We start from the raw sequence: 101,624 nt of genomic DNA on the forward strand, positions 1-101,624 counted from the left end.
ACTTGACAGTCATATTATTAGCAGCTGCATGCTGTATTTTGTCTCTCTCTGTGTGTGTCTGTGTGTGTGTGTGTGTGTGTGTGTGTGTGTGTGTGTGTGTGTGTGTGTGTGTGTGTGTGTGTGTGTGCCGTGTGTGTGCCGTGTGTGGCTTGTCAGCGTGTGTGTGTGATTGTTATCATAGACCTGCTTGTTTCTCGCCAAACCTGGCAACATTGAATGTGCGACGCTAAATGCTAATTATGTTTTGGCAACATTAAGTGGTGGCAACATTTTTAGACACCACACAGGTCTTCCTAACAATAGCGAAGATTAAAGTAAGGGTGAACATGGCCAAATAATAACTTAATAGCCCAACTAGGTCTGAGGAAGCACGCTAGCATTTAAGCTAACTCTGTAGTCTGAAGCAAAGTTGCACTTGCAGCGTACTGTTGTTGATGAAAGGAGCCTTGATTTCCTCCGGGAGGGGAGGGGTGGTACTGCGGAGGACGGGCCGTCTCCCCATTGGCTTAAACGGGGAAGTGTCCCCATTGGCTTAAAGGAGTGAAGGACAGCCAGGACAGCCAATGATGAATAGGTGTCGAATAGGTGTCGTGGATGATGATGTGTCTGTGTCTGCGAAGATTAAAGTAAGGGTGAACATGGCCAAATAATAACTTAATAGCCCAACTAGGTCTGAGGAAGCACGCTAGCATTTAAGCTAACTCTGTAGTCTGAAGCAAAGTTGCACTTGCAGCGTACTGTTGTTGATGAAAGGAGCCTTGATTTCCTCAGGGAGGGGAGGGGTGGTACTGCGGAGGACGGGCCGTCTCCCCATTGGCTTAAACGGGGAAGTGTCCCCATTGGCTTAAAGGAGTGAAGGACAGCCAGGACAGCCAATGATGAATAGGTGTCGAATAGGTGTCGTGGATGATGATGTGTCTGTCTCTTTGTAGAGCAGCTCGCTTGCAGCAGCTGCTAATAACCACATGACATGGGGTGGTATGGCCTCATGCGAAGTAGAGGGCTGTTTAACTCCTGAATTATTGCACTTATACCACAGCTAACTTGCAAAGTCTCCATAATTGCCATGTATGTTACTTTAGAAAGGTTGCAGGGTTCTCATTAATTAATTCAATTTAACTGTCTGTAAAATGTTGATGCCTACAGTGTCATTGCTGATGGCATTGTATGACAATGAAATTAAAAGCCTCAACAAAAAAATCACCATAAATCCTGGCCATATAGAGAGTTTGGGTAAAGTGAGGCACAAAAGGGGACACAGACAGATGGGTACAATGGGTACTCTGGCAAAGCCCCCAACACTATAACTCAGACATATTGGTCGGATCGGCAGTGCGACGTAAGTGGCCGCATAGCGGCCCAAACTCTAGATGTGAGGGCCGCCCGAACCTCGTAAATATATATACAACATATATATTTGGAGGAATAAAAAATATTACAGCATATTTGTGTATGCCCATAGCCAAAGTGGGATCAACAGTATATTGCTAAACTGAATGTGTGCTCTATGCCCATAGCCCATACTCATGTCAAAACCTTGATTCTCAGTTCATTTCATTGAAATGGTTTGTCAAGTAGGACACCATTATTTGGATTCATACATTCATTTTCCATATGGGGTAAGAGATCAAAGGCTGTGAAAATGGGGCAGATGGCTCAATGGTGAACCACAGGCAGTTAAAACCACAGGAACAGACTCAAAGTGAAACTCACCAGGAAGCGTACATACAGTTTCCAACTGATCCTACCTTCACGGACTTAAATGGCAATGTCTGGCGATCTTTTGTTGAATTTTGTAACACGGCCAAATCCAGAGTGTTTGTTTAAAATCTTCAATTGATTCACTTCCTGCCTTCCACTCGCACATTCTTTGTCAACCTGTTGAAACACTCTACAAGCAAAGATTCACAGCAAGGTTTCATGGTTGTTATTGAAGTAGTTTAGCCGTTCTTTCTCTCTCACTGGAGAGATGTCACATGTTTACAATGCAGCAGTTACAGCAAAATCATTGTACTTAGAGTTTCCACAACATTGTGGATAAAAAATGTTTGAGGTGCTGTAGATTTGGTGTTGATGACTCTGTACCTCCCACAAAATCAGTTTGCACTTGGAGATATTACACTGATACAGTATTACATGAGGCTTTTCTTCCCAGACACTGTGGAAACGACAGTATTCTGGTTGCACTGAGTGTAACGTACTTCCTAAAGGTAATGAAAAGCGATTGAATCCACCTGCAACATGCTCACTCACATTATATTCAGCCTGCCCTGAGGGCATGGCCATGTGCTGAATGCAGGGCGAATGACCATCGCCTGCCAAGGCGAAACTCATATCTTGTCATGGTGATTGTAAGCAGTGCAGGATGTGGCACACACAGTTTGCAGCTTTGTAGTCCATTCAAGTGGCTGTTTCAGATGCTGTATATAAGAATAAAAGGTACGCACACCAATTTTGCTTCCTCGGGTCTGATCTTTTATCCTTATATACTATTTCTGTTTTTGATCCAGCACCCAGCCTAGTAGGTCTAGGAAGTGCGTGTCTTTTGGCTGTTTATCAGCTTTCTCAAACTTGATGTTTCAGATGCTGCCACATGGGAAGTGACCACAAAGCTACTGGCACTAGATTGCTATAACTTCTACCCCCGGAAAATCTGACAAATAAACGATCTGGCTAGAGAAAAGAAAAATAAGCTCTGGAAACGCTAATACCTGCCCTCCCAACAACTATATTACATCACTTTAAATTACTTAATTTTACTTTTATGAACCTGCACACACGACAAGACATACAAATAAAGACCACCTTGAACCTTGGACCTTAGTTGTGGTTGTTGGTTTCCTCCATCTCGGTTCACTAAGAAAACTACAGCCAGTCACAGCCAAGTTGGGTACACACACTTGTTTGCTATTGCCGGTCAAAGTTCACCAAGCAGATGTGAATTTGCTTTGCAACCATAAGCAAATGTCTTTGCTCGTCTAGAATGTAAATACATTTATGCATGCATGTGACTGTGCCCTAATCCAGCTCGTCGTTCCACTGTGCCGTGGGTGCTTCGGCCTTCTCCAGTCCAGAAAATGTCAATGTCCACGCCGCACTCGCCACGCCATTGACTGTGCTTCATGCCGGTTTATCTGTTTCCTAAAAATAGAGTCCTTAGAGTGCTTTACAAACTAAATAAATAAACATTCTCAGAGAGAGGAATAGTTTATTTTGGCATAAATAAACCATGTCCCTTCAATACCTGGACCTGGGTTCTTAGTGTTCCCTTCCATGAGCACCGGTAGTTGGTTTGAGGGACAGCAGTAGCGCTCTTTTTACCTAATTCTGTTAAACAAATAAAGAGTTTATGTTTACAAAACAGACACAAATAAAATAATGGTAAGAGCAGGAAGAGGCTATTAAAAATCAAAGTCACTTAAATAATTTCCTCTTCATTTCCTTACTGTTATCTGAGTATATAATAACGTGTGTGTGTGTGTGTGTGTGTGTGTGTGTGTGTGTGTGTGTGTGTGTGTGTGTGTGTGTGTGTGTGTGTGTGTGTGTGACGTGTGTGTGTGTGTGTGTGTGTGTGTGTGTGTGTGTGTGTGTGTGTGTGTGTGTGTGTGTGTGCGCGCGCGCACACGCGCGTGCGTGTGTGTGTGTGTGTGTGTGTGTGTGTGTGTGTGTGTGTGTGTGTGTGTGTGTGTGTGTGTGTGTGTGTGTGTGTGTGTGTGTGTGTGTGTGTGTGTGTGTGTGTGTGTGTGTGTGTGTGTGTGTGTGTGTGTGTGTGGGGGGTCTAGATAGATAGATAGATAGATAGGTAGATAGATAGATAGATAGATAGATAGATAGATAGACAGACAGACAGACAGACAGACAGACAGACAGACAGACAGACAGACAGACAGACAGACAGACAGACAGACAGACAGACAGACAGACAGACAGACAGATAGATAGATAGATAGATAGATAGATAGATAGATAGATAGATAGATAGATAGATAGATAGATATGCATACATACAGTATATGATTAATAATGTACTCTACTAGAGGTTCGGGGCGCTATATAGTGAGGCCCTCATAAAAGTACACAACGGAACAAGCGATGTTCTGCAGCATGTCCCTGTCCCTGAATACCAGTCTGGATGATGGAAGAAAAAGAGTTGAGAAAAACCAGACATCAAAGATGTACTGTATATACAGTAATAGATTTACGCACACACACACACACACACACACACACACACACACACACACACACACACACACACACACACACACACACACACACACACACACACACACACACACACACACACACACACACACACACACACACACACACACTGCGGCACACAAATGGACACACATTCAGAGAAACGCACGGACACGCGCGCACACACCCACACATATACCTACACACACACACACACACAGATAGATTTAGACACACACACACACATACGCTATCATACAACAGATTAATAACTGGGTCCAGTTAGATTTGTATGGCGGCCAGACTCCGTGTCTCTGCCAGAGACAGATTTTAAAGGAGCCATGCGGTCTAATCAGTGCAGGAACAGGACACCGGGGTTGTGTTGAGGAGATTAGAGGAAGAGATGAGAGAGACCGGGCCGCAGAGTAACACTAACAGGCCTGCTGGATCTACATCAAGGTCCTTTTGTTAAGAGCCACAAACACAGCACAGCCACATCAATGTGAGAGAGTACAGTAAACATGGTGAATTTACTCAGCGAAATCCTCAGTCCTCATTTAACTCTGAGGGGTAACCCGATATCCGAATGGTTTAGGGGCACATGTCACATGGGCTCTAATACCTGACAGCAAGAGAGTCCCCGGCTCGATTCCGGGCCAGCAGGACCATTTGCTGCATGTCACTCCCATGCTCTCTCTCTCGCTCTCTCTCTCTCTCTCTCTCTCTCTCTCTCTCTCTCTCTCTCTCTCTCTCTCTCTCTCTCTCTCTCTTTCTCTCTCACCATTGTTTCCTGCCTCTCTACACAAAGCGATTCACAACCTGTGGTGGGCTGTGAGGATATGGCAAGTGGGTCCCCAAATAATTGGACACTATGAAGTTATTGATGATATATTTATAAAATCATGGTATTTTTTAAAGGAGACTCTTAAGTTCTTATTTATCTGTATCACAATTCAAACCTTGAAAAAAGAATTTTGATTGTGACACAGATAAATAAGAACTGAAAGCATGCTATATTTCATTGATCCAAGCCGGAACATTAAAATAAACATGTTCTGAACATGCATGCAGCATCTGACCACTTAACAGTGGTCAAATGGATGGGCCTCGAACACTTTTGAGACTTTCAAGTAGGCCCTGATCCAGAAAAGGTTGTAAACCACTGCTCTACACTGTATACCTCAAATAAAGTCGCACATTATTGCTTTGTTTATTCGTCACGCTCCTGGTGTGTAAGGACCTTGAAAGTGTACAGATTCTTTGAGACACACATTTGAGACACTACGGGTATTTAGGGGACATGGCCGAGTCCACCATTGTCTTGTAGGTGCAACGGGTATCAGCATTGGGTTTGTGAGATGTTCATATGCAGTGATAGATAGCGATAGAAAAAAAGTCCTTTTGGGGGTGAACTATCCCTTTAAGCACTGACTTGCATCCACCACCTCATTATGATTGATTGATTGATTGATTGATTGATTGATTGATTGATTGATTGATTGAATACTTTACTGACACGTTTGTTAACAGTCAATGTTGTGCTAAAAGGATAACACAAAAAGACCCAGGGGGCTTGTTAGCCATTGTGGTCCTGTACTCAATTCATCAGTATATGACATACAATACAAACAATGCAATACATAAGGGTAAAGCTACAGTAGCAGCAAAGGGGTAGGCTACATTAACAGAAGTAGGAGGGGTGGGGGCGGGGGGGCAGAGAGTGCTACTGTGCTACCAAGGTGTTCCAAGTTGTTCTACTGAGCCCAATTGTATTTTGAGGTAAGCCATGCTTTTATATTAGTTTTGAATTTGAAAGGGAGTCTAGATCTTTATGAAAAATGAAGACGGGGCGTCCAAATATTTGTTATTCAAGCTCCTCCTGAGCCACAAAAAGGAACCAAATTCTTGGAAGAAGCACCTTTGTTTGTACCTCCAACACACTCCCTTCCCCTATTTCCATGTCCTAGGGACGTGACGTCACTGTAGCTAAAACAATGTAACCAACTGAACCCGTCCAATTGTACACTCTCTGAGTTGTCAATGGATACATTAACACTGATGATTTGACTGTGTTTACTCACATACATTCACACAGTATGTAGATGATTGCATACTCATCTACATACTGTGTGTGTGTGTGTGTGTGTGTGTGTGTGTGTGTGTGTGTGTGTGTGTGTGTGTGTGTGTGTGTGTGTGTGTGTGTGTGTGTGTGTGTGTGTGTGTGTGTGTGTGTGTGTGTGTGTGTGTGTGTGTGTGTGTGCGCGTGTGCGCGCGCGTGTGTGTGCGCGCGTGTACAGGTTGTGTTCTCCCAAACACACACTATATATACACACATACTGTACACAGAGCCAGAAAAATACACACATGCACACATACCGGATACAAATCCGAAAGCACGCAGGACACACATCTGTCTATCAAAACTACTGTCACTAATGGGTCATTTCCTTTGCAATGGAAGCAATGACTCCCTTTCATTATCTCTCGCCCACTCTCACTGTCTGTCTGTCTGTCTGTCTGTCTGTCTGTCTGTCTGTCTGTCTGTCTGTCTGTCTGTCTGTCTGTCTGTCTGTCTGTCTGTCTGTCTGTACATGCATAATATGCAATATAGGACAAGTCTAGGACAAGTATGATGAAAGGAAATGACTCATTTTATGAATTTCAAGGGTACTCCCTTTATCCTTGGTGACTCAACGTGACTATAGACTTGTTAACGGTAGGGTAAGTGGTATTTTTTGGTTAAAACAAAACGTTTTTTTTGTTAAAAGGTTAAAGCTCTATTGTGATAGTAATTATTGCTATAGTGTTTGTTCAATAGCAGATGTTTAATAAACAAAATACATTTTCAGGTGGGTAGCCAGTCTTCAGCCAATCAGGAGAAAGTACCATTCAGCTTCAATTTTATAGTGTTTAAAGTGTATCCTGTGTGAGTTCTCTCTCCTGATTGGATAAAATTGGTATCCCGACCTGAACATGCATTTTATGTTTAATGAAGAGCTGGAGGTACAGGGAGACCCCTGTTACTGAACAAACACTCTATAGCAATGAGTACTATCAGAATATAAAGTAAGTATTTTTTAAGTAATTTAACACTAATTTTTAACACACGTACTCTACCTTTAAACTCAAGAGTTAAACTAAACAAAGCAAGACTAGACATGTTTTCAGTTTACCAGCATGGCCAAATTGCATGTTCATCCAATAATCAGCTAAAACTATCCATTAAAAAGGTCTATCTATAATCTGTACATGAATTGGCCGGCTTCCTCGCTGAGGGAAAATATGTGAATGTTTTCAACCCTGGCTGCACTCTGACTTTAAGGCATGGGGGGGTGTTCTGATGCTGGCATGCTACAAGTATGTAAACAAACACTCCAGAGTGTGCTCAGGAAGAGCAAGAATGATGATGGGCTGTGTGCGCGTGTGTGTGTGTCTGTGCGTGTGTTGCTGCTGACCTTACACAGGGTTGTGTGTGTTTGGATGACTATGGTGGCTATAAAAGGAAGAGGAATCTCTTTTTCCTCCCTGAGCTTCTGTTTCTCTTTCCTCCTCCAATTTCTTGTTCGTTATCTATCTATCTATTCATCTATCCAGCTGTCGGCCTGTCTGTCGACCTGATTTGCAGGGGTCGGGAAGAGTAGCCTACTAGTTGTCACGACCTAGCTCAAACGCAGACAACGAGGAGACTACACATGACTACGTGAAGTACATTTATTTAGAACAAGAAAAATAACTTAATCCACATAAAGTACAAGAACTTAAAGGGATATTTCACTTTCAAAAAAACTTTTGGTCATTTTATCGTCTACTCAGGCCTTTGTGAGCCCCCCAGCCAGTTTTTAAGTTGCTCGATTCAGTATTCAGATATTTGATATTCATTTTATCAGACACCCCCCTTCCTATACAAACCCATTGTAACTTCAAACTCCATTTTAACCATGTTAGATTCATCAAAAACACCCGTCCTTAGTTCTGGTGACTCATACCGCCCCCCTAATACGCGAGGGGGCCGTGTTTTTTCAATTACTTTTTTCATGTATTTTTTATTTAAAAGAAACGTAATGAAAAAAATATAATACAATAAAAAAAATTAATCAGAAAAACACGGCCCCCTCACGCATTAGGAGGGCAGGGTGAGTCACCAGAACCGAGGACGGGTGTTTTCGATGAATCTAACATGGTTAAAATGGAGTTTGAAGTTACAATGGGTTTGTATATGATAAAATGACCAAAAGTTTTTTTGAAAGTGAAATATCCCTTTAATAAAATATCAAATCAGTTATCAGTAGTGTAAGTAAGTGTATGAATGTGAGAAAACAAAAACCCAACTCAACCAACGCAAAGCCAAACAACCAAACCAACCAAGAAGGACAGACAGACAAAATGAAGGCTCAGGCCTAGCCTTAGATTAAGACTCTCTTAGGTGTATTTTATCAATTCTGACATTTAAGGCTAGCTCAGGCCCCAATATATATAGGGTGAGCAATCACCCCACCCAGGTGTCCAGGATTCCCCAATAATGAGGCTCTCCCAAGATGAGCCCAAACCTATAAGGATACATCAGTCCTCTGTTCTAAGGCCAAGGGGCCGTCACATAGTACTGTTACTTTTTAGAATATTGCTCAAGTTGAAGTAAGAGTCTTTATCCTGAAAACTACATCCTACTAAGCTCTCCAGTTCAGTGATCCTTGCCTAAGTGGTGAGCATCTTTTCGATAGAAAAGAGGTTTGTGATGGCTGACTCAGCAGCCACACATTGAGACTATACTGTATATGTTCTGTGGGAAGCTGCTGACAGAAATGGAGATGATGGGCTGGCCAAAAGAATGGGAATCAGCTGCTCCATATCTGAAGCTAATGTGGACAATTAGACTGCACCACAGTCTCCCTGCACCATGGGGAGGGGCAGGGGTTATTAGAGTGTGTTTAAGTGGTAGTCTGTGTCTTTTCCCCCTTTGTGTTAACAGTGGTCTGACCCGTCCCTATATATATCCACCTCCTCTTGTACCAATCTGGTGAGTTCAGCGCAGTAGTTCAGTTGTGTTGTTCAGTTTTTGTTTAGTTATTGTTGCCGAAAGGCATGGCGAGAGAGTATGTTTTACCCCCTGTCCATCCGTCCGTGTGTCCGTCCGTGTGTCATTCTGTCTGTGGACAGCTAATCTCCGGCACCGTTGGCTTGCTCGCAGTGAAACTATGCACACACACTCCCCGGATGCCAGAGCAGAACCTCTGCCCCAAATTTTTCACATGGGCCTGTTATAGCGCCACCAGGAGGCAGATTTGTCCAAAACACATTTCTTGACAGTGCTCTTACAGATTTTGTCCAAACATCACGCAAATCGGTACACAGTATCTCTATAGTCATTAAACGAAACGGGTTTTTCAGATTTTTCATATTCCATCCTGATTGACTAAAATTGCCTTCCAAAGTTTGCAGGAGAACTCAATTTTGAACAAAATGCCTCAAATCATTAACACAGCATGCAATTTCCGTGAAATTTTGCACGCACATTCCCACTACGCCAAGGAAGAAATGCCACTTGAACAGTTTAAAATCAGCCTCATGGTGGCGCTATAACAGGCCGATTTGTGTTTTTGCCTATAACTGCACTGATCTGTGTAAAACTTTGTATGCACACTCCCAAGAGGCCAAGAAAAAACCTTTGCCCTGCATTTTTCACATTTGCCTTTTATAGCGCCACCACATATTTTTTGATTGTAAGCCTTCAGATTTTATCCAAATTTCACGCAAATCGGTACACATGATCTCTATAGTCATGTGATCAAGACAGATCTGTTAGATTTTCATATTCCATCCTGATTGGCTAAAATTGACATCTAAAGTTTGCAGGAGTGGCCCGTTTTGAACAAAATGCCGCAATTCATGAACGCAGCGTCCGATTGCAGTGAAACTTTGCACGCACATTCGCACTACGTTGAGGAACAAATGCCACCCTTTTAACATTGCCCTATTATAGCACCACCTTGAGGCAAATTTTTGCAACAGTTTTCTTTTTTATATTACTCCTACAAATTGTGTCCAAACATCATGCAAATCGGTACACATTATCTCTATAGTCATGTGATCAAGATGGTTCTGTCCGATTTTTTATATTCCATCCTGATTGGCCAATTCCGAACATTGCTGGCTCATAATAACTTACCTGACCTGGCGGAGACCTGTGCTCCGAGGAGCACTTTTTCTAGTTTAAGTTGATTTGATTTATTTTGGCACACTTATTTTAAAACCAACAACCAAGTTTCCCTGTGTCTCTCCTTCCAACCAACTCGGTACCCGACAAAGTTCAATACTAATTTAAAATAAAGTTCCTCCTGATTGTGTCATAAGCATCATAACAATGTGTGGCTATTCTGTAATTCTTGTGTTGAATACAATATTTCATGAAAAATCAATTTTAAGTTTGTAATTATTACTTTCCACCCCTGCCGACTTGTAATGGTAGCTAGTAGCGACAGTAAATAAAGTTTCAAAGGTGGTGGTGCTGTGGCATTCTCCATCCTAAACAGATACAAACACATCCAGAGTCCAGACACAGCTCTTATATAACACCACAATAAACCTGTCCTTCACACACAAACTTCAGGACCCAACCTCCCTCTCCACTGAGCGCATAAAGAAAACAACCAGTAATGTATGTGTAAACAGTTTATTGGAATGTTTTGTTTTTTAAATTAAGGGTTAGAAGCTGAAGAATTAAGTAAATAATCTTGCTCTGAGGCTTCCCCGGGCTTCTTTCTAGAAGCCTGGGGAAACCAATAGACGATAATAACATTAGGCCTATATAATAGCAAGATAACGAAAGTCTTTGAGAATTGATGATTATGATATCTTAGCACTCTGTTGATGAGAGTGCAATGTGTATCCACACACACGCATGAGTGTGTCTGTGTGGGAGGCTTACACTCATAATGGAGTGAGTATGTGTACAGTAGCCTATGTACTGTAAGCCTATATTATTTTTGTTTCTGTTGATACTCACCACATGCCCTCACATGGCCTGTGGGTTACGAATGTGTTCTCAACGCAGCGTCGCCTCTCCCAAGAAAGGAAATGTCTGCAAACTTCAAACTGCTAACAATGGAAAAACAAAAGCTTAAAACCCTGCTAGCTAAACCCAACCAAAAACAAAAAGGGGTTTGACTCAAAGAGAATTAACAAACAGTACTACACCAATCTATAATTTACAGAGGGTCTACATACCATTCATTTGATCATTCCTGTTACATTATACAATTACTCTATTACTCTAACATTTACAAATAGATACTTTTTATATACCTAAACAATGATAGGAACTATTAGTTTAATGTCTGTTGTGCCTTATGACTTCCCGTTCCTTTGATATGAAGACTTGATTTTCCTACAGTAGGCCTACATAATGTCTTGTACACAGTAAAATCATTCATTTAACTCTGTACATGTGATGGTAGATGTGAGATGATGTGAGAGATAGATGTGAAAGAAGTTGTAGGTCCATTTGGTTAAAATTGTACATTCTCAGTGATAAAAAATATTCAATACAAATCCCTGTTTATTTACTAAACGTACAGAGTGATCCACGTTAAAACTTTAGTCACATGCTTGGCTGGCTTTAGCCGATACACTCTCTCCCAAACCATTTATCAGGTGTCAACTCTACAGTATATGTTTACTGGGAGCATGACAAGTGATCTCACAACATTGTGCATAAAGCCATAGTGTCTGGGAGTTAAAGGTAGGGTAAGTGATATTTTTGGGTTAAAACAAAAAGTATTTTGTTAAAAGGTTAAAGCACTATATTCTGATAGTAATCATTGCTATAGAGTGTTTGTTCAGTAACAGGAGTCTCCCCGTCTCTCCAGCTCTTTAATAAACAGAAAATACATGTTCTGGTAGGTGTCAAAATCTCAGCCAATCAGGAGAAAGTACCCATTTTTAAGCTTCATTTTTATAGTGTTCCTGTTCAAATTTTGCCTGCTCATTTCTTAGTGTCATCACTTCCAATTCCACTTGTTTAATCTATATCCTGATTGAGTTCTCTATCCTGATTGGATAAAATTGGAAATGAAACTGAAACTGAAACGAAAATGCATTTTCTGTTTTATAAAGAGCTGGAGAGACATGGAGACTCCTTATATGGACAGGACACTCTATAGTAACGAGCACTATCAGAACATAGACCTATTTTGCAATTATTTGAATAATTGCAAATCACTTACCCTACCTTTAATATAATTTAGTAGTATGCAAACTAAATGCACTTTATGCGTGCATGTGTGCATGTGCATGTTTGTGCCTGCATGCATGTACACAAATACTCAAGAGCAATATGCACCCCTGTTTGTGTGTGTTTATACAGTATATTGTATATGCTTACATATGCGCATGTGTGTGTGTGTGTGTTGCTGTGCCTGTAAAGAACATGTGCTTTTTGCATGTTAGAGTTTGTGAATTACAGCGTGATTACCACCTGCTGTCTGGACAAAGTACATGCAGCAGTGCCCTTGTCAGATCTGTTGGTGCACACATTCACTGAACTCATGAAACCGACAACAACGTCTGCCATGACTTTTTACAGAAATCACAACCAGCCCTTGCAAATGCATTAGAGTTGGACAAGAACGCCTATTTGCATCTTCTATGCCCCCTATTTCACATACAAAGTAACATTCAAATGTGAATCAACCGGCACTCTTATGTAAAGTCAGTGCTGACTGGTAGCTGTTGAATGTGTTGCTAACTTCTACAGATAACAAAGTGTTTTCTATCCCAGTTTGGTGGAAACCTTTGTGAATAGAAAGGTAGTAGTTGCAAGATGTTTATTATAAACTGTCTTACCATAACATACATTTTTATCAACACAACTTGAAAAGGTAAAAAAGTGGCCGTGTGTTCACTACAGGTCATGTTTGTCTAGGTCTGGGAGTTAAATTTATTTAAGCTGCAAACATCCTCTCTTTTAAACCCTGTGCTCTTTGATAGACCTCATTTGAGCATGGCCCGTTGAAGAGAGGGCGGAACATCCCTCTAAAAAAAAACTAGTTTTTGCAACAGAAACTGCAACAGAAACTCCTTCATGAGACGGCAGTGGCTCACGAGGTACAGTGGCTGACTGGGAATCGATAAGTCCCTGGTTCGATCCTTAGCTCCTCCAGGCTTTGTGTTGAAGTGTCCCTGAGCAAGACATTTAACCCCAAAATGCTCCTCCATGCGCTCACCTGAGCATCACACTGCTGGGTCAAATGCTTATGTATATCTTCTTGTCTGATGACATAAAGTTGAGTGCAGTGCATGTGCAAAGGGAAATTCTTAATCCTTAAATGCATAAATGTGTTTTTCAGCGTCTGGAGGAACTCTGAAACTACTTGACTCATCTAGCCAGTCTGAGTATACTACTTGACTCATCTAGCCAGTCTGAGTATACTTTTCTTGGATTACCAGGTGGCTTTAGTAGCTGTACTTTGTTTGCTTAAAGTATTAGTGCTGTATTGTTAGTTGTCAGCTATTTGATCTTGTTTTGGATACACTTATTTGTTGTAGCTCTTGCTCATTTGACTTTCCTATTTGTCTCATCTGTTTAAGAAAGTAGGTAGCTGATATATTACACTTTTACCTTTGTGCTAGGTATACTCTTAGTTGCTTGTTTTAGAAGAGAATGCACTTAAGACTTCTGGAGACTAGTAGTTTTCTTGCCTACCTATGTTGAATGCACTTATTGTAAGTCGCTTTGGATAAAAGGGTCTGCTAAATGACTGTAATGTAATAAATTGGTCAACTCGGTGGCTTGTTTTCTTACAATAACTTTATAATGAAAGGTTTTTTATCATTTCACATCCCTCATAAACCTTGTTTTTGATATCAGACCATTTCCATATTTAATTATTTACATTTTTATGCCATGGATCTATGGGATGCTAGCCGTCTATATGGTCTGTCAGTGTTTGTCTGTGTGTCCGGAGCTAATCTCGCAAACCTCTGTACCGATCAGAGCCAAATCAGATCAGAGACTGCACACCTCCAGCAGGCCACAGAACTACATCCATTCATTGTTTTTCACGATTCATACTTCTTGAAATATTTTACTTTAACTTTATAATAGAAGTCAAAGGGGCTCTGATCATTCAGGTCGTACAGTTGATGAAGTCCGAGATCCACATTTGAGCTACGCCGTTCCCATGTGAATTCCAAAATCCACTTGGTTCAATTTATTTAGACCATGTTCAATCTGTGTTGATGGTGCAGCACTTGTTCAGCACATCCTGTGGACACGTGGATCCTATCTGCAAGCTGTACTGAGAGGCAGTCAGTGCACACACATCAAAGGCATGATACACTGCAGGCGAGCAGGTGGGACGACAGGAGCAACTATTACGATGATTAATGAGGACATGCCTGTTACAATGAATAAAGATGCGTTCCTTGGAAACACTACACAAACATGTAGCAGATCATCAAAGTGCTCAGTGGTCACCTAGAACAACTGTCAGATGCACCATGGTGCCACAGGTGATGCTGAGAATTTGCCACTGCCACTGCTCATCCTCTTCATCTACTGTACTACGCTAACCTCAGGTCACATGACCTCTTCTTCAAGCCTGAGTCGAAGAAGCGCCCTCAGAAGCCATGTGTCTGGAACATCAAGTCCGTCAAGCAGCAGCTGGGGCCTAGTGTGTGTACACTGAAATCCTCTTCATCCACGCAATAGCTGGGTGTGTCACTAACTCCTGCCTTTATGGCATTGAGAAAGGATTTCCCGTCAAGAATTTCACAACCAGTGGTTATATCCGAGAACAAGCTACAGTGCTTTTCACACAGTCAGCTTCCACTACACAGCAGATGATGTTGTTGTAACACAGTACAATTCTGTACTGCACTTTTGTGAGAAGGTGGCTACTAGAACTTCTCATGTCTTGTGTTGTACTACCAGGTACAGCAGAGGAAAGGACCCATAGATGAACTCCTGCCACAACAGGGATGGAAACAAGTGATGGGGGCTTGTCCCTATCCAATCTGACTCAACACCACCAGCTTCACTGGAACTCCTACGAGTCATCATGTTCACCTGAAAGACTGAAAGAAACATGTCAGTATTCTTTTGCATGTAGCAACTGCAAAGGATTGTAGTGCGCAAATTCATCTCAGGCAGCATGTGATGATGGTAAGTAGGTAGAATCAGAATCATCTTTATTGTCACATCACAGGTTCACAGGTGTAAAACAGTGGGTGAAATTCAGGGGAAAATAAAGAATCCAAAAGGTATCTACATATTTACATATAGACATTAAGGGGCAAGAAGAGTATCAGCAAGTTGTACAGGTTCAACCACATAGTCCACAATCACATAGTGAAGTATATGTACAGTATCTGTTCTAAGGATTCCTTAGAACAGATAAGGCCTCTTTCAGAGAAACCATAGCATGATGTTACTTTCTGTAGAGTGACGACATCATCACACACACACACACACACACACACACACACACACACACACACACACACACACACACACACACACACACACACACACACACACACACACACACACACACACACACACACACACACACACACACACACACACACACACACACACACACACACACACACACACACACACACACCCACCCACCCACCCACACACACACACACACACACACACACACACACACACACACACACACACACACACACACACACACACACACACACACACACACACACACACACACACACACACACACACACACACACACACACACACACACAAAGGCTGGAGGTAATTGTGACGGGAAGCGGATGTGTTTGAAACAGAGAGGGAGATGGAGGATGGGGGTGGAGGTTGCGGGGGGTGGGAGGGGGGGCAGTTGTGTGACATACAGATTTTTGTGAATGGGGTTCATGACACAGGTACTGTGTCTCTACGTAAGCACATAGTCGACAGATGCTGAGGAACAAAAACAGCCTTTAATTCCTTGTTGGGAAAAATTGTCCAACACAAATACTCAAAACACTAGTGGTCAACTATAACACTCCAAAACATTAGTGTCACAATCTGTGATCTATATACAGTAACATGAGAAATCATGCTTTTTTTTCTAGGATCACATGATTAATATTGTCTGAATGTTGCCATATCATTACTCTTGACCTTGAACTCCCTTTGGTTGTTTGTAATGTTGGTGAACAAGGAACTTTCTATTTGTTGCACTCTGGATAAGACTGTCAGCTAAATGCCTAAAAATAACATTGTTCGTGCACAGGAAGTGTTAATTTAACTCTGGAAGTGTACAAATGTACCCCTAATCTCAAAAGGAAGGAAGCCACACCAAAATCAGTTTTACTCTTATGTACCTGTACACAAGATGTAACAATAAAGTACAACCTTGAACCTTGAACCCTTGAACGTGTACACACACAGTACAGGTTCGCAACCCAACTTTCGCAACACTCAAAATATTGCTGTGCAGAGATTCTAATTAAGTGCATCATCATTCTAGTGTCTCTCAAGTCTAAGTTGGTACATGATTACACAGCAGAATCCTCAGCGTTAGCTTAACTCTGAGAGTATAAATATGGACCCTAGCTATAACCTGATACATAGTATAGTATAGCACCTCATTAGTGTACAACTTAACAGAGAGTAAAAAGTACAACTATAATTGCACTTTGGACTTTGTTGTTTCAGCGCTTTTAATTTTTTTCTTTTTTCCCCCCTTATTTCCCCTTATATTCCTTATCTATTTTTAAATACCTTATATGCCTTATGTAATGCTCTTTGAATCGCCACTGTGTGTGAAATGTGTAGTACTAATAAACATTGCCCAAGGGTGTATTTTAACACTGATGTAAACTCTCTATATTTTGGGTCTTATTTTAGAGTGCACCCACGCTACTCGCTGTAGTGGGAGGTGGTCGCAGTTGTGGGGACTGTTTAGTGTGTCCCACTCTGATGGAACACAGCTACTATTCATCACCACCACCACGCCAATGGAAACAAACACAAACATACACACACACACACACACACACACACACACACACACACACACACACACACACACACACACACACACACACACACACACACACACACACACACACACACACACCAACACACGCACGCGCGCGCACACACACGCACACGCACACTCACACACACACACTCACACACACACACCTAGCCTACTGTAGTATAGGCTCTCACATGCACACATAGACACAGACACATAGACACACACATGCACACATAGACACAGACACATAGAGGAAGGTTAACATAGAAGCACGCTCAGATATACATTTGCGTGCACACACACACACACACACACACACACACACACACACACACACACACACACACACACACACAATGGGATGATTCCTGGTCCTTGTCTTATCTGATTATTAAAATATTTTCAAGTTCGACCTGACCTGACTTGACTTCGCTCGCACGCCCATGTGTGTGTATGTAGGCCTACAGTATGTTTGTGTGTGCACGTGCGTGTGTGTGGGGATATGAGAGCGCCACCCGGCAACACCTGGGCTGTCTGGAAGAAAGACGGTTGGATAACAGGGGGGGGGGGTAACTTTAATTTAAGTGTAGTTATTCAAAGCAAGTAAACATTATTTACTTCAACTGAGAAATTACTTACACGTTTTGTAGAATAATGAATAGATAAATGGCTAGACTATTGTGTGGAAATATGAAAACATGTCTTGGAGATTACTAAACACACACATGCATGAAGGCCATCCCAGGATTCTTATCCAAACCTTAACATCACCAGACCCATGCCTAAACTTAACAGTGCCTATAGCCTAAAACCCTAAAAAAGAATTAAACAAATGCATAAACCTAACTATAGTACAGTGCTTCAAAGTATGCTCAATGGATGCATTTAATATTTCTCTCCCCTTGACTGTCACTTTCACCATATCATTTGGTAAACATCGCCATCTTATGGTGAGATTTGGTATTGTCACACTGATAACGTTCACCCTACCTATACCTGATATCTTGGATTGCAGGCCATGATCGATGGCGTTTGGTCTTCAGGGAAGTTCAGGCAGAGGCTCTAAGTCTAAGTCTAAGCCACTCTGTTACGCTATCAATTCAGCATCACTCAACATGCTGTTCTAAACAATAGCTTTTTTTTTTTTTTTACTTCAGTCCAGAGCAGATTACTGTATTCAGTCAAAAATGTTGCCAAGACCTTGGTGTTAATGGCAGGAATGATATGCCTCCTCATTGTAATACCACCTTTTGTTTTGTGCTCAGCTCTTGCAGTTATAATCCTACATCCATGGACACCATTCAGAGGTTGTCAGGCTGCAGATATAGCAATGATGAATGAATGCACTGAACACATTTTTGAAGCAGAAACAGTGACTCTGTAGGTTATAATAGGAGCAATCTGGGAACCCATTCGGTAAAAGGCTTTGTTTTTTTCCTCTGGGGGCACCACCTTCTTTTTTTGTGTAGAAACAGGATCTCGGTTTGGCTCCTCCCCTTTCTTAGTCCACTTCCTCCTGGGCACTTCTATGTTTAATCCTACTAACAACTACACTACATGTTTAGGGCAGTGGTGCTGACAAATTCTGAGAGATTATAATAGAAGTAATGATTAACAACAAACAAATAATTGTCTGTTTTATTTCTTATCACATTCCCCTAAGTTTGCATGGTAAATTGTATAATAATAAACTGACACATATTGTCAAGTATTTAGTTATCAATTTGTTGGGAAATTTAGCTTTCTTGTGTCATATATTAGTGACATGCTTGACTGTTGAAAACAATTGGTTATGGACTGAGAGTGCATTTCACGAAAAGTCCATCCGTGAGGATACTCCAATTATTAGAAAATACAGATCTTCAGACTGCTCTAAAAGAGCACTTACAGGAATACACATGGACCTTAATGGAAACAAGCCATAGTCATAACTCAAGGACCCCAACGGAAACAAGTCCGCAAGGACTTTTTTGGCCGGACCTTTTAGACAAAAGCATTATAAATGTAACTGTGTTGTTTTACATTCTTTTGCCTAATAAAAATTTCAATCAATCAATCAATCAATCAATTTCTTGGGTTTTAATCCTTTTAGCAGACCTGGTATAGAACTGTACTTTCTGTGCTTTTTTTTGCAAACTGTTAATAAAGTATTCAATCAATCAATCAATCAATCTTCATTGTGAAGAGAATATATATAGCCTTTACAAAAACAATAATCATGTAAAGTTAGTTAGGCCTACTGTACACGATACTTACACAATGAATGACCATTTATTACATGAAGCGCCTGATCTCTAATACTTCGTTAAATAAGCACAAAATGTATAAATGTGCTGCCTCTATTGTCATTTTGATGTGAGTGTGAACTGTGAAGGATGGTAGCTGGCTCCAGACCATAGACTCCGCCCACTCCACTGAATGGACTGATTATCTGAATAGCTTCATATCAGTCTGATAATCAGGCTACAGTATATGGTAGCCTAACTTTTGATTGCTCTGGATCATGTCTCCATGTGGATGCTACATGGCGTCTACATAATAATGCTACGAATGGCACTTGAACGTAACATGGGTGGACCACATCAGAAGCATGGACCTCTATGGAGGCCTCCAACAGGTCACAGACAAGGTTAGAGAGAAAAGAGAAAATGATTGCAAGTCTTCTAGTGCAGGGGTTTTCAACTGGTTGTGAACCAGGGACCACCACCCTGACCAAGAATCAACCTGGGGAGTGGGACCACTGTTGTGTTGGGTGAGGATATGTGGGCTAAGATTAGTTAAAGGTGGGTTGGGGTGGCCCTTGAAGATTGCTTGACATTATGCTTGTGGTCCAGAGCTCAAGAAAGGTTGAGAACCAACCACTGATCTATTCCTCTTACTTTATCCAACCTTCCATATTAAACTCATGTTAGCTGATACTATACTGATTTGTAACATTTATGAGTGAGCAAACACATGCCATTAAATGGCCACATTTCCTAATAATGATGACACTTTCCCTTCTTGAGTTTCTAACTCCCTTTTCGCTGCTTCTCAAGTAGTGGTCTCTCAATACCATGGACCCCTAATGGTCCATGGCATGATTATAGGTGGTCCATGTCTGTCTTTTCTTGGCTATAGTGGTGGTCAGGGTCAGAGTCTCATCTCATTTTCTGGCTCCAACCTTGCCCTGTACATAATACTGTTATATAGCCTAATACTAATATTCTTCAGGTGTGCCAGTGTGGCAATACCACTCTCACAGAGATACATCGTTACAAAAAGTAAATCACATTTAGCCTTTACTGTCTGAAAACTCACAAAACTCACAAGGGACTGTGTTTCATACATGTGTCTTAAAAGACATATCACAGAAATACCAAATTACTAAGTTTCTCCAAAATAAAACAAAATGAAATTATGAACAGAAAGCAAATCTTCACTTTATACATGAATATGCATGAATTACATACTGAATGGATGACCAATGACCACATGAAATACCTTCATGGACCACCAGTTGAAAACCTCTGTTCTAGTTTGTCAAAATAAAGTACTTTTTCTGTAATTATACTTTTACTGCTCCTAGTATTGATGATGTCTTGATGAATTGAATACATAGGGCCACAATGGAAACAAGCACTCAGGGCTTTTTGTGTTATCCTTTTAGCATTATTGTATAACTGCTCTGTGCTTTAAATTTGTATTTGATTGGAGTTGGCTACAAAGTACTCACATGTTTTGTAAAAGTATTAATACTGCACTGTAGAAATACTCTGTTACAACTTAGTAAAAGTCCAGAATTCCAAATTTACTTGAGTAAAAGTACAAAAGTATTGGCATCAAAATGTACTTAAATTACAAAAAGTAGAAAGTACTCATTATGCAGAATGTCCCATTGCACAAGTTTTCAAATGTATAAAAATCTTTTGAAAATAGCAGATCTAAAAGCTCATGCTGCAAGGCATTGTGAGCTTGTAGATCGGCTATTTTCAAATGGCCAAAAGGGTTGAAGTGGAAGTAACCAGTAACTAAAGTTTTGAAATAATTGTAGTGGAGTAAAAAGTACAATATTTCTCTCTGAGATGTAGTGGAGTTGAAGTGAAAGTACTGAAAATTGGCAATACTCCAGTAAAGTAAAAGTACCTCAAAATTGTACTCAAGTACTTGAGTTGAGTAAATGTACTCAGTTACTTTACACCACTGCACAGATGTATAAAGAGCATAACAACAATGACCGCCCACTTCTTTGACAACAAGAACTTTTATAACTACATTCACACTGGTCACGTTGATGAAGATGAGTGTCTATAATAGGCTGCAACCAGAGCGTAGACTACTCGCGGGAAATTTTGACAGGGATTTCACACAACGGGGTAGTTCGGACTTAAATAGGAGTGGGGTCGTGTCCTCAGCCCCTGAAATACTCATTTGTTTCGGAGCACACTGTATTATTGTTGTCATATTTCAACATTCAACAGAGTTTTATATCCGTATGTAATTATAAATAAATGAACTATCGATACTGCTATGTCGTACACACCCCCATTTGAGGTATAGTGGTTCATTCCTTACTGGCGCGAAACTGTTGTGTCCCTCCCACAACACATTGCCGACTGCAGCCAGTGTTGCCATGTCGGTTTATTATAAGCGAATTTGGGCTTATTTTGAATCTTTCTGTAAAGTTGCTTTAAATATCTGTAGTTGCGGGTTGCGTTTTTTTGTGGTTTGTTTCTAAAGAGTACTTACTTATTTAGGCTTGCTTCCAAAAAATATATTATTATTTAAACCAGTGGTGGTTGATACAAAACAGAGAACCACTGTGGTTCTCTGTTTTGTGCCTAGGGGAGCATTTGTGTTTTCCAAAAATATTCCACATTTAGTTGCAGGTCAGAGTTTTTGAAAATAGCCGATCTACAAGCTCACAACACGTCACAAGCTTGTAGATCTGCTATTTTCCAATAGCCGATGCATAATAGGTCTAAAGTGGTCATGTTACCTAAGTTGCTTCTTTTGGGCTTGTTTTCATAGACCTGGTTGCTTGTTTGTCTCACACAATCTGGCAACATTAGGCTGCAGCCGGCGTGCAGGACAGGGGAGACAGAGAGAGGATACAGCACAACGCTTCTGTTCAGAAACTCTGCATTTATTGTTGCTGGACGTGCTTCTTTCTGGCTGAGGAAAAGCAGCTTGCATATTATAACTACCTTGTGTAACTTGCAACTGTTTTATTGTCAACCTTTTGGGAGCAATTATGTCGAGCTGGTGAGTTGGTGGACATCTGGGCACCTCGATGTAAAACTGGCTATTTTGTCCAAAATGTTAAAGTAAATATTTGGGAAATGTTTTTAAGTAACGTAAAGTATGTTTAGAACATGCTTAAACATTCGATGATTAAGGTCTAATATTTCTACAATTGCTACAAATCCTGTATATCCAGTCATTTTATAACTCAGCCTCAGCCACGTTACGTATGTGTGTTGTTGTACTATTATGCACTCGGTTATAATGAGTCTCTGTTTTCTTTCATTAACAGTGTGAAGGAAGAATCTCGGAGTGTGTCGCCTCAATGCCCCAAACCTGACGAGTCTGAGGAGCCACTTGGTACAGCCATGGAGACAGCATCAGCAGATGGTAATGTTCAGTGGTGTAAAGTAACTAAGTACATTTACCCAAGTACTGTACTGAAGTACAATTTTGAGGTATTTTTTATTTGGTATTTCCAATTGTCAGTGCTTTTATTTCTACTCCACTACATCTCAGAGGCAAATATTGTACTTCTACTCCACTACAATTATTTGAAAACCTTTTAGTTACTAGTTACTTTATAGATTTTGACTATTATTACAAAACATACATTAACCACTTCAGCCCTAGCTATATATATTTTGGCCATTTGAAAATAGCTCACATTGCATCACAACGCATTGTGAGCTTGTAGATCTGCTATTTTTGAAAGACTTGTATACATTGAATACAGTTGAAAACCTGTGAAATGGGACATTCTGCATAATGAGTACTTTCTACTTTTGGTACTTTAAGTTTTGATACCAATACTTTTGTACTTTTACTCAAGTAATGTAGAAGTTCGGACTTTTACTTGTAACAGAGTATTTCTACATTGCAATATTGATACATATACGAAATGTAAGTACTTCTTCCATCGCTGGTAATGTCACAAAATTCCCACGTCTTTGTCATCATAGTGATTTAGTGTGACTGATGAATGAAATACTCGCCAACGACGCCAGTATTCATACACAGTCACACAGTAAAATCCTGTTTTTTCTCCATTTTTTTCTTATTTTTTTGCCACCACATCTCATCATTTTGGGTTTCAAGTCGTTGAGAAGTTACTTTAATTAAACTATGGGAGTGTGCAATCGATAAATCAACACTGAGGATTTTACTGTGTACAATACCACCATTGTAGAAAACGTGGACAAGTGCAAGGTTCAGGGCCCTGCCATGCAGTATTGTGACAGGAAATGGCACTTGGAAGGTAGGAACTGAACATAGAAACAGTGGTGGAAAGTAACTAAGTACATTTACTCAAGTACTGTACTTAAGTAAAATGTTCAGTTACTTTAACTTTACTGGAGTATTTAGAAATGTGTATACTTTTACTTCTACTCCACTACATCTCAGAGGCAAATATTGTACATTTACTCCATTATTTGAAAACTGTAGTTACTTACTAGTCGTCACTTTGTAGATTTAGATTATTATTACAAAACATACATTAACCACTTCAGCCGTATTTGAACTTTGGCCATTTGAAAATGGCCGATCTACAAGCTCACAACGCGTCGCTGTGAGCTTGTAGATCGGCTATTTTTATTATCTTTTTTTTATTTTTATTTACATGATTATGATAACTTGTGAAACGGGACATTCTGCATAATGAGTACTTTTACTTTTAGTACTTTAATTACATTTTGATTACCAGACTTTTACTTGTGACAGAGTATTTCTACATTGCAGTATTGATACTTTTACTTAAGTACAACATTTTTTTTCCTTTTCCACCACTGGAAATAAACAAGAACTCTGCAATTTACTTTATTTTATTTGTTTATTTCGACGGGGTAGAGCATAATAATGTACTGTTGCAGATGCAGAACATAAATCGATTTAAATTCTACACTGTCCTTTTGAACTATATATACGCAATGTCAGTACAAAGTAAAATAAAATGGATAAATGAACACTGAGGGTTTTACTATTTAGGCCTAAGCATTCTTCTGGGTGCGTACTGGTAGGATACCAATCCGGATCCATTCAGCTAGCCTTCACACTGTCAAAAGTGGAAGGGTTTCAGAATCATACAGATGCATTCCATAGTGTGAATTCCATAGTGTGAATTGACTTAGCCCTGAAACATGACTGTCATACCATGACAGTCATGGTGCCGAATCCCCCTGGTTTAGAGTGGTGTTTGATTTTTTTACATTGCCAACTCTCACATGTACATAAACGTTCAGATTTCAAATATAAAGTGCTTACCCCCGAGCCACGGATGTTACAAGGCGACGCGGACCGAGATAAGTACCCGTATCTCCCGTATTGTTCAATAAAAATCATTTTAATCCGATCGCCATTTTCTTTTCTTTTTTTTTTCTTTTTTGTGTAATGTATCAGAGTGCAATACACCTCCCAACCATTAGTGTCTTTGCTTTTTATTGAACAATACGGGAGATACGGGTACTTATCGGGGTACTTATCGCGGTCCGCGTCGCCTTGTAACATCTGTGGCTCGCGGATAAGCACTTTATATTTGAAATCTGAACGTTTATGTACATGTGAGAGTTGGCAATGTAAAAAAATCGCACACCAGGGGGACTCGGCACCATGACGCTTGACTCTTATCCGTAACACATGTGAACCATGGCTAGAATTGACTAAGTGTTTTCTGATTTGTTTCTTGAAGGTGATGCTGTGAAATCTGAGGGCACAGAAGTCGTCATCACCGAGCAAATGAAGAAGGAAGAGGAGAAGTTGAAGGAGGAAAACGAGAGAAAGGAGAAGGAATTCGTGGACCAGGTATATTATCTTAACATTTTCACATGCATTTGAATCTATTTCTCCGTTTGTGTCCTGGTATTGTTGGTGTGTTTTGGGCCTCAACATCTCTCTGAATGCCATTTTATATATCGTTGTCGTCGGGTAGAAACCTTATCTCAATATTTTAACTTTGTTTCGTAGATTAATGCCCTACTTCGTCGTACAAGAGTGTCACAAAAAAGGAGTGAAAACAGCCGATCTATGCATTTTTTTACACGCTGTGAACTTGTAGATCAGCTATTTGAAATTATGAAAATGCTACGGTTTTGGACATACAAGGTGTCTGCATCGACAGCAACAATATGCTGTTTATTTAATTGGGGGTGGGGGGGTGACCGATATTACTATAACTACTACTAACAATAATTCTCTGACCTCCAGGCGAGGGAACAGATGGAGAGTCAGTCTCATGAGTCGCGTTTCAAGAGGTTGCAGCACCTTCTGGAGAAGAGCAACATCTACTCTAAGTTCCTGCTGACCAAGATGGAACAGCAACAGCAGGAGGTAAACAGGACTGCATCATCAAATTATATCAGTAATCTCTGGATAGTGGGGTTGGAAGTTAATTTAAATTAGTTGTGATGATTTGTGGCGAAGAGGGAGCCGCAAGCAACTTGGATGCTATAATGCTATCTGGCATCTAGAGTTGCAATACCAACCCTTGACAGCCCATACATCCAAACAGAAATTTCCTGATCTATGTGATTGTATTAAACTACATTGAACTCATCAAGATTGCAGCTATACGGATATCTTGGATTATCCTCTTTTTATCTGTCAAGTTTTTGTTTCATAAAAATCCACCGTAGACATGCTATGTGTTGTGCTAAGTGTTCGAGTTTGAAAGTGCTCGTTGGAAATCACCTAACGGTCCTGTGTACCACACGTTTCGAAATTGCACATAATGCAGGAGGCAGCAGGACATTGCGTTATTGAAATAATAATCAATAATAATTTAATGACTCAAGATGTGAGCTTCTTGACTATTTTCAACTATGTGAAGAGTCCTCAATGAAATGTTACAATATCATCCATTTGGCAAGTATTCCAGAGTTGAACAGCAGATGGCAGTAGTGGGATTGTATACCAGGCAAACACACATTCATGTGTGGGATTTAACCACATTAATCCTGGTGTCTCTATTTTGGTCATGTAGGTGGAAAAAAGCTGCATCTTCAAGCTCCCAATGCATTGTGAGCTTGTAGATCAGCTATTGTCGCTTTGCGACACTATCGTACAACAAATTATAAAATGGAGCTTATGTGATTTAACAACTCTATCATTGGGAACTCCACCTCATATGTTCCATTTCTATCTACCTCACTGGGTAATCATGGGTCTAGAAGAGTATTTCTGTAGAGGTCACAGAATCGGCTGCTGCATTGAAACTGACGGGTAGGTTAATTAGAGTGAGCACAGGAATTCATAAGTCTGTGCCCTTCATGACTCCTCCTTGAGTTTGGGTCAAATGTTAAAAAGGTAGTAATTGCTTTCTTGACGTTGATAAGGGCAGTGGTTAGGACCCAGCACATTTACTTTACTGCTGGCATAAGATCAAAACCCAATTGAGCCTTCAAGCCCTGTGCAGTCTTGGCATGTGTACTGTCTGACTCAGTAAAGAAATGATAGCTGTGGAAGTGGACTGCTCATCACCAGTTTACTCCTATGACTTTTGAAGTAATCGCCAAGAAATTACATTGAACCTTTGATTGACTATATCTGATTATACTATTTTTATTATTAATGTATTAATTAGGTATGCGTTTTAAACGCGTAAAAACCTAGGTAGTTCAAGTCATTCATGTCACTTAGTGTGATGTGACAAAACAGTATCACATTGATGTTTTTATTTTTGTATTCCCATTTCAGGAGAAAGTGAAGAAGGAGAGGCTTATGAAGAAAGCCATGAAGGTGAGGGGAGGTTTCTGGTTTGTGAAAAAATATATTGTACAGAAATTATTATATTCATTACTGAATTGTGCCATTTATTTCCTCATTGTTTACAGAGCCCTGATGGAAAAGCCGCTGATAATGGTGAGTAGTCTGCATTAAGTACCGTAGTTAAGTTTAGCTGTTTTAGATTTTTTAGTATTTTCTGTCTTCCGATTCATGTGTTTTTAAATTATTGTTGTATATATAACTACATGTTGAGTGTTCTGTATTGTTACCTCGGCTACAATGAGGGCTTGCCCCTCAACTCTACTCAGAGTATATATTAAATAAAGGTTATGATGAAGTAAAAGCATTAAGTAAAACAAAATTCAAACAGGCACTCAAAAAAATACAAATGTAATGCAAAAATCAGTTGGCACACAACTGGAATAATCAAAATAATTATGCCTACACACAAAAGCCAGGCGTTAATAAGTATAGAGTGATGAATATTTTATTCTTCTGTCTGTAGACGACAAAAAGAAGAAACGGAAAAGGCCACATGACGACTACAAAATTGCTGATGTCATATCTAAAGAAGTAAGCTCCTGTTCATGTGTGTGTGCGTGTGTGTGTGTGTGTGTGTATATGTACTGATACACCCAATATATACATTTTGTCTCAACTTGTTGAACTATTAATGTCCTTGTTTGCTTATGTACTGCTGTTTCTTTTTCTTTTTTCCTTTTCAGGAAATCTTGTCCAAGGCCAAGAAAATTAAAACTGAAGTAAAACAGGTAAATAAAGTTACATTTTATTTTATGTTTTTTGGAGGTTATTCTTTGTTAGGGCTGGAAGTGCTGCGAACTGCCACAAAGCGCAGCGCATGGCAGCCGGATACTTTTTGGCGCCTATGTTAACCATTTGGACCATTCATACCATGGGTCAGGTGTGCAGCAATTATTTTGGCATCTGTTCTTTTTTTTTCCTTTGACGTTAGTAGGTCAACAGTGTGAGTGCACGTGTGTGGTGTATATACGGTAGATAAACACCCAAGCCAGCCAGCTGACCCTTATCCAGATCCCAAAGTGTTTTGACAATGGAATGAATTTCACTTCGTAGAACCAGCATTCTACACAGAATCAGTAGCAAAAAGTACCATGGTCAGACAATGTCCTTATAATATTCCTACGATCCTAATAAGATTGTATAACAGAGAAATATGTGGGGGATAAAACATTACAGATGAGGACTAAGGAAAGAAGCAGTGAGCTGTTGGACTGAGTAGAGGAGAAAAACACAGAATAGAACATGATGCAGGAAAACCAGGGACATTTTCCTGTTGATGAATGTTTAAAACTGCAGAAAGGAGTGTGAGGGGGAATTACTGTATTTATTGCTGTGTTTATTGCGCTTTGTCTTTTATTTATTTTATATCTATTCTAGCACTGTATAATAAATGTAATACTTTATGGCTCTGTTTTTAGAGGTGCTATATAAATTGAGTTTGTTTTTAATATTAATACATGTTACCATATATCCTCTTCCCTTCCAGGAGCAGGATACTGCCCCCAGATCAGTGAATGCACAGGATATAGAAAACATGACTGACTCCAACACGGATATCAAAGACCGTCTCTCTGAGACCATGCGAGACAATGCCAAGCATCTCCTGGACCCCGACAGGAAGGTGAACGGCCAGCCGGTTCCTCTTCAGCAGCCCACACTCTTTACTGGAGGGCTGATGAGGTGGTACCAGATAGAGGGCATCGAATGGCTGAGGGTGAGACACTTTCTGCTCTCTCTGTCTCCGTCTCTGTCCTAGTGCCTCTCTCTTATGTTCTAATGTCAACTCTGCTGTGTTATGTGTTAGATGCTATGGGAGAACGGTATCAATGGGATCCTGGCTGATGAGATGGGTCTGGGAAAGACCATTCAGTGCATCGCCCACATCGCCATGATGATCGAGAAGACTGTGAAGGGGCCCTTCCTGGTGGTGGCTCCACTCTCCACCCTGCCCAACTGGGTCAGCGAGTTCAAACGCTTCACACCAGAGGTACCGAGACTCCTGACCCTCTATTGCTGGGAGAAATGGTGGACTGGGATTTGCTTGTGAAAATGGCAATTTAGAATCGGAGGATGAGGAATTTGGCTCAGGGAGTTTCTACCTCACCATTTTGACATGTGCAAAAATGTATGTCTTGTCAACTAGTGCGAGTCCTCACACATCTACTCTGCACCAATCACATAGAAGAGATGTCAAGTCCTGGGTGCACCCCCTCCTTAAACACACACACTCCCAAAACCAACTTTGAAGCATGAGTAAAAATGTCTGTCCTTTGAGATTTCTGTCGGCTAGCCAGCACCCAGTCAGGATGTTTACATCTAACTTGCTGTCTGCATTTGATTGTGTCATTGTATTGAGAATGTAATCTGCATTGAAGCTGCTTTGCCTATTTGGCAGTCATTTTGGCTGACCACCATTTTTATATTGTCTCTTGTTGTTGCTTTGTGTTTGTACTTTACCTAGTGCTCTTTGTAAAGCACGTTCAGGTATACTATGTCGCTATAGAACCTGAAAGGTGTTGTGATATACAAACCTGTCAGCTGTAGTATACTTGTCTTTGTGCGTTGTTGCAGGTGAGCGTAGTGCTCTACCATGGCACCCAGCCCGAGAGGGCCAAACTCCTCAAGCAGTTCAGGAGGCCTCAGGGCTCACTCAAAATGTTCCCAGTTGTCATCACCTCCTTTGAAATCGCCATGATTGACAGGAAGATGTTACAGGTACTGTTGCACCCCTTTCTGTGTTCATGCATGTGCTAGGGCTGTCACGATTACAAATTTAAGTTGACGATTAATTATCACTCAAATAATTGCGATTAACGATTTAATTGTGTTTCTGTTGTTGAAAATTAATGGAACATTATGAATAAAAATTACATTTCTGTTTAGCTTTTAGCTTTCGTAAACAAAAGTTGCACAGGGCAGATATGACAAATAACACATTACTTTACTTTACTTTATACTTAAAAAAATATTAAATAAACATTAAAGTTATTAACAGTTTAGGTTATTAACAGTTTAGGTTATTAACAGTTTAACAGCCTCTGCTGGTCATTACCGTCACTGCAGGCAGTTTGTTTATTCCTCTGTTACCCAGAATTCCATTTGTTTTCACCGGAAGACGGAAGCGTTTCAAAAAGCGTTCTTTTAATTGTTTTATACGATCTGTGGATCGTTTCTCTTAGCCAGTGGAGCTTTAGTTACCGTGAGCTGTGTTTTCTTTTTCTGTTGTTTTTCGACCTTCAAATCATACAATCTCTTAAAATCAGCGTGAGTTTCCTTTTTGTTATTAGTGCGGTAGTTCCTGGCCAAACAGGAAACCAGTGCAGTAGTTCCTGGCCAAACAGGAAACCGGTGCATTTCCTTTTCCGTTTTCCGGCCGGATGACGTCATTTTCGCGGGAAAGGCTCACCGAGCCACCTTTTCAATATAAATTATAATAGAAAAGGCTTTTGGGGGTGAAATTCATGGAGTGGGTGTTGTGAAACATTTGCCACTCACAAAAGATATACAATTTAACTTTAGTTTTGTTGAAAAAGTTACCTAGTATTACTTTAATAGTGGAAATAGCTATTTCCACTAGCCGATCTACAAGCTATTTCCACTATTTTTTACATTGTTTGAAAATATATTACATTTTTTTTAATGGAATTTATTATGACTATTATGCTAAAATAATAGCGACTAGACGATTATGTAATAATTGTGACAGGCCTAGCGTGTGCTAGAAATTGCTGCATGTGCCTGGAGTGTAATTAGTTTGGCTTGGTAATCTGCCTGGATGAAATGTTGAACTGACTGAATAAATAATAAATTCCATTGTGGAATTGTCGCCCATCTCTCGCCCTCCTCCACATTCAGCGCTTTTCCTGGAGGTACCTGATCGTAGACGAGGGTCATCGGATCAAGAACATGAACTGCCGTCTGGTGCGTGAGCTGAAGCTTATCCCCACTGACAACAAGTTGCTGTTGACGGGAACGCCACTGCAGAACAATCTGGCCGAGCTGTGGTCCCTCCTCAACTTCCTCCTACCTGACGTCTTTGATGACCTCAGGAGGTATGGGATGGTTTCTATAATTATTTCTTTGCATTTCTTTTTGGTATTTCTGTACAACGGCCAAAGCTTCATTCCAAATCCACACCGTTATGAAATATGGTTAGTCTGATTTGTCAGTCTTTCAGGCGACGAGTACAATTGTAGAATAGCTTTAATGTTCTTTGTACTTTGTCACATATTTTGTAAAGTAACTTTTTGTTTAAATCAGCAGTTTGTCTGTTTGACCAAATGCAGCTAATGGACACTTAAAAAACTAACTAATGTTTTTGTATGCGTAGTTTCGAGTCGTGGTTCGACATCGACTCCATCCGTGCAGATGCGGCGAACGTGATGGCCAACGAGCGGGAGCAGAACGTATTGAGCATGCTCCATCAGGTCAGTCCTCCTCTCAAGCCTGAGTTGTAGTTAGTTGCACGCAGGTGTCACGCACCGAAAATAGCCTAGCTAAAAGCAATGCATCGTGAGCTTGTAGATCTTCTATTTTCGGTGCGCGACAACGGCGTCAAAAGTCAGTCTACTCCCACTTCTACCTTTCTGTATTGAGATGGCAAAACTGTAGCCGTAGCTTCTGGCAAGGTTTGATCACAGTTCCATGATCACAGGGATGCATGTTGTTCCAGAGACGAGGGTCTTAAAGGGATAGTTCAGCCAAAAAATTACTTATTTTCTATCAATTACACACCCCATGAAGCCTTGAATTCCTGGCGATTTTTGTGTTTTTGTCGCATTCCTAAGCCAATAATTTGATGACCGGCGAAAAGATCCTAATGTCTCCGGTAGGAGACTCCTGCCGGAGCCGCCGCTGGTCATCAAATTATTTGCTTAGAAATGCGACGAAAGCAAAAAAATCTCCATGAATTCAAATCTCCACGGGGTGTGTAATCGATAGAAAAAAAGTCATTTTGGGGGTGAACTATCCCTTTAACCACCACAACAATCAAAACAACAGAAAAATACATGGCATAATGGAAAGCGCAGTCGAGATTGAAAAATTTAATCAAAAGAATCATTATACTTGTACCTATTATCACTGATTCATTGTTTTGTGAATGCCTGTTTGGTTCAGCACTTGTGATGGCCGTCGTGATATTAACTGGAAAGGAAAAAATAAATGATAAGAACGCTGACAAAGATCTCTTCCTCTTGTCTCCAGATCCTGACACCATTCCTCCTGAGGAGGTTGAAGTCAGACGTGACGCTGGAGGTTCCTCCCAAGAAGGAGATCATTGTTTACGCTCCTCTGTCTGCCAAGCAGGCGACCTTCTACACAGCAGTGGTCAACAAGACTATCGCCAAGATGCTAGGACAGGAGAAGGTAACGTTGCACAACGTCAACATGCACTGAATCCTGACTTTGTAATCCATCAGGTCTCACAGACTTGTATTTCTCTTTCATTCATGGTTATTTTACTTGTGAAATTGTGCCTTTATTTCATTCTAACTTGTTTTAATTAAGACCGACTGCCTGTCACCCAGGCTGAGGCTTTGGTAAGATTGGTCAAAATAAAGGCACAATGCAAAGATTTACATTTAGACTTTGTGGATGTAATAATTATTAGACCTCCACCGGAAGCGTGATGAAGGGAAATGGTCTTAAAATGTCTTAAATGTAACTTGCTGAAACATTCAGTTAGGGTTGCAACTATTGTTTTTTTTTTCTTCTGTCGATTTACTTTTTATATTAATCAAAAGGCATGTTTTTGTAATTTTTTATATCAACAAATTGACTTGATTTTGTGGGATGCGTTGTGGGCTTTTAGATCTTCTATTTTCACTATTTCTAAAACATTTTCTCAACGTTTTGCCTATAATGACATGGCCAAAATAAGGATACTAATTTATCATCAATTAAATCGATTAGTTCGATTAACTGTAACATTCAGTCACCCCGTGTTCTCATTCAGGAGGAGAAACCAGTGGAGGTGGACAGTAATGGCAGGGCAAGGCGGTCTCGGAAGTCAGTGAACTACCAGGAGATGCAAGAAGATGACCTGGAGAAGTACCTGGAGACAGTCCGCAAGGAGATTGAGGAAAGGTCAGCACCTGCTCTTCTGTGTCCTTTCAATTACCAACACACAGACCTTTTCTACGTAATTGTGGTAGGGGAGTCGCTCTATTCCACGGCTCCCAGTGCTCCAACATCCTTGGGTTATATTCTCTTAGTTTCAATATAAATCTTATCTTTCTTGGATGCATTTGGGGCAAAGCTCAGAATTTTGGGTAGCTGAAGCTTCACAATGTCATTGCACCTGGACCACAGACTGAAACATTTAAGTGTCCCGGTATAACCAGGTTTGGCGAGAACATTCGCGCACAAACCTGCGCGCATGGACACTTTTTGGTGGGTTTGCATAGTAATAAATCCTTACTGTCACAACACTAGTAGGCACTGGCAGTAATATCAAGTATACCGTGATTCCTTATCAATAAGCTACACTGGCACTAATGTCAAGTATAACGTGATTCCTTATCAATAAGCTACACATGCCAGAACACTGGTATGGTCCTTTTAAACACCTGTTTGCATATCTGCATGGTAGTCTGAGATAGAGTTCTCAACGGGCCTGAAAATTAAGGCTCGGCCCTAACTGGGCCCGACTGGGCCGGCCCGAGGCTCGGCCCGAACCCGACTGACTATTTCCATCATGTTAGGCCCGAAACCCGAAAAAATATTATTATTCTGTTCTGAATGTGTATATCTATTATGAAGATGGCGCTGACTGACATTAACTTACACTGTGCTGATTTAAATGAAGTTAAATCCTTGTCTTGCTCACGGACACACCTCTGTGCAATGCGATGCATCGTCTGTATTTCTCTGCCTCTCTCGACTGAGTCTCCGTCTCCTCTCCCACCCTGACTGTCTGAGACCGACTCGAGACTGTTGTTAACCTATTAGCTTAAGTTTACACGCGTTGGGTGAAAAATATTATAATACTGAACTAAACGCGGGTGGATTACATTGTATTGTGAAAATCAGAAAGCACCGTTTCCGCCACTTGTGTAACTTAACACAGCACGCCGGTATAGAGCACGCTGGTTAGTTATCATAACTCACAAAAACACATTGAACATCCTGTTAAACCTTCAAATTAAAACCATTTGCGAACGTAAACAAAACAACGACACATGTGTAGTGTACTGCGTGTATGCACGTTCTCGCACGTGGCTATATATGGAAAGCTCGCTCCTGCGTTCTTCAATTGATTTCTGAACGAACCTGACCACTGAATGTACACTATTGTTGAAGGCTGGTGTACTGTAGACCGAAATTGCCGTGGGTTTTTGTATTAAAAGGGCCCTTTATATATGCATCATGCGGTAGCCCTGAAACATGAACGTGATTCACGTGAACCATGGCTACATGTGCTGTAATCTCTCAAGAACAGATTCTGCTCTGCGTTGGAATCTGTCGTGAAGGCTCGTCATAACATGTACGCACTGGGCTACAAGTGGGCGTGCCTTCAGATCAGGAAGCAGGCCGCGCTTTACCCAATCAAATGTAGTGGGCGGGATTCACGTGTCCGTCGATCTTTCCCCCTCGAAACAAACCCAAACTAATTTAACAATAGCGTCCGCGGAGCAGACAAAACCACGGAAAGATATTCACATTTTAACTTACTCTTTCATAATAGAAACAAGTGGGCTTATAACCAAAACGATCCCTGTTCTCTGGGAGAAGTGGTGTTAGTGTTCCGTGTAGAAATATTGTTAGTGGGAATGAAAAAATTGTGGCACCACCGGAAGTGAAAGCTGAAGGCAGACCAAAACCCCGGTTTCCTTTGCGCACGGGTGCCACGTTGTCATTAGCCCAGAGCCAAGATGAGATAGTACAAACAGCAGAGGGCGCTGTTTTTCATTCTCATTTGGCTTTGGGTTCCCAGATTGCATATGCGGCAATGGATTACAAGAACGCTCGTCCCAAGACACACTCGCCCCGGGTCTAATCCGGCGGCCTCTGTCCGCGAAATGAATGGGGGCGAGTGTGTTTTGGGGTGAGTGTTCCGTTTACCACCGGAACGCTCGCCCAGAATCGCTTTTTTTTAACTCTCTCTCGCTCTGCTGCCTGAGCCATGAGCGTGAGCAGCACAGTGCAAGTTAACGCCAGTAAGTCAGCGCCGTCAGCGCCATCTTCATAATAGATAAATACAAATTCAGACAGAACAGAATTCAAAAATATATTATAAAAATAAATTTAAAAATAATTTTTAAAATCATTAAAAAAAATATATATATTTTTTTTTTCCATGGAGCCCGAGGCTCGGCTCGGCCCGACCAATTAGCATACTTTTGAGGCCCGGCTCGGCCCGAAAACGTCGGTTCGGGTAGAATTTGAGAACTCTAGTCTGAGAGCCTGGAAGCAGATGCAATTGTACGTTATACAATGACAATGGAATTATTAATATTCAGAGCTACAATTCCAGCTCTTCTTTGAGAGTAGGTTGAGTAGAGATGTTTTGAGATCCTCATTCTCCTCCTTCCTCCAGCTCCAGCAAAGAAGTGGTGCAGGTACAGACCCATTTGGACGCCGACATTAACCTGAAGATGAGAAACATCCTCATGTTGCTGAGGAAGTGCTGCAACCACCCTTACCTGTTGGAGTATCCACTGGTTCCCGGCACGCTGGAGTTCAAGGTACTGCTGCTCATATTGTATCATATTTACTAGTAGCCGTTTGTATAACCTTCCAACGCACCTGTTTTGGCCAGGAGTTTCCTTTTTTGTGACTATTTCTCCTGGCGAGCTCCTGATTTGTCATTCATGCTAATCTCTTCTTTTGTGTGGATTTTTTGCCCTGCAACCTAGCCCGGTCTACAAGCTCACAATGCTTTACGACGCATTGCGGACATTTCCTACCCGCTTGTCGTCTTCCCTCTTATTTCTGAAGTGTGCTTATTTTCCTTCTTTTTTTTTTACACTGCTATATTGTGGCTTTTTTTTTCGTCATGCAGATCGACGAAGACCTGGTGAAGAGTTCAGGGAAGTTTCTCATCCTGGACAGACTGCTGCCTGCTCTGAAGCAAAGAGGCCACAAGGTACAACGGACAAGTCGCAATCATTCAACTTACACTTGTATTTGAGCTTTAAAGGCATTTATGACACATGTTTATGGGACCATTTTAATGCATGGTAATTGTACTATAGTAATTTAACGACTAATCCTCAATTATGTTGATAATTGATTTGTGTCAGAATGACTGTTAAAAAAAAACGACTTTTCATACCTGGCATATGTATGTGTGTGTGTGAAATGATGCAGAAGGAAACATTTCTATTCCATATGATTTACTGATGTTTGTCATTTATTTGTGTGTGTAGGTGCTGGTCTTCAGTCAGATGACATCCATCTTGGACCTACTGATGGATTACTGCTACCTGAGAGACTTCCAGTACAGCCGACTGGATGGCTCCATGTCCTATGTAGATAGAGAAACAAACGTGAGTGTATATGGTATTTGATTCTCTGACTCACCATTTTAACGGCATCTGGGTGGTCAAGTACTCAACCACCATTGCGGAAGACTGGAGTTCATTACCTCTGTGGTGCGCTCCACCGAACACAACATAGTGGGTGGGAAGCCGGCAGGGGGATCGCGTCCTTATCACTGCACCAGCGACTCCTACCGGTTGTTCGGTACACTTCTTTTTTTTTTTAGCAGGGAGTGTAACTGGGGAAGATAACGTGAACCTCTGCACGGTACCACTGAAACGGTTGTCATCACTTTGTGCTTATATCTTACGGGTTTTTGTTTCTCTCCCCCAGATGACCAAGTTTTCCACGGACCCAGATGTTTTCTTGTTCCTGCTGAGTACCAGAGCAGGAGGCCTGGGCATCAATCTGACAGCTGCTGACACCGTCATCATCTTCGACAGTGACTGGGTGGGTACAGGGTCATAATAAAATAAATTATGTTAGGGTATTTCTGCTTTAATTATTGGATGGTACAGTGGAGAATGAAGGATGGAGAACAAACAAGGAACCTTTCAGTATGATGAGAGGCAGCATGTGTTTTATCATGGCATAAAAGATTGTTCAGAATGAATGCAAGGCAACTATAACGTTAGCTGTGTGTGCCAGAGTTGGCTTGAAATGTGTCTGGTTCTGTCGGAGGTAAATAATGCAAAGTGTCTCTATTTACGTTTCACCTCACCAGAACCCCCAAGCAGACCTGCAGGCCCAGGATCGTTGCCACCGCATCGGACAGACCAAGCCGGTGGTGGTGTACCGCCTGGTGACAGCCAACACCATTGACCAGACCATCCTGGAGCGTGCTTCAGCCAAGAGGAAGCTGGAAAAGATGATCATCCATAAGAGTGAGTGTCTTTGAAAAAAGGATTTTGACTTATGGTGATTGTCCTTATCACACGTATGGTACTTACAACATCATTCTGCAGATTTGTTACTGTGAAATCAGCCATCATGTAGACTGGGGTACGAGGGTGCAACAGTGAATATGCAGAGTAATACTGGAAGTGTCTACTTTATGGGGCTGTGTATACACAGCAAGCGGTGGATATTCTGTCCAGAGCGTTACACGTGCACTATGTGAGACGCCTCTACTCAATGGTGTTGGTCAGCTCTACTCGTTTTGGCATCATCCTGAGGACATTCCACTCTGGTGTTAATAATGTGTTGAAATGTAATTTATGTTCTATCATGTACTCACTCCTGCCTCTTCTATTCCTCAGACAAGTTCAAAGGAGCGAGGACAGAGCTGAACCAACCAGCAAAGAGCTGCATTGATCTGGATGAACTGGTGGAAATGTTAAAGAACAGAAACACTGCCAAGTAAGGAACCATGACTAGATATCTGTCTTACAGCTGTCAGTGCGAACTCCCTTTTCTCTTTCATTTTAACCACATGAATGCTACCGTCCCTATTCTGGGGGCAAACATTTGACAAAAGTAACTCTACAAATGGATCTACTTGCACAAGTCACAACACGTCATATTATGACTCGTTGTGAGCTTGTAGCTCTGCTATTTTCGGCAAAGAGATTTGGGGTACAGGGGGGAAAAAGGAGCGGACCAAGTATGGTGTCGCCTGGTGAAAATAGCTGTTCTACAATCTCATGATGCAATGTGTTGTGGGTTTGTAGATTTGAACATTACAATCTGCCCTCATTCCTGTCAGTCGTCTGTGTTAATTTAACTGAGAGGTTTCGCAATAACAAATGGATAAATAAACGCAGAGGATTTTACTGTGTAGACATGTAAGGGAAACTGTTCAACGTGAAATTCTTTATGTGAAGTAAAATGTTATTGTAATTCATGCTATTGTGACCTTATTTCATCTTCAGGGAGATGAAAAGTATCAAGGGGAAGGTGATCAGTGACGCGGACCTGGAACATCTGCTGGATCGAAGTGACTTGATGGGTGATTAAAATACTTGATTATTATTTTTATTAAAATATTGAACACAGACAGAATGAGCCTGTATACTGTATCTATCGACTGATGACTAACGATGGTTAAGTCTTCATGTAACATTTCTCTGAATGGTAATGCATCCTTGCTGTATTTCAGAATTTAACAATGTGTACACGTATCCAGGAATACTGTACACCAATAATTAAAAAAAGGTTGTTTGTGAAAATGGGATTATAGTTAGCCATTACAGTTGGTGCAATTCTAAATCCAAGTGCTGCCATCTTTTTTTTCAGACAAGGAGAAGAGGAGCTCAAAGCTGGAAAAGGGGGGTGTCTTCAGAGTGGTCGAGTCCAGTGAGTCATCAGACATCACTTTGACCTGAGCAGCCAGAGTTATGCTTAGATGTGTGCGGGTGTTGCGCACCGAAAATAGCCGATCGACAAGCTCACAACGCATCAACAGCTGTTTTCGGTGCGCAACACCGGCAAGCAACCAAGTATAAATCGGGCTTTACACACTCACACTCCTGAGTACATTCCTTCACAGAACAAAGGAAGTTGAAACCTAGGACTGGATTCACTGACTGCGATCGGTATGCTGCTGTCACTGTTATTGAAGACTGTAACTACTAGAAATGTGCGGATGGGCTCTGCCTCTGATGTCACCTGAATCCACATGTGACGTCACGTGGATTGGGGTGACGTCAGAGCTATGCTTTGAGGTAAAAGCGCTGTTTCTCAACATCTGGTCCGGGGCCCACCCTTAAGGGTCTGTAACTCTGAGAGGGTACAAATGCAACCATTGTTTTATCTTTGGAAACTACAATCTACACTCTTCTACTTGGTGTTTATTTAACTCCCAAGCTACAGTACCATAAAGGTACATTTAAACGCCTGGTGGTCCCCGGACCCAACGATGAGAAGCAGTGAGGTAAAGGTTTGCCGCCCGTCGCCCCATGTTAGGATAATTTTCTCGTTTTTTGTCATCCTCTGTGAGGTAATGGTTTGTTGTCCGTCGCCTCTTATTAAAATGTCCTGAAACTGCTGTTAACATGTGGGTAAGGTTTTATTATTTTAATGACACAATTCCAGTGTATTAACCTGTGTTCAATTTTTTTTCCAATCCATAATTTAAATTGAAAAGCCCAAAATACCAATTAAACTGCAGGACTATAATTAGTGTAATAAAAAGTTAATTGTTGAAAAAAAACAGGCTAACCCACTGGAAAACTTGATCATATTAAAATAAATTTGCCTCTTTTTTTTTATTTCTTTTTATACTTTATACAGTTAAAGGGATACTTCACTTTCAAATAAAATAAACATTAAAAAAAATGAAAGAAGTTATGGCAAAATAAAGCCCCCCTCACACATTAGTAGGACACTCTAATGCGTGAGGGGGCCTTTATTTTGCCATAACTTCTTTCATTTTTTTTAAATATATTTTTTTAATGTTTATTTTATTTGAAAGTGAAGTATCCCTTTAAGTAATGTTTGGGAGTTGAACCACTGAACTTGTTGCTGTTATTTTGATGAAGGGGTCATTTTTGTCAGTCTCTTTTTTTTCTGTGAATACTCTTCCAAAATGGTGTCTCATTTCTACTCGTCTTTTAAGTGTTCCACAAAGAGCATTGTTTCATTTGTGCTAATTGTCACTCAAATAGCTCCGTTTGTTGGTGATGACTACTGGCATTATATCCTGGTGGATGTTCATTGTGTTCTCCTGGTTGTCCAATCGAGCTGCCTGATAAGGGACTATTCAACCTGAGACACAACAATAGAAAACCAGAAGTACCAAGTGTCTCTTGAGTAGTAGTACCAGGGTTGGGAATAGCTGGTTGCCCATTAAAGACCAAACATGTAAACTAATGTATGTTTAATTAAAGCACTTTCATTCAGGGATTTAAAAAAAGTTTGCCCCTTTTCTACTCGTATGTATGTACACTTTTTTATGTATAAATAAACAATGTAACCTTACAATCTATTGTGGTTTTGTTGGTTGAAATCTATTCGCTATAACCACGTTGAGTACAGAAAGAACATGCCTTTAACTCGGATACCCACTGTCGTGTTCTTTATCCAAAATATTATACAAACTAGGAGACGACAGCCTTTTACTCTCTCTACTTGTGAAGTTCCAATCAAGTAAAACCTATGCATTCATTACATTTGTGTGTTATCACATACACCTGCACCTGTGACCTACATCCTGGTACATGGTACATGAATAAGTGGCACTGGACACTACTACACCCACTTTTTCTCAATCAGTCTTCCATTCTCCCAAAATGTCTGAAATGCATTTTGACAAAGGACAGCCTAAATTAGCAATTAAAAAAAAAAGAATAGTTTTTATATGCTTATGTATTTTTGTCCTAATAAACAAATGCGGCTGAACACACCCTTCTGTGTACGCCTTTGATGTGAGTTGACTGCTGAAGGATCAGGGTGTGGTCAGAGCACCTGAACTAGTCTCTCAGCACTGCACGACAAGCTTCACTTGTTTGCAGGTGAGTGAAATCTGGATTTTTGCGAATATATATATATTTTGTACTGTCTCCAATTAAATGTATATCCGCCTTACTTTGTTGTATCAGATCTCGCAACCTGATATATTGTAGCCTACTTTTCTTATTCGCTCTGAATTAACCATAAACTAAAATCGGACCATGGAGCGCATGAAGTTAGTCCTGCAGTACTTTCAGTCCAACTCCGAGTCCATCTCCAACGGAATCTGCATCGTCCTGGCCCTGGTCAGCGTCAAGCTGTACACTAGCTTTGACTTCAACTGCCCGTGTCTGCCACAGTACAACAAGCTGTACTCTCTGGGGGTCATGATCGTGCCGCCGATCATCCTGTTTTTCCTGGGTGTGTTGGTCAACCGACACACAGGAGTTATGATGGACGAGTGGCTGAGACCCGTAGGGAAAAGGTCAAAAAATCCCGCCGTGGTTAAGTGAGTATATATAGGCTACGAATGTTATTTTCTAGCAGTGGTGGAAAAAGTCCTCACCTTTTTTACTTAAGTAAAAGTATCACTACTACAAGGCAGAAATACTGGTGTTCAAAATGTAGCCTACTTGAGTAAAAGTGCAAAAGTATTGGCATCAAAATGTACTTAAAGTACCAAAAGTAAAGTACTCATTATGCAGAATGTCCCATTTCACAAGTTTTCAAAATACGTAAAAACCTTTTGAAAATAGCAGATCTACAAACTCACAACGCATCTCATCGCGAAGCATTGTGAGCTTATAGATCTGCTATTTTCAAATATCCAAAGTGTATATACGTAAGGCTGAAGTGGCTAATGTATGTTTTGTAATCAAATTCAAAATCTATAAAGTAATTAGGCATCACGTTCTCTTTCTACATATGCACAAAGCAGCTGTTTATATGCTACACTATTAATACAGGCAATTGCATTGCTCAACTGCACCTCAGTGTGATTTTTCAAATTAATTTTGTACCCTGTCCTTAGGCACCTGTTCACTGCCATGCTCCAGAGAGCTATGTTGGCCCCCCTGGTCTGGATCTTGGTTACTCTCCTGGATGGCAAAATCTTCATCTGTGCCTTCAGTATGAGTGTCGACCCCAAACACTTCTCGGGTACAAAACATTTGTTACAATATGAACAGACCCCAACCCTTGTTGGGTCTTAAATGACACGTATGTTGTTGTTTTTCCTCAGGTATGCCCAACCACACAGGAATAGATGTGATCAAAGTGATGGCTAAAGTGCCCTGTAAGGAAGATATAATCTTCCAAAATAGCTCTTTCCGCAAAGCAGTCTCCCGCTACGTCCGCTGCTATTCCCAAGTAAGATATTCCTTATTACACACAAACAGACATGAATAATCCATATATGTTTGAAATTTAGCAGTTGCTCTTTTTTTTGCAAAAAAATAAAAAAGTAAATAGAATTGCTATAGACAAGTTTCCTTGGCCAACCGGAAGGTGGAGAGGTTGAGCATAGCTACCCGGCTCCTAATAATTATTTCTTCACTAGGCAAAGAAACACACCTTTATGGAAAGTTTAGGGTATTTATTGAATACATAGAATGTAATGGAGGGAAGTGAAAGGGGTTCCGGGGAGGGTCGCCGACCCTGGAGTCTTTGGGGAGGAGGTCGTTAGCGTAGTCAGCACAGTACACGTGGACGGCCGATGGCGTAGTCAGCACGGCACTCATGGACCGATACCCCCCCCTGAGTCAATACAAAAAGATTAATACGAAGGTACAAGAAATGTTGTCAGACTAGACAGCCTTGTGTGTCCTTGTTTTGTTGGCCATTTCTGTACATATCCCTCCCTCAAACGTTTGTGAATCAGGGAGAATAGAATAGCGAGTGATGCCCTTTGTGAGTCTCTCTGCAGTTCACTGAAGCAAATCTGTCCTTCAAAGCCTGACAGCAGAAATTGCATGAGGTGTCAAACTGGCAAAAAGGATTTCCAAGGTTTGTGTCTCTGTCACACAGAGTTTAATCGGTGTAGGAATGGCTGGCTTTACGTGCATTCAGTGTTATGCGACTGTTCCATTGTTTACCCTGCTGTAACACCATTGTCTGTTCCATCCAGTAGAATGGAACAGAATAGAAACGTTATTGTTTGCACGAATGCACGTGGAACATTACCTTTGGCTTCCCTCGCCTGTTAGTGATCCAGAAATGTTCAGTTCAATTCAATGTTTCACAAGTTGTCTCAAGACACTTAACATAATAGTAGGAAATAGTGTTTCCACGCTAAGCAAGTATTGTTGACACACCATGAGACGTACAAGCACAGCAACAACAACATGACACTCGCATAAACATCCTATCATCATCACTGCCCTTCCCTTCCATCCCAGGCCATCGGCTGGTCCATCCTCCTCTTCGGGATGCTGCTGGGGGCGCTGGGGCGGCTGGTCAAGCCGTGCTTCGATGACCACGCCGCCATCCTGCAGACGCGTTACTGGAGCAACTACCTGGACGTGGAGCAGAAGCTGTTCGACGAGACGTGCGTGCTGCACGCCCGCGACTTCGCCCGCAAGTGTGTGGTGCAGTTCTTCGAGGGCGCGCGGGAGGACACCGTTCTCCGCCTCCCGCACCCGCCCCACATCAGACGCCACATGACGAAGGAGGAGCTGCTGGAGGAGGAAGAGGAGGAGAGGCTCTTTGGGATCACCAGGCAGGAACAGATGGACTGCTTGTTGAATAAGTGGTACTACTGCAAACCTGAGCTGGACGTCACCAGGATGGAATACCGGCCCAGGGTGTGCGTGACCTGGGAAGACCAGGATGGAAAGACACTCTACTCTGACGTCTAGGTGGCACTGAGCTGTGTTTGTGTGTGTGTGCGTGTGTGTGTGTGCGTGTGCGTGCGTGCGTCTCTTGGGAGTATGGGAATGGGACATTAGCAAGGGCTTGACACTGGCAGGCACTGCATGCAATCAGTTCTACTTTCTCTAGTATATACCTACTGCCTGTAGGTAGCTCATTATGCCCAAAATCTCACCTGGCCAAGCGCCGACCCCTCCTCCGTTGAATGAGCGGTAGATGTTTGGTTTCCCACACGGGAGACCCGGGTTTGAACCACGGGTGTTTGAATTGCAATTATCTCTCTCTGTCGTGAGAGGACGTAATAACAGATTGTAGCTTTAAGATTAGGGTACGGGTCAATGTATGGTATGTAGTGGTGAAGGAGTAATCTAATCTAGATAAGAGCCTCTCAAGTTACTTGAGTCAAGTATAGCAATAATAATGTGTTTGTCTTACACATGCTAGTCATGAATGTGCAGTATGCACAGCTGTGTTTGTATTTGTATGTGTATCTATGAGCTGATGATGGTGGTAATGGTGTGCCTTTCACTTCTTAAATGTCCTTTGATGCTTTTTGTGTGTTGAACCAATGGCTCAGTCTACTAAGGCCAAATGTTGTGAGGAGGATTTGAATAGGCTGGGGCTTGGCTAACTTTGCATACAGGTTGTTTGGCTACATGAAGCCTGAGGCAGACTGAGGAGGGCATGCAAATGGTCCAGTGCAGAGACTTTATAAGGGCAGACCTTAGACCATTTATTCTACATTTATAACTCACAAAATTAATTTCTACAAGCAAGAACAACTAATTCTGGCTTTAAAACCTACAAGCATGGAGTTATCAATTTAGGAGATTTTCCAATGAGTTTTGTGTGATCTCAGGCAGATTATCTAACGTCTCACCCTTTGTATGAAGAATGGAATATTTATCTATCTAATCACAGATATGGAATGTAAGTTAGTATGGCTTCATCACCTATGAAGTATCTATTTTGTTTCTTTAATTTGGCATGCTTTGATTTGAAGCCTCACCTCACCTGCTGAATGTGTCTTCATTAGCAAGCCGAGGCTTATGAAAACTTGCATTTTCTCTTTCATATAAACCCTATATGTAGCTCTTATGCTCAATAATACAATTAAATCAATTTCATGATACAGGAGAAATACAAAGATGTCTTAATTTAAAGTTCATCGCCGCTTTTACTGTAGGCTGCTAAATAGAATAATGCAAACATAGAATATGTAAATAATGTATAATAAGTCAATAGTTTAACATGAATACTAGGCAAGATACATTCTGAAAAAAGTGTTATAATGCATATAAACAAGATATTATGATTTTTTCATGGGACTATTACTGATGACAGCACATGATCCAGTTTTATGTACAATAGTATACACATACATATATGGTTCAAATTTCAGTTCCGTCTTTTTCTCAGTTCCTTGTCAGCTGGAGAAGTCTTGTCAAATGGCCACCGCTGTTTAGGATCACATCCTGACACCCATACACATGGTTCTCAGAGATAGGGGGTCTTAACCATTTCTAGAGATATACGTGCATGGAAACCAACAAAGTACAAAATACATTTTGTTTTAAATGAAAACTTTGTTTGTTTGTGTATTTTATATTTACTTGGTTGCTTGTTCATTGTATAATTAAAGTTAAATGTTATTTTCATATATTGAAGTTTAATATATATACATACGGTACATACAAAATATATTTGTGTTTTTTGTTTCGTTTTTTATTCACAAATAAATGTAATCGAAGGTACATTTTTCCAATTGATTTCCAATTGACTTTTTTAAATTGGTATAGGCATTATTGGATAAAAAAATCTGGCATTGATCGGCTATTTATTTAATCAAGTAGTATATTAAAGCACAATTGGCCAGAAAGTCTGTCCTGTAACCAAAAGGTCAGGTTTGATCCCTCTAGAAACCGTTTTCCATTCTTTGAAAGTGTCTGCTCTGCTCTGTCATTTTATGTCACTTTGGATAAAATGTCCGGAATTATAATACGAGCATATTTACTCATTCTGCATCCATTCTGACATTCAGCTGCGCCTGCAAGTACTCATTTGCTGTTAGCTCTAGGGCTTCCCTAGTGGCAGCCATATTGCGATGTGATCTCCAACACATGTTTCCATTTAAAAGAGTTTTTTTCCATGAGGGAGGAAACTGAGGGGCAGTTCCTGAATGTGACTCATCGCTGGTGCCCAGTCTATATACACTCAGACTGTACACAGACACATTCAAACTGGCACACACGCAAAGACGGAACTCGTTTCTAACCAAGATCCACATAGTTTACATATTAGGACATGGAAATCTCTTCTCTGTTTTCCCCCCAACTAACTCTTTTTAAACTTGAGCTAACAGATTTCGGTTTTCTGTGGTTCTGTTTGAAGAACGGAGCCTCATAATGACCTACCTCAGAGCTGTGCTGGAGTGTAAGTTGATTCCTTGTTTTCCTTTACGTTGGTTGCATGCTTTGTTTCTTTATGGGTAAAACTCTGTTGAATGCCTTGAATGCCTGCTCGATTATTACTTTTTTAGTCAACAGTGAAAGCATGTTCTAACATGTTCTAACATGTTCTAGCAAACTGCAAAACATCTGCGAGAAAACAGAATCCATCCATTCATAACCAGTCACTACACATTTACACAGAAATTGGTGTTTAAAATACCAATTTCTGTAACTAATCTGTGACTAATTAAAGTACCCCAGTCTTACCCCCCCCATCTCTCCCTGTAGCCTGACTACTGTACAAACCCGGAGAGAACACCTCACAACTCCCTCGCTAATCTCCAAGATCCAAGAAGATGGCTGCCTATGCCCTCGTCACAGAGAACTTCAAGTTCATGTCCCTGTTCTTCAAGAGCAAAGATGTGATGATTTTCAATGGTCTCATCGCACTGAGCACTGTGGCCAGCCAGACCGTGTACAACGTGTTCGCCTTCCACTGCCCCTGTTCCTCAGGGAGGAACTACCGCTACGGTCTGGCAGCCATCGGCATCCCTGCGATGGCACTGTTCCTCATAGGGATCATGATGAACAAGAGCACATGGGACCTGGTGTCTGAGTTCAGACTCAGAACGTGCAGGACGGTGTCAGGGGCTGCAGCCTTCGCTCTGAAGGGGACGATCATTGGTCGGGCCGTGGTGGCCCCGGTGACATGGGTGGTCATCTCCCTGCTGCGGGGTGAGGCCTACACATGTGCCCTCAGTGAGTTTATTGACCTTTCGGACATAGAGGGCTTTCCACGTAACCAGAGCTCAGTGGTCCTGGCCAAATTCCCCTGCAAAGGAAGTGTCATAAAAGAGCTTGAGGGTTTTTGGCCTGAAGTTGAGCGACGACTGAAGTATGAATCTCAGGTAGTGGAGTGGTATTATTTCCTATGGTTAACCACATTAACCATGGCATCCCTATTTTGGGCATGTATATATATATATTTTTTTAAATGTTGAAACATTTCTAACATGTCTCCAATCAAAAATAGCAGATCTAGAAGCTCACAACATGTCACAATGCGACACATTGTGAGCTTGTAGATCAGCAATTTAGCTATTTTTGAAATAGGGCTTAAGGGCATTAATTCCATCTCCTGAGTGGTTTTGTAAACATGGAAGAGTATTGTATGTAGAGCCATGCAGGTAAAGAATGCACAACAAGTTGAAAATTCCGTGGCGATAACTGTGCTTGCTGAAGTATGAAAGTAAGATAGTGGAATATTATTAGTTTTATGCTCTTTTGCATAACTTCTGAATTCATTGTCTGAATATACAGTATGAAATGTACTGAGGAGTTAGTTATGAGGCACACACCAAAAAAAAACTGGAAAATCACGTCCCCTGTGTAGCAAGAAAACATCTCCCACTGACACCTTAGTCTGGGTTTCAGCTTATATCAAAGTCAAACAGACTGTGATGGGAGCATCTTCTAGGCATCTTGTTATCTCAGCCAGTTAGTCCAACTGCCGCCCTTACACACACCTAATCGCAACACTTGTTGCATGTCATCATCTCCTCTCTAACCTCTACTTCCTGTCTCGCTCCAATGCATGGTCAAACAACATTGCAGCATCCGGGACACATCTGTCTGCACCTGGGCTGGTCCATAGCACCTGTAGAAGATATTACATTATAATACATTAGCATTTTTGATTGCCAAATGATGGTAGAAATTGCTTAACTCCGACCTAATCTTTCCCGATCATCTTGAATGGTTTAAATCAGTATCCTTAACAACTTCTGTTCCTTCCAGCTGATAGGTTGGCTGATGGTGGCAGTAATATCTCTGATGGTGTTCCTGTCGATGTGTGCCAACCGCTGCTACTCTCCACTGGGCTACCAGCAAGAACACTACTGGTCCCAGTTTCGCTCCAGCGAGAAAGACCTCTTCGAGCGCACGGGTGAAGTGCACGCCCGCCTCATGGCCGCCGAGAATGTAAAAAGCTTTTACGGCTTTGTGGCGCTGGGGAAGGAGGAGATGGAGTTGCTTGCCGAGCACCAGCAGAGTGTCCGTCCCATCTCCAGCACCGACTGGAACCGTGTGACCGGTGTCTACCTCTACAGGGAGAAGAACGAATTCCCCCTGTACAGCAGGCTGAACAAGTGGGCCCAGTACAACCTGGAGAACAACATAGAGGCCATGGACAAGGAGTTGGATGTCTTCAGCTGACAGTCAGCAGACAACAACAAAGGGGTTTGCAGTGGTTTTGGTCGTATTCGTATAGAACCAATGTTTGAAGGGATGGATTCTTTGGTTCCTGTCCAGTGCTGCCTGAGACTCCTGTCTATAGAACTCCTAGTAGGTAAAAGTATAGTAGTTAGATATTTCTGTTTATGACCAGATGTCAAAGAAATGTAAGGTTTGATATTGTCTTTGTTGTCCAAGAAAAAAATACTTAGTTGTCGAGATAAATAACACCCCAAAAAAAACTACAATTACAATTTACAAATTAGGCATTTAACAGATGCTAGTAACTTAGAAGTGCGAGATCGGAATAAGTCTGGAAGAATTGGGAATGAGTCTGCATTTCTGACTACAATGGGGAGAATATTCCACAGCGTGATAATTACATGTGATATTCAGTGTCATTGACAATCTCACTGCTGCTGAAACTGTTAATTGGGTATAACACAGTGACATGTATATATGTATATCTCCAGGGGGATGCGGTGGAAATCCATGCCTCTGCTTTTGATCAAACATAAAACATAAAACATAAAACATAAAACATAAAACATAAAATATGCTTTATTCCTGCTTTTGGTCAGACTGAAATAAATATACCGGTATGCATTTCCTTTTGGGAAACGTACTAGACTGTTGGATATGTTTGATCATATCACCATTTAACTAACTAATTTAAATGTATGTATGTAAAAAAGTCTTATAAATTTCAAAAGCAGCTAAAATAACCGATCTTCAAGCTTGTAGATTGGTTATTTTTGTTAACTGTCATACAAATACCAACAACATGTGAAGCAGTACTGAAGCTTGGCATGGATGAATACAGGGACAACAGTTGTTTACCTCTTGATATTTGTATGCACAATCGCACATGAAATTATCGTTGTGATTTCAATTGTAAGCTTTTTGCTGTTTTACAGTAAATATTTTCTGTCATTGTAATTTTACTTGTTTAAGTGATGCTGTGCTTTTCATTTAGCTGAATTGTTCTATGTACAAACCTTATCTACAAGCAACTGCAAACCTTGGTCTATCATATGATTATCAGCAAATGCCAATCTATTGACTGTTACCAGAAGATAATGGGATAATGGGGGAAACAATATATAGTAATATGCCTTGAATTCCATTTTTGGTTTCTCTGTTGAGTTTGAATGATTTTTGCTAAATGGTCAATGAACACCCTGCACTTCTATATATCAGCCAGCAGGTGTAGCTGCAGCATGGTTTCTATAGGTTCTCTACTGTTACATTCTGACATTGTATATTGTTTCCAGTGCACCCATAAGTGTGATTTGTAAGAAAATTTGCTCAAGTTTGTCAGGCATCCTCAGAAAATATACTTTAAATGTTTAGTTAGAGAGCTTTGAGTATATGTTTCTGTTATATTTACTGTTTTAAACGTTTTATTTTCTTTCTTTCTTTGACAAACATTATTCTTTCAGAGTGTACTTTGTGTAGCTTTAATAGAATAGAATAGAATAGAACGAACAGGACGGTCAGGACCCAACACAGCTAATACTGAGGAAACAATATATAATGCACAACATTAGCTACCTGACCAAGGCCTGTCTATCTGCATGTTTGCAGATTTAGTTAACATCTACCTAATCTATCCACACTTAATGTGTTGTATTCTTATTCGTTTAATTACAGTTCCACATTCTTTCTTGACATAAAAGTTGAGAACACTGTTGTCAAAAAGATCAAAAAGATCAATGTTTTTATATTTTTCCACACAATAAACCCTTCCCCTTTTTGTACTTGTCATAGCCAGGGCAGGGCCATGTTTGATTACCTCATTAACAAATGACATGACCTGCCTGGGGAAACATGTTCAACAACTCTTATGAACGTGTGGTGTGGTGAAGTAAGTAAGTATGTACATTGTATTTGTACAGTACATAACACTTCTCACATAGAGAACTTATGGTATATCCAGGACTAATCTAAAAGTAATATCATTTATTATTGGTTAATAACATTGTGGGAATTTTCAGGCCCTCGCCTGAAAATTCTGACCTTTTGGAGTCAAGAGGGTGAGAAGGCAGTCACTAACAGTCAGGCAACAAACCCCCTTAATTTGAATCTGCTATTGATGTGTTGATCAGTCAACCCTTTATTGGTACAGGTGAGCTTTATGTCAGACGGTTCACCCCCCCAAAGCCAGCTGTCTCCTGACCCTGGGAATCAGATAAGAAACTCCTTATCTGCCTTAAATTCCAAAGCAGCTATTTACTGTGGTCCTTGCTTCAAGGGGTCCCTCCGGGGGGGCATCTGTTCATGCTCTGAATGTCCCGTTACCCCACCCTAAAAGGTGTACAACGGTGTGTCCCAACCTGTCTTTTAGATCGTCTATTTTCAAATGGCCGAAATGTATATAGGGCTGAAGTGGTTAATGTAGGCTATGTTTTGTAATAATAATCTAAATCTATAAAGTGCCCCACCCACTATTGGGGGTGGGGCATGACTGACGACACCCCATGAATCGTCCAATGGCACACTCGCCTACTTCTGCTTTTTGTATTTAAATGCTTGAGGTTTGTCATTCACTCACTGTCTTGTGTGTCCTGCAAATGACATCTACTGTCTTCATTCCTGGCCGACTACTTACAAGGTAAAATTTGCCATTGTATTTGTTTATCGTATTATTGACAATTTGCGGCTGTTTAGTCAAAAGACAACGTATGTTCATATTGGGATAGCTATTTAAGGTAAGCATAGTTTTTGGTATCCCTGGGTAATAAACCTTATATGCCTTAATACATGATAATTGCCCTCTATAACTAAAATTAAAAATGGCGTACTTAAAAAAATTATAATTATATATTTGTTTTGAAAACTAAAAACACGCATTAGAAGGACAATATCAGGCACCAGAATCAAGAATGTGTGTTTTCAATGAATCTAACATGGTTAAAATGGAGTTTGCAGTCACAATGGGTTCATAAAGGAAGTGGGCGTGTAAGATAAAATGAATATCAAATATTAAAACACTGAACCTAGAAACTTAAAAACTGCCTTGAGTGCACACAAAAGCCAGAGTAGCCATTACAATCACCCCAAAAGTGTTTGAAAGTGAACTATCCCTTTAAGCAGTCTAGAAACTGTTAGCAATTGTCATATAACTGCTTACAAATGTCTTGTAATCTAACAAAAATATTAACAATGCTATTATCAAGACTTGTATAGTATTAATAACACATAATGAGGTTAATAAGCAGTTTATAAGAACTCCATAAGTGACTTATTAACTACTAATTAAATGTTTATTATGGCTTTATAATATAACAAAAATGTGTTAGGACTGGACCACAGATGGACAAATTACATCATCAACTTGCGCCGGGCGTTGTCCCCTTTGAGTAAAAGATGAACGAACGAAGATGTACGAACTCTTGTTTTATTATTGTATTGTTTTATTGGATCTTGTTTAGTCGATACACTTATTTGTTTTAGCTCTTGCTCATTTGATTTAGCTATTTGTCTCATCTGTTTAAGAAAGTAGGTAGCTGATATATTGCACTTTTACCTTAGTGCTATAGTCTTGATTGCTTGTTTTAGCAGAAAATGCACTTAAGACTTCTGGTGATTAGTAGTTTCTTTCCCTACCTATGTTGAATGCACTTATTGTAAGTCGCTTTGGATAAAAGCGTCTCTAAATGACTGTAATGTAATGTTATGAACTGTTTCTAAAATGATTAAAATATTTAAGGTCTTATAGAGGGCAATTATATGTATTTATTATGGCATAAAGGGATTATTAGTCAGGAGTAGTATAAGAGGACACCACTTTACCAAATCCTACCGCTAGGGGAAATAGTGGCGCTGTTGAGCACATTCCTGAAATTCCTCACATTCCTCACATTCCTCACATTCCTCACATTCTTGACATTCCACAGGCTAATATGTGTGACGTCACAGGTCACTTTCCAGTACCTGACCCTACCGCTAGGGGAAATAGTGGCGCTGTTGAGCACATTCCTGACATGTTTGACATTCCTCACATTCTTGGCATGTTTGACATTCTTGACATTCCATAATCCATAATTAATAATTTCAGATTGATTATTTCATTACTCAGTCAATTTAATTAAAATCGGTGATGTCACAGGGCACAGTGCAATACCAAAACCTACCCCTAGGGACTAACATGCTAAGCTAATATGCTAATATGCTAATATGCTAATAGCGTTAGCATGACATCACAATGAACAGTGCAGTACCAAAAAACCTACCCCTAGGGGGCTAACATGCTATGCTAATATGCTAATATGCTAATATGCTAATAGCGTTAGCATGACATCACAATGTACAGTGCAATACCAAAACCTACCCATAAGGGATAACATGCTAAGCTAATATGCTAATATGCTAATATGCTAATAGCGTTAGCATGATGTCACAATGCATAGTGCAATACCAAAACATAGGACCATCAGTGGTCCTTGATAGGGGTTCCAGGCGATCCCCAGTTAAATAATGAAGATTTGGTAACCAAATGGACCCTTATAGATCTTTCTCTATAAATCTATTTTTTTTTTCATTTGTTTTTCTACAAATGAATTAACACTAATTATATATAATATTCTTTGAACAGCGGCCGTAGCGTTGGTAGTTAAAGGTGGAGTCTGACTTAGCCCCCCATGGGGGGCCCAGAACATAGACTCGAGTTCAATGTAACAGAGGGGAGATGCTGTCCTATGGCTCTCGTCACTACCAGTATGACGCATGGTTTTAGAAAAGCAACATACACAGCCAAATTTCACAATTGCATGCTGGGTGATTATTTCCAACCAATGGGATCAAACCGTAGGGGAACAGTGTCAGTAACTTCTCTCACAGTGGCTGTGTTCACACCTATGGTGTTAGAGCTTGTTTTATTGGGGGCGCACAGCTGCAACCACACATAGTGTAGTTTTGTCTTGTTTTACTCCACTACAATTATTTTTAAAACTTAACTTGAAAAGTTACTATACACTTTGCAAATATAAAATGATTACATTATAAAACATACATTAACCACTATAGCCTTATTTTATATCTAGGCTATTAGAAAAATAGCTGATCTACAAGCTGAGGGCTTTTTCGCACGTACGTGTTAGAGCTTGTTTTATTGGGCCCACAGCAGTGTCTGAACGGGAGGTGTCATAATTAAAGCTAGTTAGAGGGGGGTGTCTCCCACTACCCCCCTCCCTCATAGAACACTATTGGTCATAGTTGGTACTGCACGCATACATACAATAATCTAGCAATCTCTCATTAATAATAAAATATGACTGCACATGTTTTATAAATCCTCATGTGTAGTTTATAATACGTATTATATGCCAAACATAGTGTTTTAAGTTGGTCTAAGTTTAAAATGTTGCTGTTTTTATTAAACTGGATCAGTAAATAACTCCAACCATGAACCAGCGACATTAATTTTATTGTGTTTTAATGTTACTCTTACAGTGTTACAGTGTTGTTATAAGGGTGGTACAGACACATTTTCAAAAATGCTCCGAAAATCAGCAGATCTACAAGCTCTGATGAGACAAGGGTTTTGTAATAAAAAACTAGGACAGGGGGATTCCACTAGCCCCATCCCTCCCTCCCATCATTGCTCTTACCCCATCCAATGGTTTTTCACACCTTTTTGCTAGAAGTTGGCTCTCGGAGGCTACCCATCTGTGTACACATGTCTGTCTGTCTGTCTGTCTGTCTGTCTGTCTGTCTGTCTGTCTGTCTGTCTGTCTGTCTGTCTGTTTGGATCTACTTATCTGTGAAGAGTAGGTGTCATAAAGTGCAATGAGGTGTCATAAAGTGTAATTTCATCTCTTGTGCTCTCTCTCTGTCTCTATGTCTCTCCTTTTCAATGCTAGTACGAGGTTACAGTAGTGTAGCCTTGTCCCCTTCTCAGGGGAGCAGCTTCAAGTGATGTGTATCACAATGTTTTATTGTGAGTTGGGTTGTCTGAGGTGTGAAGTGTGAAGTCAGTTTGGTTTGATGTGTTTTATCTTGTCATAATTTGTGTCTTATAATGTGTCTTGTGTTTTACAGAGCATCCTAGATTGTGTTTTTGAATAGTTTTTTCATTGAGTGTATCGTTACTCCCTGATCATGTGCAGGTATGTATACAAAAGTAGTTAGATATAGCATGGTACAGTTACAACAATGTTAGAGTGACAGTAATGGTAGAGTTAAAGTTATGTTAGAGTTAAAATATCGGCAGACTTACAGAAATGTTAGAGTTAAAGTTATGTTAGAGGCACAGTAATGTTAGAGTTAAAGTTATGTTAGAGTCACAGTATGTTAGAGTTACAGTATTGTTAGAGTTTTTGTCAGAGTTCAGTAACGTAAGAGTTACAATATTGGCTGAGTTGCAGTAATGGCAGAGTTACAGTATTTCTTAGAGTTGATGTAACGGTAGAGTTAAAGTTATGTTAGAGTTAAAATTATGGCCAAGTTAAGTTAGATGTCGGTAATGTTAGAGTTAAAATATCGGCAGACTTACAGAAATGTTAGAGTTAAAGTTATGTTAGAGGCACAGTAATGTTAGAGTTAAAGTTATGTTAGAGTCACAGTATGTTAGAGTTACAGTATTGTTAGAGTTTTTGTCAGAGTTCAGTAACGTAAGAGTTACAATATTGGCTGAGTTGCAGTAATGGCAGAGTTACAGTATTTGTTAGAGTTAAAGTTATGGTAGAATAAAAGTTATGCTAGAGGTCAGTAATGTTAGAGTTACAATATTGGTACAGCTAAAGTAATGTTAGAGTTAAAGTCATGGCAGAGTTACAATAATGTTAGAGTTAAAGTTATGTTAGAGTCACAATATGCTAGAGTTACAGTATTGTTAGAGTTTTTGTCAGAGTTCAGTATTGTAAGAGTTAAAATATCGGCAGACTTACAGAAATGTTAGAGTTAAAGTTATGTTAGAGGCACAGTAATGTTAGAGTTAAAGTTATGTTAGAGTCACAGTATGTTAGAGTTACAGTGTTGTTAGAGTTTTTGTCAGAGTTCAGTAATGGTACAGTTAAAGTAATGTTAGAGTTAAAGTTATGGTAGAGTTAAAGGCATGTATGAGTTAAAGTAATGTCAGAGTTAAAGTAATGTTATAGTTTTCTTAGAGTTGATGTAACGGTAGAGTTAAAGTTATGTTAGAGTTAAAATTATGGCCAAGTTATGCTAGATGTCAATAATGTTAGAGTTAAAATATCGGCAGACTTACAGAAATGTTAGAGTTAAAGTTATGTTAGAGTTAAAATTATGGCCAAGTTATGCTAGATGTCAGTAATGTTAGAGTTAAAATATAGGCAGACTTACAGAAATGTTAGAGTTAAAGTTATGTTAGAGGCACAGTAATGTTAGAGTTAAAGTTATGTTAGAGTCACAGTATGTTAGAGTTACAGTATTGTTAGAGTTTTTGTCAGAGTTCAGTAATGGTACAGTTATAGTAATGTTATAGTTTTCTTAGAGTTGATGTAACGGTAGAGTTAAAGTTATGTTAGAGTTAAAATTATGGCCAAGTTAAGCTAGATGTCGGTAATGTTAGAGTTAAAATATCGGCAGACTTACAGAAATGTTAGAGTTAAAGTTATGTTAGAGTCACAGTAATGTTAGAGTTAAAGTTATGTTAGAGTCACAGTATGTTAGAGTTACAGTATTGTTAGAGTTTTTGTCAGAGTTCAGTAACGTAAGAGTTACAATATTGGCTGAGTTGCAGTAATGGCAGAGTTACAGTATTTCTTAGAGTTGATGTAACGGTAGAGTTAAAGTTATGTTAGAGTTAAAATTATGGCCAAGTTAAGTTAGATGTCGGTAATGTTAGAGTTAAAATATCGGCAGACTTACAGAAATGTTAGAGTTAAAGTTATGTTAGAGGCACAGTAATGTTAGAGTTAAAGTTATGTTAGAGTCACAGTATGTTAGAGTTACAGTATTGTTAGAGTTTTTGTCAGAGTTCAGTAACGTAAGAGTTACAATATTGGCTGAGTTGCAGTAATGGCAGAGTTACAGTATTTGTTAGAGTTAAAGTTATGGTAGAATAAAAGTTATGCTAGAGGTCAGTAATGTTAGAGTTACAATATTGGTACAGCTAAAGTAATGTTAGAGTTAAAGTCATGGCAGAGTTACAATAATGTTAGAGTTAAAGTTATGTTAGAGTCACAATATGCTAGAGTTACAGTATTGTTAGAGTTTTTGTCAGAGTTCAGTATTGTAAGAGTTAAAATATCGGCAGACTTACAGAAATGTTAGAGTTAAAGTTATGTTAGAGGCACAGTAATGTTAGAGTTAAAGTTATGTTAGAGTCACAGTATGTTAGAGTTACAGTGTTGTTAGAGTTTTTGTCAGAGTTCAGTAATGGTACAGTTAAAGTAATGTTAGAGTTAAAGTTATGGTAGAGTTAAAGGCATGTATGAGTTAAAGTAATGTCAGAGTTAAAGTAATGTTATAGTTTTCTTAGAGTTGATGTAACGGTAGAGTTAAAGTTATGTTAGAGTTAAAATTATGGCCAAGTTATGCTAGATGTCAATAATGTTAGAGTTAAAATATCGGCAGACTTACAGAAATGTTAGAGTTAAAGTTATGTTAGAGTTAAAATTATGGCCAAGTTATGCTAGATGTCAGTAATGTTAGAGTTAAAATATAGGCAGACTTACAGAAATGTTAGAGTTAAAGTTATGTTAGAGGCACAGTAATGTTAGAGTTAAAGTTATGTTAGAGTCACAGTATGTTAGAGTTACAGTATTGTTAGAGTTTTTGTCAGAGTTCACTAACGTAAGAGTTACAATATAGGCTGAGTTGCAGTAATGGCAGAGTTACAGTATTTGTTAGAGTTAAAGTTATGGTAGAATTAAAGTTATGCTAGAGGTCAGTAATGTTAGAGTTACAATATTGGCAGAGTAAAGGTAATGCTAGAGTTAAAGTTATGGCAGAGTTACAATAATGTTAGAGTTAAAGTTATGTTAGAGTCACAATATGTTAGAGTTACAGTATTGTTAGAGTTTTTGTCAGAGTTCAGTATTGTAAGAGTTACAATATCGGCAGAGCTACAGTGATGTTAGAGTTAAAGTTATGACAGAGCTACAGTGATGGTAGAGTTACAGTTATGTTAGAGGCACAATATGTTAGAGTTACAGTATTGTTAGAGTTTTTTTTTCGTCAGAGTTCAGTAATGGTACAGTTAGAGTAATGTCAGAGTTAAAGTTATGTTAGAGTTAAAGTCATGTAAGAATTAGAGACATGTAAGAGTTAGAGTAATCTTAGAGTTACAGTAGTGTTAGAGTTACAATATTGGCAGAGTTAAAGTAATGTTAGAGTTAAAGTTGTGCTAGAGTTACAGTAATGTTAGTTTTTGTCAGAGTTCAGTAACATTAGAGTTACAATATTGGCCAAGTTACAGTAATGCTAGATTTAAAGCTATGTTAGAGTCACAGTAATGTTAGAGTTTTTGTTAGAGTTCAGTAATGGCAGAGTTACAGTATTGTCAGAGTTAAAGTCATGTAAGAGTTAGAGTAATGATAAGTTGTGTTGAGTTTTGTTAGAGGCCAGTAATGTTAGAGTTGAAGTAGTGTTAGAGGTAAAGTTATGTTAGAGGTAAAATAATGGCCGAGTTATGATTGATGTCAGTAACACAAGAGTTACAATATCGGCAGAGCTACAGTGATGTTAGAGTTAAAGTTATGTTAGAGGTCAGTAATGTTATAGTTACGGTATCGGCAGAGTTACAGTAATGTTAGACTTTAAAGTTATGTTAGAGGCACAGTAATGTTAGAGTTTTTGTTAGTTACAGTAATGTTAGAGTTTGTCAGAGTTCAGTAATGTCAGAGTTACAGTAATGTTAGAGTTTTGTCAGAGTTAAAGTTATGTTAGAGTTAAAATTATGGCCAAGTTACAGTAATGTTAGAGTTAAAGTTATGTTAGACTTTTTGTTAGAGTTCAGTAATGTTAGAGTTGAAGTTATGCTAGAGTTAAAATAATGTCCAAGTTACAGTAATGTCAGAGTTACAGTAATGTCAGAGTTACGATAATGTTAGAGATATGTTAGAGTTCAGTAATGGTAGAGTTACAGTAATGTCAGAGTTAGAGCAATGTTAGAGTTAAAGACATGTAAGAGTTAGTGTAATGTTAGAGTTACAGTAGTGTTAGAGTTACAATATCGGCAGAGTTACAGTAATGTTAGAGTTTGTCAGAGTTCAGTAATGTCAGAGTTACAGTAATGTTAGAGTTTTGTCAGAGTTAAAGTTATGTTAGAGTCACAGTAATACTACTTCTTTTTTTTTTTTCAGAGTGCAGTAATGTTAGATTTACAATGTTGGCTGAGTTAGAGTAATGTTAGAGTTTGTTAGAGTTACAGTAATGTCAGAGTTACAGTAATGTCAGAGTTAAAGTCATGTAATAGTTAGAGTAATGTTAGAGTTTTGTTAGAGTGCAGTATTGTTAGAGTTGAAGTAATGTTAGAGTTAAAGTAATTTCCAAGTTATGCTAGATGACAGTTACGTTATAGTTAAAATATCGGCAGAGTTACAGCAATGTCAGAGTTAAAGTTATGTTAGAGTCAAAGTAATGTTAGAGTTCCAGTAATATTAGAGTTAAAGTTATGTTAGAGTCAAAGTAATGATAGAGTTTTGTTAGAGTTCAGTAATGGCAGAGTTACAGTAATGTCAGAGTTACATTAATGTCAGAGTTAAAGTCATGTAATAGTTAGAGTTAAAGTTATGTTAGAGTCAATGTAATACTTTTATTTGTATTTTATTTTTCAAAGTGCAGTAATGTAAGAGTTACAATAGTGGCTGAGTTAGAGTAATGTTAGAGTTTTTGTTAGAGTTACAGTAATGTCAGACTTACAGTAATGTCCGAGTTACAGTAATGTCCGAGTTAAAGTCATGTAATAGTTAGAGTAATGTTAGAGTTTTGTTAGAGTTCAGTAATTTTAGAGTTTAAGTAGTGTTAGAGTTGAAGTAATGTTAGAGTTAAAGCTATGTTAGAGTTACAGTAATGTTAGAGTTTGTCAGAGTTCAGTAATGTCAGAGTTACAGTAATGTTAGAGTTAAAGTAATGTTAGAGTTAAAGTTATGTTAGAGTCATAGTAATGGTAGAGTTAAAGTTATGTTAGAGTCACAATATGTTAGAGTTACAACAATGTTAGAGTTAAAGACATGTAAGAGTTAGAGTAATGCTAGAGTTACAGTAGTGTTAGTCAAAGTAATGCTAGAGTTAAAGTTATGTTAGAGTTACAGTAATGTTAGAGTTAAAGTTATGTTAGAGTCGCAGTATGTTAGAGTTACAGTATTGTTAGAGTTTTTGTCAGAGTTCAGTAATGTAAGAGTTACAATATTGGCTGAGTTACAGTAATGGCAGAGTTACAGTATTTGTTAGAGTTACAGTAATGTTAGAGTTAAAGTTATGGTAGAGTTAAAGTCATGTATGAGTTAAAGTAATGTCAGAGTTACGGTAATGTTAGAGTTACAGTATTTGTTAGAGTTAAAGTTATGGTACAGTTAAAGTCATGTATGAGTTAAAGTAATGTCAGAGTTACGATAATGTTATAGTTTTCTTAGAGTTGATGTAACGGTAGAGTTAAAGTTATGTTAGAGTTAAAATTATGGCCAAGTTATGCTAGATGTCAGTAACGTTAAAGTTAAAATATCGTCAGACTTAGAGAAATGTTAGAGTTAAAGTTATGTTAGAGTCACAGTATGTTAGAGTTACAGTATTGTTAGAGTTACAGTATTGTTAGAGTTTTTGTTAGAGTTCAGTAATGGTAGAGTTATAGTAATGACAGAGTTACAGTAATGTTAGAGTTTTGTCAGAGTTCAGTAATGTTAGAGTTACAATATTGGCCGAGCTACAGTAATGTTAGAGTTAAAGTTATGTTAGAGTCACAGTAATGTTAGATGATACTGTGTTTTTGATGCTAGCAGTATCATGTAATATATATTTTCTTCTCTCTGTGTATTACAGAAACATAAGTAACATTACTTTAACTCTAATGTTTAACTCTACCATTAGTGTAACTCTAACATTACTGTGACTCTAACATAACTTTAACTCTAACATTACTGTAGCTCGGCCAATATTGTAACTCTAACATTACTGAACTCTGACAAAACTCTAACATTACTGTAACTCTGTCATTACTATAACTCTACCATTACTGAACTCTAACAAAAACTCTAACAATACTGTAACTCTAACAATACTGTAACTCTAACATACTGTGACTCTAACATAACTTTAACTCTAACATTTCTCTAAGTCTGACGATATTTTAACTTTAACGTTACTGACATCTAGCATAACTTGGCCATAATTTTAACTCTAACATAACTTTAACTCTACCGTTACATCAACTCTAAGAAAACTATAACATTATCGTAACTCTGACATTACTTTAACTCATACATGACTTTAACTGTACCATAACTTTAACTCTAACAAATACTGTAACTCTAACATTACCGTAACTCTGACATTACTTTAACTCATACATGACTTTAACTCTACCATAACTTTAACTCTAACATTACTGTAACTCTAACAAATACTGTAACTCTGCCATTACTGTAACTCAGCCAATATTGTAACTCTTACATTACTGAACTCTGACAAAAACTCTAACAATACTGTAACTCTAACATACTGCGACTCTAACATAACTTTAACTCTAACATTACTGTAACTCTAACATAACTTTAACTCTAGCATTACTTTGACTAACACTACTGTAACTCTAGCATTACTCTAACTCTTACATGTCTTTAACTCTAACATTGTTGTAACTCTAACATATTGTGACTCTAACATAACTTTAACTCTACCATTACTATGACTCTAACATAACTTTAACTCTAACATTACTTTAACTCTAACATTACTGTAACTCTGACATTACTGAACTCTGACAAACTCTAACATTACTGTAACTCTAACATAGCTTTAACTCTAACATTACTTCAACTCTAACACTACTTAAACTCTAAAATTACTGAACTCTAACAAAACTCTAACATTACTCTAACTATTACATGACTTTAACTCGGACATTACTGTAACTCGGACATTACTGTAAGTCTGACATTACTGTAACTCTAACAAAAACTCTAACATTACTCTAACTCAGCCACTATTGTAACTCTTACATTACTGCACTTTGAAAAATAAAATACAAATAAAAGTATTACATTGACTCTAACATAACTTTAACTCTAACTATTACATGACTTTAACTCTGACATTAATGTAACTCTGACATTACTGTAACTCTGCCATTACTGAACTCTAACAAAACTCTATCATTACTTTGACTCTAACATAACTTTAACTCTAATATTACTGGAACTCTAACATTACTTTGACTCTAACATAACTTTAACTCTGACATTGCTGTAACTCTGCCGATATTTTAACTATAACGTAACTGTCATCTAGCATAACTTGGAAATTACTTTAACTCTAACATTACTTCAACTCTAACAATACTGCACTCTAACAAAACTCTAACATTACTCTAACTATTACATGACTTTAACTCTGACATTACTGTAACTCTGACATTACTGTAACTCTAACAAACTCTAACATTACTCTAACTCAGCCAACATTGTAAATCTAACATTACTGCACTCTGAAAAAAAAAAAAGAAGTAGTATTACTGTGACTCTAACATAACTTTAACTCTGACAAAACTCTAACATTACTGTAACTCTGACATTACTGAACTCTGACAAACTCTAACATTACTGTAACTCTAACATAACTTTAACTCTAGCATTACTGTAACTCTGCCGATATTGTAACTCTAACACTACTGTAACTCTAACATTACACTAACTCTTACATGTCTTTAACTCTAACATTGCTCTAACTCTGACATTACTGTAACTCTACCATTACTGAACTCTAACATATCTCTAACATTATCGTAACTCTGACATTACTGTAACTCTGACATTACTGTAACTTGGACATTATTTTAACTCTAGCATAACTTCAACTCTAACATTACTGAACTCTAACAAAAAGTCTAACATAACTTTAACTCTAACATTACTGTAACTTGGCCATAATTTTAACTCTAACATAACTTTAACTCTGACAAAACTCTAACATTACTGTAACTCTGACATTACTGAACTCTGACAAACTCTAACATTACTGTAACTAACAAAAACTCTAACATTACTGTGCCTCTAACATAACTTTAAAGTCTAACATTACTGTAACTCTGCCGATACCGTAACTATAACATTACTGACCTCTAACATAACTTTAACTCTAACATCACTGTAGCTCTGCCGATATTGTAACTCTTGTGTTACTGACATCAATCATAACTCGGCCATTATTTTACCTCTAACATAACTTTACCTCTAACACTACTTCAACTCTAACATTACTGGCCTCTAACAAAACTCAACACAACTTATCATTACTCTAACTCTTACATGACTTTAACTCTGACAATACTGTAACTCTGCCATTACTGAACTCTAACAAAAACTCTAACATTACTGTGACTCTAACATAGCTTTAAATCTAGCATTACTGTAACTTGGCCAATATTGTAACTCTAATGTTACTGAACTCTGACAAAAACTAACATTACTGTAACTCTAGCACAACTTTAACTCTAACATTACTTTAACTCTGCCAATATTGTAACTCTAACACTACTGTAACTCTAAGATTACTCTAACTCTTACATGTCTCTAATTCTTACATGACTTTAACTCTAACATAACTTTAACTCTGACATTACTCTAACTGTACCATTACTGAACTCTGACGAAAAAAAAACTCTAACAATACTGTAACTCTAACATATTGTGCCTCTAACATAACTGTAACTCTACCATCACTGTAGCTCTGTCATAACTTTAACTCTAACATCACTGTAGCTCTGCCGATATTGTAACTCTTACAATACTGAACTCTGACAAAAACTCTAACAATACTGTAACTCTAACATATTGTGACTCTAACATAACTTTAACTCTAACATTATTGTAACTCTGCCATAACTTTAACTCTAGCATTACCTTTACTCTGCCAATATTGTAACTCTAACATTACTGACCTCTAGCATAACTTTAATTCTACCATAACTTTAACTCTAACAAATACTGTAACTCTGCCATTACTGCAACTCAGCCTATATTGTAACTCTTACGTTAGTGAACTCTGACAAAAACTCTAACAATACTGTAACTCTAACATACTGTGACTCTAACATAACTTTAACTCTAACATTACTGTGCCTCTAACATAACTTTAACTCTAACATTTCTGTAAGTCTGCCTATATTTTAACTCTAACATTACTGACATCTAGCATAACTTGGCCATAATTTTAACTCTAACATAACTTTAACTCTAACATTTCTGTAAGTCTGCCGATATTTTAACTCTAACATTATTGACATCTAGCATAACTTGGCCATAATTTTAACTCTAACATAACTTTAACTCTACCGTTACATCAACTCTAAGAAAACTATAACATTACTTTAACTCTGACATTACTTTAACTCATACATGCCTTTAACTCTACCATAACTTTAACTCTAACATTACTTTAACTGTACCATTACTGAACTCTGACAAAAACTCTAACAACACTGTAACTCTAACATACTGTGACTCTAACATAACTTTAACTCTAACATTACTGTGCCTCTAACATAACTTTAACTCTAACATTTCTGTAAGTCTGCCGATATTTTAACTCTTACAATACTGAACTCTGACAAAAACTCTAACAATACTGTAACTCTAGCATATTGTGACTCTAACATAACTTTAACTCTAACATTATTGTAACTCTGCCATGACTTTAACTCTAACATTACTTTAGCTGTACCAATATTGTAACTCTAACATTACTGACCTCTAGCATAACTTTTATTCTACCATAACTTTAACTCTAACAAATACTGTAACTCTGCCATTACTGCAACTCAGCCAATATTGTAACTCTTACGTTACTGAACTCTGACAAAAACTCTAACAATACTGTAACTCTAACATACTGTGACTCTAACATAACTTTAACTCTAACATTACTGTGCCTCTAACATAACTTTAACTCTAACATTTCTGTAAGTCTGCCGATATTTTAACTCTAACATTACCGACATCTAACTTAACTTGGCCATAATTTTAACTCTAACATAACTTTAACTCTACCGTTACATCAACTCTAAGAAATACTGTAACTCTGCCATTACTGCAACTCAGCCAATATTGTAACTCTTACGTTACTGAACTCTGACAAAAACTCTAACAATACTGTAACTCTAACATACTGTGACTCTAACATAACTTTAACTCTAACATTACTGTGACTCTAACATAACTTTAACTCTAACATTTCTGTAAGTCTGCCGATATTTTAACTCTAACATTACCGACATCTAGCTTAACTTGGCCATAATTTTAACTCTAACATAACTTTAACTCTACCGTTACATCAACTCTAAGAAAACTATAACATTACTATAACTGTACCATTACTGAACTCTGACAAAAACTCTAACAATACTGTAACTCTAACATACTGTGACTCTAACATAACTTTAACTCTAACATTACTGTGCCTCTAACATAACTTTAACTCTAACATTTCTGTAAGTCTGCCTATATTTTAACTCTAACATTACTGACATCTAGCATAACTTGGCCATAATTTTAACTCTAACATAACTTTAACTCTAACATTTCTGTAAGTCTGCCGATATTTTAACTCTAACATTATTGACATCTAGCATAACTTGGCCATAATTTTAACTCTAACATAACTTTAACTCTACCGTTACATCAACTCTAAGAAAACTATAACATTACTTTAACTCTGACATTACTTTAACTCATACATGCCTTTAACTCTACCATAACTTTAACTCTAACATTACTTTAACTGTACCATTACTGAACTCTGACAAAAACTCTAACAACACTGTAACTCTAACATACTGTGACTCTAACATAACTTTAACTCTAACATTACTGTGCCTCTAACATAACTTTAACTCTAACATTTCTGTAAGTCTGCCGATATTTTAACTCTTACAATACTGAACTCTGACAAAAACTCTAACAATACTGTAACTCTAGCATATTGTGACTCTAACATAACTTTAACTCTAACATTATTGTAACTCTGCCATGACTTTAACTCTAACATTACTTTAGCTGTACCAATATTGTAACTCTAACATTACTGACCTCTAGCATAACTTTTATTCTACCATAACTTTAACTCTAACAAATACTGTAACTCTGCCATTACTGCAACTCAGCCAATATTGTAACTCTTACGTTACTGAACTCTGACAAAAACTCTAACAATACTGTAACTCTAACATACTGTGACTCTAACATAACTTTAACTCTAACATTACTGTGCCTCTAACATAACTTTAACTCTAACATTTCTGTAAGTCTGCCGATATTTTAACTCTAACATTACCGACATCTAACTTAACTTGGCCATAATTTTAACTCTAACATAACTTTAACTCTACCGTTACATCAACTCTAAGAAATACTGTAACTCTGCCATTACTGCAACTCAGCCAATATTGTAACTCTTACGTTACTGAACTCTGACAAAAACTCTAACAATACTGTAACTCTAACATACTGTGACTCTAACATAACTTTAACTCTAACATTACTGTGCCTCTAACATAACTTTAACTCTAACATTTCTGTAAGTCTGCCGATATTTTAACTCTAACATAACTTTAACTCTACCATTACTGTCACTCTAACATTGTTGTAACTGTACCATGCTATATCTAACTACTTTTGTATACATACCTGCACATGATCAGGGAGTAACGATACACTCAATGAAAAAACTATTCAAAAACACAATCTAGGATGCTCTGTAAAACACAAGACACATTATAAGACACAAATTATGACAAGATAAAACACATCAAACCAAACTGACTTCACACTTCACACCTCAGACAACCCAACTCACAATAAAACATTGTGATACACATCACTTGAAGCTGCTCCCCTGAGAAGGGGACAAGGCTACACTACTGTAACCTCGTACTAGCATTGAAAAGGAGAGACATAGAGACAGAGAGAGAGCACAAGAGATGAAATTACACTTTATGACACCTCATTGCACTTTATGACACCTACTCTTCACAGATAAGTAGATCCAAACAGACAGACAGACAGACAGACAGACAGACAGACAGACAGACAGACAGACAGACAGACAGACAGACAGACAGACAGACATGTGTACACAGATGGGTAGCCTCCGAGAGCCAACTTCTAGCAAAAAGGTGTGAAAAACCATTGGATGGGGTAAGAGCAATGATGGGAGGGAGGGATGGGGCTAGTGGAATCCCCCTGTCCTAGTTTTTTATTACAAAACCCTTGTCTCATCAGAGCTTGTAGATCTGCTGATTTTCGGAGCATTTTTGAAAATGTGTCTGTACCACCCTTATAACAACACTGTAACACTGTAAGAGTAACATTAAAACACAATAAAATTAATGTCGCTGGTTCATGGTTGGAGTTATTTACTGATCCAGTTTAATAAAAACAGCAACATTTTAAACTTAGACCAACTTAAAACACTATGTTTGGCATATAATACGTATTATAAACTACACATGAGGATTTATAAAACATGTGCAGTCATATTTTATTATTAATGAGAGATTGCTAGATTATTGTATGTATGCGTGCAGTACCAACTATGACCAATAGTGTTCTATGAGGGAGGGGGGTAGTGGGAGACACCCCCCTCTAACTAGCTTTAATTATGACACCTCCCGTTCAGACACTGCTGTGGGCCCAATAAAACAAGCTCTAACACGTACGTGCGAAAAAGCCCTCAGCTTGTAGATCAGCTATTTTTCTAATAGCCTAGATATAAAATAAGGCTATAGTGGTTAATGTATGTTTTATAATGTAATCATTTTATATTTGCAAAGTGTATAGTAACTTTTCAAGTTAAGTTTTAAAAATAATTGTAGTGGAGTAAAACAAGACAAAACTACACTATGTGTGGTTGCAGCTGTGCGCCCCCAATAAAACAAGCTCTAACACCATAGGTGTGAACACAGCCACTGTGAGAGAAGTTACTGACACTGTTCCCCTACGGTTTGATCCCATTGGTTGGAAATAATCACCCAGCATGCAATTGTGAAATTTGGCTGTGTATGTTGCTTTTCTAAAACCATGCGTCATACTGGTAGTGACGAGAGCCATAGGACAGCATCTCCCCTCTGTTACATTGAACTCGAGTCTATGTTCTGGGCCCCCCATGGGGGGCTAAGTCAGACTCCACCTTTAACTACCAACGCTACGGCCGCTGTTCAAAGAATATTATATATAATTAGTGTTAATTCATTTGTAGAAAAACAAATGAAAAAAAAAATAGATTTATAGAGAAAGATCTATAAGGGTCCATTTGGTTACCAAATCTTCATTATTTAACTGGGGATCGCCTGGAACCCCTATCAAGGACCACTGATGGTCCTATGTTTTGGTATTGCACTATGCATTGTGACATCATGCTAACGCTATTAGCATATTAGCATATTAGCATATTAGCTTAGCATGTTATCCCTTATGGGTAGGTTTTGGTATTGCACTGTACATTGTGATGTCATGCTAACGCTATTAGCATATTAGCATATTAGCATATTAGCATAGCATGTTAGCCCCCTAGGGGTAGGTTTTTTGGTACTGCACTGTTCATTGTGATGTCATGCTAACGCTATTAGCATATTAGCATATTAGCATATTAGCTTAGCATGTTAGTCCCTAGGGGTAGGTTTTGGTATTGCACTGTGCCCTGTGACATCACCGATTTTAATTAAATTGACTGAGTAATGAAATAATCAATCTGAAATTATTAATTATGGATTATGGAATGTCAAGAATGTCAAACATGCCAAGAATGTGAGGAATGTCAAACATGTCAGGAATGTGCTCAACAGCGCCACTATTTCCCCTAGCGGTAGGGTCAGGTACTGGAAAGTGACCTGTGACGTCACACATATTAGCCTGTGGAATGTCAAGAATGTGAGGAATGTGAGGAATGTGAGGAATGTGAGGAATTTCAGGAATGTGCTCAACAGCGCCACTATTTCCCCTAGCGGTAGGATTTGGTAAAGTGGTGTCCTCTTATACTACTGTCAGGGATCCTTTTAATGTTCATGCTGGGGTTAGGGCTTTGTAGCCATGTTTGTAGCCTGGCAATGCAGGTTTGGCTTGCACTTCTGGTGATTTATAGAGCACATCAGAATATTTAAATGTTAGTAAACAAACAGATATTTCTGAGTATAATGTTTATGGATACTCACACAGTCAAGTGTCCACTACGTGAGCTATGTGTACATGCTTTGTTTCTTTATGGATCAAACTCAGTGTTGAATGCCTTCATGCTTTTTTGCGCTCGATTATTACTGTTTTAGTCAACAGTGAAAGCATGTTCTAACTCTAACAAACTGCAAAACATCTGCGAGAAAACAGAATCCATTCATTCATAACCAGTCACTACTACACATTTATACAGAAATTGGTGTTTAAAATACCAATGTCTGTAACTACTCTGTGACTAATTTAAAGTACCCCAGTCTTACCCCCCATCTCTCCCTGTAGCCTGACTTCTGGGGAGAGAAAACCTCACAACTTCCTCGTTGATCTTCAAGATCCAAGAAGATGGCTTCCTATGCCGTCAGGTTCATGTCCCTGTTCTTCAAGAGCAAAGATATGATGATTTCCAACGTTCTTATCGCGCTGGGCACCGTGGCCAGCCAGACCGCGTACAACGTGTTCGCCTTCCACTGCCCCTGTTCCCCAGGGAGGAACTACCGCTACGGTCTGGCAGCCATCGGCATCCCTGCGATGACACTGTTCCTCATAGGGATCATGATGAACAAGAACACATGGGACCTGGTGTCTGAGTTCAGACTCAGAACGTGCAGGACGGTGTCAGGGGCTGCAGCCTTCGCTCTGCAGGGGACGATCATTGGTCGGGCCGTGGTGGCCCCGGTGACATGGGTGGTCATCTCCCTGCTGCGGGGTGAGGCCTACACATGTGCCCTCAGTGAGTTTATTGATCTTGCGGACATAGAGGGCTTTCCACGTAACCAGGGTTCAGAGGTCCTGGCCAAATTCCCCTGCAAAGGAAGCGTCATAAAAGAGCTTGAGGGTTTTTGTCCTGAAGTTGAGCGACGACTGAAGTATGAATCTCAGGTAATGGAGTGGTATTATTTCCTATGGTTAACCACATTAACCATGGCATCCCTATTTTGGGCATGTCATTCCAAAAAAAAATCTATTAAAAAAACAATTGAAACATTTCTAACATTTCTCCAATCAAAAATAGCAGATTTAGAAGCTCACAACATGCGACACATTGTGAGCTTGTAGATCATCAACTTTAGCTATTTTTGAAATAGGGCTTAGTTGTCATTAATTCCATCTCCTGAGTGGTTTTGTAAACATGGAAGAGTATTGTATGTAGAGCCATGCAGGTAAAAAATGCACAATAAGTTGAAAAATCCATGGCGATAACTGTGCTTGCTGAAGTATGAAAGTAAGATAGTGGAATATTATTAGTTTTATGCTCTTTTGCATAACTTCTGAATTCATTGTCTGAATATACAGTATGACATGTACTGAGGAGTTCATGCAGTTAGTTATGAGGCACACACAAAAAAGAAACCTGGAAAATCACGCCCCCTGTATAGCAAGAAAACATCTCCCCCTGACACCTTAGTCTGGGTTTTAGCTTATATCAAAGTAAGACTGTGCAGGCGGACCAAGTGCCTTGTGATGGGAGCGTCTTCTAGGTATCTTGTTATCTCAGCCAGTTAGTCCAACTGCCGCCCTTACACACACCTAATCGCAACACTTGTTGCATGCCTTCATCTCCTCTCTAACCTCTACTTCTTGTCTCACTCCATTGCATGGTCAAACATAGCTCCAATCGGAACCTCTCCCTCCGCTATATAGCTCAGAGATGAGGTTCCTTTAGAGCAGGACATTTTCAAATATTTTCCACTATACAAACATGATACTTACCCTTTTCCGCACATCTTATCCAAAAAGTAAAGGTTTTCTGCACTGCTCTCAGAAGTTTTAACTTTTAGCGGAAAAGAAAAATCTAAATGACGGGTTGGAACAAGTGTTTAAATCGCTTAAAATGTCAGAGTCAGCCTGTGGCCAGTCAACCCCCGTCCGCATGCGCAGTACTGCTCCCGTAAGATTGCATTGGGAAACATGGCCACAGGCTGACATTTTAAGCAATTTAAACGCTTATTTTAACCCGTCAGTTAGATTTTTCTTTGCCGCAAGAAGGTAAAACATCTGAGAGCAGGGCAGAATACCTTTACTTTTTGGATACAATGTGCGGAAAAGGGTAAGTATCATGCATAGTGGAAAATATTCAAAAATGTGGCAGCATCCGGGACACTCTGTCTGCACCTGGGCTGGTCCATAGCACCTGTAGATGTAGAAGATATTACATTATAATACATGGAATTTGATTGGAAATTGCTTAGAATACATAATTTTATTCCACTATCATGTGACTCTGACCTAATCTTGCCTGATCATGTTGAATGGTTTAAATCAGTATCCTTATCAACTTCTGTTCCTTCCAGATGATAGGTTGGCTGATGGTGGCAGCAATATCTCTGATGGTGTTCCTGTCAATGTGTGCCAACCGCTGCACCTCTCCACTGGGCTACCAGCAAGAACACTACTGGTCCCAGTTTCGCTCCAGCGAGAAAGACCTCTTCGAGCGCACGGGTGAAGTGCACGCCCGCCTCATGGCCGCCGAGAATGTCAAAAACTTTTATGGCTTTGTGGCGCTGGGGAAGGAGGAGATGGAGTTGCTTTCCGAGCACCAGCAGAGTGTCCGTCCCATCTCCAGCACCGACTGGAACCGTGTGACCGGTGTCTACCTCTACAGAGAGAAGAACAGATTACCCCTGTACAGCAGGCTGAACAAGTGGGCCCAGTACAACATGGAGAACAACATAGAGGCCATGGACAAGGAGGACAAGGATGTTTAGCTACCTGACCAAGGCCTGTCTATCTGCATGTTTGCAGATTTAGTTAACATCTACCTAATCTATCCACACTTAATGTGTTGTATTCTTATTCATGTAATTACAGTTCCACATTCTTTCTTGACATAAAAGTTGAGATCACTGTTGTCAAAAAGATCAAAAAGATCAATGTTTTTATATTTTTCCACACAATAAACCCTTTTTGTACTTGTCATAGCCAGGGCAGTGCCACGTTTGATTACCTCATTAACAAATGACATGACCTGCCTGGGGAAACATGTTCAACAACTCTTATGAACGTGTGGTGTGGTGAAGTAAGTAAGTATGTACATTGTATTTGTACAGTACATAACACTTCTCACAGAGAGAACTCACATAATGCTTTACATACAATATAAATAAAAACACAGCATGAAACATTCAAATGATTAAAAACAACAAAAACACACACATACAATTCTAAGACATTCCACAAGTGATTCCTTCCCCTTTTTGTACTTGTCATAGCCAGGGCAGTGCCACGTTTTGATTACCTCATTAACAAATGACATGACTTGCCTGTGGAAACATGTTCAACAACTCTTATGAACGTGTGGTGTGGTGAAGTAAGTAAGTATGTACATTGTATTTGTACAGTACATAACACTTCTCACAGAGAGAACTCACAAAATGCTTTACATACAATATAAATAAAAACACAGCATGAAACATTCAAATGATTAAAAACAACAAAAGCACACACATCAAATTCTAAGACATTCCACAAGTGATTCTTAAAAATGTCCACAGAGGCTGCAGCTCTCAAAACCTGTGGAAAGGCATTCCATACGTGGAATGCAGTTAGGGGTTAAGTGTCTTGCTCTGGGACATTTTGACACTTAAACCCTATTTTTTTTTAAATATATAGAAGATCTACAAGCTCACAACGCATCGCAGTGAGCTTGTAGAGCTGCTATATTCACTATTATTTATATTTTATTTACATTTCTGAAAAATATTTTTTTTTTCTTGGAAAGTGTCTACATTTAAATACAGCTTGCTTTGATATTAAAAAGAAAATGTACTTTTGAATACTTTCATTTGTAGTTGAGTAATGTTTCACCAGGAGTATCTACTTTGACTCAAGTACTGGGTTGAGTACTTTGGTCCACCACTGCTGCCAGTAGAGCCTCATTTTGAAGCATATAGTGATGTCCAGGACCCTTCACTGTCCAGGACAAATTCCCCTGCAAAGGAAGCGTCATAAAAGAGCTTGAGGGTTTTTGTCCTGAAGTTGAGCGACGACTGAAGTATGAATCTCGGGTAGTGGAGTGGTATATTTCCTATGGTTAACCACATTAACCATGGCATCCCTATTTTGGGCATGTCATTCAACAAAAGTTTTTAAAAATCAATTAAAAAAACAATTGAAACATTTCTAACATATCTCCAATCAAAAATAGCAGATTTAGAAGCTCACAACATGTCACAATGCGACACATTGTGAGCTTGTAGATCAGCAACTTTAGCTATTTTTTAAATAGGGCTTAAGTTGTCATTAATTCCATCTCCTGAGTGGTTTTGTAAACATGGAAGAGTATTGTATGTAGAGCCATGCATGTAAAAAATGCACAATAAGTTGAAAATTCCATGGCGATAACGGTGCTTGCTGAAGTATGAAAGTAAGATAGTGGAATGTCATTAGTTTTATGCTCTTTTTCATAACTTCTGAATTCATTTTCTGAATATACAGTATGGCATGTTGTGAGGAGTTCATGCAGTTAGTTATGAGGCACACACCAAAAAAAACTGGAAAATCACGTCCCCTGTGTAGCAAGAAAACATCATGTCACCCCTGACACCTTAGTCTGGGTTTCAGGTTATATCAAAGTCAAACAGACTGTGCAGGCGGACCAAGTGCCTTGTGATGGGAGCATCTTCTATGCATCTTGTTATCTCAGCCAGTTAGTCCAACTGCCGCCCTTACACACACCTAATCGCAACACTTGTTGCATGTCATCATCTCCTCTCTAACCTCTACTTCCTGTCTCGCTCCAATGCATGGTCAAACAACATGGCAGCATCCGGGACACATCTGTCTGCACCTGGGCTGGTCCACAGCACCTGCAGAAGATATTACATTATAATACATTAGCATTTTGATTGCCAAATGATGGTAGAAATTGCTTAACTCCGACCTAATCTTGCCTGATCATGTTGAATGGTTTAAATCAGTATCCTTATCAACTTCTGTTCCTTCCAGCTGATAGGTTGGCTGATGGTGGCAGTAATATCTCTGATGGTGTTCCTGTCGATGTGTGCCAACCGCTGCTGCTCTCCACTGGGCTACCAGCAAAAATACTACTGGTCCCAGTTTCGCTCCAGCGAGAAAACCTCTTCGAGCGCACGGGTGAAGTGGCCTCATGGCCGCCGAGAATGTAAAAAGCTTTTACGGCTTTGTGGTGCTGGGGAAGGAGGAGATGGAGTTGCTTGCCGAGCACCAGCAGAGTGTCCGTCCCATCTCCAGCACCGACTGGAACCGTGTGACCGGTCAGACTGAAATAAATATACCGGTATGCATTTCCTTTTGGGAAACGTACTACACTGTTGGATATGTTTGATCATATCACCATTTACACTAACTAATTTAAATGTATGTATGTACAAAAAGTCTTCTTAATTTCAAAAGCAGCTAAAATAACCGATCTACAAGCTTGTAGATTGGTTATTTTTGTTAACTGTCATACAACAAACTATATAGGGCTTAAGTGAGTAAGAAAGATGCTCCCCATACCCTCCGTTCTTTTTTTCCTTATTTTTTTTTTACAAATGGAACCCTGCAATCGTTAAATCAGGTGCACCATCAACCAACAACTTGTGAAGCAGTACTGAAGCTTGGCATGGATGAATACAGGGACAACAGTTGTTTACCTCTTGATATTTGTACGCACAAACGCACATGAAATTATTGTTGTGATTTCAATTGTAAGCTTCTGTTTTACAGTAATCATTTTCTGTCATTGTATTTTTACTTGTTTAAGTGATGCTGTGCTTTTCATTTAGCTGAATTGTTCTATGTACAAACCTTATCTACAAACAACTGCAAACCTTGGTCTATCATATCATTATCAGCAAATGCCAATATATTGACTGTTACCAGAAGATAATGGGGCGGCCATAGCTGAGTGGTTAGTGAGCCCGCCTAGGGAGCCAGAGGCCCTGATTGCCCCAGGTACGATTCCAGGCCACGCCAGCATATGTGTCGATGAAATGAAATTTGTCCCTGAGCAAGACTCTTCACCCCTAATTGCTCACAGGCCCTCATTGGAAACAAGCCCGCAAGGACTTTCATGAACGTCCTGTTAAAAGGAATTATCCTTATGGGGGAAACAATATATAATAATATGCCTTGAATTCCATTTTTGGTTTCTCTGTTGAGTTTGAATGATTTTTGCTAAATGGTCAATGAAAATCCTGCACTTCTATATGCTGCAGCATCGTTTCTATAGGTTCTCTACTGTGTTCTGACATTGTATATTGTTTCCAGTGCACCCATAAGTGTGATGTGTAAGAAAATGAGTTTGTCAGGCATCCTCAGAAAATGTACTGTAAATTTAGTTTAGTTAGAGAGCTTTGAGTATATGTTTCTGTTATATTTACTGTTTTAAACTTTTTATTTTCCTTCTTTGACTAACATTATTCTTTCAGAGTGTACTTTGTGTAGCTTGAATAGAATAGAATAGAATGAACAGGACGGTCAGGACCCAACACAGCTAATACTGAGGAAACAATATTGATTGATTGATTGAAACCTTTATTTATTCTCGAAAAGAGCATTGAGGTTTACCCTCATTTGCAATGCTGACGAGATTACATATACAAAAATCAACAATTAAGGCACATACATGTATAAAACACTGAAACAACAAAATAAACCATAACAGAACATTTGTAAGTTAAAAACAATTACATGTTGAGGTAGGGAGATTATATATAACGCACAACAGTTTAGCTACCTGACCAAGGCCTGTCTATCTGAATGTTTGCAGATTTAGTTAACATCTACCTAATCTATACACACTTAATGTATTATGTATTCTTATTCAATTAATTACAGTTCCACATTCTTTCTTGACATAAAAGTTGAGAACACTGTTGTCAAAAAGATCAAAAAGATCAATGTTTTTATATTTTCCCACACAATAAACCCTTCCCCTATTTGTACTTGTGTGTGTGAGTGTCTATGTGTGTGTGTGTGTGTGCGAGTGTGTGTGCGCGTGTGTGTGCGCGTGTGTGTGCGTGTGTGTGTGTGTGTGCGTGTGTGTGTGTGTGTGTGCGTGTGTGTGTGTGTGTGTGTGTGTGTGTGTGTGTGTGTGTGTGTGTGTGTGTGTGTGTCTGTGTGTGTGTGTGTGTGTGTGTGTGTGTGTGTGTGTGTGTGTGTGTGTGTGTGTGTGTGTGTGTTTGTGTGTGGTGTGTGTGTGTATGTGTGTGTGTGTGTGTGTGTGTGTGTGTGTGTGTGTGTGTGTGTGTGTGTGTGTGTGTGTGTGTGTGTGTGTGTGTGTGTGTGTGTGTGTGTGTGTGTGTGTGTGCGTTTGAGTGAGTGTGAGTACACACATGTGTGCGTCCCTGCATTCCCAGTAGGCTTTGAAGGCTTACTGTGTGGCTCCTGGAATCTCAAACTAGAGAGAACTTTCAACTATCAGGCTCCTCTCCTGTGGAACCATCGTTGAGGTTTGGTCCAGGAGGCAGACACCGTTAGTTTAAGAGCAGGCTAGGCTTAAAACGTTCCTTCCATTTGGGGAACAACAGCACCATCATCATCCATAGTCTCTAATGTTGTCATAGCCAGGGCAGTGCCACATTTGATTACCTCATTAACAAATGACATAACCTGCCTGGGGAAACATGTTCAACAACTCTTATGAACGTGTGGTGTGGTGAAGTAAGTAATTAAGTATGTACATTGTATTTGTACAGTATATAACACTTCTCACAGAGAGAACTCACAAAGTATATTTACAATATAAATAAAAACACAGCATGAAATATTCAAATGATTAAAAACAACAAAAACACACACACACACATAAAATTCAAAGACATTCCACAAGTGGTTCTTAAAAATGTCCACAGAGGCTGCAGCTCTCAAAACCTGTGGAAGGGCATTCCATACCTGGAATGCAGTTCGGGGTTAAGTGTCTTGCTCGGGGACATTTTGACACTTAAAGACGGGGTGCCGTGATTTTCAGTGATCCCCCCCCCTAAAACATAATCATCAGGTATTATGGTTATACTAGGAGGAAGATTTTTTTCAAAAAAATTTACAGAAATTGTTAAAATTATGTTTTTATATGGACACGCCTCCAGTTCATTAAGTATACCTGGTTCTCACCTTAGCACCTCCTCCACCACCTTAGCACCACCCACCTGTCCTAGTCCCTCCTCCTCCTCATGCCCACACCTGTTGTGTTATGATAATGAGGGGGAGGGTATGTTTTTACTATGTCACTAAAGCGCTGTTTCTCTATTGGCACGTTTGACCCTCAAGGTTTCAGCCTCCAGGTAGAAACTCAAAATAGTCAGAGAAGACATAAAATACCATAAAGACACCACCAGGGGGCTTAATGAAGTTCTATCAACCTCGTAGACACATGAAAAACAGAAAAAGTGCAAAACCATGGCACCACCTTTTTAAACCCTATTTTAAAAAAAAGAAAATAGAAGATCTACAAGCTCACAACGCATCGCAGTGAGCTTGTAGATTTGCTATCTTCACTATTATTCATATTTTATTTTCTTGGAAAGTGTCTACATTTAAATACAGCATGCTTTGATATTAAAAATAAAATGTACTTTTGAATACTTTCATTTGTAGTAATGTTTCACCAGGAGTATCTATACTTTGACTCAAGTACTGGGTTGAGTACTTTGGTCCACCACTGCTGCCAGTAGAGCCTCATTTTGAAGCATATGGTGATGTCCAGGACCCTTCACTGACCTGCTACAACAATATTATGTGCCCAGCAGGACCCTAAGGTCAGCTGTCCAGCGTCTATTGGTCATTCCTCGTAACAGGTCAGGTTGGGCGGCCATAGTCGAATGGTTAGAGAATGCTGTTCTGCAGGTCTTGAGAGCTGGGACGAAATTAAATCAAGTTTTTTTGTTGTTTTTAAACTGGGTGAGGCAGAAAACGAAAGAAAAACAACCTGAAAGTTTTCAGGTTGTTTTTCAGGTTGTGCGAAGCCACAGTTTTTTTGCAGCCAGTATGGTATGGCAAGTATACCAGCAGGCGTATAGAGCTCATAAACGCAAGGTGTGCGCGACACGCAGAAAGATGCGCAAGACCATCAAACCACGCGATTCTCATTAAAAAAAGCATTGGCAGATTCCGCCCCATAGGCCATAGCTAAAATAAAAGTGCGGTGTGACCGTGCCCAAATAGTGTTTCTACATTTGAGGTAGTTTTACTTTACTGGTGTATTTCCAATTTTCAATACTTTTACTTCTATTTCAGCAAAACTTAAACAATTCAATTCATACATGTGAAAAATTTACAGAAAGACCCACAGACAGTGGTGGACAGTAACTAAGTACATTTACTCAAGTACTGTACTTAAGTACAAATATGAGGTCTTTTTTTACTTTACTGGAGTATTTCCAATACATTTACTTCTACTCCACTCTCAGAGGCAAATATTGCACGTTTTTTTTACTTAAGTAAAAGTATCAACTGCAATGTAGAAATACTTTTTTACAAGTAAAAGTCCGGAATTCTAAATTTACTTGAGTAAAAGTACACAAGTATTAGTATCAAAAATGCACTTAAAGTACCAAAAGTAGAAAGTACTCATAATGCAGAATGTCCCATTTCACAAGTTTTCAAATATAAAATGTATACACATCTTTTGAAAATGGCATATCTACAAGCTCACAATGCACCACATCTTGACGCATTGTGAGATTTTAGATCGGCTATTTTCAAATGGCCGAAATGTATATAGGGCTGAAGTGGTTATAGTAGTAGGCTATGTTTTGTGATAATAATCTAAATCTATAAAATGACCCATCCCCTATTGGGGGGGGTGGGGCACGACTGACGACATCCCATGAATCGTCCAAAGGCACACTCGCCTACCTCTGCTTTTTGTATTTAAATGCTTGAGGTTTGTCATTCACTCACTGTCTTGTGTGTCCTGCAAATGCCATCTACTGTCTTCATTCCTGGCCGACTACTTACAAGGTAAAATTTGCCATTGTATTTGTTTATCGTATTATTTGCGGCTGTTTAGTCAAAAGACAATGTATGTTCATATTGGTATAGCTATTTAAGGTAAGCATAGTTTTTGGTATCCCTGGGTAATAAACCTTATATGCCTTAATACATGATAATTCAAAATGGCATAGTTTTTATATTATTTTTATATATTTGTTTTGAAAATGAAAAACAAAAAACAAGCATTAGAAGGACAATATCAGTCACCAAAATCAAGAATGTGTGTTTTCAATTAATCTAACATGGTTAAAATGGAGTTTGCAGTCAAAATGGGTTCATAAAGGAAGGGGGCGTGTAAGATAAAATGAATATCAAATATCAAAACACTGAACCTAGAAACTTAAATACTGCCTGGGGTGCACACAAAAGCCAGAGTAGCCATTACAATCACCCCAAAAGTGTTTGAAAGTGAACTATCCCTTTAAGCAGTCTAGAAACTGTTAGCAAGTGTCATATAACTGCTTACAAATGTCAAAAATATTAACAATGCTATTATCAAGACTTATATAGTATTAATAACACATAATAAGGTTAATAAGCAGCTTATAAGAACTTCATAAGTGCCTTATTAACTACTAATTAAATGCTTATTATGGCTTTATAATATAACAAAATGTTTTAGGACTGGACCACAGATGGACAAATTACATCATCAACTTGCGCCGGGCGTCCCCTTTGAGTAAAAGATGAACTGTTTCTAAAATGATTAAAATATTTAAGGTCTTATAGAGGGCAATTATATGTATTTATTATGGCATAAAGGGATTATTAATCAGGGATCCTTTTAATGTTCATGCTGGGGTTAGGGCTTTGTAGCCTGGCAATGCAGGTTTGTCTTGCACTTCTGGTGATTTATAGAGCACATCAGAATATTTCAATGTTTGTAAACAAACAGATTTTTCTGAGTATAATGTTTATGGATACTCACACAGTCAAGTGTCCACTACGTGAGCTATGTGTACATGCTTCGTTTCTTTATGGGTCAAACTCAGTGTTGAATGCCTTCATGCTTTTTTTGTGCTTGATTATTACTGTTTTAGTCAACAGTGAAAGCATGTTCTAACTCTAACAAACTGCAAAACATCTGCGAGAAAACAGAATCCATTCATTCATAACCAGTCACTACTACACATGTATACAGAAATTGGTGTTTAAAATACCAATGTCTGTAACTACTCTGTGACTAATTTAAAGTACCCCAGTCTTACCCCCCATCTCTCCCTGTAGCCTGACTTCTGGGGAGAGAAAACCTCACAAAACCTCACAACTTCTTCAAGATCCAAGAAGATGGCTGCCTATGCCTTCAGGTTCATGTCCCTGTTCTTCAAGAGCAAAGATATGATGATTTCCAACGGTCTTATCGCGCTGGGCACCGTGGCCAGCCAGACCGCGTACAATGTGTTCGCCTTCCACTGCCCCTGTTCCCCAGGGAGGAACTACCGCTACGGTCTGGCAGCCATCGGCATCCCTGCGATGACACTGTTCCTCATAGGGATCATGGCGAACAGGAGCACATGGGACCTGGTGTCTGAGTTCAGACTCAGAACGTGCAAGAAGCTGTCAGGGGCTGCAGCCTTCGCTCTGAAGGGGACGATCATTGGTCGGGCCGTGGTGGCCCCAATGACATGGGTGGTCATCTCCCTGCTGCGGGGTGAGGCCTACACATGTGCCCTCAGTGAGTTTATTGACCTTTCGGACATAGAGGACTTTCCACCCAACCAGAGTTCAGAGGTCCTGGCCAAATTCCCCTGCAAAGGAAGCGTCATAAAAGAGCTTGAGGGTTTTTGTCCTGAAGTTGAGCGACGGCTGAAGTATGAATCTCAGGTAATGGAGTGGTATTATTTCCTATGGTTAACCACATTAACCATGGCATCCCTATTTTGGCCATGTACAAAACAAATACAAAGATATCTATTAAAAAAACAATTGTAACATTTCTAACATTTCTCCAATCAAAAATAGCAGATTTAGAAGCTGCGACACATTGTGAGCTTGTAGATCAGCAACTTTAGCTATTTTTGAAATAGGGCTTAAGTTGTCATTAATTCCATCTCCTGAGTGGTTTTGTAAACATGGAAGAGTATTGTATGTAGAGCCATAAAGGTAAAAAATGCACAATAAGTTGAAAATTCCATGGCGATAACTGTGCTTGCTGAAGTATGAAAGTAAGATAGTGGAATATTAGTTTTATGCTCTTTTGCATAACTTCTGAATTCATTGTCTGAATATACAGTATGACATGTACTGAGGAGTTCATGCAGTTAGCTATGAGGCACACACACAAAAAAAACTGGAAAAATCACGTCCCCTGTGTAGCAAGAAAACATCTCCCCCTGACACCTTAGTCTGGGTTTTAGCTTATATCAAAGTAAGACTGTGCAGGCGGACCAAGTGCCTTGTGATGGGGAGCATCTTCTAGGTATCTTGTTATCTCAGCCAGTTAGTCCAACTGCCGCCCTTACACACACCTAATCGCAACACTTGTTGCATGCCTTCATCTCCTCTCTAACCTCTACTTCTTGTCTCACTCCATTGCATGGTCAAACATAGCTCCAATCGGAACCTCTCCCTCCGCTATATAGCTCAGAGATGAGGTTCCTTTAGAGCAGGACATTTTCGAATATTTTCCACATTACATGATACTTACCCTTTTCCACACATCTTATCCAAAAAGTAAAGGTTTTCTGCACTGCTCTCAGAAGTTTTAACTTTTAGCGGAAAAGAAAAATCTAAATGACGGGTTGGAACAAGTGTTTAAATCGCTTAAAATGTCAGAGTCAGACTGTGGCCAGTCAACCCCCGTCCGCATAAGCAGTACTGCTCCTGTAAGATTGCATTGGTAAACATGGCCACAGGCTGACATTTTAAGCGATTTAAACGCTTATTTCAACCCGTCAGTTTGATTTTTCTTTGCCGCAAGAAGGTAAAACATCTGAGAGCAGGGCAGAATACCTTTACTTTTTGTATACGATGTGCGGAAAAGGGTAGGCTAAGTATCATGCATAGTGGAAAATATTCAAAAATGTCCTGCTCAAACGGCACGAGCTGCGTGGGACCTCATCTCGGAACGGTAGCGGAGGGAGAGGTTCCAAATGGGGCTGGGTCAAACATGGCAGCATCTGGGACACTCTGTCTGCACCTGTAGATGTAGAAGATATTACATTATAATACATTAGCATTTTGATTGGAAATTGCTTAGAATACATAATTGTATTCCACTATCATGTGACTCTGACCTAATCTTGCCTGATCATGTTGAATGGTTTAAATCAGTATCCTTATCAACTTCTGTTCCTTCCAGCTGATAGGTTGGCTGATGGTGGCAGTAATATCTCTGATGGTGTTCATGTCAATGTGTGCCAACCGCTGCACCTCTCCACTGGGCTACCAGCAAGAATACTACTGGTCAAAGTTTCGCTCCAGCGAGAAAGACCTCTTCGAGCGCACGGGTGAAGTGCACGCCCGCCTCATGGCCGCCAAGAATGTCAAAAACTTTTATGGCTTTGTGGCGCTGGGGAAGGAGGAGATGGAGTTGTTTTCCGAGCACCAGCAGAGTGTCTGTCCCATCCCCAGCACCGACTGGAACCGTGTGACCGGTGTCTACCTCTACAGGGAGAAGAACAGATTACCCCTGTACAGCAGGCTGAACAAGTGGGCCCAGTACAACCTGGAGAACAACATGGATGCCATGGACAAGGAGGACAAGGATGTGTTCAGCTGTAGTCTCCTGACTCCAGGGCAAGATTAGCACTATGTGGTGCCCCAGGGCGACCTCAAGTCGCCCCCAACGGCCTATGGGTAATCCGGCCCTGCCTGACTCCTGTCTGAAGAACTCCTAGTAGGTAAAAGTAAATTAGATATTTCTGTCTGTGAGCAGATGTCAAAGAAATGTAAGGTTTGATATTGTCTTTGTTGTTGTCACTATGTGGTGACAACAACAAAGAAAGAAAAAAAGAAAAAAAGACTTAGTTGTCCAAAAAAAACTACAATTACAATTTACAAATTAGGCATTTAACAGATGCTAGTAGGCCTAACTTAGAAGTGCTAGATCTGAATAAGTCTGGAAAAATTTGGAATGAGTCTGCATTTCTGACTACAATGGGGAGAAGATTCCACAGTTTGGGAGCCATTGTGATAATTACATGTGATATTCAGTGTCATTGACAATCTCACTGCTGCTGAAACTGTTAATTGGGTAAGACACAGTGACATGTCTGTTGAGTGTTGTTAAGTCAAACTGGTTTATACCCATAGAGTTAAAATAAGTTTATACCCCCCAAAGATGTCCACGCTACCAAATAACACTTGTTGACGCCCCCTTCAGGATTTTTTGGTACGCACTATAGGGCTTAAGTCATAGAGGTATAATATAGGCTTAAGTGAGTAAAAAAGCTGTTCCCCATACCCTTCCGGTTTTTGTTCTTTTTACAAATGGAACCCTGCATGTCTCGTTAAATCTGGTGCACCATCAACCAACAACATGTGAAGCAGTACTGAAGCTTGGCATGGATGAATACAAGGACAACAGTTGTTTACCTCTTGATATTTGTATGCACAATCGCACATGAAATTATTGTTGTGATTTCAATTGTAAACTTCTGTTGAAGTAATTATTTTCTGTCATTGTATTTTCACTTGTTTAAGTGATGCTGTGCTTTTCATTTAGGTGAATTGTTCTATGTACAAACCTTATCTACAAACAACAGTAAACCTTGGTCTATCATATCATTATCAGCAAATGCCAATCTAATGACTGTTACCAGAAGATAATGGGATAATGGGGGAAACGATACTATATGGTAATATGCCTTGAATTCCAATTTTGGTTTCTCTGTTGAGTTTGAATGATTTTTGCTAAATGGTCAATGAAAACCCTGCACTTCTATATATAAGCCAGCAGGTGTAGCTGCAACATGGTTTCTATAGGTTCTCTACTGTTGTGTTCTGACATTGTATATTGTTTCCAGTGCACCCATAAGTGTGATGTGTAAGAAAATTAGCTCAAGTTTGTCAGGCATCCTCAGAAAATGTACAGTAAATGTTTAGTTAGAGAGCTTTGAGTATATGTTTCTGTTATATTTATTGTTTTAAACTTTTTATTTTCTTTCTTTGACAAACATTATTCTTGTCACTATTGTCAAAAATATCAATGTTTTTATATTTTTCCACACAATAAACCCCTCCCCTTTTTGTACAAAATACAGCATAATTGTAGAGAGTCCCACCATCTCAACAATTTGCCTCATAGTTACACATTTTCATTTTAGATGCTGATGGTTACACGAAGCAACATGTAGTTAGTGTAGTCAACACCAGTGCAACAACAGTAGAGTAAACTTCAGTTCTTTGATAAATAATTGCAAACTCACAAGCAGACACTAAGTGCAAAGGTCAAAGGCCACCCAGACAATAATTTTCCTGCAGGCAGACTTTTGTCTGCTTGCAGGCCTCTCATGTTTACTCATGTTGTTTAACTTCCTTATATCTGTCTCTGCTGTGTGGCTGGCTTGTCATATGTCATCATGTCATCTTTCCTCATGTTGGACTACTGTCGATGTGCAGCTGCACATCTCCCTCTGCCTTTCACTCTCACCTGTTTGTTGCTTTTGGTCTGTTCTGATTCCGGTCTATATATAGATATTGGCAAGGAGACAGAATGACAGCTAGCAGAATGTAATAAGATGTAAACACACAGGCAGTCAGGAAATACACAACTGCTTGTTTTTCTCTCTCTCTCTTTCTCTCTCTCTCGCCCATTGGGATGTGACTTCCTTCCTTTCATGCCCATGATGTATTTGTATGATGTGCTTGCTTTGCTGTGCTCCTGCACCCTTTCACAATTTTGAGGTATTTTTACTTTAGTGGAGTATTTCCAATTTTCTGTACTTTTACTTCTACTCCACTACATCTCAGAGGCAAATATTATTATACATTTACAATTAATTGAAAACTTTAGTTACTAGTTACGTACTTTGTAGATTTTGATTATTATTACAAAACATAAATTACGCACTGCCCTGTATACAGTACATCTCGGCCATTTGAAAATAGCCGATCTACAAGCTCACAATGCGTCCCATCGCGACACATTGTGAGCTTGTAGCTTTTCTATTTTCAATAATTTTTTAAAATACTTTTTATACATTTGAAAAGTTGTGAGATGGGACATTCTGCATAATGACTACTTTGTACTTAAGTAGGCTACATTTTGAACTCCGGACTTTTACTCGTAACTAGAGTGTTTCTATATTGCAGTATTGATACTTCTATTAAAATAAGAAATATGGGCATACTTTTTCCACCTCTGGTATAATGTGCTTGCTTTGCTGTGCTCCTGCACCCTTTCAGGCTGTTTATGTCTGTCTGTCTGTCTGTCTGACAGTCAGTCAGTCAGTCAGTCAGTCAGTCAGTCAGTCAGTCAGTCTGTCTGTCTGTCTGTCTGTCTGTCTGTCTGTCTGTCTGTCTGTCTGTCTGTCTGTCTGTCTGTCTGTCTGTCTGTCTGTCTGTCTGTCTGTCTGTCTGTCTCTTCCTGTCACCTTGTCTGTGTACCATCTGCTCTACTGCTACAGTACTTCATCATAGCCTGCAGCTGGAATTGGGGGGAGGTGAGAGAGAGAGGGGGGGGGGAGGAAGGAGGGGGCGGGAGACAGGCAGCAGAGCTGTGATGCAGGCAGCGAATCACATGAGCTCGGATCTGTTTACAAACTGAGAGAGAGAGAGAGAGAGAGAGAGAAGAGAAGTGCTGCTCGGCGGTGGGGAACCATTAGGAGGAGGAGAGATAACAGAAAAGGCAACGGAAGACCAGAGAGGTGGGGAGTGGACGTGTGGAAGCCCTGCCTGGTCCTTAGATTTGTATTTGATTATTCCCAGTCGTTTCTAGTATTTGTTAAAAACAAATCTGTGATTTTGTGGAGCAGATGGTGGGGGTGGGCTGAGGAGAGAGAGAGAGAGAGAGAGAGAGAGAGAGAGAGAGAGAGAGAGAGAGAGAGAGAGGATCATCGGCAGTCTGACTGACTGACTGACTGGAGAAACACCGCTGGGGGAATCCATCCGGATCATTTCTTTGTTTCTCCCTAATTGGCCACAAGGCAGGATTTCACCAGAGGAAACCATCGTGGAAGAAGATCCCAGAGGAAAGAATGTAAAGGACGAGTTAGACTGAGAAGAAAAAGAGAGACAAAGAAAGGAGAGGAGGGGGGGGGGACACAGGAGGGGAGCCTTGTGACAATGTTTTGAAGGGAGACAAAGCAAGAAAGAAAAAAACCCTGGGACTTCTATTCATCTTTGCGGATGATTTTCTTTTCATAAATGTGGGTGATTGTCAATGACATTGACGTGCTTTCCTCAAAGATCACCGGCTCGTCACCATATGGTTAATTATGTCTTTGTTATGATGGGAAGAAGGGAGAACATTTTAGATTCAGCTTCCCCTCCTCTGTCTGTCTGACACCCACACTGTTGTTTTGCAGCATGACTCTGAATCAAAGCTCGGACCTGTCTGTCAGGAGCTCTTCTTTTTTGGCTTAAACATCACCAGCATCTTAATTTGCCCAAATCGTCTGCAGAGTAAAATAATCAGTGTAGTCTTCTTGAGGAATTGTATAGATCTTCTACAGAACTCAAAACTCACAAGGTTTGACCTCTATATCAAGAAGTCTATCTACCAAGGAACTATCAGCAGCTGAAATATAATATAATTTTCTTGTAACAGAACCCGAAAAGGAGTGTACAATATAGCCTATTGACTGTGGCTCTGACTGACTGATCAGGGATTTTGGTAACATCTTTGAAAAGACACCCACGGGAGACTTGCTTTAGGATCCAGGCGACCGTGACATCAAAGGTCAGGTGGAGACGGTTGGTGGTCCGAAAGGTTCTGGGACTGCCTGGCTCATCGGTCGCTGGTTTCATGCACCCCGTGCAGTGGTGTAGCGGTAGGTAGTGGATCCAAATAATGAACACATTGTGATATATGATATGGACATTTTATGCAACAATTCAAAAAGTATTACAGTGATAACAAAGTGAGATGAATGAAACGCAGGGGTATGTTTTTACAAAGAGTATATCAGCTCCCAAAAAAATAGACCAAACTAATACAAAAACAGAATCAAGATGTAAGTCAAGCAAACACACATACTGTACAACTGCAATATTGCATTGACAACAGAAGACATCAGGCTACGTTTGATGGATGGACTAGTTCAGAATCCTGTTATTATGGACAGCAGTGTGTGTAGCAGAATCTTCTGAATGTTGCTTTTAGCCCCTTCAGCAGCACCACTTGGTTCTAAAACGGTCCTCTCTGGTGTTCACTGAGTGGCCTCTACCTTTTAGCACTTTTAGCTCTCTGCACTATCAATGATTTACTAGCATCCTGCTAAGATTACAGATACAGTAGCCTACCTCAACAGTCGTCCGTCCCCCCACACACAGACATACACAAACACACCCACACCTGACCTCATCCACCCCCAGTTCCCCAGACCAGCACCCCATGATGTGCAGTGACGGCCATGACCTATCCTTGGCTCAACAGGCATAGCCTTTGACCCAGCCAGTACAGACCATGTTGAGAGGACAAGAGTTGCAGTGGCACTTGACCTCAGAGGGAAACTAAAAGTAGCCCACTGCTTTCTGCCGCCAGCAGTTTTAGTTTGAGTTAAAAGTGCCCCCTAGCTGAACCCCGAAGCAACGGTTCCTCTGTTGTTGTCCACTAGCACAAAGAGAAACACACACTTTGGCAGGCGTTCCTGGGCCAAGGAGCAAGTGGAACACATTCCTGGGTGACGCAAGGACTGTTGTAAATGTTCACATACAAGTGCCTTGAAATGGTGGAGAATTGTTTCAGTTACTGTGAGAGCATATATGTTTTTAAGATTCCTGGTGTAATCCTCTTCTGGGGAGAACAGGGATAAGGGAACAGTTTAGCTTTAGATCAGACTTCAGGGAGATAGATAGTTGGGTAACACTTTAGTTGTAGTGAACTCAACTCAACTCAAAATGTATTTGTATAACCCTTAATCACTGTGAGAGTCTCAGAGGGCTTTATGCAGGCCCACATTTTAACAAAGGAAACAAACGATAAAGAAAGATCCTTCATCTGAAGGATGAAGGATCACTAAAGATGGGACCCCCAGACAGGCAATGGGTGGGCGGCGCTATGTGCTGAGTGGAGAATACCCAAAACAAATGCGCTTGTGAACACACACACACACACACACACACACACACACACACACACACACACACGCTTTTGCACTCATGTATGCATGCCATACACACTAATCCAAAAAGGACAAGAGTTTATTGTATGAAAAATATAAAAACATTGATCTGTCAATATTTTTGACAACAGCTGGTAAAGTGACTTTAACCACTTGTAAACCTGGCATACGATAGGAGACGACGTGAGGATGCGATCTGCTATTTTTTAAAACATTTTTAATAGGGCTCAACTGGTGGTTAATAGTCTCAAATTAGAGCTACACAATAGTAGCATATTGATAATAAATATAACACAATGTGGGAAAGCAATGGTCAATAAGGTTCACAAGACAATTGCCATAAAATATGTTGCTGTCTGATGCAGGTCAGTTGAGGACACACAGCCATGGCCAAGACTAGAAGGGAACAACATGCAGGTTCAGTGGGTCAGTAGTCCACTGGGCATTTACTGTAAGACTGCCAGGGTTCTGAAACCTTTTCGGCTCGAGACCCTAAAGAGAAATATGGTGCCTCCCTGGGACCCAAACTTACAAAAACACATTATAAATGCATCACTTGAGCCATCACTTGAAAAATATTGAAAATAGCCTATCTACAAGCTCACATGATTTCTGTACAAATGTTTTTATTTTTAATTCTTTATTTTTAGAAATTGGTAAAATATTTTAATGTTTTGTTTTTGAAGGAAACGTAAAAACAACAACAAGATTAAAAATGTTCATGCAACCCCCAAAAAACGGTCCATGACTTAACCACTTAAACCCCAGCATCCTTATTCTGGGGCAGGCTTTCTCTGAAAATAGCAGGTCTACAAGCTCACAACGTGTCGCTTGTAGAACTGCTATTTTCAGAGAAAGCCTTCCCCACAGTAACAGACAACATAAAAGATACTAGTATCGAGCCCCAAGGGACTCTGGGGTTTAAGTGGTTAAAACAGTTGGGAAACACTGCTGTAAAATATGGTGCTGTCTGTCTGGTGCAGAAAGGGAACTACAGGACCATAAGTAGGAGCCTGGGGACATAGGGTTCCACATGGCCTAGATTCCATGTAAAAACGTCACTCTCATAGGCATGTCACGCTCACAATTCACTCACACAGACAGGGGATACAAAACACAGTGACGAGATACAGCAAGGTTCACATTAGGGGTGAAGCCCAGCCCCAGTCCACGCCAATGATTCACAACGCAACAAGTTGCAACTCGCAACCAGTTGCAGCGGTCTGAATTGACCGGTTGCAGGTCGGTGCACTTTTGGGATTCTGTTTCAAGTGGTTACAGTTGCAACTTGTTGTGTTGTTGCGAATCATTGGTGCGGACTGAACTTTAGATAAGACCTGACTTAACCCCTTAAGACCTGAGGCCGAAATGTCTTCTAAATCCTAACAGTTTTCTGAAAATTTTCTATGTCAGTGGATCTCAAACATTTTCATAGCAAGGACCCCCAAAATGATATGTATTTGGCCACGGACCCCCCCATCTCAAAAGCAAAGTTTTGAGTTAAAATGTAAATTCAAAGATTTTCAAAAATTTTCTAAAATAGCAGATCTACAAGCTCGTTGACTAACATTGACCGCCTGTCCACCACTACTTAACTTGGAGTCAATAGCATACTGTATCATATATGTTTATAATTATTTTAATATTAATACACATATCATAAGCTTATATTTATGTTGCTTTATAATGTTTAGTGTAACCTTTCAAGTATAAATTATTAGAATATAATATTTATTCTGAAGACAAAAAAAAAACGGATTAAAAATAATAATAATAATAATAATTTATATATCTTGTCTGTCCTTATCTCTGTTTCTGGTCCTATAACACACACACACGCACACGCACACACACACACACACACACACACACACACACACACACACACACACACACAAACACACACACACACACACACACACACACACACACACACACACACACACACACACACACACACGTACACACACACACTCATCGGAGAACAAAACAGAAAGCTGATATACATGTACACAGTAGCCCAGCACCACATGTGCTCATATCTCCATATCCATCTCAGTGTGAAAAGGTCACACACCGCTAGAAACCTCTCTTGTTATGTTGGTATTTGGAAAAAGGAGTCTTTCCAGATGCACTATGCACAGTATACAGAGAAAGAATGGGGGAGTCTAATTAGGCGATAAAACTTTGAGCTACTGTATGGCACGCATTCATGGGTTCATGCAAATTTTCCTTATAAATTCACATTTGAATTGCCTTGGCCCATGGGGCAAAGCACCAATATGCCGTGAAGAATGTGCTTACATCACTTGATGGTTTCGAGTCCCATTCATGATTTTTAAATGGCATGTATAAAACCGCCTTTTTATGTACAGTAGGCCTAATATGTCTATGAGCACACAAATTCTCTTTTGACGTTTGTGACAATTTCCAGTGCATTTTAAAACACCACATTCCTCACACATAAGCTATCCTATCTGTGTCCACTTGTGGCTAACACATGAAACACAGTCATAGATTCAAATGCCTAACAGTTTTCATTACCAACGAACAGTAGGTTGTATTCATGAGCGCCTTGTTCTTTGTATGATGGCAGAGCGCTCTGCAGGTTGTGGAACTGGTTCAGAAACAAACGCCAGTGGAGTCCCCCGGCTCTTGGATCCATTTGAGAGTAGTTAAGCTCAGACATGATAGCACACATCTCACATTAATTTTCTGGCAATTTGTAAAGCCACTTGGCCTCTGGTTTCAACTTCTAATTTTCAGTGGACTTCAACTTCAGCTTATTTCATGCTATAGGATCTGATTATGGCCTTCTACCTCTGGGTTTCTTTATGGCCTGTTTTCGGACAAGTTGCAAAGCCTTTTGTCTTTTAATGTCATCCCTTTGTTCATAGTCTATTTAAACATAGCATCTTACTTATTATCTTTATGTACTGTATGTCTATTACTGATGTATTGACGTATTTCTGATTGTGAAACTTAGCATAGCATGTAGTTACACTGCGATAGTGACTACTTATACTAAAAATGTGTATGACAATACTCAGCTATTTTTGCTGTTTTTAGCCATTATAAAGTTTAAGCCTACTTATCCATGTTTTTTCCTATTTCAATTTGCACACATGATATCTCAAAGAGCAGTAGACTCTGAGGGCTGCAAGGCTTTTAGATTCTTGTCTTGTTAAACAATTGGCTGACAGTCAATAGTTTAAAAACGTGTCGCAATTATCGGCCAAAACCGATACCCATAGCATCTCTTAATTTTATTTAAATTTCAGTCATTCTGTTCAACATGCTTTATTACCATAATACAAGAACACTTACTGTATAATGCCAATGCCAGAGCAAGATGCATACAGAATAATTGATGAATCCAACGTTTAGACTTCAAATGAAGGGGTGACTGCTGTTTACTTCTGTCTCTAGAATGCGATGGATTTGTTTTCTTTCCTCGCAGGGTGTTTGTGTGGTTTTGGACTACAGAACTCAGGTCCCCATTGCAAGATGACATCTGAAGAGATGTACCACCTGCCCCTCAACGTCTACGTCATCATCCTGGGCATCGGCCTCTTCATCTCCATGCTCAGCCTCATCTTCTGCTGCTACCTGTTCAGGTAGGAAGCATTGTGTCACAGCATAGTGTAGATGACAGAGAACCCAGCTTCAGATTGGACAATCACTCGTTTGAATTCACAGCCAATGTGGGAAAACTGGATATGAAGAGCAATAGTACACTGTAGAATCATTGTGTGCATCTAACCCATTAACCCATTAAGACTAGGAAAGCTTATTAGCCTGTTATACCTTTAAACAGCGGCGTAACGAGGCTGCAGTGGGTGGTCACCATGGGCCCTCCTCAAATTTTTTTTTTTTAAATGACGAAGACGCTTTCCCAGTTTTAATGGGTTAATTTTGTGTGTACAAAAACAACTAAATGGGCCTGTAACCCATTTGCTTACATTTGCACACTCTCAGAGTTACAAATGCATGAATTAAAAAGATTTTTGCTGCATAGTCAATGTATGTTTGGACACACTCATAATAATAGAGTATAATATTTCAGTTGCAGGTGTACTGTAAGATGCTGCCTTTTCACCGGCAGATGCCTTTGCGTTTGTGACTGTGGATTAATCCTGCAATTGTCCTGCGAAAAGACCTAAAAGACATAAAATACGGTGGTTTACACAATAATGTGCCAAAGCGACAAGTGCACATAGAAGCCACTGACAGATTTTGGTGTTTTCAAACCTACGCAGGCAAATATTTGGATGTTCTTGTGGGATCCACAATAACGTAATACATGTCAAGAGTGCTTTCACAGCCGACCAATGACCAATCCCAGTGTTTACTACTTGTGCGTAGGCGGGTCCAGCCCATTATGTTAATGTAATCCATAATAACGCATTCTTGGCACTTATAGAAATGCAGGCTGATACTTGAGCTTGGTATGGGTGTAAATTCCAGGATGAACAACGCTCATGACTCCTCTCACAGTTGACACACGGCATGATAAGACACGCTTGAAAAAAGACAGATATGGTACCAACCAGGCATATTAAATATATACTATATTATGTATATGGATATATGCTTGTTATATACTCTAATAAGTGTTTGTTTCATATTCCACAGACTGAGACGACAAAGTTCAAGAGAACAGTATGGCTATAATGAGGTAATATAGAAGCAACATTGCCTGTTTATATCTACTGTTACTGTACTTACTATGTATGGCAATATTAATTAGTTAGCAGAAAAGTATGCATATTCAAATACATTTTTTGTTATCATCAGGTGGTTTTAAAAGGTGCTGGGAAGAAACTGAGCCTTCTTGGGGTAAGTTGTGGGGGAGATTAACAGTGGAGCCTTTATGAGGCAATGGCATACTGTAAAATCCTCTCACTCTTTGGAGTTAAATTAACACAGACAATTTTGGCCAAATAACAATAAACGAGAATAACAAAGAATTTGTTGCCAACAATAAAAATGTGAACAACATTGTTTCACTCATGGAAAGTGTCATGATTGTTCTTTATAATTATGGTTGAGGTTGTCAATTTATATTGCGTCATCATTTTACTCATGTATCACGGCCCTAAGGCTGTTAAAGTGCTTCTTTGTGGGTATGGTGATGGAGTGAGAGGAAAGATTTTGTGTTCACCAGGAAACCATCTTTATGACACTGTTGTTTTTCTTGCTGTTGTCAATGGAAATTTGTGACTAAATAAAGAAAATACTGTGCATTCCCAAGCGTACTGGGAGCTTAGCAATATTTCACTGCTGAGAAGTATTTAAAATAATAATTAATAGTAAAAGTATGTGAAATTAAATAAAGTAGAATTTAAATCGTCGTAACAAGAATTTCTCTGAAAATCCATATAGCTCTACTAGCAAACAAACAAGCAATCCAACAGTTTAATTACATCATCTTACATCTATAATTACTGAGGGTGGGGTATGGGGGGCTTTCAGGTTAGAACTGCTTGGAAGATGGGGGAGTATGGGGAGGCTTTCAGGTACGAAGGGGTGTGATGTGATATTGAATAAGTAGTGGGTTATGGTGAAGCATTTCTAAATGTATTTTCTCTGTGCTGCAGCAAACATGTGCTGTGTGTTTAGAAGAGTTCCGCAGCAGGGATGAGCTTGGAGTTTGTCCGTGCTCCCATGCATTTCACAAGAAGTAAGTTTACCAGCCTCGTTTGGAAGTCACAGTGACAATGTTTATTTTTATGATTAATACTTTGTTAATTTTCTCAGGTATAAGAACATACAGATACATCAACAAACAACACAGACACGTAAAATAAAATACTCACTCAAAAAATAAAACATACAAACAATAGAAACGACAAATGTAAAGTGGACAGAAGCATACAGCATTCCACCTCAGCCTCAATCTTTATACACCTTTTCCAGTAGATGTAGCTTAATTAGAGCTGGAAACATCATCAGAGTCCCGACACGTGTCAGTGATAATGTCCCCATTTTAGATCATACTTGTCCATCCTGTTAAGAAACCTGTATGACAGTCGCTCGTAAGCGACCAGTTGTCCAAGAGAGGTGTACAGGTGCAGATGAGGCTTTCCAGTCTTTGACCAAAAGCCTCCTACCTAACATGAGGGCAGTCTGAGTCACAGTGACAATGTAATCCATGTATGACATTCCTTCCATCCATTCCTGACCAGCTGAATCAATACGCATATTATACATTTTTTTCAAAGTTAAGCCTAATTTGTATTTTGTTGCATGAAAATAACTGACAATGTATAAATTAAGCTTTCAAATTCAGAGAAGCAAGACTCAAATTTGTTTCCAGATTTTGTTTATGCTTGCCAGTCATGATTGAATCTAGTTAGTACCCCTCAACCTGTCCCTCTTCTATTTTCTTTCTCAGATGACAAAAAAATGCAATGGAAAGACCTCAGTTTACTCTCATTTGATTAAATATCATTTACGACTTTAGTCCTATTTTTCAAAATAATTTCAAAAATTCTCTCTATTATTTCGAAAATAGACGAGCTACAAGCTACAAGACTCTCCCTTGCAACTTACCTAATGGGAAGATTACTGCAATGACTCATGTGGAGGGGTTGATTGAGCTTTAAAACCCACCACAGTCATACTCACAACTTGACATGAGGAGGGTGGAATATTCTAATGGATAGCGATACTTCCCTTCAATCAATACACTGCAGATCTGATCCAATGAACAAGAAAGGTTTTGATTGATTGATTGATCCTTGCGGTCTTGTTTCCATTGGGGTCCCATGTATTCAATTCATCAACATAACATAAAAAATAACACCAACATTCAATATCATCACAAATATAAAACACTATGTGTACGAATGAGTGTAAATCCTCCTGAAATGTGGATTTTCAGGCCTGTTTTAAAGAAAGCAAGTGATCCACATTTTTTAAGGTATGGGGTCAGGGCATTCCACACTTTTACCCATGTTTGTTTTATAGGGTGTTACCAGATCGTTGTTGTCGCTCCCAATAGTATTGTGGCTGTGGGTGTCGCTCACTATTTTTAGGTATTTAGTCAGACATGCGGGTATTGAGGGCATTGAGGGCAAAGTCCCATTGACTATTTTGAAAGCCAATCCCATTTTTAATTGCTTAACCCCATGTCTTCTACCCTGAGCCATCCTAGGCTAGTAAAATGGGTTGGAAAAAGGTGGGTCATGGGCCCCAGGCCGAGAAGTAGTCAAATTGGTTTGTTTTGGGAGGTTTGAAGCTTCGTCTTCTGTGACATTGAGATGTTGGAGAACCAGGAGGTGCAAGCATAGTCAAAGTGGCATTTGTTGACAAAAGAGGACATTCTGCCCAAAAATCTTATTCTTTGATTTACTTTTTTGATCACCTTTGTTGTCTTGCTTTCACCTGTCAGTTTGTTTGAATACAGCTCAAATGGGTAACCTCTTCTTTGCTAGAGATTACTATGTCATCAACTTGCATTTACCATACTGAGGGAATGTTTGGAACCAAAAAGAATGTATTCTGTTTTTACCAAGGAGTAGTGACCGTTTGTTACTACACACTAGGTTCCTATCAACAACCTCAATAACATGTGTCTTTTCACAATCCCTTGCTGCTGCACCTGCATATGCTCCCTCATTGTAAGTTGCATAAGTGGGTCCACCATATGACTAAAATGTAACTATAAACCATCAGAAAATAATAACTTCCCTGTGGAATCATCTTTGTGTCCATCAAACCAGTCTGCTGTTCATGCAAATAAACAGCTATATTGCCGAGTATTGGCAATTCAAGCAATCCCCTTTTCTGAAAACAGACAGTATGGAAAGTTGAGAGATAGACAGCAAAGTTGAGGCTCAAGAGAAAAAGTTGTGAGATTCAATCTTGCGTCAGGAAGGGATAATGCAGGTCCGTGACATGGACTCACTAGATATTTTTAGCTTTGGTAAAGAATAGTTTTTGTGTGCAAAGCTTGACTTAATTGTTGAAGCTCATACGAGTCACAGACATTCCATTCTGGATTTTCCCTTTTCTTTTTTACTTAAGACTTAACAGCTGATGTAGTAGTTACAAAAGCCGTGAAAAACACCGATTCAACTTGCCGCCCAGAGGCAAGTGACAGGCAAAATACTTGACACGCAAACACTTAACGTGACCTTGCATGTTTGTCTATGAACATGTTTTACTCAGCACTCCCATTCTTGCCCTGCAGCTCAGGTGTAACATGAACAGTCAGAATAGTAGTGCTTTTGGTTCTAGTTACCTCAAATTGTCAGCAAATGTCAGTCAGCATTGATGCTGTTCAATGCTGACTGAGTTTCTGATCAATGCAGGTCAATCTCTTATCCTTAATTTCCCCCAGGGAACATTTCAACAAGACTCAAACAAATAGACATCATTGAGCACAAGAGAAATGTCCTAAACCTCAAAATATGCCACTTTGCATTAAATTAACATCCAAATTGGACTGTGTTTGCCAAACACCCTGCTAATCTTTGAGTGTGCCATCTCACCCGATTAATGCTGGATATCTTCTGCTCTCACCCAGCACCAGGGGAAAATATGGTCTGCTGTGCACAGAGCAACAGCTCCCACAGGCTTTGGGGTTCATGACATGACATCTAATGTCCCCACCTCCCTAGGTGTCTGCTGAAATGGCTGGAGATCCGAAGCGTCTGCCCGATGTGCAACAAGCCCATCTGCCGCCTGCAGCCTGACCCCCCACAGGGGGCAGAAGGGCCGCAGAGCCCCCTGGAGGTCTGAGGCCATTACCAACCACCGTCACCACAGGATCGGCGTAAATACCCCTTGTGTTGTGTAGGATAAGCACCTATGTAGAAACTTGATTTGGGATGCTAGAGGAAATGTGGGGAGGGGGTTGGGCATTTGTCGGTGACATCATTGGGGTTATCATCTGTGTCACTTTCCACGGTGGGAGACGTGAGAAGAGACAACATGCAATACACCATCTCACTCTCCTCTCAATCGCATCTCCCACTAAGGGTATAATATACAGGGGCTGGTTTCTACTATATATCCTCACTGTTCCTTCCAGTTCCCTTGAAAAGATTGTACCCGGATAGAGAAGAAGTTGGTGATTATTGACGTTTCAAGCACAACTCAAGACCCCTGGACCTTTTAATCGTAAAGATGCCTCAACTGTAGATTTTAATCAACCCCAACACCAGCTAGCTACCACCAGCTTTGGACGTATCAGACACTCCTTCAGCTCTCGTTTAGCTTGCCAATGTGAAGGTTTGTGTAGCCATGTGAATGGACTGTGGATATTTGTGCAATGGACAATGAAAGGAGTTTACATTGATACATTTTTTTTATTATTAAAAAGATTAGACCTAAGATGGTGAGCTATCATGAGACAGGGATGGTGAATTATAGCTGTATTATTCCTTTGTTAGGCAGTTGGTGGCCTCCATCCTGTATTGCCAAGCTCTGATTGGTCAGTGGGTTAAGCCATATGGGGTTATTATGGTGTCTGATTGGACCAGATCCCCACCTGCCCCTCCCACTGCTGCCATCACACACACCTGTATAAGGTATCCAGCTATGACCAAGGGTTCAGAGTGACCCAGTCACTAAAGTTATCTCATCAACAGTAAAGTATACTATACAGTACATATATACATATATACAGTACATAGTCTTTAAGTTATTTCTATGGAGTTGTTTTGTATCATAACTGGCTTTCAATAAAATGCGTAGTGTTTCAGTGATACTAAAGCCCTCTGACTATCATTTCTCTAATAAGAGAGGACAGCTGTGGAACCTTTTGGGAGGGGTTACCAGTGACGTGGAGAGAAGGTGAGAGACTGGTCTTGTCGCCACTTTTAGAGCATTTTCAGGAGTTTTAAGTGCCTGTAGGAAAGTGTCATAGGCATAACGGTAAAACGGTCAGAACCACACGTGACCTTTTTTTCCCCAGATTTCTTACTTTTTCTCCCTATTTAGTTGTTATGCCAATTCCTGATTCCATTCTAGTCCCTTGCCCCTGCTACAGTTGGTTCTAATGAGAGCATAGACAATCATGCGTCTCCTCCGATATGCGTGATGTCTTTTCACCTGACAGAATTATTATTATAATTATTATAATTCATGTACGTATTTTACATTTTATGCATGTCTTATGTTAGTATTGGTAACATTTAAGAACTGAGCCTCTCTGCTGTAGTGATAAAAATAGGCATGTGATATCAACTGCCTCTTAATGCTGGCTCCTTGTCTAAGTGAGGTGACCGATAACACTTCCCTTTCTGTTGAAACGTTTTGATTCTGTGTAATACTGCCATGATGAGTGCTATAAACATTTGGAATATTTCAAGCTTTAGAAATATTTATGCCCAGCCCATTTCTTTCTTTATTGTCTTTGTAGAGACAAGACAGGAAGAAAGCTGAAAGGTAGACAGTCACTGTATGTATAGGGAAGACACAAGATAGATGTTGACATAACAGGTATTTATGGGTAACACATTACTTTACAGTGGCCTTGTTCGAGTGTATGACTTACACAATGTTATTGTGTACATAGTCTCTCGAGCCAGACTGTTGACTCACACAATTTTCAAATGCTTCCGGCTAGCGTAAATTTGTCCTACTGTAAATCAAATTAGTAGAAGCATAATATAGCTTGCTGCTTAGCAGAAATGTAAATTGAAAAATATGTTTTAAAGATATGTTAAAATAACGGAAATGACAGCTTCCTTTCTCTGCTTTTAGGAGGTGTACTTCCAGACTCTAGATAGCATTCAGAGAGAGATAGAGATAGTTGTCTGGCTAAGCAAGACTGTAGTTTACAATAACATTGTGTAAGTAGCCTATTTAATGTTCTCTTTTAAATAGTTACAATTACTCAGAATCGCTGCATATTTAGAACAACTTTTCCATCGTTCAATACACTGGGATAAGCTTCAAAGGAAATGTTACCGCACAATGAAAAGGCAGATATGCTATACTGTTATTACCCTAGTTTTGTTTGATTGAAGTGAACGATAAAGCCAAAGTATGAGATGTCATTGTTTTTACGTTTTGCAATCAGGGAATTTTCCACCACCAACTAGGCAGGTCACTGCTGCTCACTGAATATAGCAGAAACACTGAGAGAAGAAATGTGTCTGGAGTACTATGTAATCAAGTGGTCTTTCATAAAGTGTGAATCTAGACAACCTGCCCTGAATGCAGTAAGATGTTGTTGGGTAACCCGAAACACAACAAAGGGCTCCTTATGTGTGAATTGTTGTGCAGAGAACCGCTCTTTTATGACGTTTTGATCTGCAAACTGTGTCAGCAGGACAGTCTTGTGATGGACCGTTGTGCCAACAGTCTGCACTGTTATAAGGCTTAGAAAATGGTTTATGAAATTGGCCTGCTACGTAGGGGAGGTAGTTGGTCCTTCATGGATCACAGTTTCCTCACGTATAATGCAAGTCAAGTTCACATAAGATTATGGTCTATTCTCACTCCCAAGACAGGATGATATTCCTCATGAAGAGGACTAATGCTTAAAGGACGACATCACCACATTATATTATACCATATTATAAGGTGCATCAGCAATTTTCGGCATGCGACACCCTCGCATGACAGAGTATTGATCAGGCTGAAGACAACAGTCCAATTTCTTCTACTACTAGCCTAGTTCACTTCCCCACAGATGATACTGGGAAGTATAGATAACGTATAACTTTTGCAGACACAGATAATGTGTTATCATTTTTGTCAATCAAGCATAATGTGTAACATATGGCAAAAAAATATATAAGAATGTCTGTGTGTCCGTCTTTAGTTCACGTATCACGAGAACCGTCCGACCGAGCGACTTCAAAGTCAGCAGGTGCGTCACCAAGGACCAGAGGGAGTGCGGTGCCCGACATTGAGTAGGTTGGATGCGACCGATATGTCCATTTATAGGCATATATGGAGATCTGGTTGTCCAGAACTGCCGATCCAACAGATAGGCCCATTACAAAGGGCGTTATGCGCCGGCTGGAAAGTCGGTCGGATCAGCGAATCTCCAAAAATATTGCAAATAACCATATATGGAATACCCTGATGTCATCAATATGACGTCGTAGTACTGACGTCATAGACTGGCCTAGACTCCATATTTGGGCATGCCTGACATGGAACTCCGTATATGGGGATTAAAGGGTCACAGACAGACAGACGGGTATCTGACAACGGGTACAACGGGTTAGCATAACTGTGGGCTATGCATTTCCAACTTGCATCATTTCCCAAGTAGTAATCTGACAAAAAGGTGAATACACCATAAAAGCCACCAGGAGACACAAAGACAACATGACAGAGTATTCGGTGCAGATTCCAATTCATATTTACTATCTGTCAGTTGCCAGAGACCTCATTCTGAAAATATAGTAGTAAATATAGTATAGTCTCTCTGTCAGCACTTACATCCACCGCTACCCAACATCATAGACCCAACCTACTGTACCAGCCTCAACAACACAGCTGGTCACAGCCTAGTCACATTCCAAAAGTGAGACTTATCTTACAATGTACAATGTGGATTTTTATCTGTGACTGGTTGAAAGAATTCCATGTGATTCACGAATACTTCAGTGGTGAGAGAGAAAAAAAATAGCTGTTCAGACATGTTGCGCTGCTGGCCTATTAAGGGGATATTCCGGCCAAACTATGGCAGGCATGTCTCTGCAATGTGCAGCACCGTGTGTAACATGCATTGCTTCTGAGATTTAGCTGTACTTCACCAGGATTGGCTTAGTAAGCCTTTTGAGTTAGATATGGGTTTAGTCTTTGCTCTTAGTTGTTCTTTATTCCTGCATAGCATTGTAACAAATGTAAACTTGGCCAATACCGGTGGCCTTGACCTTTAAATTCCTACTTTGTTTGCCTGTGATGTAGGTGGTCTAGGAGCTAAAGCTTATTCTATATTTGCACTTTTAAGCGGTTGTGCTGAATTCCTAAACTATAAATATAATGTATATCACGCCAATGTTATTGCACTGCAACAAAACAAAGGCTCTGTAAGCTGTAGAGACAAATGTATCCCGTCTTCATGTAGGCCTGTTTACACTTGGTGCATGCTTTGGTGCTACACAAACCCATTTACCCATACTGTACAAATCACCACAGAATTCCCCCTTTCATCAGATAACTTGAATACCTAAACTATCTACTCTAAGTAACAATGGAAACACAATGCTCGCCTGTGAAGGTTGTTTACGCCACAAAATTGAGAGGTGTGGAGAAGAGGACATTCCTGTAATTCCCTATCTTGATGACTGCTGTATTGTGCTCCCTGCTGGACAAGATTCATGGATGCAATTACAATACTGGCCAAAGGTCCCTAAAGTTGTTTCTTACCTGGCAAAGAAAACCCACTCGCCCTTTGCATGACACTGATGTTGATGAAAACAAGTTAGATGGGTCACCATTAGACCAGAAGACTGCTATGGCTGTGTGTGTGTGTGTGTGTGTGTGTGTGTGTGTGTGTGTGTG

The 101,624-nt window shown here is 39.6% G+C and overlaps 6 protein-coding genes across 8 annotated transcripts; all 6 read left to right on the plus strand.

Moving 5' to 3' along the window:
* Window positions 1–22,274: 22,274 nt before the first annotated feature.
* On the plus strand, window positions 22,275–39,076 carry hells (helicase, lymphoid specific). Of its 2 annotated transcripts, none has more exons than XM_080448728.1 (23): window positions 22,275–22,464; window positions 22,739–22,829; window positions 25,126–25,238; window positions 25,641–25,763; window positions 27,129–27,170; window positions 27,266–27,293; window positions 27,664–27,731; window positions 27,884–27,928; window positions 28,687–28,914; window positions 29,005–29,187; window positions 29,772–29,915; window positions 31,056–31,252; window positions 31,531–31,627; window positions 32,406–32,567; window positions 33,157–33,287; window positions 35,740–35,887; window positions 36,205–36,288; window positions 36,572–36,691; window positions 37,017–37,133; window positions 37,408–37,567; window positions 37,943–38,042; window positions 38,555–38,631; window positions 38,919–39,076. In XM_080448728.1, exons 2-23 carry the CDS (start codon window positions 22,808–22,810, stop codon window positions 39,005–39,007), a joined length of 2,478 nt encoding a protein of 825 aa, XP_080304854.1. In that variant the 5' UTR covers window positions 22,275–22,464; window positions 22,739–22,807; the 3' UTR covers window positions 39,008–39,076. The 2 variants fall into 2 exon arrangements, with proteins under 2 accessions (XP_080304854.1, XP_080304853.1); XM_080448727.1 differs by having other exon boundaries at window positions 22,275–22,460; window positions 22,732–22,829.
* A 2,051-nt stretch (window positions 39,077–41,127) lies between these two features.
* calhm3 (calcium homeostasis modulator 3) lies at window positions 41,128–45,461 on the plus strand. The gene is made up of 4 exons (XM_080448860.1): window positions 41,128–41,580; window positions 42,103–42,230; window positions 42,313–42,440; window positions 43,469–45,461. Exons 1-4 carry the CDS (start codon window positions 41,294–41,296, stop codon window positions 43,925–43,927), a joined length of 1,002 nt encoding a protein of 333 aa, XP_080304986.1. The 5' UTR covers window positions 41,128–41,293; the 3' UTR covers window positions 43,928–45,461.
* Window positions 45,462–46,154: 693 nt separating this feature from the next.
* LOC308099960 (calcium homeostasis modulator protein 2-like) lies at window positions 46,155–50,338 on the plus strand. Of its 2 annotated transcripts, XM_080448861.1 has the most exons (3): window positions 46,155–46,373; window positions 46,679–47,298; window positions 48,188–50,338. In XM_080448861.1, exons 2-3 carry the CDS (start codon window positions 46,747–46,749, stop codon window positions 48,602–48,604), a joined length of 969 nt encoding a protein of 322 aa, XP_080304987.1. In that variant the 5' UTR covers window positions 46,155–46,373; window positions 46,679–46,746; the 3' UTR covers window positions 48,605–50,338. The 2 variants fall into 2 exon arrangements, with proteins under 2 accessions (XP_080304987.1, XP_080304988.1); XM_080448862.1 differs by lacking the exon at window positions 46,155–46,373 and having other exon boundaries at window positions 46,395–47,298.
* An 18,781-nt stretch (window positions 50,339–69,119) lies between these two features.
* Window positions 69,120–71,673, plus strand: LOC308100386 (calcium homeostasis modulator protein 2-like). Its single transcript, XM_080449412.1, has 2 exons — window positions 69,120–69,843; window positions 71,256–71,673. The coding sequence occupies exons 1-2, from the start codon at window positions 69,307–69,309 to the stop codon at window positions 71,667–71,669; spliced, it is 951 nt and encodes a 316-aa protein (XP_080305538.1). The 5' UTR covers window positions 69,120–69,306; the 3' UTR covers window positions 71,670–71,673.
* A 2,395-nt stretch (window positions 71,674–74,068) lies between these two features.
* LOC308100561 (calcium homeostasis modulator protein 2-like) lies at window positions 74,069–82,666 on the plus strand (the record flags this gene model as incomplete). Its single annotated transcript, XM_080449629.1, has 3 exons — window positions 74,069–74,218; window positions 80,146–80,742; window positions 82,220–82,666. The coding sequence occupies 3 exons, from the start codon at window positions 74,069–74,071 to the stop codon at window positions 82,664–82,666; spliced, it is 1,194 nt and encodes a 397-aa protein (XP_080305755.1).
* Window positions 82,667–85,660: 2,994 nt separating this feature from the next.
* Window positions 85,661–97,958, plus strand: LOC308100427 (RING finger protein 122). Its single transcript, XM_080449475.1, has 6 exons — window positions 85,661–86,852; window positions 91,606–91,762; window positions 92,781–92,823; window positions 92,943–92,984; window positions 93,746–93,828; window positions 96,773–97,958. Exons 1-6 carry the CDS (start codon window positions 86,828–86,830, stop codon window positions 96,891–96,893), a joined length of 471 nt encoding a protein of 156 aa, XP_080305601.1. The 5' UTR covers window positions 85,661–86,827; the 3' UTR covers window positions 96,894–97,958.
* The last annotated feature ends 3,666 nt before the right edge of the window (window positions 97,959–101,624 follow it).

Source organism: Gymnoscopelus braueri (genome assembly GCF_963280865.1).
Source record: "Gymnoscopelus braueri genome assembly, chromosome: 14".
Lineage (NCBI taxonomy): Eukaryota > Metazoa > Chordata > Actinopteri > Myctophiformes > Myctophidae > Gymnoscopelus > Gymnoscopelus braueri.

Bases quoted from the DNA above. Each gene is read 5' to 3' on its own strand.
- LOC308100427 (XM_080449475.1), top strand. From the start codon at position 86,828: ATGCACCCCGTGCAGTGGTGTAGCG. The intron at 86,853-91,605 runs GTAGGTAGTGGA...CTTTCCTCGCAG, and splicing joins CCCCGTGCAGTGGTGTAGCG to GGTGTTTGTGTGGTTTTGGA. The intron at 92,824-92,942 runs GTAATATAGAAG...TGTTATCATCAG, and splicing joins AACAGTATGGCTATAATGAG to GTGGTTTTAAAAGGTGCTGG.
- hells (XM_080448727.1), top strand. The intron at 28,915-29,004 runs GTGAGACACTTT...GTTATGTGTTAG, and splicing joins AGGGCATCGAATGGCTGAGG to ATGCTATGGGAGAACGGTAT. The intron at 29,916-31,055 runs GTACTGTTGCAC...CTCCACATTCAG, and splicing joins TTGACAGGAAGATGTTACAG to CGCTTTTCCTGGAGGTACCT.
- LOC308100386 (XM_080449412.1), top strand. From the start codon at position 69,307: ATGGCTTCCTATGCCGTCAGGTTCATGTCCCTGTTCTTCAAGAGCAAA. The intron at 69,844-71,255 runs GTAATGGAGTGG...TGTTCCTTCCAG, and splicing joins GACTGAAGTATGAATCTCAG to ATGATAGGTTGGCTGATGGT.
- LOC308099960 (XM_080448861.1), top strand. From the start codon at position 46,747: ATGGCTGCCTATGCCCTCGTCACAGAGAACTTCAAGTTCATGTCCCTG. The intron at 47,299-48,187 runs GTAGTGGAGTGG...TGTTCCTTCCAG, and splicing joins GACTGAAGTATGAATCTCAG to CTGATAGGTTGGCTGATGGT.
- calhm3 (XM_080448860.1), top strand. From the start codon at position 41,294: ATGGAGCGCATGAAGTTAGTCCTGCAGTACTTTCAGTCCAACTCCGAG. The intron at 41,581-42,102 runs GTGAGTATATAT...CCCTGTCCTTAG, and splicing joins AAAAATCCCGCCGTGGTTAA to GCACCTGTTCACTGCCATGC. The intron at 42,231-42,312 runs GTACAAAACATT...GTTTTTCCTCAG, and splicing joins CGACCCCAAACACTTCTCGG to GTATGCCCAACCACACAGGA.